Genomic DNA, 144,179 nt, shown 5'->3' on the forward strand with positions numbered 1-144,179 from the left:
TTCATGAGGGATCGCTCCTGCCAAACAAACCTGATGGCCTTCTACGAGGAGGTGAGCTCACAGCTGGACCGGGGAGAGTCAGTGGATGTTGTATACCTTGACTTCTCCAAAGCGTTTGATACCGTGCCACACAAAAGGTTGGTATATAAAATGAGAATGCTTGGTCTGGGGGATAATGTGTGCAAGTGGGTAAATAGCTGGCTGAGTGATAGAAAGCAGAGGGTGGTTATCAATGGTGTAAGCTCAGGGTGTGTCAGGGTTACTAGTGGGGTGCCTCAAGGGTCTGTCTTGGGCCCTATATTATTTAATATATTTATTAATGATCTAGTGGAAGGGTTGCATAGTAAAATAGCAATATTTGCAGATGATACTAAACTTTGTAAAGTAGTTAATACAGATGAGGATAGGGCACAGCTACAGGAGGATTTAGATAAATTGGGGAGTTGGGCCAAAAAATGGCAAATTGGGTTCAATGCCGGTAAATGTAAGGTCATGCACATGGGAAAGAAAAACAGCAGTCACCCATACATATTAAATGGGAAACCGTTGGGGAAATCTGACATGGAGAAGGACCTGGGCGTCTTGGTTAATAGCAAATTAAATTGGAGTGCCCAGTGTCAGGCTGCAGCTGCGAAGGCAAATAGAGTCATGGCATGCATCAGAAGAGGAATAGGGGCATATGATGAGAACATTGTTCTTCCTCTGTATAAAGCGCTGGTAAGGCCGCACTTAGAATATTGTGCACAGTTCTGGGCTCCGGTGCTCAGGAAAGACATATTGGAGCTAGAGAGGGTACAAAGGAGGGCGACTAAGGTAATAAAGGGAATGGAGGGACTAGAATACCCAGAGAGGTTGTCAAAATTAGGCCTATTTACGTTGGAAAAGAGAAGGCTTAGGGGAGACCTCATAAACATGTATAAATACATCAGGGGGCAGTACAGAGATCTCTCCCATGACCTGTTTATACCAAGGATGGTGACAAAGACGAGGGGGCACACTATGCGTCTGGAGGAAAGGAGGTTCCTGCACCAGCATAGAAGGGGATTCTTTACGGTCAGAGCCGTGAGACTCTGGAACTCTCTGGGAGAGGAAGTGGTGATGTCCAACTCACTTAATGAGTTCAAGAGAGGCCTGGACGCCTTTCTTGAGAACAATAAAATTACATCTTACGCTTAGTGATAGTTAATTAATCCAGGGATTTAATCTGACTGCCAGATTGGAGTCGGGAAGTGAATTTTTCCTCAATGATGTAAATTGGCCTATACCGCATGGTTTTTTTTTGCCTTCCCGTGGATCAACGCTGCGGAATAGCTGCAGTGCACAAGAAATAGGCTGAACTCGATGGACGCTTGTCTTTTTTTCGGCCTTATAAACTATGTAATTATGTAACTATCTTTTAATTAGACCCCTGACGTACCAATAAAGAAACCTGGGTGCTCAAGCAATCTGAATTTAACCTTTATGCAGATAAGAGGGAGAAATTTCATACGTCTAAAAATGAAGTATATTTTTATAGATATGGTGTGAAGGTTTCACCAATTTAAGATACACTAGGTAACTGCTCTCCTCCAAATTAAAGATGTCCGAGTGCATGCAGAGAAGCCAGTTAACCAAATCTGCTAATCTGGTTGAAAAACTTCACTCAGAAACTGAACCACGCAAAATGGCATATTTTATTACGTAGACATGGGGTTATATAGTATTCTCCTTCTAGGTGGGATTAGTAAAATTTATTGCTCTTTTCTGATAACTCGGCATACTGTAATTTGTTCATCTATGTATCTCTTGGTCTGAGTAATGCCTTAGGAATTCCGATGGGAGGGGGTGAGTTTGTCTCTCGGCGCCATCTTTGCCAACTCGACATGAATCTCTCTGTTATCAGCCATGCACATGCATACGTCATTCCCAGGAAATCATTTAGTTGTTCGTGTCTACAAATTAGAACAGAAGCTGTTAGTTATATATTCATTAACTACTAACATAATCCATGAGCATATACACATTTGCATACATACATACACATAGATTATTCCATCATCTCTATATTGATTCACACTGATTAGGTAATCTATTAAAAGAAACTAATAGATTTTCTATAATATATATATTTTACCTTGACAGACCCCCCTAAAATCAATTATTTGCTTTTAATATCCATATGCTAAAAATCAGAGGGGGAGAAGAATTGACCCTATATTAAGGCTATTCTGGAACCCTACGATGTGACGGCGCGCCCCGTCCCTTTTAGACGGACCCACCGACGTTCCTAAATCGAACTCATACGAAGACCTACAGGAAAGGGATGGAGACCCTAAAAGATCTAGCGATTGGGTAATCGAGGGCCACCCCTAACACAGAAATATGGATATTAACTTTACAAACTCATTTACTTCCGGTAATCTCTCTGGTACAACACTTTTGTTTTAAGGGGAACTGTTTTTTCATAGATTTTGAGAACCTTAGTAACTTTCTCTGTGGGGCCGGTATTGTATGGGATATACGTACAACAATGCTCACCTATCATTTTGCATACCCCTCCTTTTTCTGCAAGTAACATATCCAGAGCTATTCTGTTTTGCAAAGCCATGGTAAATGTGGGTGATAGTTGGTCAGCTATCCCTTGCAAGGCATCTTTGGTGTAATTGACAAATCTTTGTTGGTTATAATATATGTAATTTATCCAATTTACGTTCTTGTTAACAGTTATTATGGGTATTATGGACTCAAATCCCGCCTTCACTTGGCCTTAAATTCGTCTGGCACCCCCCTAAGCACTCCGAGAACATTAATATATATATGTGGGTCAAAACTGCCTTTGGGGTTAACTTCTCTCTTGGCCCTGTATATACCTGCAAACACAGCATTTATTTCCTCTTTGGATTCCTGGGACTCAGAAATAAGGTAAACAGACATTATTGCTTTAGTTAAGGCACATTCCCCAGTCCATTTGCCCTCCAGTCTAATCCTAATCATCATGTCACCACATTCAAGGAAGTGTTGTACCAAAAAAATGGAATATCATTCTCTTTAGTAATAATTGTTTGGAATGCATGTGTTACCGTAAAAAAGGCTTCCCCCCCAGCTGCTGTCATCAGACAAAGGAACATCAGGGTCGTGGGCTTGCAATGGGATGTGTGGAACCATGATGTTCGGCCTTCAACCTTCACAACCGCAGGTGATGTAAGCAACACTTGGTAGGGCCCTTCAAATCTGGCATCCAGTGTGCCTCGCACGTGATTCTTTACCCAGACAAAATCTCCAGGCTGGATGCTGTGAGTACCTGGTTCAAGATCTGAGTCTGGAATAGCAGAGTACACTGGAGCATGTGTTAGTTTTTACTCTAGCAAGTCCGACAACAAAATTCACAAGCTTATCATTCCCTGAACTAAGCTGCTGTGGGTAATATCGACCCATTCTATGTGGCCCCCCAAACAAGATCTCATATGGTGTGAGCCCTGTGGGTTGTCTCGGGGTATTTCGGACTGAGTATAGGGAAATAGGCAGCACCTCCGGGGATGGAAGTGACAATTCTTTACTGGCTTTAAGAATTTTGTTTTTTAAAGTGCCATTCATCCTTTCAACTTTGCCGTTACTTTGAGGATGATAAGGAGTATGCAGGCCCAAATCCGCCCCAATCATCTCCCAGATTGATTTGGTAACTTCTGCAGTGAAGGCGGGTCCTTGATCAATTTCAATCACTTCTGGAATCTCGAATCTGCAGATAAGTTCTGCCAGAAGCCTTTTCACTATAGTTCTAGCAGTCATGTTGGCCACTGGGTATGCTTCTGTCCAGCCGGAAAACATATCCACCACCACCAGAACATATTCATATCTTCCACTCTTGGGTAATTGCATATGATCAATTTGGATTCTCTGGAAAGGATACTGTGACTTTGCCAGTTTCTTCTTTGGCACATGTTCTGTTCTTCCGGAATTACAAATGTTACAAATCTCACAGCTCCTAGTATAGTTTGTAGCAAGAGCTGAGATCTCGGGTGCAATATAGAGTTTATTGATAGCTGAAATCATCTGATTCTTCCCTCTATGTACCTTTCCATGAGCTCACTGAACCACTGCAGGATACAGTGCTCTTGGCAGACATATTCTTCTTCCCACTCTCCAGATTCCGTCATTACAAAACGTTCCTCCCCGTCCGATCTATCCTTGTTTTCCTTCTTCCGTTACTGCATTCTGCCGGTCCACTTAAGTCCTGTGTGTCGGATTCTCTTTCAGTCTTTGCTCCTCTTCATCTTCCTCTTCTTCTTCTTCCAACCCCAAATTTCACATTCACGTTTCTTCCTCATCCCCTAGTTGTCTCTGACTTCTGGTAAGCACAAACACCTCCGTACCCCCCAACACCTCTGATTCCCCTGGAAATATTGGTTCCATAGCTGCTGCTTTTGCTGTAATGTCAGCCAGATGATTCCCCTTGGCTTCCCATGAGTCTAAATTTTGATCACGGCCACTTGCCTAGGTAACTTCAGAGCTTCTAGCAGACTTCTCACTGCCGCTGCATTCTGGATTGGAGGTCCACTGGCTGTGTTGTAGCCCCTCAGGGCCCATATCAGGCCAAAGTCGTGGGCAATCCCAAATCCGTACCTCAAGTCCATGTAGATATTGGGCACACGACTCTCTGCGCACTTGCAGGCTTCGGTCAGAGCATGCAGTTCGGCCTCTTGAGCTGACATATAAGATGGCAGTGGTCCAGCTTCAGGCAGTGGCTGCTCAGAGACAGTAGGTAGGTGAGAGGTTTCTGCCTTCATGACCTCAAGGGAATCATGGTCACTCGAATCAGGGTATTCATGGTCTTCTGAGGACCCCCCTAAGTCTTCAGAGTAGTCCCCCCTTGACAGAGGAAGCAGAGTGGAAAGGTTCAAGACAGTACATCGCCGAAGAGCTATATTTTCTGGTAAAAGGAGCTCACATAGGATTCTGACACGACGTTGCATAGATAGATGGTTGTGCTGGGTTTGTGCAAGGATCGCTTTCAAATCATGAGGGGCCAGTATAGTTGTAGGATGGCCAAGTACAACATCTGCTGTTCTGTGGAGGAGTTCTGTAGCTGTCAGCACTGCTTTGAGACATGTGGCCTCCATGTTTCTGTGCCAGAACTCCTGGGGCATGGCCACACGCTTCAGAGACAAATAGAAAGAATGGAAATTCATAGTTGGGAATCCCCAGTGCAGGGGCTGAAATTATGAGTTCTTTCAACTGGTCCATTGCATCTTCAGCTTCTTGGTCAAAATGCAGGTCAAGTTCAGAAGAGTGTACCCGATCATATAGAGTGTAATGGGTCTGGGAGGTGGAACCTCTGAGCTACTATACAAAGGGGCAGTCCTTGTAAGGAAGCAGGTGGCTCCCAGGGAAGGTGAGCAGGTAGTCACGGCAAGTGACAGGGACAGTCTCTGGGTAGAAGGGCAGGAGGATAGGGCAAATGACAGGGACAGTCTCTGGGTAGAAGGGCAGGAGGATAAGGCAAGTGACAGGGACAGTCTCTGGGTTGAAGAGCAGGAGGACACGGCAAGTGACGGGGACAGTCTCTTGACAGACGGGTGGTGACGGCAGAGCCTCCAGGTAGGCTAGCAGGCAAGTAGCAGATGTGTGCTCCCAGGTGAGCAGGCGAGAGTCTCTGGACAAGCAGGTGGTCACGGCAAGTGACGGCAGAGCCTCCAGGTAGGCTAGCAGGCAGGTGGCAGATGTGAGCTCCCAGGTGAGCGGGCAAGAGTCTCTGGACAGGCAGGTGGCCACGGCATGTGACGGCGGAGCCTCCAGGTAGGCTAGCAGGCAGGTAGCAGGTGAGCGCTCCCAGGTGAGTGGGCAAGAGTCTCTGGACAGGCAGGTGGTCACAGCACGTGACGGCGGAGCCTCCAGGTAGGGTAGCAGGCAGGTAGCAGGTGAGCGCTCCCAGGTGAGCGGGCAAGAGTTTCTGGACAGGCAGGTGGTCACAGCACGTGACGGCGGAGCCTCCAGGTAGGCTAGCAGGCAGGTAGCAGGTGAGCGCTCCCAGGTGAGCGGGCAAGAGTCTCTGGACAGGCAGGTGGTCACAGCACGTGACGGCGGAGCCTCCAGGTAGGCTAGCAGGCAGGTAGCAGGTGAGCGCTCCCAGGTGAGCGGGCAGACTGATCCATAAACAGACTGGCAGGGTTGGTAGGCAGACTGTCGGACCGAAGATAGATAAGAAACAGGCAGGAATCTGGCAGGTGACTGGCAGGTGACTGGCAGGTAACTGGTAACGGGACCTGAGGGCTGAAGCAGAGTTGAAAGGCTTTGCAACAACATTGCTCGGGCACCTCCATCTTGGAGGAGGTGCCTTATATATGGAGAGGTCCTCCGGCCATTGGCCGGGGACTCCTTAGGGCGGCGCGCGCGGCCCCTTTAAGAGAGGCGGAGCGCGCGCGCGCCCTAAGCACAGTGACCAGGGAGGAGCGCGCGCTGCCAGCAGAGCGGGAGGAAGATGCCGGGCACGGAGCGGAGAGGTGAGGGGAACAGCATCCCTGCCTAGCGGGAGGCAGGGACGCCGACGCTACAGTACCCCCCCCTTTAGGCCCTCCCTGTTTTAGGCCAAACAGAAATTTACCAAGGATTAGAGGGGCATGCATGTTCTCCCGGGGCTCCCACGTTCTCTCCTCAGGACCAAACCCCTTCCAATCTACTAGAAAAAAGATCTTTCCTCTTACCCTTTTAGTGGCCAGAATGTTCTCTACCTCAAACTCGTTTTCAGCGGAAACCAGAGCAGGAGGCGTACCTGTAGACTTGGAAAAAGAGTTAAGTACCACGGGTTTGAGGAGAGATACATGGAAGGAGTTAGGGATCCGCAAGTTGGCCGGGAGTTTCAATTTATAGGCCACCGGGTTGATCTGTTTGATAACCTCCAGTGGGCCGATGAACCGAGGCCCTAACTTGTAGGAAGGAATCTTGAGCCGGACATACTTGGACGAGAGCCAGACTTTATCTCCAGGACGGAATTGTGGAGGATCCAGGCGTTTTTTGTCAGCGTGTTTTTTCATCCGCTCGGACGACTGAAGGAGTGCGGATCGGGTAGTCTCCCAAATGGAGGAAAATTTGCTAACGAGAGATTCCGCAGCCGAATTGTCCACCGAGGTGGAGACGGGAAATGGGATCCGAGGATGCTGACCGAAGACTACAAAAAACGGGGATTTGGAGGAAGATTCGCTCTCGTGATTATTGTAAGAGAATTCGGCCCATGGTAGGAGATCCACCCAGTCTGAATGGTGGGCATTAACGAAGTGCCGGAGGTAACTGGTCAGGATCTGATTGATCCACTCCACTTGACCATTGGACTGTGGGTAGTAAGCGGAGAAGTCCAGGGTGACGTCTAGCAGCTTACATGTGGCTCTCCAGAAGCGTGACGTGAACTGAACCCCACGATCCGACAAGATGTGGAGGGGCAGGCCATGGAGACGGAAGATGTGGCGGATAAAGTCTTTAGCCAGCTCGGGTGCGGACGGGAGGCCTGGCAGGGGAATGAAATGAGCCATTTTGGAAAAGTGGTCAGCGACCACCCAAATGACCGTACAACCGGCAGAGAGAGGGAGATCTGTTATGAAGTCCATAGCTATATGCTGCCAGGGGGCAGCAGGTACTGGAAGAGGAAGGAGGCGACCGGCTGGCAGGTGTCTCGGAACCTTGTTGCGGGCGCAGGACACACAGGCAGAAACAAAGTCTATTACGTCCTTGTGCAGGGTAGGCCACCAGTAGTGCCGGGTAATAAGCTGGAGGATCTTTTTCTGACCGGCGTGGCCAGCTAGCTTAGACGAGTGACCCCAGTGTAGGATCTTCTCCCGATCAGGTACCGTTACGAACGTCTTACCGGGAGAAAGATGATTTAGACTCACGGGGGCCACCTGCATTACTCTGGCGGGATCGATGATGTGTTTAGGCTCCTCCTCAAGATCAGACACCAGGAAGGATCAGGACAAGGCGTCAGCTTTGATGTTTTTGTCAGCCGGGCGAAAATGAAGAAAGAAATCAAAGCGGGCAAAAAACAAGGACCACCGGGCTTGGCGCGGGTTAAGTCTCTGGGCGTTCTGGAGATAGGCCAAGTTCTTGTGGTCTGTGTAAATTATTACCGGGTGAAGAGCCCCCTCGAACAGGTAACGCCACTCCTCCAGTGCCAGCTTAATGGCCAATAATTCTCGGTCTCCTATAGAATAATTGCGCTCAGAAGAGGAGAAGAGTTTGGAGAAAAAGCCACAGGTTACCATTCTTCTGGAAGATGATTTTTGGGTAAGTACCGCCCCGGCTCCGGAGGAGGAAGCGTCAACTTCTAGGAAGAATTGTTTGTTGCCGTCCGGACGATGCAGCACCGGGGCGGAGGAGAAAGCCTGTTTTAAGGAAAGAAAGGCTTCCTCTGCTTCGGGCAGCCATTCTCTGGGATTAGTACCCTTACGGGTGAGCGCAGAGATAGGGGCAGTCCGGGAAGAGAAGTGCGGTATGAAGAGGCGGTAAAAGTTGGCGAAGCCCAGGAACCGCTGAATAGCCTTCAACCCCTCTGGTCGGGGCCACTTCTGGATGGCAGACAGTTTCTCAGGATCCATTTGTAGGCCGGTCTGAGAGATTATGTAGCCCAGAAATGGAAGAGAGGTCTGCTCAAAGATGCACTTCTCATATTTAGCGTAGAGGTGGTTCTGCATGAGCCTGAGCAGGACCTGACGAACATCCCTCCGGTGAGTAGGAAGGTCCGGAGAGAAGACCAAGATGTCGTCCAGGTACACCACCACGCAGGAGTAGAGAAGGTCACGGAAGATGTCATTGACCAACTCTTGAAAGACGGCAGGAGCGTTACAGAGACCGAAGGGCATTACAAGGTACTCATAGTGGCCGTCCCGCGTGTTGAATGCCGTCTTCCACTCATCCCCCTGACGGATACGGACCAGGTTATACGCCCCACGGAGATCCAGTTTGGTGAAGATTCTAGCCCCCCTCAGACGGTCAAATAATTCAGGAATGAGCGGGAGGGGGTATTTATTCTTCACTGTAATCTGGTTAAGGTCTCTATAATCTATACATGGACGGAGTGAGCCGTCCTTCTTTTTGACGAAGAAGAAGCCTGCTCCCGCCGGGGAGGTAGATTTCCGGATAAATCCCCGGGCCAGATTCTCCTCAATATATTCTGACATGGACCGGGTCTCTGCAGCGGACAAAGGGTAGATACGCCCACGGGGAGGAATAGAGCCGGGTATCAGGTCGATTGGGCAGTCGTATGGTCTATGAGGGGGTAATGCCTCTGCTTCTTTTTTATTGAAGACATCCGCATAAGACCAATAGGGAACCGGTAGACCGGGTAGATTGACTGGGGTAGGAGAAGGACGAGCAGGATGAACGGGAACTAGACAAGTCATATGGCAGTCCTGTCCCCAGCGAAGGACTTCTCCGGTCTGCCAGTCAAGCACGGGTGCATGTTTCTGGAGCCAAGGTAGGCCTAGCAAGAGTGCGTGAGAGAGTCCAGGCAGAACATGAAAGGAGATGCCCTCAGAATGCAGCATTCCCACCTGTAGAGTTAGAGATTCGGTGATGAGTTGGATGGGATGTGGTAAGAGGCCCCCATCCACGGCGGCGACAGATAAATGTACGGCCAGAGGTTTTGTGGGAATGCGGTATTTTTCTACCAGGGATTGAGAGATGAGATTTCCAGCAGCTCCTGAGTCAAGTTGAGCCAGTTCAAAATAGCGGTTCTCTCCGCAGATGATAGAGACTGACAGCATCAGGGATGGAGAGGGTTTACTTTTGTCTAGGGTGACCTCTCTGAGCGATCCTAGACACAGGCGTTTCCCGACCTCTCTGGGCAGGAACGGATCCGGTGCTCCTTACTGCCACAGTAGAAGCAGCTCCCCTCGGCACGGCGTAAGTCTTGACGGGTTTTGACCATCTTGGTCTGGTCGACCTGCATAGGCTCAAGTGAGTGTGCCTGGGGAGTAACGGAGGGAGTGACGGGTTTCTGGAAGGTAGGGGCTAGACGTGGAAACCTCCTCTCACGGGTGACCTCTTTGGCGCGCTCCTGGAACCGGATGTCAATCCGGGTGGCAAGTGTTATTAAGTCGTCGAGAGTGGTAGGAATGTCCCGACCGGCAAGTTCATCTTTAATACGGCCGGACAGACCCTCCCAGAAGACAGACACCAGGGCGTCGTTATCCCAGGCCAGCTCCGAAGCAAGGGTACGGAACCGTATGGCATATTGACCCACGGTGAGATTTCCTTGATGGAGGCGTAGCAGAGATGATGCGGATGAGGTCCTCCGTCCGGGTTCGTCGAAGACTTTCCGGAAAGCCGTGAGAAAGGCTGGCAGGTCGGACACCAGGGGGTCTCCTCTCTCCCATAGAGGATTTAGCCAAGCCAGTGCCTCCCCCGTGAGGTGGGACATGATGAAGGCTACTTTGGCCTGGTCGGAGATAAACTGGTGGGATAAGAGTTCAAAGTGCAGGGTGCACTGGTTTATGAAGCCCCGAGCTTGAGCGGGGTCACCTCCGAAGCGAGGAGGTGCAGAAAGCCGGGGTCCGGGGCAGGATACCATGGTATTGGTGGGCAGCGGCGCTGCCGGGTTGCGAGTCATGACATTAGCGGTGGTTGCTGGTGGAGCAGTCAGAGTGTCCAGGCGAGAGTTGACATTCCGCAGGTGACTCAGGATAGACTCCTGTTGGGACCTCTGACGGGACAGTTCATGACATAGGTCCGAGAGCGAGGGAGCTTGGGTGCCACCGGGTTCCATGGCCCGAGCAAACTGTAATGGGTCTGGGAGGTGGAACCTCTGAGCTACTATACAAAGGGGCAGTCCTTGTAAGGAAGCAGGTGGCTCCCAGGGAAGGCGGGCAGGTAGTCACGGCAAGTGACAGGGACAGTCTCTGGGTAGAAGGGCAGGAGGATAGGGCAAATGACAGGAACAGTCTCTGGGTAGAAGGGCAGGAGGATACGGCAAGTGACAGGGACAGTCTCTGGGTTGAAGAGCAGGAGGACACGGCAAGTGACGGGGACAGTCTCTTGACAGACGGGTGGTCACGGCCTGTGACGGCAGAGCCTCCAGGTAGGCTAGCAGGCAAGTAGCAGATGTGTGCTCCCAGGTGAGCAGGCGAGAGTCTCTGGACAAGCAGGTGGTCACGGCAAGTGACGGCAGAGCCTCCAGGTAGGCTAGCAGGCAGATGTGCGCTCCCAGGTGAGCGGGCAAAAGTCTCTGGACAGGCAGGTGGTCACGGCACGTGACGGCGGAGCCTCCAGGTAGGCTAGCAGGCAGGTAGCAGGTGAGCGCTCCCAGGTGAGCGGGCAAGAGTCTCTGGACAGGCAGGTGGTCACAGCACGTGACGGCGGAGCCTCCAGGTAGGCTAGCAGGCAGGTAGCAGGTGAGCGCTCCCAGGTGAGCGGGCAGACTGATCCATAGACAGACTGGCAGGGTTGGTAGGCAGACTGTCGGACCGAAGATAGATAAGAAACAGGCAGGAATCTGGCAGGTGACTGGCAGGTAACTGGTAACGGGACCTGAGGGCTGAAGCAGAGTTGAAAGGCTTTGCAACAACATTGCTCGGGCACCTCCATCTTGGAGGAGGTGCCTTATATATGGAGAGGTCCTCCGGCCATTGGCCGGGGACTCCTTAGGGCGGCGCGCGCGGCCCCTTTAAGAGAGGGGGAGCGCGCGCGCGCGTGCCCTAAGCACAGTGACCGGGGAGGAGCGCGCGCTGCCAGCAGAGCGGGAGGAAGACGCCGGGCATGGAGCGGAGAGGTGAGGGGAACAGCGTTCCTGCCTAGCAGGAGGCAGGGACGCCGACGCTACATAGAGGTTCCATGAGAGCTGACGCATTAGGGATCCATTGTCTGCAGTATGTGACCATTCCCAGGAAAGCTTGGAGTTGTTTGACAGTTCTCGGGTACGGGATGTCACGGATGGCAGTTTTCCGCTCTTCAGTGAGATGCTTGGTACCTTGGGATATGCAATGACCCAAAAACACAACTTTGAGACAACATCATTGTAGCTTTCGCAGAGTAACTTTGCATCCGATGGTGGCCAGAAATTGGAGCAAAGAATAGCTAAACCTGTGGCAAGTTTGGTCGTCTGGACAATAGAGGAGTAGATCATCGACATATTGTATCAATGTGACTTCAGGGTTCTCACTCTTCCAGGGTTGGAGAGAGGTAGTTAAGGCCAGTGTGAAGTGATGAGGGGAGTTCTGAGCTGCTTGAGACATAACGGTCCAGGTGTACTGTGTAGTGCCGGCGTCCCTGCCCTCTGCTAGGCAGGGACGCTGTTCCCCTCACCGCTCTGCTCCGTGCCCGGCGTCCCTCTCCCGCTCTGCTGGCAGCGCGCACTCCTTCCCGGCCACTGTGCTTAGGGCACGCGCGCACGCCCTCCCTCCCTCTTAAAGGGGCCGCGCGCGCCGTCCTAAGGAGTCCCCGGCCAATGGCCGGAGGACTTTACCATATATAAGGCACCTCCTCCAAAATGGAGGTGCCCGAGCAATGTTGTTGCACTGTTCACTACTCTGCTTCAGCCCTCAGGTCCCGTTGCCAGTTACCTGCCAGATTCCTGCCTGATTATCTGCTACCTGCCTGCTAGTCTGAGGTCCGACGGTCTGCCTTACTACTCCTGTCAGTCTGTCTAAGGACCAGCCTGCCCGCTCACCTGGGAGCGCACATCAGCCACCTGCCTGCTTGCCTGAGGTCCGACGGTCTGCCTTCCAACTTCTGTCAGTCTGTCTATGGACCAGCTTGCCCGCTCACCTGGGAGCACACACCTGCTACCTGCCTGCTAGTCTACCTGGAGGCTCCGCCGTCACGTGCTGTGACCACCTGCCTGTCCAGTGACTCCTGCTCGCTCACCTGGGAGCGCTCATCTGCTGCCTGTCTGCTAGCCTACCTGGAGGCTCTGCCGTCACGTGCTGTGACCACCCGCCTGTCCAGAGACTTCTGCCCGCTCACCTGGGAGCGCTCATCTGCCGCCTGTCTGTTGGTCTTCCTGGAGGCTCCGCCGTCACATGCTGTGACCACCCGTTCATCCAGAGACTCTCGCCTGCTCACCTGGGAGCTCACGTCTATCATCAGCCGCCACAGGTCGTACCAACCCTTTACCTAGAGACTGCCCCGGTCACTTGCCGTGACCATCTGCCCGTTCATCCAGAGACTGCCCCGGTCACTTGCCGTGACCATCAGCCCGTTCATCCAGAGACTGCCCCGGTCACTTGCCGTGACCATCTGCCCGTTCATTCAGAGACTGCCCCGGTCACTTGCCGTGACCATCAGCCCGTTCATCCAGAGACTGCCCCGGTCACTTGCCGTGACCTCCAGCCCGTTCACTCAGAGACTGTCCCGGTCACCTGCTGTGACCTCCTGCCCGTCTTCCCTGGTCGCCACCCGCTCCCTTACAAGGACTGCCCCCTTGTATAGTAGCTCAGAGGTTCCGCCTCCCAGACCCGTTACAGTTTGCTCGGGCCATGGAACCCGGTGGCACCCAAGCCCCCTCGCTCTCGGACCTGTGTCATGAACTGTCCCGTCAAAGGTCCCAACAGGAGTCCATCCTGGGTCACCTGCGGAATGTCAATACTCGTCTGGACACTCTGACTGCTCCACCAACAACCTCCGCCAGTGCCATGTCTCGCAATCCGGCAGCTCCGCTGTCCACTAACACCATGATATCCTACCCCGGACCTCGGCTTTCTGCACCTCCTCGCTTCGGAGGCGACTCAGCCCAGGCTCGGGGCTTCATAAATCAGTGCACCCTGCACTTTGAACTATTGTCCCACCAGTTTAACTCCGACTGAGCCAAAATTGCATTCATCATGTCCCATCTCACCGGGGAGGCTCTGGCCTGGCTAAATCCTCTATGGGAGAGAGGAGACCCCCTGGTGTCCAACTTGCCTGCTTTTCTCACGGCTTTCCGGAAAGTCTTCGACGAACCCGGACGGAAGACCTCATCCGCATCATCGTTGCTACGCCTCCGTCAGGAAAGTCTCACCGTGGGCCAATATGCCATACGGTTCCGTACCCTTGCCTCGGAGCTGGCCTGGGATAACGACGCTCTGGTTTCCGTCTTCTGGGAGGGTCTGTCCGGCCGTATTAAAGATGAACTTGCCGGTCGGGACATTCCTACCACTCTCAATGACTTAATAACTCTTGCCACCCGGATTGACCTACGGTTCCAGGAGCGTGCCAGAGAGGTCACCCGTGAGAGGAGGTTACCACGTCTAGCTCCTACTTTTCAGAAACCAGTCACTCCTTCTGTCTCTAACCAGGTACACCCTCCTGAGCCTATGCAGGTCGACCAGACCAAGATGGTCAAGACCCGTCAGGACTTACGCCGTGCCGAGGGGACCTGCTTCTACTGTGGCAGTAAGGAGCACCGGATCCGTGCCTGCCCGGAGAGGTCGGGAAACGCCTGTGTCTAGGTTCGCTCAGAGAGGTCCACCTAGACAAGAATAAATCCTCTCCATCCCTGCTGTTGTCAGTTTCAATCGTCTACGGGGAGAACCGTTATTTCGAACTAGCCCAACTGGACTCTGGAGCAGCCGGGAATCTTATTTCACAGTCCCTGGTAGAGAAATACCGCATCCCCACCAAACCTCTGGCTGTACCCTTGTCTGTTGCTGCCGTGGATGGGGGGCTCTTACCACGCCCCATCCAACTCATCACCGAATCCATTACTCTGCAGGTGGGAATGCTGCATTCTGAAAGTATCTCCTTCCATGTTCTGCCTGGACTCTCTCACGCCCTCTTGCTAGGCCTACCTTGGCTCCAGAAACATGCACCCGTTCTTGACTGGCAGACCGGAGAAGTCCTTCGCTGGGGACAGGGCTGCCATAAGACTTGTCTGGTTCCCGTTCATCCCATCCGTCCTTCTCCTACCCCAGCTAATCTACCTGGACTTCCGATTCCTTATTGGTCTTATGCTGATGTCTTTAATAAAAAGGAGGCAGAGACACTACCCCCTCATAGACCATACGACTGCCCTATCGACCTGTTACCTGGTACTTCTCCTCCCCGTGGGCGTATTTATCCATTATCCGCTGCTGAGACCCAGTCGATGTCCGAATATATTGAGGAGAATCTGGCCAGGGGATTCATCCGGAAATCTACCTCCCCGGCGGGAGCAGGCTTCTTTTTCGTCAAAAAGAAGGACGGCTCTCTCCGTCCCTGTATAGACTATAGAGGCCTTAACCAGATCACGGTGAAGAATAAGTACCCCCTTCCGCTCATTCCGGAGTTATTTGATCGTCTGAGGGGGGCTAGAATCTTCACCAAACTGGACCTCCGTGGGGCGTACAACCTGGTTCGTATCCGTCAGGGGGATGAATGGAAGACGGCATTCAACACCCGGGACAGCCACTATGAATATCTGGTAATGCCCTTTGGCCTCTGTAACGCTCCTGCCGTCTTTCAAGAGTTGGTCAATGACATCTTCCGGGACCTTCTCTACTCCTGCGTAGTGGTGTACCTGGACGACATCTTGGTCTTCTCTCCGGATCTCCAGACTCACCGGAGGGATGTTCGTCAGGTCCTGCTCAGGCTCAGGCAGAACCATCTCTACGCTAAATATGAGAAGTGCCTCTTTGAGCAGACCTCGCTTGGGTTTCTGGGCTACATTATCTCTCAGACCGGCCTACAAATGGATCCTGAGAAACTGTCTGCCATTGAGAAATGGCCCCGACCAGAGGGGTTGAAGGCTATTCAACGGTTCCTGGGCTTCGCCAACTATTACCGCCTCTTCATCCCGCACTTCTCTTCCCGGACTGCCCCAATTTCCGCGCTCACCTGTAAGGGTACTAATCCCAAAGAGTGGCCGCCCGAAGCAGAGGAGGCCTTTCTTTCCCTAAAACAGGCATTCTCTTCCGCCCCGGTGCTGCATCGCCCGGACGGCAACAAGCAGTTCTTCCTGGAAGTTGACGCCTCCTCCTCTGGAGCCGGAGCGGTACTTACTCAAAAATCATCTTCCGGGAGAATGGTAACTTGTGGCTTCTTCTCCAAACTCTTCTCCTCTTCTGAGCGCAACTATTCCATAGGAGACCGAGAGTTATTGGCCATCAAGCTGGCGTTGGAGGAGTGGCGTTACCTACTCGAGGGGGCTCTTCATCCGGTAATAATTTACACTGACCACAAGAACTTGGCTTACCTCCAGCATGCCCAGAGACTTAACCCGCGCCAAGCCCGGTGGTCCTTGTTTTTTGCTCGCTTTGATTTTGTTCTTCATTTTCGCCCGGCTGACAAAAACGTCAAAGCAGACGCCTTGTCCCGATCCTCTCTGGTGTCCGATCTCGAGGAAGAACCTAAACATATCATCGATCCCGCCAGAGTAATGCAGGTGGCTTCCGTGAGTCTAAATCGTCTCCCTCCCGGTAAGACGTTTGTTTCAGTACCTGATCGGGAGAAGATCCTACACTGGGGCCATTCGTCTAAACTAGCTGGCCACGCCGGTCAGAAAAAGACCCTCCAGCTTATTGCCCAGCACTATTGGTGGCCTACCCTGCACAAGGACATAATAGACTTTGTTTCTGCCTGTGTGTCCTGCGCCCGCAACAAAGTCCCGAGACATCTGCCAGCCGGACGCCTCCTTCCGCTTCCTGTACCTGCTGCCCCCTGGCAGCATATAGCAATGGACTTTATAACCGATCTCCCCGTCTCTGCCGGTTGTACGGTCATTTGGGTGGTCGCTGACCGCTTTTCCAAGATGGCTCACTTTATTCCCCTGCCAGGCCTTCCGTCTGCACCCGAGCTGGCTAAAGACTTTATCCGCCACATCTTCCGTCTTCATGGCCTGCCCCTCCACATTGTGTCGGATCGTGGGGTACAGTTCACCTCACGTTTCTGGAGAGCCACTTGTAAACTACTAGACGTCACCCTGGACTTCTCTTCCGCTTACCACCCACAGTCCAATGGTCAAGTGGAGCGGATCAATCAGAACCTGACCAGTTACCTCCGGCACTTCGTTAATGCCCACCATTCTGACTGGGTGGATCTCCTACCATGGGCCGAGTTCTCTTATAATAATCACGAGAGCGAATCCTCCTCCAAATCCCCGTTTTTTGTAGTCTTTGGTCAGCATCCTCGGATTCCTTTTCCTGTCTCCACCTCTGTGGACAACCCGGCTGCGGAATCTCTCGTTAGCAAATTTTCCTCCATATGGGAGAGTACCCGGTCCGCACTCCTTCTGTCATCCAAGTGTATGAAAAGACACGCTGACAAAAAACGCCTGGATCCTCCACAATTTCGTCCAGGAGATAAAGTCTGGCTCTCATCTAAATATGTTCGACTCAAGATACCTTCTTACAAGTTAGGGCCTCGGTTCATCGGTCCTCTGGAGGTCATCAGTCAGATCAACCCGGTAGCCTATAAATTGAAACTCCCGGCCAACTTACGGATCCCTAACTCCTTCCATGTATCTCTCCTCAAACCCGTGGTGCTTAACTCTTTTTCCAAGTCTACAGGTACGCCTCCTGCTCCGGTTTCTGCTGAGGACGAGTTTGAGGTAGAGAACATTCTTGCCACCAAAAGGGTAAGAGGAAAGACCTTTTTTCTGGTAGATTGGAAGGGGTTTGGTCCTAAGGAGAGAACGTGGGAGCCCCGGGAGAACATCCATGCCCCTCTCATCCTAGCTAAATTTCTATCTGGCCTAAAAAAGGGGGGGCCTAAAGGGGGGGGTACTGTAGTGCCGGCGTCCCTGCCCTCTGCTAGGCAGGGACGCTGTTCCCCTCACCGCTCTGCTCCGTGCCCGGCGTCCCTCTCCCGCTCTGCTGGCAGCGCGCGCTCCTTCCCGGCCACTGTGCTTAGGGCGCGCGCGCGCGCCCTCCCTCCCTCTTAAAGGGGCCGCGCGCGCCGTCCTAAGGAGTCCCCGGCCAATGGCCGGAGGACTTTACCATATATAAGGCACCTCCTCCAAAATGGAGGTGCCCGAGCAATGTTGTTGCACTGTTCACTACTCTGCTTCAGCCCTCAGGTCCCGTTGCCAGTTACCTGCCAGATTCCTGCCTGATTATCTGCTACCTGCCTGCTAGTCTGAGGTCCGACGGTCTGCCTTACTACTCCTGTCAGTCTGTCTAAGGACCAGCCTGCCCGCTCACCTGGGAGCGCACATCAGCCACCTGCCTGCTTGCCTGAGGTCCGACGGTCTGCCTTCCAACTTCTGTCAGTCTGTCTATGGACCAGCTTGCCCGCTCACCTGGGAGCACACACCTGCTACCTGCCTGCTAGTCTACCTGGAGGCTCCGTCGTCACGTGCTGTGACCACCTGCCTGTCCAGTGACTCCTGCTCGCTCACCTGGGAGCGCTAATCTGCTGCCTGTCTGCTAGCCTACCTGGAGGCTCTGCCGTCACGTGCTGTGACCACCCGCCTGTCCAGAGACTTCTGCCCGCTCACCTGGGAGCGCTCATCTGCCGCCTGTCTGTTGGTCTTCCTGGAGGCTCCGCCGTCACATGCTGTGACCACCCGTTCATCCAGAGACTCTCGCCTGCTCACCTGGGAGCTCACGTCTATCATCAGCTGCCACAGGTCGTACCAACCCTTTACCTAGAGACTGCCCCGGTCACTTGCCGTGACCATCTGCCCGTTCATCCAGAGACTGCCCCGGTCACTTGCCGTGACCATCAGCCCGTTCATCCAGAGACTGCCCCGGTCACTTGCCGTGACCATCTGCCCGTTCATTCAGAGACTGCCCCGGTCACTTGCCGTGACCATCAGCCCGTTCATCCAGAGACTGCCCCGGTCACTTGCCGTGACCTCCAGCCCGTTCACTCAGAGACTGTCCCGGTCACCTGCTGTGACCTCCTGCCCGTCTTCCCTGGTCGCCACCCGCTCCCTTACAAGGACTGCCCCCTTGTATAGTAGCTCAGAGGTTCCGCCTCCCAGACCCGTTACATACTGTACTCTTCTGTGTTTAAAAGCAAAAAGATTCTGACAGTCTGGATGCAGAGTCACACTGAAGAAGGCGTTTCCCAAGTCGATTACTGTAAAATGCGTTGCCTCAGGTGGAATGTCACTGAGTAATGTATGTGGATTTGGCACCACTGGGGTCTCCAGGATTGTAACTGCATTCACAGCTCTCAGATCTTGCACCATCCTGAATTTATCCGGTTCTCCTCTTGCAGTTTTCTTCTTCACTGGAAACAATGGAGTATTAGCAGGAGAAACACAGGGAATTAATGCTCCTTTCTTGAGTAATTCTTGGATCTGGGCATCTAATGACACTTCTTGGGCTGCTTTCTGTGGGTACTGTGGGAGTCTGGGAATCCGTGCACCTTCTTTCAGGAAAACTTGGACTGGCGGGACAGGCAGCCAGCCTACAGTACAGACCAAAAGTTTGGACACACCTTCTCATTTAAAGATTTTTCTGTATTTTCATGACTATGAAAATTGTACATTCACACTGAAGGCATCAAAACTATGAATTAACACATGTGGAATTATATACTTAACAAAAAAGTGTGAAACAACTGAAAATATGGCTTATATTCTAGGTTCTTCAAAGTAGCCACCTTTTGCTTTGATGACTGCTTTGCACACTCTTGGCATTCTCTTGATGAGCTTCAAGCGGTAGTCACCGGAAATGGTCTTCCAACAATCTTGAAGGAGTTCCCAGAGATGCTTAGCACTTGTTGGCCCTTTTGCCTTCACTCTGCGGTCCAGCTCACCCCTAACCATCTCGATTGGGTTCAGGTCTGGTGACTGTGGAGGCCAGGTCATCTGGCGTAGCACCCCATCACTCTCCTTCTTGGTCAAATAGCCCTTACACAGCCTGGAGGTGTGTTTGGGGTCATTGTCCTGTTGAAAAATAATGCCCCGTCTCATGCTGCACATAACACATCTGCATCTCTGGCTGCTATGGGCATAAAAGGGGACAAACTTATGGTGTGGCACCCATGCTCCCCTGACCTCAACCCCATTGAGAACTTCTGGAGCATCATCAAAAGGAGTGTCTATGATGGCGGGAGGCAGTTCACATCTAAGCAACAGCTCTGGGAGGGTATTCTGTCCTCATGCGAAACAATTAAAGGAGAAACCATCCAAAACCTGACAAATTCAATGGACGAGAGAGTTCAGAAGCTCCTTTCGAACAAGGGGTCCTATGTGCAAATGTAACATCACCTAGAATAAAGTTTTGAGTTGAAAACTGTTTGATTTCAGTTTGTAATAACCTGCTAATGCTTATAATTTCAAAAATGACCATTTTTTTGTTCTTTATTAAAATGAAAAGGTTGAAAACTCTGCTGTGCATAATAATTTGGAACATGCATTTTGAGTGCAGTTTGAGTTTTTTATTTTTTTTTAAATATACTGTTATCATAGGCAGTTTGTACAAAAACCTTTCAATTGTACTCTAATAGTTATTTGACTGGAAAATTACAATGACTGCAATTCATATAGGTAATTTGGGAAAATCTGAGAAAATATTATTTGCATAATAATTTGGAACACAGTGTAGGTGGGATTAGTAAAATGTATTGCTCTTTTCTGATAACTCGGCACACTGTAATTTGTTCATCTATGTATCTCTTGGTCTGAGTAATGCCTTAGGAATTCCGATGGGAGGGGGTGAGTTTGTCTCTCAGCGCCATCTTTGCCACCTCGACATGAATCTCTCTGTTATCAGCCATGCACATGCATACGTCATTTCCAGGAAATCATTTAGTTGTTCGCGTCTACAAATTGGAACAGAAGCTGTTAGTTATATATTCATTAACTATTAACATAATTCATGTGCATATACTGTAAGGCAGTGCTAGACATCATAATGGGGGATACTCGCTTCGCTGCGACAATCAATGCACACGTGCAATGTCTTTCCATTTTTAAACAATGCTCAGCAGTTTATTACTTCATAAACCGCATATGACCGGGTCCAACTCAGTGGCACGCCAACACACATATATATAATACTCATGAGCCAAGTGACACACAGGCCCACTTGCTCCAGGTACAGCCTTCAGCAAGGTAATACTTTAGCAATGTCCATACAAGTGTCCATATAACAAAGTGTATTACCTTTGCCGGGTTTAGTTGCTGCAGTCCATTACTCCGCCACCACTGTGGCTTTGCGGCTTCCCAGGTGGGGGTCTCTAGCCGTCGTTCCCTCAAAGGCCACAGACATCCACACAGGATCCATGCTTTGCCTTTCAGGACTCTTCATCAAGCCTCTGCCTTCCAAGGCCACTAGCATCCACTCACAGGATCCAGTCTCGGCCTTTCGGGCTGCCAGGCTTCACTCGGCCTCACTAAGCCTCACACGGTCGGTGTCCCACACACACGGGAACAGGCCTTACGCCTCTCTCACAGAACATACCGGACACACCTGTCTCCCATCAAGCAGGGTTTATATATCCATCCTGTGCACACACACACAGACAGGACCTTGCTGATGTCACAGTCATGTGATCAGACAGACATTCTGTGCGCGCAGGACCTGTGCTATGTCACAGTCATGTGACCAGTCACCTGAGGGGGAAGGTACATGGTCAGGTAAAACACATCCTGGACCATTACCGTAATGCCAGCAAGTCGCTGCATTACATATCCCCCCCCCTCTGTTCAAACTTGTGGGGTTGAACACATAATATACACAATCACTATAACCCCCAGCTCTGTTCAAACTTGTGGGGTTGAACACATAATATACACAATGACATTATAACCCCCAGTTCACATAGAGACCATGTACTTTACAATTGTGCTACTCAGCCCCTGGAACATTAGTCAACGACATTAGCCCATTCCTTAGGGACCTACCATTTGTCACTGTCACTGACTTAATCAGGTCACCTTTCCGGGTCGTAACCTTGTCAGAGCTCCCCCGCTCCCAGCGGTCAGTTGTAACCTGGTCAGGTCTCCCCCGCTCCCAGCGGTGTGACTCACATGCCCTGGTATCTAAGGTCCGATTCGACTCCGTACTGTCCCGTCCTCTATTGGGTCGTTTGTATGGGCTGCTCAAACCTGAGTTACTGGAGGTCCCACTACCTCTAAACCCACGCCCACTACTCTCAGGACATCTTGAAAGGTCCCTAACTCCAGCTATAGCTGTTCTGTTATTTAGGGGGCCCTTTCTCTGTCTGGTCTCATAATTTCTAGACGGCTGCCATCTTCTGCTACTCAGATGATGCTGTCTATCCACTCGCAGTCTAGCGAGATTCAACTGTTCTACCTCTCGCAGGTAGGTCATTCGGAACTCCAACAGCATGCGCATATATCCCAGGCTTTCTTCTGTTCCTACAGCGGAGAATGATACCATGCTGTCTTCGTCTGGTATCCAGTCCTGACGATCACGTGGACTGCTTACTTTCACTACACAAGACTTCTTGACCATCATCTGTGTAACATACCTGGCGGCGTCCTTGCATAGTGGTCCATCTCCCACTGTGCAAGAGCGCGCACTTGATCTCCAGTCCAGTCTGCTAGCCTGGCTTCCCTCCATGCTGTCTGCTTGCCTCTGTTTCTGCTGCTTAAGGGCGGCGCCCGATCACTTCCTGCTTCTTGTAGCTGCTGCGGGCACACCCCTTGTGCGTCCTCAGCCTATTGCTGTCTGTCACCTGGTATTTAACCCAGCTCCTCCCTTGTATCCTTGCCTGAGCATTGTGTTTCATTCAGTGTGCTCCTTCACTCTGAATGTGCCAGGTCCCTTTCTGTGTTTGCTTGCCTGCCTTTCCTGGAGGCTGTATTTCCAGGCCTGTCTGAACTCGCTCCTTGCCTGTTTGTTCCGCCTTCTAGGGGCCGCATACCTAGACCCACTCCTGTATCTTGTCTGTCCTGTCTGAACACGCTCCTAGCCTGTTCCTTCCGCCTTCTAGGGGCTGCATACCTAGACCCGCTCCTGTATCTTGCTACTGTGTCTGTTCTTGTCTGAATACTCTTCTAGCCTGTTTCCTGTTTTTCTCTATGTCCGTACCTTTCCTTTTTCTGCAGAGTCTGAACTCGTACCTAACTCCTGTTCGTTGTCACTGTACTTCCGTTTGTGAGTTTGTGGTCCACTCGCTACTTCACAGCAAGTACCCTGTGGGTATCTGGTTCTGCCTTTCCCTTCCTGTCTGTTCCGTGTGAACAGAGCCCTGTCCCCTCTGCCCTGCCTCGCTCTCCGCTCCTGCGGTTCTCGCCCTGCTCTGACCCTTTGCTCGCTGCTCCGGCAGTCTCGCTCTGCTCTGACCCTTTGCTTGCTGCTCCGGCAGTCTCGCTCTGCTCTGACCTTTTGCTCGCTGCTCCGGCAGTCTCGCTCTGCTCTGACCCTTTGCTCGCTGCTCCGGCAGTCTCGCTCTGCTCTGACCCTTTGCGCGCTGCTCCGGCAGTCTCGCTCTGCTCTGACCCTTTGCTCGCTGCTCCGGCAGTCTCGCTCTGCTCTGACCCTTTGCTCGCTGCTCCGGCAGTCTCGCTCTGCTCTGACCCTTTTTTCGCTGCTCCGGCAGTCTCACTCTGCTCTGACCCTTTGCTCGCTGCTCCGGCAGTCTCGCTCTGCTCTGACCCTTTGCTCGCTGCTCCGGCAGTCTCGCTCTGCTCTGACCCTTTGCTCGCTGCTCCGGCAGTCTCGCTCTGCTCTGACCCTTTGCTCGCTGCTCCGGCAGTCTCGCTCTGCTCTGACCCTTTGCTCGCTGCTCCGGCAATCTCGCTCTGTTCTGACCCTTTGCTCGCTGCACCGGCAGTCTCGCTCTGCTCTGACCCATTGCTCGCTGCTCCGGCAGTCTCGCTCTGCTCTGACCCTTTGCTCGCTGCTCCAGCAGTCTCGCTCTGCTCTGACCCTTTGCTCGCTGCTCCGGCAGTCTCGCTCTGCTCTGACCCTTTGCTCGCTGCTCCGGCAGTCTCGCTCTGCTCTGACCCTTTCCTCGCTGCTCCGGCAGTCTCGTCCTGCTCTGCTCTGACCCTTTGCTCGCTGCTCCGGCAGTCTCGTCCTGCTCTACTCTTGCTCACCGCTCCAGGCGGCCTCGTCCTGCTCTACTCTTGCTCACCGCTCCAGGCGGCCTCGTCCTGCTCTACTCTTGCTCACCGCTCCAGGCGGCCTCGTCCTGCTCTACTCTTGCTCACCGCTCCAGGCGGCCTCGTCCTGCTCTACTCTCGCTCACCGCTCCAGGCGGCCTCGTCCTGCTCTACTCTCGCTCACCGCTCCAGGCGGCCTCGTCCTGCTCTACTCTCGCTCACCGCTCCAGGCGGCCTCGTCCTGCTCTACTCTCGCTCACCGCTCCAGGCGGCCTCGTCCTGCTCTACTCTCGCTCACCGCTCCAGGCGGCCTCGTCCTGCTCTACTCTCGTTCACCGCTCCAGGCGGCCTCGTCCTGCTCTTCTCTCGCTCACCGCTCTAGGCGGTCTCGTCTTGCCCTGCTCTCGCTCACCACTCTGGGCGGCCTCACTCTGCTGTGTTTGTCCGCCACATCTGTGGTTCTGTTCCTGAGTCCCAGTGTGTACTGGGTCCTATCCCGCCTGTGTTCCAACCTGCTAGTGCCTCCCTGTCTGCACTCTAGCCGTGCTTGCCTGTACCCGCCTGCCTGCATACCAGTCGTGCCTGCCTATACCCACCAGTCTGGGTGCCAGCCTAACCTGTCTGTTCCTGTATTCCCCTGTGTGGGTCAACAGCCGTGTCCGGGGTCTGTCCTGGAGTAGCACCTGGTCCCTCTGCTCGGTTCCTCCTTGGTGCACTGGCGTCGTATGCCGTCGTGCGACCCTGGTCGGATCGGGTGAATACTTAGTTACGCCCCTCCAGGCATTCACTCTCTGGCACGGTCCAGTGGAATCACTACATATACACGCACACGCCGCTCAGCCCGGGCGTGTGCATTGCAATCTGCATGGCTCGACCATTTCTCCCAACGAGCTTCCTCACTAGAACATGAGGCACCCGGATGACCTCTTCACGCATACTGTGAGCTTTCCTCATCAACTCCAGTTGTCTAACGGCTTGTTCCGTCTTCAACCGGAGAAACCGCTTCGTGCGAATACATCGCCAGTGCATGTCACTTAAGATAGCCACCCTCTTCACTGTGACTTTGGTCGTGGACAGGACCACCAGCTGTTTAGCTTCTGAGGTCAAGTACACCTTACAGGCTCCCACGGCCTTCTTAAACTCCTCATGCACGGACTCACTGGTGCATTCTTCCCTCAAATCCTCGGGTACATCTACGAGGCACTTGTACCGAGACGTTTCGATCTCACCAGTGGTTTCCAGACGATCAACCAGCTCAGGTTTCAGGGACAACTGACCTCCAGCTTCTTCACCCTGTGTGCTTCCCCTGAGCTGACTCACAGCTACAAATTCACGAATTTTCGTCTTGACCACTTCCATCTCATATTTATCTGTGGTTAACACTCTCTTAGCTCTCCTCAGGTCCACCTTCTCATGGTATAAGGGAGTGAGTGCAACGTGTTCGCCCTTTTCCTTCTCCAAGAAGGCCTCGTTCACTGAGTGATACTTTGTCAGGCGACTTTTGAGCCCGGAAACTTCTTCCTCTAGCTCCGCCACTCGCCTCTCAACGGCCCGTCTCTGAAGCTCTTCCTGCTTCCAATGAGTTTGTAGCGACTCCTTGATCTCGGCTCCTACATCCACCGAATCATCCGAGCTCACATCACTCGAGGAGGTATCTGCTTTATACCTCCCATCTCCAGTGACCAACTCCTGGCCCTGGTCTGTGGCTTCTCCAATAGACTCCATCATCTTTTTCCGCTCAGCTTCCATCTTGCTGACCGTTTCCTTAAGGCACGTCACCGCCCTCTGGAGAGTATCACAGGACATCTGTAGCTCCTTCACCTGAGCTTCAAGACCTAGGGTCTTCCTGCGGAGATCACCATTTTCATCACGGGTGTCCTGCAAGGTGGTCTCAACCACTTGGCGCACGTGCTCTGCACCTGCCTTATCCTCCTCTAGTTTTACTTTAACCTTGAGGAGATCCTCATAATCTCTCCTACGTTGTTGCAGTTCCTTACCGAACTTTTCATCGCACTCCTTCTTGGAGTCACACAGTTCCTGGTGGAACTGTTCGCGCAGTCATTCTAGGTTTTGTTCACACCCAGCAACTTCATGCTGCAGTGCCTCTTTGAGGGCAGACAGCTCTAACTGTACCAGGGAGAAGCGATCTTTCACCTCGCATAACTCATCTTCACACACCGCTTTGTCAATCTCTAATTGAAAAACCTCCTCCTTGATTTTGCGGCGGTCCTCCTTAATTCCGTAGAACATTTCCTTCCACTGGTTAATTTCCGCGTGGTTTTGCTCCACGTCTCGCTGCCAGTTCCTCATAAGCTGGTGTATTTTCTGCTGTTCAGACTCCAGGATCAACTGGTCTGAGGACACGTTCCCCAGGTTTTCACATAATTGCTGCACGTCACTCTGACCCTGCTGGCCGATAGGCTCCAGCTCTTGGTCACGACTGGCCGCCTCCTCTTTCAGGGCTGTCAGATCCTTCTGACTTGGTACCGTACCGGAGGTTGCTACTGGCAAAGTCACCTCCTCTTCTACCTCTAATGGAGGATCCACACTTGAAGCAAAGGCACACAGTACTACATTCTCTTTATTTTCATTTTCAGCCAAGTCTACAGGAGCAACCTTTTTGTGGCCCTTGCGCCGTCTACGAGATGGGGACTTTCTCACCTCGTCTAGCCCCTCCTGACTGACCTCTCCTTCTACTTTCGTAGTGTCACCGTCAGCTACGCGGTCTGTGTCACTCCCCATGGTGTTGTGGACTAACAGGTCACCTCCCACTTTGACGTCACCCCCTTCTACTGGAGCTACCCCGTTATCAACGGTCACATTGTCATTTTTAGGAGGTACCAACCCACCACCAGTAATTTTTTTTTGATTTTCTATCCTCCACGCTGTTTTGAACAACCGCCCCTTTTTTAGACTCCGCCCCCTTTTAAATAACCACACCGGCAGGGGAATTTTTACAAGAAAAATCAACAATAGTCTTAGGACTCAGTTCACAACAGCTCTTACCACCTCCCCGGGCACTCTGGGACAACAATGGCGCCCCCGGAGAATTCACAGAATGGTCCACTGCCACCATTCTATACGGTGCCCACAGCTCCTGTGGTTCCTGCACCATGTCCAGTTTCATGTCCAGTAGACGTTTCTCAAATACCTGCTCCGGGTTTAACAGGCACTTTAATCGCTCTAATCGCTCAATAGCTTCAGACTCAGTTGCTGCTCCTTTCACAGCCATTTTTATCTGCTCCTGCATTTCCTCAGGACACTATTCACACACTGCTCTCCCCGAAAATTTTCGTGGCCCCGCCGAGCCACAGCAAAACCGGATTTGAGTGCGACGACAACCTTCGCAACCCCGCCGAGTTGCAGCCAGAAGCTTTAAACTTCGTGAGCCCCGCCGAGCCACAGCAAACCAGGTTTGAGTGCGACGACAATCTTTGCAACCCCACCGAGTTGCAGCCAGAGGCTTTAATCCACACTCGTCGTCCTGTGCCGTTGCCCCTAGCAATCGGGCTGCAGTTGCCCCTAGCAACCGGGTTGTCGTTGCCACTAGCAACCGGGCTGCACTTGCCCGCATTCTCCACCATATGTAAGGCAGCGCTAGACATCATAATGGGGGATACTCGCTTCGCTGCGACAATCAATGCACACGTGCAATGTCTTTCCGTTTTTAAACAATGCTCAGCAGTTTATTACTTCATAAACCGCATATGACCGGGTCCAGCTCAGTGGCACGCCGACACACATATATATAATACTCATGAGCCAAGTGACACACAGGCCCACTTGCTCCAGGTACAGCCTTCAGCAATGTAATACTTTAGCAATGTCCATACAAGTGTCCATATAACAAAGTGTATTACCTTTGCCGGGTTTAGTTGCTGCAGTCCATTACTCCGCCACCACTGTGGCTTTGCGGCTTCCCAGGTGAGGGTCTCTAGCCGTCGTTCCCTCAAAGGCCACTGACATCCACACAGGATCCAGGCTTTGCCTTTCAGGACTCTTCATCAAGCCTCTGCCTTCCAAGGCCACTAGCATCCACTCACAGGATCCAGTCTCGGCCTTTCGGGCTGCCAGGCTTCACTCGGCCTCACACGGTCGGTGTCCCACACACACGGGAACAGGCCTTACGCCTCTCTCACAGAACACACCGGACACACCTGTCTCCCATCAAGCAGGGTTTATATATCCATCCCGTGCACACACACAGAGACAGGACCTTGCTGATGTCACAGTCATGTGATCAGACAGACATTCTGTGCGCGCAGGACCTGTGCTATGTCACAGTCATGTGACCAGTCACCTGAGGGGGAAGGTACATGGTCAGGTAAAACACATCCTGGACCATTACCGTAATGCCAGCAAGTCGCTGCATTACAATACACATTTGCATACATACATACACATAGATTATTCCATCGTCTCTATATTGATTCACACTGATTAGGTAATCTATTAAAAGAAACTAATTGATTTTCTATAATATATATATCTTACCTTGACAATGGTAACAAGGCGGGATGGATAATGGCCAACCTAGCCAACGGTATGAGAAAACAACAGGGCATTTTTAAATTAAGAAACGCAAATGGGGACATTCATACAAACCCATCTGAGGGTTTGTATGAATGTCCCCGTTTGTTATCTGAAATAAATAACATTCTGGACTCATTTTATGGTGACCTCTATAAGGATCCAAAAAACTCCACCCCCTCTACCACTACTCTCCTAGATAAAGTCACCATGCCCATCTTCTCTGAAGAACAGAAAACACTCTTAAATAGGCCCTTATCTAGGGAAGAAATTCTGAACACAATCAAAAAAATAAAGTCATGTAAAGCCACGGGACCTGATGGCTTCACAATGAATTCTTCAAAATACTCATATCTAAAATTTCTCCTTTAGTAGACTCACTACTCAACAAAATCTTACTTGGTGAACCACTTTTCCCATCAGCCAATATGGCTTACATAAAACTAATACCACAACCAGGTAAAAATCATCCACTATCATCTAACTCTTATAGGACAATTTCTCTAATTAATTCCGACGTCAAAATCATTTCCAAAATAATGGTTGACAGATTGGCGTCTATCCTACCTGACCTTATGTCACCTTCACATGCAGGCTTTAACAAAGGCTGATTAAGAACTCTTATTATTAGGAAGGTGCTTTTAAGTATTAGATAAAATCCATTTATTTTAAAGATTGGAGTAACAGTAAGGATACTCCAGCTATATTGACTATTGAATCAACCTATTGACCCTATCCCACCTCACCCCCACACTCATCCCATACCTAACCCGTCTCTTCAACCTATCACTAACTTCTGGTACCTTCCCTGCTGCCTTCAAACATGCCATAATCATGCCCATCCTCAAAAAGCCATCCCCCGACCCAACCACCTTGTCCAGCTACTGCCCCATATCAATGCTCCCATTTGCCTCCAAACTCCTTGAGCAACACGTTCACGCTGAACTTCCCTCTCACTTCTCATCTAACTCTCTCTTCGACAACTGACAATCTGGCTTCAGCCCCCACCATTCCACCGACACAGTTGACCACTGCATCGTACTACAGATCCTCTCTTCCTTTGGCGTCAAAGACCTTGCCCTATCTTGGATCTCCTCATACCTTTCTAATCGCACAATTAGCGTCTCCCACTCCCACACTACCTCTTCATCCCGCCCCCTCTCTGTTGGGAGTCCCTCAAGGCTCTGTCCTAGGACCCCTACTCTTCTTAATCTATACCCTTGATCTGGAAAAGCTCATAAAATCCCATGGCTTCCAGTACCATCTGTACGCTGACGACACTCAGATCTACCTCTCTGGCCCTGATGCCACCTCCCTGTTGTCCAAAATCCCAGCATGTCTATCAGCCATATCCTCCTTCTTCTCCTCTCGCTTCCTAAAGCTCAATGTGGACAAAACTGAACTCATCATCTTTCCCCCAACTCGCTTATCTTCTCCACCTGACCTTTCTATCACAATAAATGACATCACGCTTTCCCCTGTACCGACAATCCGCTGCCTCAGAGTAACCCTTGACTCTGCCCTGTCCTTCAAACCCCACATCCAAGCTCTCGACACCTCCTGTCGCCTCCAGCTCAAAAATATTTCCAGAATCCGTCCTTTCCTCAACCCTCAATCTACTAAACTGCTTGTGCATGCCCTCATCATCTCCTGCTTCGACTACTGCAACACCCTCCTCTGTGGCCTACCTGCTAACACTCTCGCACCCTTCCAGTCCATCCTTAACTCTGCTGCGTGACTAGTTCATCTCTCGCCTCGCTACTCCTCTGCTACCTCCCTTTGCAGATCCCTTCACTGGCTCCCAATTGCCCAGTGTATCCAGTTCAAACTACTAACAATGACCTACAAAGCCATCCATAACCTTTCTCCTCTGTACTTCTCTGAACTAATCTCCCGATATATATTCCCTCACGTAATCTCCGGTCCTCCCAAGACCTCCTTATCTCCTCCACACTTATTCGTTCCTCACCCAATCGCCTCCAAGATTTCTCCCGAATATCCCCCATCCTATGGAATTCTGTGCCTCAACGCGTCCAATTAGCCTCCACATTTGGATCCTTCAGACGGAACCTAAAAAGCCATCTCTTCAAACAAGCTTACAGCCTGCCATGACCTTGCTTGCTGCCACCTCAACAACACCAGAGCTACTGCAACCCCCCAACCTACTGTCTCCTTCCCCATTCCTGTAGAATGTAAGCCTGCAAGGGCAGGGCCCTCTTCTCTCTGTACCAGTCTATCATTGTTAGTTTGTTTACTGTGTTATCTGTATTTTGTATTTAACCCCTTCTTATGTACAGCACCATGGAATCAATGGCACTATATAAATAAATAATAATAATAACCTAAATGCAGCTTAAAGCATAAGGCACTTTCATATACATAGCAATAACCTACAAACAGACGGAAGTCAAAATCCATCATAATATATACAATTCAATCTTTATTGACAAAATGTGTTAAAATCCCTTAAAAAGGAGGAAATATTAGCATACAAAAAATTAATTCGCTGGTTATGTCAATTTACTCCACAGGGGGGGTGCTTTTGCTACAACCTGAAGTAAAATATGATATTAAATTGCTCTAAATCAATAGATATATTGCACAAACACTTTTGGCCTAACTGAATGTGTGCAGTGTCACTGTGCTTAATAGATTGCCAGAGTAGTATGCACCTTAATCCATCATAAACCTTTTAATGAGTAAATAGATGCATTGCACAAACACAAATGGCCTTACTGAAGGTATAAAGTGCAATTGTGTATGCTATATAACAAGGACAATACATACATTAGTTCATTAGGCACCTCTTAATAGATTAACAAAATAGTCAAAACAGACACCCAACCACCTCAAATCAATAACAGAGTTTATATTACGCCACTAAGGCAGGTTAAACTATCCACTTCAGTCAGAAGGTAGTTTCAAGTCACATAATGGCTGAAAAGCCTAACATTGTGCAAGGATGCATTTGACTAGAGTGGGGTTACATAGCAAAAAGTAGTGCTTGGCATAGTGCACGATTAATTGAGCAAATCAATATATTGCACAAATAATATAAGGTGATAGAATTGCAGGAGCAAGATGAGAGTGGTGGCACTAGATAGGAAATTACTAAAAAGGGTATAAATCAGAGTAATAGATATGACCTGACCGATAAATCTTGAATCCACGACGCGCGTTTTGTGGTATGCTTCTTCCAAGGGGGCGTGTCCAAGGACTAGAGGTCATGTGTTCTATTTATATCCATGTTGTGTACTGTTGCAGTCTGCGGATTGGCCGGCGCTCACCCCTGCAATCCGGAAATTGAATCACCACTTGTCAGCACCCCACGCCTCACTTATGCCCCTATCCGGCCCCGTCAGGACAGGGGTGTGGCATGGGCAGTCATGCCCCTTGTGCACTGATATTGGTTTACCTGGTGAAAATAAAAGTGAGATGGGATTATATTTGTTTTTTATTAAGTTGCCTAATAATTCTGCACAGTAATAGTTACCTGTACAAACAGATATCCCCCTAAGATAGCCAAATCTAAAAAAAAAACCACTCCAACAATATTAAGCTTGGATATTTATGAGTCTTTTGGGTTGATTGAGGACATAGTTGTTGATCAATAATAAAAATAATCCTCTAAAATACAACTTGTCTAATAATTCTGCACACAGTGTAGTGGAGTTTGGAGTGTGACTGTTTGAGGTTGCGGACAGGTGTCTTTTCTACTGATAACAAGTTCAAACAGGTGCCAGTACTACAGGTAATGAGTGGAGGACAGAGGAGTCTCTTAACCCCTTAAGCCCCGCGGGTGGTTTGCACGTTAATGACCGGGCCAATTTTTACAATTCTGACCACTGTCACTTTATGAGGTAATTACTCTGGAACGCTTCAACGGATCCCCCTGATTCTGAGATTGTTTTTTCGTGACATATTGTACTTCATGATTGTGGAAAAATTTCTTCGATATCACTTGCGTTTATTTGTGAAAAAAACGGAAATTTGGCGAAAATTTTGAAAATTTTGCAATTTTCAAAATTTGAATTTTTAAGCCCTGAAATCAGAGCGATATGTCACACAAAAGAGTTAATAAATAACATTTCCCACATGTCTACTTTACATCAGCATAATTTTGGAACCAAAATTTTTTTTTGTTAGGGAGCTATAAGGGTTAAAAGTTGACCAGCGATTTCTCATTTTTCCAACAAAATTTACAAAACCATTTTTTTAGGGACCACATCACATTTGAAGTCACTTTGAGGGGTCTTTATGACAGAAAATACCCAAAAGTGACACCATTCTAAAAACTGCACCCCTCAAGGTGCTCAAAACCACATTCAAGAACTTTATTAACCCTTCAGGTGCTTCACAGGAATTTTTTGAATGTGGAAGAAAAAAATGAACATTTAACTTTTTTCACAAAAATGTTACTTTAGACCCAATTTTTTTTATTTTCACAGGGGTAACAAGAAAAAATGGACCGCAAAATTTGTTGTGCAATTTCCCCTGGGCACGCAGATACCCAATATTTGGGGAAAAAACACTGTTTGGGCGCACTGTAGGGCTCGGAAGGGAAGGAGCGCCATTTGACTTTTTGATTGTAAAATTTGCTTGAATAATTAGTGGACACCATGTTGCGTTTAGAGAGCCCCTGTGTGCCCAAACATTGGAGCTCCCCCACAAGTGACCCCATTTTGGAAACTAGACCCCCCAAGGCACCTATCTAGATGCATAGTGAGCACTTGCAACCCCCAGGTGCTTCACAAATTGATTCGTAAAAATGAAAAAGTGAAAAAAAAAACACTTTTTCATTGTTACGAATCAATTTGTGAAGCACCTGGGGGTTCCAACTGCTCACTATGCATCTAGATAGGTGCCTTGGGGGGTCTAGTTTCCAAAATGGGGTCACTTGTGGGGGAGCTCCAATGTTTGGGCACACAGGGACTCTCTAAATGCAACATGGTATCCGCTAACAAATTGAATAGAAAATCGGCTCAAATTGTTAGCGGACACCACATTGCGTTTGGAGAGCCCCTCTGTGCCCAAACTTTGGAGCTCCCCCACAAGTGACCCCATTTTGGAAACTAGACCCCCCAAGGCACCTTTCTAGATGCATAGTGAGCAATTGGAACCCCCAGGTGCTTCACAAATTGATTCGTAATAATGAAAAAGTGAAAAAAAAACACTTTTTCATTTTTACGAATCAATTTGTGAAGCACCTGGGGTTCCAAGTGCTCACTATTCATCTAGATAGGTGCTTGGCGGGTCTAGTTTCCAAAATGGGGTCACTTGTGGGGGAGCTCCAATGTTTGGGCACACAGGGACTCTCCAAATGCAACATGATATCCGCTAACAATTTGAGCCGACAATTTGTTAGCGGATATCATGTTGCATTTGGAGAGTCCCTGTGTGCCCAAACATTGGAGCTCCCCCACAAGTGACCCCATTTTGGAAACTAGACCCCCCAAGGCACCTATCTAGATTCATAGTGAGCACTTGGAACCCCAGGTGCTTCACAAATTGATTCATAAAAATGAAAAAGTGTTTTTTTTTTCACTTTTTCATTATTACGAATCAATTTGTGAAGCACCTGGGGGTTCCAAGTGCTCACTATGCATCTAGAAAGGTGCCTTGGGGGGTCTAGTTTCCAAAATGGGGTCACTTGTGGGGGAGCTCCAAAGTTTGGATACAGAGGGGCTCTCCAAACGCAATGTGGTGTCCGCTAACAATTTGAGCCGATTTTCCATTCAATTTGTTAGCGGATACCATGTTGCATTTAGAGAGTCCCTGCGTGCCCAAACATTGGAGCTCCCCCACAAGTGACCCCATTTTGGAAACTAGACCCCCCAAGGCACCTATCTAGATTCATAGTGAGCACTTGGAACCCCAGGTGCTTCACAAATTGATTCATAAAAATGAAAAAGTGTTTTTTTTTTTTTCACTTTTTCATTTTTACGAATCAATTTGTGAAGCACCTGGGGATTCCAAGTGCTCACTATGCATCTAGATAGGTGCCTTGGGGGGTCTAGTATCCAAAATGGGGTCACTTGTGGGGGAGCTCCAATGTTTGGGCACACAGGTGCTCTCCAAACGCAACATGGCGTCCGCTAACAATTTGAGCCGATTTTCCATTCAATTTGTTAGCGGACACCATGTTGCGTTTGGAGAGCCCGTGATGTGCCTAAACAGTGGAGCTCCCCACAAGTGTCCCCATTTTGGAAACTATACCCCTCAAGGATTTTATTAAGGTGTATAGTGAACATTTTGAACCCAGAGGTACGGCACAGAATTTGTTTACATTAGGTCATCATATTGAATAAGTTGTCATTATTCTTGAGCGCAAGTGCTCGCTACTTGAGTTTGCATCGGGTACTCAGGTATGCACCATGTACAGCGTGTGCTCGAGTGACATGCTCGAGTCCCTGCTCCGCATGTTTCACGGTTATTAGACACCCAAAAAAAAACATGCGGGGATCGCTCGTGCATGGCAGGCAATCCCCGTAAAGTTTTTTGGCTGCGAAGCATATGGGGCAGAGACTCGAGCATGTCACTCAAATACCCACGATACTCAGTGCATACCAGAGCACCCGATGCAAACTCAAGTAGCGAGCACTTGCTCTCAACACTAGTCGCCATATCGTCATCTTTTTTTCTTACTTTTGAAAAAAATCCCAACCCCAGCCCTAACCCTAGCACAACCCTAGCCCCAGCACAACCCTAGCCCCAGCACAACCCTAGCCCCAGCACAACCCTAGCCCCAAACCCAGCCCTAACCCTAGCCCAATCCTAACCCAAGAGTTTATTTTTGACGCCGTTCCTTGTGCGGTATAAGTGATTAGACGACTTTATTCTTCGGGTCGGTGTGATTACAGCAATGCCAGAATCATATGGGGTTTTTATGACTGACAGCTGTCACACACTAAAAGACGCATTTTTTGTAAAATCTAGTTTTTGCATCGCCATATTTTGAGAGCTATAATTTTTCCAGATTTTGGCAGACAGTCATGTGACGGCTCGTTTTTTGCAGGATGACTTGACGTTGCTATTGGTGCCATTTTCAGGCACGTGACATTTTTTGATCGCTTTCTATTCCGATTTTTGGGAGGCAGAATAAACAAAAACCAACAATTCAGGAATTGTTTTTTTTTTTTTTTTTTTTTATTCTGTTCCGCGTGTGGTAAAATTGATGAAGTAGTTTTATTCTTCGGGTCAGTACGTTTACAGCGGTACCACATTTGTATCATTTTTCTATGTTTTGGCGCTGATACACAATAAAAGCTATTTTATAGAAAAAAATATTTTTTAGTATCGCTTTATTCTGAGAGCTATAACTTTTTATTTTTTGGCTGATGGAGCTGTATGGCGGCTTGTTTTTTGCGGGACGAGATGACGTTTTCAGCGGTATCATTTTTATTTATATGCGTCTTTTTGATCGCATGTTATTCCACTTTTTGTTTGGCGGTATGGTGATAAAGCATTGTTTTTTGCTTCGTTTTTTTTTTTTTTTTTTTACCGTGTTCACTGAAGGGGTTAACTAGTGGGACAGTTTTATAGGTCAGGTTGTTCCGGACGCGGCGATACCAAATATGTGTACTTTTATTGTTTTTTTTTAATTTTTTTTATAATAATATTTATTGATGGGTACATTATATTTTTATTTTTGGTGTATTATTTTTTTTATTTTTTTATAATATTTTTGCACATTTTTTTTTTTTTTTCCACTTTCACACAGTTTATACACTTTATTACTTTGTCCCACTCTGGGACTTTCACTTTTTTTTTTCTGATCGCCTGCATGGCACAGGAATGGAGCACCATCCCTATGCCATGAAGGCTGTCAGAAGTGCACAGTGTGAAGATTGCTTGGAGATGCACTGCGCATGTCCAAGCAATCTTCCTGCTCTCTGGTGACCCGGATGTTGTCATGACGACATCGGGTCGTCATGGCAACACCCGGGAAGCCTTTGCAGACTGCGCTGGAAGCCGGAAGAGGAGGTGAGTATCGCCGATCACCTCCCCTTGCCCCCGCAATGCCGCGATCGACTTCGATCGCAGCATCGCGGGGGTTAATGTGCTGGGAGCGGTGCAGGACCGCTCCCTGCACATAGTACCGGGTGTCAGCTGTGACAATCAGCTGACACCCGGCGGCGATCGCGCCCGCACAGCCTGTGTGCGCGCGCGATCGCGATGACGTACTAATACGGGTCTGGCTCTTAAGTCCCAGGGCACAGACGCGTATTAGTACGTCAGATGTTATTAAGGGGTTAAAGAAGAAGTTACAGGTCTGTGAGAGCCAGAAATCTTGCTTGTTTGTAATTGACCAAATACTTATTTTCTGCCAAAATTTGAAAAAAATTTCTTTCCAAATCAGACAATGTGATTTTCAGGATTTGTTTTCTCATTTTGTCTCTCATAGTAGAGGTCTATCTATGATGTCAATTACAGGCCTCTCTCATCTTTTTAAGTGGGAGAACTTGCACAATTGGTGGCTGACTAAATACTTATTTTCCCCACTGTACCAGCAATGTTTTAAGTGAAATCAAGGGAGTAAGCTGCAGATCAGTCAGAGCTAAATAGAGTATCCCTGTAGCTCCAGCAGAGGTCAAGAATAAGATAACAATACAGCATTATTGGATGTAAAATAGAAAGATTATACGTGGAGACAATTGGTATTTACAGGACTTCTAATTAGGGGGACATACATATAAGAAATGTAAAAATAGGGACAATATCAGAGTATAAATGATAAGAGCAGACAGTGCCCTAATGAATTGTGACCCTCTAAGGGTGAAAGATGATTAATTAAGTGTAATCAAGAACTATATACAAAAAGGGCAAAAACATGTCCAATAGGATCTATACCTCTAAAAGTGAAGGATTCCCATATGTGACACTGGGTCACGAACTGAGGAGTGCCTGGAGGGGCGTGACTAGGGGCCTCGCCAGATCCGACCACGGACGCATAGCGGCTTAATCGACTCCATGGTCTGAGGAGGGACGAGGGAGGTGGCCCAGGTCCTACTCCAGGTCAGACCCCGGTCACACAGCTGTTGACCCACACCGGGGAATGCAGGAACGGGCAGGTTAGGCTGGTATGCAGACTAGCGGGCACTAACAGGCACGACTGGTATACAGACAGGCAGGTACTAGCAGGTAGGTAAACAGGCTGGATAGGGACCAGTACAGACTGGGATACAGGAACAGAGCCGCAGGTGCAGAGGGGAGGCAGGGCAGAGCCGCACTTTCGGAGGACAAGCGGAACAGAGCAGAGCCACAGGTGCGGAGGACAAGTGGAACAGAGCAGAGCCGCAGGTGCGGAGGACAAGCGGAGCAGAGCAGAGCAGCAGGTGCGAAGGACAAGCGGAGCAGAGCAGAGCTGCAGGTGCGGAGGACAACCGGAGCAGAGCAGAGCCGCAGGTGCGGAGGACAAGCGGAGCAGAGCCGCAGGTGCGGAGGACAAGCGGAGCAGAGCAGAGCCGCAGGTGCGGAGGACAAGCGGAGCAGAGCCGCAGTTGCGGAGGACAAGCGGAGCAGAGCAGAGCCGCAGTTGCGGAGGACAAGCAGAGCAGAGCCGCAGGTGCGGAGGACAAGTGGAGTAGAGCAGAGCCGCAGGTGCGGAGGACAAGCGGAGCAGAGCAGAGCCGCAGGTGCGAAGGACAAGCGGAGCAGAGCAGAGCCGCAGTTGCGGAGGACAAGCAGAGCAGAGCCACAGGTGCGGAGGACAAGTGGAGTAGAGCAGAGCCGCAGGTGCGGAGGACAAGCGGAGCAGAGCAGAGCCGCAGGTGCGAAGGACAAGCAGAGCAGAGCCGCAGTTGCGGAGGACAAGCAGAGCAGAGCCACAGGTGCGGAGGACAAGCGGAGTAGAGCAGAGCCGCAGGTGCGGAGAAGCGGAGCAGAGCAGAGTCGCAGGTGTGTAGGACAAGCGGAGCAGAGCCGCAGGTGCGAAGGACAAGCGGAGCAGAGCAGAGCCGCAGGTGCGGAGGACAAACGGAGCAGAGCAGAGCCGCAGGTGCGGAGGACAAGCGGAGCAGAGCAGAGCCGCAGGTGCGGAGGACAAGCGGAGCAGAGCAGAGCAGGGCTCTGTTCACATGGAACAGACTGGGAAACACAGGAAGATAGATAGAACACAGGAGGTAGATACTGAGGCAGGGAAACGGGACAAGCAGAACCAGATACACACAAGGTACTTGCTATGAAGTAGTGAGTGGACACAAAACTCACAAACAGAAGTACAGAGACAACGAGTGGGAGTTACGTACTGGTTCAGACACTGCAGGAAAAGGGATGGATCAGACATAGAGACAAACAGGTAACGGGCTAGGACACAGTTCAGACAGGAACTGACACAGGAAAGAGATACAGGAACGAGCCTGGGAATACAGCCTCCAGGGTGGCGGAATAGACTAGAAGTCACAGATACAGGTAACGGGCCTGGGTACTCAACCCCCAGGGTGGCAGAAATAGACTTAGAAGTCACAGATACAGGTAACAGGCTTGGGTACTCAGCCCCCAGGGTGGCGGAAACAGACAAGATACAGGACAGGACCTGGCAACTGACAGTTGCACAGAACACACTGAAAGAAAGTGTTGCTCAGGCACCTCCCACTCATTACAGAGGAAAAAAAACCACTTAGGGCCTTTGGATCCAAAAGATTTTACAAAACTTGGTCCAGTGTGGTAACTATGTACCAAATGGTCTTGTAGGTTTAGTGACCTCCTTTAGGTTATGGAGGGGTAATCACAAGTGTATTTGACCAGTGTTTCATCCATTCTTAAAATTTGCCAATACTTCTGGAGGGTATTTTTGACATTTGACCATTTTTCATGGTACGATGAACCTCACCTTGGTTTCTGTCGAGGACCTCTTAGATGGTTTCAATAGATCCACTCTTTTGGCTGACGAAGCTCTCTGATAGCTCTCTTTATGCTCCGTCTGGAGTAGCCCCTCTCCTGGAATCTGGTTGAAATATCCCGGGCCTGCATATGAAAAGCATGATCAGTCGAACAAATTCTGGGTGCCCTTAAAAACTGACCAGTTGGTATGCCATTAATAAATGCAAGAGGGTACGATGAGGAGGTATGAAGAATGGAATTTACCGATGTCTCCTTTCCAAAGAAATCAGTTTTTAGACAATTATCAAGTCCTTTAAAATCCGCACCTCAAGGAAATATATGGATGTCTGGCTACAGCGACATGTTAGCTTAATGTTAATGTTGTTATCATTCAAGATTTCCAAGGACAGTAATTCCAACCCAGTCCCCTGCCATATCATTAAAATATCATCAATGAATCGTAACCATGATAACACTTTTTCAATGTTGGGAACAGGGTTTATGAATAAGATTTTTCTCTCCCAGGATCCCAAGAACAAATTTGCGTACGAGGGCGCAAAAGCAGCCCCCATAGCAGTCCATTCTTTCTGCAGGTAAATTGTGTCCTTGAAAATAAAGAAGTCATGCTTCAAAGCATAATCAAGAAGATTAACAATAAATTCAACAAATTTTTCACTGTAGTCAGTCATGGCCAAAAAAGTCTTGGTTGCCTTGATCCCATCACTGTGTAAAATGGATGTACAATCATGGCCAAAAGTTTTGAGAATGACACCAAAATTATATTTTCACATGATCTGCTGGCCTCTGGTTTTTATTAGTGTTTGTCTGATGTTTATATCACATACAGAAATATAATTGCAATCATATTATGAGTACCAATAGGTTATATTGATAGTTAGAATGAGTTAATGCAGCAAGTCAATATTTGCAGTGTTGCCCCTTCTTCTTCAAGACCTCTGTAATTCTCCCTGGCATGCTCTCAATCAACTTTTGGACCAAATCCTGACTGATAGCAGTCCATTCTTGCATAATCAATGCTGGCATTTTGCCAGAATTTGTTGGTTTTTGTTTGTCCACCCGTCTCTTGATGATTGACCACAAGTTCTCAATGGGATTAAGATCTGGGGAGTTTCCAGGCCATGGACCCAAAATCTCTATGTTTTGTTCCATGAGCCATTTAGTTATCACCTTTGCTTTATGGCAAGGTGCTCCATCATGCTGGAAAAGGCATTGTTGGGCGCCAAACTGCTCTTGGACGGTTGGGAGAAGTTGCTCTTGGAGGAGATTCTGGTACCATTCTTTAGTCATGGCTGTGTTTTTAGGCAAGACTGTGAGTGAGCCGATTCCCTTGGCTGAGAAGCAACCCCACACATGAATGGTTTCAGGATGCTTTACAGTTGGCATGAGACAAGACTGGTGGTAGCGCTCACCTCTTCTTCTCCGAAAAAGCTGTTTTCCAGATGTCCCAAACAATCGAAAAGGGGATTCATCAGAGAAAATGACTTTGCCCCAGTCCTCAGCAGTCCACTCCCTGTACCTTTTGCAGAATATCAGTAGGTCCCTGATGTTTTTTCTGGAGAGAAGTGGCTTCTTTGCTGCCCTCCTTGAAACCAGCCCTTGCTCAAAGAGTCTCCGCCTCACAGTGCGTGCAGAAGCACTCACACCAGCCTGCTGCCATTCCTGAGCAAGCTCGGCACTGCTGGTAGTCCGATCCCGCAGCTGAAACAGTTTTAAGATACGGTCCTGACGCTTGCTGGTCTTTCTTGGGCGACCTGGAGCCTTTTTGACAACAATGGAAGCTCTCTCCTTGAAGTTCTTGATGATGCGATAGATGGTTGACTGAGGTGCAATCTTTGTAGCTGCGATACTCTTCCCTGTTAGGCCATTTTTGTGCAGTGCAATGATGGCTGTACGTGTTTCTTTAGAGATAACCATGGTTAACTGAAGAGAAACAATGATACCAAGAAACAGCCTCCTTTTAAAGTGTCCAGTGATGTCATTCTTACTTAATCATGACTGATTGATCGCCAGCCCTGTCCTCATCAACACCCACACCTGTGCTAATGGATCAATCACTAAAACGATGTTAGCTGCTCCTTTTAAGGCAGGACTGCAATGATGTTGAAATGTGTTTTGGGGGTTAAAGTTCATTTTCTGGGCAAATATTGACTTTGCAAGTACAGTAATTGCTGTTAAGCTGATCACTCTTTGACATTCAGGAGTATATGCAAATTGCCATTACAAAAAATGAAGCAGTAAACTTTGGAAAAATTACTATTTGTCTCATTCTCAATACTTTTGGCCATGACTGTATACAGTGACTTGACATCCATTGTGACGAGCCACATGTCTGCAACCATAGGGATCCCATCTACTTTTTTAAGGACATCACCAGTATCCTTCAAATGTGACGGTAAGTCTTGGACTAAGGGTTTTAGAAAGAAATCAAGGTATTTGTTTATACTCTCGCATAGATTACCATTACCTGAGACGATGGGTCTACCAGGTGGCGTTTTCTGGTCGTTATGAATTTTGGGTAAGAAGTAGATACATGCCATTTTAGGATGTTCCGGTATTAAGTTGTCTTTCACATTTTAATAGATAATCCACATTTGGAAGGCCTTGTACACAATTTCCAGTAATTCCTCTCTAAAAATCAGAGTTGAATTAAAGGTTAGACGTTTATAACAAACAGAGTTCCTCAGCTGTCTGAATGCTTCTTTTTCAAATAGTAGGACCGGCCAAATCACCATATTACCTCCTTTGTGTGCGGATTTTATCACTATTTCTTTATTTCGTTTCAGTTCTGTTAATGCTGTCCTCAGTTTAGGTGAGAGGTTGTCATTGGATATTTTGACAGAGATTTTCTCAAGTTCTTACAAAGAGTTCCACATTACGGTAAATGTTCAAGGGGGGAATTTTTGGGGGGTAGCGAACTGGAACTTACCCCTAGTTTCAGATTTGTCTCCCTCGCCACTTAATTCCTCCAATGTGGCAATGGCTTGGAATACTTCCTCCGTCCACTCTAATCCCTTTTCAGATTTATCATGCAATTTTTTTAAAACAAGTTTTCGTGCAAAGAGGTGAAGGTTCTTCACCGCTGTAAAAAGATCAAAGGGGGCAACTGGTGAGAATGTAAGACCAAGACTTAATACCTGTAATTGAGAATCAGTCAACTTCACATCAGAAAGAGTTATCACCTGTAACTTAGAAGATGTTGAAGTTGGATTTTGAGGAATTTAATATCATATTTTACTTCGGGTTGTAGCAAAAGCACCCCCTCTTTGGAGTAAATTGATATGACCAGCGAATGAATTTTTTGTCTGCTAGTATTTCCCCTTTTCTAAGTGATTCGAGACAAGGCTGTCCACTATCTCTCTTTTTTAACCTAGCCATTGAATCAGTAGTCTGCATGTAATCAAACCCAGACACTTTTACAGGTATCAAGATCAATAAGAAGACAATACAAACAGCTTTCTTTGTAGATTATATTATTATGTTTCTAGCTAACCCTAAAGCCTATTTAACAAGTGTTAAAAACCTTCTCAATGACTTTGGCTAGTATCCAGGATTTAAAATTAATGTTGAGAAATGTGAACTACTCCCCTTAACTGAAAGAGGGAAAACTGTCCTCCAAAATACTCTTCGGGGGCATAGCCCTTGTGCCGTATATATTTTTCTTTTTTAGGTCCTGGGAATGTTCTTATTTACTCAATTCTACTAATAAAAAGTTTTTGACATTTTTTTTATCCAAAAAAACAGCTGGATTCTCTACCTTTTTCCTATTGCTACCACCGTGCAGGAGTGGTGTTTCATCCGAGCCCAAGATTCGTTGGCTACTTCAACATGGGTGAGCTGGATCACACTCTTAGGAAAAGTTTTGTTATAAGTAGGAAAAAAAAAATTCACTTCCCAGTGGAATCATCATTTCCTTTAACTGTAAGTGATGACATCCTGACCACCAGTCACTTGACCCTGCAATCAGTGGCCTCATCCATCAGGTGACTACAAAGGCCTCCAGAGTGGCAGTGCTGGAATGGCAGGAGATTCTGATGCTAATTACCATATTATTTGGACTATAAGACGCACCGGACCATAAAACACACCCAAAATTTTGAGGTGGAAAATAGGGAAAAAAAAGTTTCATAAGATGGGGGACCATCTTATAGTCTGAATAAGTATCTTACCTGTGGAGGAGTGGAGAGGGGGTCACAGAAGGCAGGGTCCCTCAGGACCCAGAGGAAGTGGAGCACTGCTGCAGACCCTGGGTAGAAGAAAGGGGTGCTGTCACGGCTGTCAGGTTTCACAGACAGTCATTCTGGATATGGCTGTAGAAGGTCGCTGTGCTTGGCCTTGCAGACACCTAGTTGATCCTTTCATCATCCCTCTCTCTCTAGGACCCAGCGGTGATCTCCACCTTCTCTTGCTAATTGACACACCCTTGCTGGATCTTTAAATACACTCAGTTTCTCCAAAGAGTTGCTGGTGATAGAGTTAATTCCTGTTTAGGTCTGGAATTCTAGCAGGCGGCTAGATTCTCCTTGAAGTTCTTTTGTGGATTGTAGTCGTAATTTCTCTCTGGTGTCTTCTCAAAGCTAAGTGTATCCCCTTGTATGTTTCCCTTGTTTGTCATTGTTGCAGTGGGGTTGACTAGTGCTCCCCCCTCCCCCTCCCTACCTAGGGCCTAGCTCTAGGGTCAGCCAAGGCTAAGGTATCCTGCTTGGCGATAGGAACTTATTTAGGGATGATAGGGGAGTTAGGGTGTTGCTAGATCTGCTTATGGGTCTCCACTCCCCCTTTACTTAGTTGCTGGGCTTCTCTCCTTTTCCCATTGTTGTATGCTGGGTTATTCCCATACCTAGTATGACAGGTGCCCCAGCAGCGAGGGGTTGCGGTGGTGGTCGAGCGGGATCGCAGGAAGCAGGGTTCCTCCGTCCGTCAGGGACCCGGCAGCAGCAGCAGAAGTGGTGAGATGCTGCGGGGCCGGTGTCGGGCTGTTGGCGGTCAGGCAGAGCGGCGTGCGTTGCTTTTCCGCTGACCGCAGCCATCTTCCTGAAGCCGTGATCTACAGGAAAATGGCCGCCCAAGCCGGCACATTGGATCTCGGCGATCATCTTCCTGAAGCTGTGGGCCTCAAGGAAGTGACCGCCGAGATCCCAGTCTGCACATGCGCCAGCTCAGGCGGCTAGTTCCCTTTAGATCACGGCTTCTGGAACATAGCCGAAGCTGCCGGAAAAAACAATGCACGCCACTCTGCCTCACCGCCGACACTGGTCCTGTAGCATCTCACCGCTTCTGCTGCCGCTGCCAGGTTCCTGAGGGAGGGAACGCAGGGACCCTGCTTCCTGCGATCCCACTCCACCAACCATAACACGCACCCCCCCCCATTTTCCTCTCAAACTTGGGGTGGCGGGGAATGCGTCTTATGGTCCGAAAAACACAGTAGGTAGTCTTATTTCCCTTAAAGAGCAGTATTGACAGAATGTTCAATAAGAAACAGCATGAACTGAAGATGGTTTAGTAATCTCAAAAAGAGATGAGAGGCTGTAAGTGATGTTAGCAAAATGATCGGATGTTGTGGGGGACGGTGTAGGAGAAATCACTGTAATAGTTAAGTTAATTTGAAAGCAAATTCTGTAATGGTACAGAGGTGATATAATGTTGAAAGTGTCAACAGATAAGCAGGTCTATGTAATGTTGAAGGGATGGTTTATATATGAATTTACAGTTAAATGGAGGTTGTATCGCTGCAGGAGTTAAAATGCTGTCCAAAAATGTATCTCTAGTCCAGCCACATAGATAGAGAATAAAATCTTCTTTATTGGATATTGAGTAAAAACATGTATCAGAGTAACATCATAAAACCAAGTAAAGCTGTGATTCCACCCTCTAAAAATGATGCTAAAAATGGGGTTAACGTCCTGAGAGGGTTGTGAAGCTACATTGGTTGATTTCATACCTTTTTTCTTGTTTTCTGAAGCATACCAAGTAGTCCAGGGGAAAAGGACACTTTTATCTGACTAAAACCTCATTCAGACGTCAGTGATTTTTCAAAAGTTCTGAGTATTTATAGAGTCCTTTTTGGTAATTATTACCTTGAATACATGTCAAATTGCCATATAATATCACAACATGCCTCTAATACCCGAACTGTGTGCACAGGACAAGATATCTTTAGCGTTGAGGAGTGTTATACTATGAGACAGAGTAAAGCTGCACAGATTTTCTTAATGTCGAGATCTGAACAGCGGAAACCTGTTACTGAATTAGACTGTTTAATTAAATTTCTGGAGACTCTTTTAATTAAATAACTCAAAATATGGTGGGACAGAACTTTAACTATTTGGACAAACAAATGATCCCAAGTGAGCTTCGCATTAATAAAACGGCCACTAAAATTTACTCAGAAAATGTCAATATACAATGGAATAAAATTTTGGATCACTGTTCGTTCCAACTCATCAAACGTTTTGCTAAACGTGAAGAAGACACATTAACAGTCATCAAAACCGACATTGAACAATTGAGAAGGACCCTTAAAGATTTTACTTCCCTCAAACAGTATGAGGACTGGAACGATGCAATTAAGCATAAAATTTTTAAAATGGAAGAACTCATCATGGCCATTAAAACGAATACGTTCGAACAGGATCACATTGACTACACTCGGAATGAAGTTTGTACAAGGAAAAAGCTCACTAACTATAAAACGGATCATTTTGAAAAGAAGTAATAAACATGAAAAGCAGAATAATTTTCAGCCAAGAAAAACTTCCATAAAAGAGCAAGTTTTTCTGAGACAGATACCTCCTCCCCTGATTGCATGGATGAAACCAGCTCTAAAAATGCCTTTTGTTTCCTCACATGAGATTTTATAGCAGGATTATTTTTCACATCAAAATCAATATAAAGGGAGATTCAATGCTGGTGATTTTTTTCACGCTCCAAAAAATGGAAAAGTCGCAAGACGAGGGGAGGGAGGAAACATCAGAAGGTCTACGCAACGAAAGAAAATTACATCATTATTAATCTGACTAGCTAAATTCTGACTGAATCCCAATTGAACATATTTTCAAAAGGCTTATTCCGTTTTACTACAAACCAGTTTTATGTGTACAAGACTCTACTTGACGTTAATCAATTTGTCCGGAATTTAACTTTACGGTGTCACTTTCAAGAAGATTTAGAATTGAATTCATGAGATATACCTGTTAAAGAAGAAACTCTCAATCCTGGCATAACAGGATCATTCACTGAACAATGATCACTACAACAATTTAGATTATTGGCCAGTGAATCCATTGAACAAGAGGGTAGTTTGAACACAACCTTAAAATTTAAAAATCATTATTAATATCCGGTGAATTCACGTCCACCCATATTGGATGTGTTCCAAGAACTTGTGTAGGAAAATTTAGTTAAACTGAAACAGTCAACATCAGTGACAAAAGAAAGATCTTATTTGAATTAACGTGAATTCTCGACTTTTAAAGAATTAAAATCTAATGGAGATCTTATTGTGCGCAAAGCTGACAAGGGAAGAGAGGTAGTTATTTTGAACTCAGGACTGTATGAAAAACAGAATCTAATCATGCTTAATGATAAGGATATTTAATGTAAACTGGACTCTAACCCTATTTCCACTTTTCAGGTTATGTAACAACGGTTATTAGTAAAGGGTGTGAAATAAGGAGCATTTATACATAAATTATCAGAAAATTTACAAGTGCAGTCCTCCTACAGACCTTATCGCGTCATTTTAAACAATTCCATAATTGTAACCCCAGAAACTTATATACAACCCCTGGCAAAAATTATGGAATCACCAGGCTCGGAGGATGTTCATTCTGTTGTTTAATGTTGTTGAAAAAAAGCAGATCGCAGACATGGCACAAAACTAAAGTCATTTCAAATGGCAACTTTAGGCCTTTAAGAAACACTAAAAGAAATCAAGATAAAAAATGTGGTACTCAGTAAGGGTAATTTTTTTCAGATCAAGCAGAGGGAAAAAAATATGGAATCACTCAATTCTGAGGAAAAAATTATGGAATCACCCTGTAAATTTTCATTTCCAAAACTAACACCTGCATCAAATTAGATCTGCTCGTTAGTCTGCATCTAAAAAGGAGTGATTACACCTTGGAGAGCTGTTGCACCAAGTGGACTGACATGAATCATGGCTCCAACACGAGAGATGTCAATTGAAACAAAGGAGAGGATTATCAAACTCTTAAAAGAAGGTAAATCATCACGCAATGTTGCAAAAGATGTTGGTTGTTCACAGTCAGCTGTGTCTAAAATCTGGACAAAATACAAACAACATGGGAAGGTTGTTAAAGGCAAACATACTGGTAGACCAAGGAGGACATCAAAGCGTCAAGACCGGAAACTTAAAGCAATATGCCTCCAAAACAGGAAATGCACAACAAAACAAATGAGGAACGAATGGGAGGAAACTGGAGTCAATGTCTGTGACCGAACTGTAAGAAACCGCCTAAAGGAAATGGGATTTACATACAGAAAAGCTAAACAAAAGCCATCATTAACACCTAAACAGAAAAAAACAAGGTTACAATGGGCTAAGGAAAAGCAATAATGGACTGTGGATGACTGGACGAAAGTCATATTCAGTGATGAATCGCGAATCTGCATTGGGCAAGGTGATGATGCTGGAACTTTTGTTTGGTGCCGTTCCAATGAGATTTATAAAGATGACTGCATAAAGAGAACATGCAAATTTCCACAGTCATTGATGATATGGGGCTGCATGTCAAGTAAAGGCACTGGGGAGATGGCTGTCATTACATCTTCAATAAATGCCCAAGTTTACATTGATATTTTAGACAGTTTTCTTATCCCATCAATAGAAAGGATTTCTGGGGATGATGACATCATTTTTCAAGATGATAATGCATCCTGCCATAGAGCAAAAACTGTGAAAACATTCCTTGAAAGAAGACATATAAGGTCAATGGCATGGCCTGCAAATAGTCCGGATCCCAATCCAATTGAAAATCTTTGGTGGAAGTTTAAGAAAATGGTCCATGACAAGGCTCCAACCTGCAAAGCTGATCTGGCAACAGCAATCAGAGAAAGTTGGAGCCAGAGTGATGAAGAATACTGTTTGTCACTCACTAAGTCCATGCCTCAGAGACTGCAAGCTGTTATTAAAGCCAGAGGTGGTGCAACAAAATACTAGTGATGTATTGGAGTGTTCTTTTGCGTGTTTGTTCTTCATGATTCCATAATTTTTTCCTCAGAATTGAGTGATTCCATATTACCCTTACTGAGTACCACATTTTTTTTCTTGATTTCTTTTAGTGTTTCTTAAAGCCCTAAAGTTGCCATTTGAAATGACTTTAGTTTTGCGCCATGTCTGTGATCTGCTTTTTTTCAACAACATTAAACAACTGAATGAACATCCTCCGAGCCCGGTGATTCCATAATTTTGCCAGGGGTTGTATAAGAGGAATTGATCAGGTTGACTTGGGTCAAAGAGGAGGGGACTTGGCTATAATATTGTCACAGCCGGAAAGCCGATGGAGCTTTCACCTTGGTACTCTAACTCCACAGGGTCTAAATAAGACCTCGGGCTTTGTTTTGTTTCTGTAAGGAAATTTATAACGATATGATCTTTTGAGATTTTATGTATCCTTTGGGGTTTTTTAATTATTATTTCAATATAGTGTTTTTATTTAGTATAATTGTTGTGTATGTCTCTACTCATTCCATTTTTCTTATTTAATCTGTTATAGAGTGGAGTTCCTTTGTGTTTATCTTCTCTACAACAAGGAGATCTGGTCTTGTGTTTTTTTCTGGAGAATGCCTTCCAGTTATACAGTTATATGAAAAAGTTTGGGCACCCCAATTAATCTTAAGCTTAATGTTTTATAAAAATTTGTGTTTTTGCAACAGCTATTTCAGTTTGATATATGTAATAACTGTTGGACACAGTAATGTTTCTGTGAAAAAACAAGGGGAAAGGGAAAGGGAAAACGTATGTCAGCTCACCATGTAATAGCCAGACTCATCCAGTCCCAGCGAAGTCTTGCAGCGGAGACGCCCAGGTCACGGGCTACCAAAGTTCAAGTAATGAGAAAGCAAGCAAAGATGTCTCCAGCAGGACCAGGGTTGTATATATCTTGTTAAAACTTCACTTTTAATTATAAAAGCCAAGGATGAGTTACAGAATGTGCAAAATAGCGGCTCTTAGGTACAGCACATTCCATGTGGAATGTGCTGTACCTAAGAGCCGCTATATTGCTCATTCTGTAACTCATCCTTGGCTTTTATAATTTGAAATTAAAAGTGAAGTTTTAACAAGATATATACAACCCTGGTCCTGCTGGAGACATCTTTGCTTGCTTTCTCATTACAGTAATGTTTCTGCCTTGAAATGAGGTTTATTGTACTAACAGAAAATGTGCAATCTGCATTCAAACAAAATTTGACAGGTGCATAAGTATGGGCACCCTTATCATTTTCTTGTTTTAAATACTCCTACCTACTTTTTACTGACTTACTAAAGCACTTTTTTTGGTTTTGTAACCTCATTGAGCTTTGAACTTCATAGCCAGGTGTATGCAATCATGAGAAAAGCTACTTAAAGTGGCCACTTGCAAGTTGTTCTCCTGTTTGAATCTCCTCTGAAGAGTGGCATCATGGGCTCCTCAAAACAACTGTCAAATGATCTGAAAACAAAGATTATTCAACATAGTTGTTCAGGGGAAGGATACAAAAAGCTGTCTCAGAGATTTAACCTGTCAGTTTCCACTGTGAGGAACATAGTAAGGAAATGGAAGAACACAGGGACAGTTCTTAAGGCCAGAAGTGGCAGGCCAAGAAAAACATCAGAAAGGCAGAGAAGAAGAATGGTGAGATCAGTCAAGGACAATCCTCAGACCACCTCCAAAGAGCTGCAGCATCAACTTGCTGCAGATGGTGTCACTGTGCATCGGTCAACTATACAACGCACTTTGCACAAGGAGAAGCTGTATGGGAGAGTGATGCGAAAGAAGCCGTTTCTGCAAGCATGCCACAAACAGAGTCGGCTGAGGTATGCAAAAGCACATTTGGAGAAGCCAATTTCTTTTTGGAAGAAGGTCCTGTGGACTGATGAAACCAAGATTGAGTTGTTTGGTCATACAAAAAGGCGTTATGCATGGCGGCAAAAAAACACAGCATTCCAAGAAAAACACTTGCTACCCACAGTAAAATTTGGTGGAGGTTCCATCATGCTTTGGGGCTGTGTGGCCAATGCCGGCACCGGGAATCTTGTTAAAGTTGAGGGACACATGGATTCCACTCAGTATCAGCAGATTCATGACAATAATGTTCAAGAATCAGTGATAAAGTTGAAGTTACGCAGGGGATGGATCTTTCAGCAAGACAATGATCCAAAACACCGCTCCAAATCTACTCAGGCATTCATGCAGAGGAACAATTACAATGTTCTGGAATGGCCATCGCAGTCCCCAGACCTGAATATCATTGAACATCTGTGGGATCATTTGAAGAGGGCTGTCCATGCTCGGCGACCATCAAACTTAACTGAACTGGAATTGTTTTGTAAAGAGGAATGGTCAAAAATACCTTCATCCAGGATCCAGGAACTCATTAAAAGCTACAGGAAGCGACTAGAGGCTGTTATTTTTGCAAAAGGAGGATCTACTAAATATTAATGTCACTTTTCTGGTGAGGTGCCCATACTTATGCACCTGTCAAATTTTGTTTGAATGCAGATTGCACATTTTCTGTTAGTACAATAAACCTCATTTCAAGGCAGAAACATTCCTGTGTCCAACAGTTAACACATATATCAAACTGAAATAGCTGTTGCAAAAACACCAATTTTTATAAAACAATAAGCTTAAGATTGATAGGGGTGCCCAAACTTTTTCATATAATTGTATATACACCTCTCCTCCAACCAAGATTGGAAGAAAAAATATTCCATGCAAATGGGGAATTTCCAGGATACCTTCTGAAAGGGCAAAGAAATGGACATACAAGTGCTTCTCACTAAATTAGAATATCATCAAAAAGTTAATTTATTTCAGTTCTTCAATACAAAAAGTGAAACTCATATTATATAGAGTCATTACAAACAGAGTGATCTATTTCAAGTGTTTATTTCTGTTAATGTTGATGATTATGGCTTACAGCCAATGAAAACACAAAAGTCATTATCTCAGTAAATTAGAATACTTTATAACAACAGCTTGAAAAATGTTTTTAAAATCCGAAATGTTGGCCTACTGAAATGTATGTTCAGTAAATGCCCTCAATACTTGGTCAGGGCTCCTTTTGCATCAATTACTGCATCAATGCAGCATGGCATGGAGGTGATCAGCCTGTGGCACTGCTGAGGTGTTATGGAAGCCCAGGTTGCTTTGATAGCAGCCTTCAGCTCGTCTGCATTGTTGGGTCTGGTGTCTCTCATCATCCTATTGACAATACCCCATAGGGGTTAAGGTCAGGCGAGTTTGCTGCCAATCAAGCACAGTGATCCTGTTCTTTTAAACCAAGTATTGACACTTTTGGCAGTGTGGACAGGTGCCAAGTCCTGCTGGAGACCACAGCAGGTATTTGATACTGACCTCTCAATGGTGCTTATATGCATTTTTTCTTGTCTATGTTTTATATACCATTGCACTTTATATCTCTGCTCATTTGCACATTGTTAATTGTTAACTTCATGGTCAGTATTACCCTTAACTCAAACTTTAACTGAATTTAATATTACAATCTATACTGTGGTGTATTTCATCAATACCTGTTGCTGCATGTTTGGGATGATTCTACCCTTGCATGGGTTTCTTGTGTTTTAAATGTTTTTAATCTTTCTATGTGTGATCACATTGTCTTTTCTAAGTATTATCTAAATAAAATTGTTATACTTTGCAACACAAGCATTTGGGTGTGCCTGGCTCCTTGTACCTGTGGCTCTCTCCTTCTCTACATTATATGAATCTCATAGGTTGCCTGTAGCACCCCTCTCACACTTCGCTGTGCCTCCTGTCTCCTTGTTCTAAACAAGTCCTGCTGGAGAATAAAATTTCCATCTCCAAAAAGCTTGTCGGCAGAGGGAAGCATGAAGTGCTCTAAAATTTCCTGGTAGACGGCTGCGCTGAATTTGGTCTTGATAAAACACAGTGGACCTACACCAGCAGATGACATGGCACCCCAAACCATCACTGATTGTGGAAATAGAACACTAGACCTCAAGCAGCTTGGCTTGTGGCCTCTCCACTCTTCCTCCAGACTCTGGGACCTTGTGGAGTGTGTCAATGACTGCCTTCTGGACATCTGTCAAGTCAGCAGTATTTCCCATGATTGTGGAGCCTACTGAAACAGACTAATGGACCTTTTTAAACGCTTAGGAAACCTTTGCAGGTGTTTTTTGTTAATTATTTTAATTTACTGAGATAATCAGTTTTGTGCTTTCACTGGCTGTAAGCCATAATCATCAACATTAATAGAAATAAACACTTGAAATAGATCACTGTAATGACTATAGAATATATGAGTTTCACATTTTGTATTGAAGAACTGAAATAAATTAACTTTTTGATGATTTTCTAATTTAGTGAGATGCACTTGTATATAGATATATAGAAGTTAGTATAAAGGCGCTGGTAGGCCTTGCCCAATGGACCTGCAGCTGGTAATAGTGTGGCACCCCAGGGGTCTGGTTGCCACAGTAATAGAAATATTACGTCTGAGAGCAAGTGGGAGGTTTCTCTGGTCAGGAGCCCTAAGCATGCAACACGGCCCACCCAGACCTGGGAGGGGAGGAATCTGCCCTTATAAACTGGGTCTGGGGCGGGATTAGTTGAGTCAGAGCCTGGAGAGGGAAAGTTACAGCAGGAGCTCTGTAGGAGCTAGGAGCAGACCAAGGGCTGGAAGCTAAGCAGAGATATAGCTCGCCCTGGCAGAAGAATCTGATAACCGGACACCGGAGTCCGAGGCTGTGGGGACTGATATCCACCCAGCAGCAGAAACCAGCCGGCAGGGGATTCCAGGTCCTCTGGCCATAGAAGCCCGGAGGCTCAGTCACAAGGAAGGGACCAGCACCGCCATCCAGGAGCGGAGGCTAACAGATGGCCCCAAGTCACCAGCCATACGGGTGAGCAGCACACGGTATACTCAGGGACGTGGGCTACTTCTACCCGCTTACAGCAAGGTAGCCAGAAAGAGTGCAGATAGACGGGGAGGCCTACAACTCCACCTGGCCAGGGGAACTCCTGTTTGCTCGCAGACCGACCAGGCCCCTTATGCTAGCCAGTACTCCCGGGAGGGTCTGCCTTAATATCACCAGTAAAGACCCTGAACTGCACTGCAAAGACTCTTGAGTCGTTCCTGCTCATCGCCGCACCAGCACTACTAGTGCTGGGACGCCCGCGCACCATCACTCCCATCATCCACATTCCCTGCCCTGAGGCCATACTCCTCCCGTGGGGAGTTATCCCATCTTTTGCTGCGCACACCACACCAGCCTCAGCGGACTGCCTCGCAGCGGCGGTACACCCTGACCGCAATCCACGGGTGGCGTAGTCGGACAATTAACCTAAAACCCACAAAATAAAGCCATTGGCCTGACCACCCTGAGCCACGGGACCGGGTCACCGCCACGGATACTACAACCCCCAGAAGCCCGGTTCCGGGTGCCCCTCGGCCCAGGGGCCGAATCAATAGCAGCAACCATAAGCTGGTAGGTCAGAAGTAGAGAGAATATTCGTAATATAGATAGCGCTGGTTCCTTGGGGCTCTAGGTTTAGCCAATTCGGTAGTTTCTTAAAGGGTAATTAGGCCAACTCTAATTCAGGATTACACCGCATTCCTATTTTCATTGTGCATTTTAGCTATCCACAGGACACACGGCTTGATCCCAAATATCCTCACCAACCTAACCATACCCTCCTGATACCACGACCATCACCCTCCCCAGTAGCAGGGGGTATAGTCTCAATCTTACCAGAACACTCATTTATCGTTACTAGTGTTGAGCGAGTATGTTCTATTCTTTGTGTGTTTTTGCCTATACAATGCATTGGAAAAACCACATGGCAAATCCTCAGGCAAAGAAGCATGAAAATGCAGCGGATTTTTTGCAGCGTTTTTGCTGCCAAGAGGTGCAGAAACAATGCAGAAAGCTCTGCAAGCAATCCCTGAACGTGCACACATAGCCGGACACAATTTCCTCTTTCATTTTTTGGATAAACCTAGAACCCAAAGGAACCAGGGCTAGTTATATTACGAATATATAGATGGATGGATGGAGAGAAAGGAGAGACAGAGAGAGAGAGAGAGAGAGAGATATATATATATATATATATGCAAAAATGTACACCTGCCCTTATATACAAAGAGCTGGAGTTCAGAGCACTTTTCTGTGAACACCAGAGCAGCCAGTCTCACTAAGAAGCTTATAGAAACGCAATTCTACATTTGAGGCTGAAAAGAAGCTAAGACTAGGCCTCAACACCGCCTCCCCTCAGAAACACTCAGCTAAGTAACCACACCTCCTTAACTCCACCACAGACACTGAGTAACTGCCCTCCCAAACGGCAAGCTGACGCTTTATATCCTCGGTCCCCGCCCCCTGTGACCTCCCTGACCAATGGTGAACCGAGCTATTCTGATTGACAGAGCGCAGCGCTAACAATCGCGGGGACGGAAGTCATGTGATCAAGAAACTGTGTCGTAGTCTATGGATGTCTCGCGGGATGTGACGTAAGCAGAGAGAGATCTCGCGGGATCCGGCGGGAGGACAAGTTCGGGGAACATGGCGACGTCTCATCTGTTAAAGGTAAGGAGCCCTTCCCCCCGTGTGTGCTGCCGCTCCCCCGGCACCGCGGTGTGGACCTGTCCTCCGGGCTGTGCGCAGCCTCTAGTGACGGCCGCTGCCAGGCTGCGCCTCCTCTGTGCGCTGTCACTGCCCGCAGCTCCGGCCTGAGCCGCACACAGTGTGTGTGCCCCTCAGTGTGTGTGCCCCTCAGTGTGTGTGCCCCTCAGTGTGTGTGCCCCTCAGTGTGTGTGCCCCTCAGAGTGTGTGCCCCTCAGAGTGTGTGCCCCTCAGAGTGTGTGCCCCTCAGAGTGTGTGCCCCTCAGAGTGTGTGCCCCTCAGAGTGTGTGCCCCTCAGAGTGTGTGCCCCTCAGAGTGTGTGCCCCTCAGAGTGTGTGCCCCTCAGTGTGTGCCCAGAGCCGGCGGACAGTGCACAGAGCCTGGGGGGACGGGGAGCTGTCACCGCTCTGTGTTACTAATGTACCGCTGTAGTGTCCTCTGCTGCTCCTCCAGGTAATAAATGGGCAAGTGGGTGTTACCCTACACCGTCCTCATTCTCCAATCACTGAGGGAATGGTGACACCAGATAATGAATTCAGACTTTTCCAGGAGGATCAATAGAGGAATAGCACAACCATTTCTGTAGGAAGGTGCTGTGGACTCATTGTATCTTGAGGAGTCCAAGTGTTTGGTAAATGAGACACATCGGGGCCTGACAGGTCCAGCTCACAGGGCCGCTCCGGACTGGCAAGGGTTGATCTGCTGGGGTCCTGCAAGCAGATTACTCTGGAGGTGTTTATTTGCTGGCTGTCACCCCCCCCCCCCCCCCCCCCCCACAACACTGGAGGGTAACTGGCGCTGGTGCAAATCATTTCTCAGGACCCAAATCTGTGGCTGTAGGACAGGAACCGCGAGAAAAGCCTCCACCTCCCCGATCTCCACGTCTTCTTTTGAGTAAACTGCCCGTTACGATGGCGTCATTACTCCGCGATTGCGGTGTGATGTCACACCAGGCCGGCTAATCATAGCAGAGTTCTGGGCGCCGTCAGGTCTGAGGCAGTAATCGGGGTTCCCATCCTACGGGCACAGATCACTGTTGTGGCCAATGATCCTGAGTCTTACCAATCGCTTTCCACCATCTTTTTATTATAGTGTATTGGGGGGAAAAAAACACTTTAAATAGAAGAGACTGGAGAATCGATGTGTAGGACTGTGGTCCGTCAGCGAGGACAGTAATCTGTGACCGGTGGACAGGAGCCCTGTGACTCGTTACCTCCCAGCTCTTCATTTCATTAGCCAGACTTGCGTGATGTTGTGCCTGTGTTCCAGGAGGTAAGGAGTAGTGATGAGCGAGCGTGCTCATTTAACCCTTTAGCCGAGCATGTTCGGGTGCTTTTCGAGTAGCCTCGGCGTGCTCATGTATTATGTTCGAGTCCCTGCGTCTGCATGATTTATAGCTGATAGGCAGCTTTAACACGTGAGGATTCCCTAACAAACAGGCAATCCCTGTATGTGTTGAGGCTGTCTAACAGCCATAAATCATTCAGACTCAGGGACTCGGAACATAATATACGAGCATTCCGAGGCTACTCGAAAAGCACCCGAGCATGCTCGAGTAAAGGGTTAAATGAGCACACTCACTCATCATTAGTAAGGAGATTCCTGACCTGTACGATGGACCGGAATCTTGTGAATTGATTTATCCATCTCTAAACCCGATAGTGGATTCATGCTGCCCGAACCTCAGACACTGTGTGCGTTATTACAGTTGGGTACGTTTCGCTGTGATGCAGAGTAACAACTTAAACAGGATGTCCCTAAAGTCTGGACAAATAGGCAAAAATACGTTATTTTTAAGAAATGAAACTTTTAAACATTTTATTTAAATTGGAATATTAAATGACGTCTTCAGTCTAATTTCTATCATTTGCGATGAAAAGGTTGAGGCGGTTTGCAAAATTCTATAATAGTAAATTCATTTAAATTATAGATGAGAGTTTCTGTGCGTCCAGACTTTTAAGGACACCCTGTATTGTGTTAACCAGAAAAATCGTGGTAAATACTTTTATGCTTATAAAAGACAAAAGCATTCTAGGAGCGATACCTTTATTGACTTACCAGAAAAATTATATGTGCAGCTTTCAGAGCACAGAGGCTCCTTTAATCAGCTCTGAAAGCTGCAAATGATTTTTCTGCTTACCCAACATGGCTATTAGTTCTTGAAGGCTTCTGTATTTATTGGGCATAAAAGTATTTACATGAATTTTTTTCACTGTGAATTGCTGCGGTCATGGACCATACGGATCTCAGATGACTAGTCCGAGGCAGGTCCTTCAGTCGCCCTGCCCTGCTTCCCTAAACTGACTGATGGTTCCCTATGTGCGATACACTACCAGGGTCCTGCATGGACTGGTCATTTGCTTTTCATAGTCCTCAGTCAGCTTTTCGAAGTCTGATCTCCCCTCCTAGTAGAACTTGCTCAAAGGCAATAATCCAGCCGGTGTGTGATTATTGCTGGGCGTGATTTGGGCAGCATGACTTCACTTTTACCAAAAATAATTCTAAGGTAGTTATGCCGTCAATGCCTGCATAATGTTCCTCCATAATCACTGGACAGTGCAGTCGCGTGACCTTGTCACTCGGGTACCTAATATCATTGCTGCTTTTTAGGTGACGTAGATGTGATTCTGGAGGAAGTTCCTGGGCAGAACGTGCAGATTTTTGTGGAGTTTTTCCTTGTTTTCTTTGTTTATGATTTTAGTTCGTCATATTTATGTCTCTATTGGATGATTACCAATATGGCTGCCATTACACTGGCTTTAAAATGTTATCAGGCAGGTTTTGCAAAGGTCCGTCCTGTCTTCTGTTGGACTAACAAAATCTGGGTGATGGCTTTGCTCAGTTTTATCATAAATCTCAGTAGGATAAGTCCTTATGCTTGGCATTAAAGAGGTATTCCCATTTTATGTCACTAGATCTCTTTATAACCCAGGGGGGCTTCCTTGTATTAAATCCCCATTAATGCTGTGAGATAAAGGGGCCACAGCACCACGTCCCATGTTAAAGGAGCTTTCCAGTTTCAGAAAACGCATCTGAAAATCCCTTTAAGTTTTATCTTGCAGAGGCTGGACCTTCAGCAGTATGTCATCACTTTAGAAGACAGCAATATCACCATTAATTGTCTGTTACACCTACGTTCTGCATTAACCTTTTCCTGACATAGGACTTGCCAGTATGTCCCGTGTTGGTTGCTTGTACATAGAGCTGATCTGGTTGACAACTTTGAACTCTTTGTCTTCAGCTCAGTAAGAAAAACAGCTGGTGGACACAAATGATCGAAACCTGGTCCCAGAACATGCAGAACTCAAGGGGGTTTAAATTCCATTTCTCAGCGAGCACAAGATGTTTTATGGCAATAGTCCAGTTGTACGATCTGTAGCTTCATCTAATATTACTGTTTCTGCTGTTCCTCTCATGGATTTGGAGCATATCCTCAGGAGTGGCGTCAGCTTTGTTGGGAAAGCTCTCGCCCTTGGTTCTCTCAATTTAGATATTTGTATTTATAAAAAGCGGAGCACAGCTTGAGTGGTCTGTCCCCCATTGATTATAGTGCTAAAGCGCCCCGTTGAATAAATGTCACACCAGGTGTGAGTGCAACACAGAGAGCCACGCCAGGTGTGAGTGCAGCACAGAGGGGGAAGAGGTGACCTCCTAATCTGTACTAGCGTCACCCTGTCTCCCCCTAACGTCCCTATACAGCCTCCGCAGCTGTCGCCGATCACGTGCCTCGCCCTACTATCCCTGGCGTAAGGCTATATCTGGGGGTGGAATGAGGTGAGCACTAGTCAACCTTCCTTAGCACTCTAAAGACAAAAGGGGAAGACAACGCAGGGGAATAATAACTTTGCTTTAGAAGAACTCCAGCAGGGCACATGGCCTCAAGACTCCAGAGAGGACGTGATGCTGCTTCAGCCAAGTTCCAAGTAGAAATGAGTATAACTGGCGACGCCCACCTAGACACACCGGGTATATATACACACCCAGACTAAAGGGAGGTAGTCTCTGGGTCCTAAATACAGCATCCTATCTAGGCAGCTGTCTGCATTGCCAAACGTTGAGATCTCCAGCAAACCACTGCAGGGCGACTGTCACCTCTGACACACCCGTGACACTAAATTGATGTCACCACCCCCCCCCCCCCCCATGATCCCAATACGCTGCGTTTTATGTGCACATTAAATGTGAAAATGTGCCCACAATCAGGAACTGCTGCGTGTCTATGCGGTGTCAAACCCGCAGCGGCCAGATGTTACAGCATAGTGGATGGGATTTCTAGAAATCCCATGCCCACTATGCGTCTCTGTACACCTGCGGACAGCAACATGTAGCGCGTCTTTCAGATCTGCAGCATGTCAATTTCTCTTGCTTATGCACTAGTGGACTTTCCCCATAGACTTGCATCAATGAGGAAAGTCCAATGTAAAAAAAAATAAATAAATTGCGCCACTCATTTGCATAATGAGGGCAGAAGTGGTGCGGATGTTCTGCAGCGTCTCCTCATCATGGGCACATACCCTAAAAATGCATGAAATCCACACATTACTTCCAATAAAGTTTTGACTAAGCGAAATATCAAAAACAAACCAATTTTATTTAAAACATGGCATACCAATAAGAGGAAAAAAAACATTATAAAAGCACATTTTAAAGAATGCAAGTAACCTAATTTACCTAATAGGTGTAGAAATGCAATATCAAAAATTCACCAAACCAAGTACTCATCGTGGGAACGTGGCCTTAAACTGCAATCCCATGATGAGTTTTTGATGTTGCAGATTTTATGCACCTAGCTACTTTTTTGATTCTTTTTGGTATGTCATGTTCTAAATAAGGCAGCTTTGATGTTGATACTTCTGCTTTTTAGCTTTGACAAAACTTTGTTGCTATAGTCATGAGCGGATTACATCCTGCTGAAACGCACTAAAAACGCATGCACGTTTTTTACCTGCGGATTTTACCACCTAATGCAAGTTTATGGGAAAAAATCTGAACATAAAACGTAAGCATACCCGCTAGAGAGACTGACATGATTTGAAACCTAGATCTTCCTGAGAATCTGCGTCCAGAGCTTATTCTAAATAAAAGTGGGCAGTACCTGTGTGAGACATGTAATGACTGACAGTCTACTCTCCTGATCTACATGTCTCACACTGGTACTGCCTTCTTTAATTTAAGATGAGCTCTGGAGGCAGATTCTCATTGAATGCAAAAAATTGTAGTAAGCGCTAGGCATCAAACACTAGCATTGGTGGGAAAATGAGATCTGCAGGGGCTAGGAGGAAAAAGCAGCGGTGGTGCTCAATAAGTAAAAATAGACAAATTATAATAATAAGAGAGAAGTTACAGCACTCACCACACTGCATAAAAATCTTCCTTTATTTTCAAAATAAGTGCATATCATGGGAGAGAGTTACATGGTGTGTACAGCCGTATAACAATCATTTACTTTTAACCCCTTTTAAGTTGTTGTGTATTGTATTTTTTTTTTATTTTTTTTTTAATAAATATAATAGTCAGGGGCTTATTCAGAAATTAAATTGTGTAATGAAAAATGACACAGGGAAAAGTTATTTAACACAGGAAGAAAGAGAGATTCAAAAAACTATGGAAAGTCATGATATCAGCTGAAATCTATCAGTAATTAAAAAGCAATCCTCCCACTTAGTGAAAACTAATATTAGCTGGTTCAACTGATGTCCTTTGAAAAAGTGTCTCATTACCAAGGTGACGCATAGGAAACCTCTCATTATAGTTAAAACCAGTGAGTTGTCTCAAGACTTTTGCAGCCTTATTGCTTATTGCTGCAAAACATATTAATGCCATGGGCTACAGATTAATTTCTAAATTATTGAAGGTTCCAGTGAGCAATGTTGGAGCCATAATCTGGAAGTGAAAAGAACATAATTTCACCATAAACATGACACAACCAGGTACTCCCTGCAAGATTTCAGACAGAGGAGTGGAAAAAATTATCAGAAGATTTGTCAAAGAGCAAAGGGATGACCCTTCCTGGAGAGTTAGAGAGAGACCTTGAATTGGAACCAGGGCTGTGGAGTTGGAGTCAGTATAAAATGTTCCTACTCCTAAAATATATAACAAATTGGGTACAGTAGTGTAATGCAGGATGTGCTCTAAATGTTTTCATAAGAATTAAGCTGTGAAATGTCCTATAAATGTCTGTTCTGTTCCTGATCAAAGGATTTCGGCTTTTAGTTGAGATGAATCTGTGCTGCACTTTATGTACACGCTCAGTAGTGAGGCAGGGCTGTGGGGTTGCAGTCGGAAGTCAGGGAAATTGAGAAGTCTGAGGTTTGGCTTACCGACTGCACAGCCCTGTCAAAGGTACAATTATTTCAAAGAAATTTCTGGCTTCATATTGATAGATGGGGGGGTAAAGCAGGTGGAAGGTGTATACAAATGAATAAAGCACTGATCGCCTGTACTTGGTTTGAACAGTCGTTCTGTGCTGAGTCCCTTTAACCCATTCAGTGCTGCTGTCAATCACTGAAAATGTCTGTGTGCAACTTTGCAATGAGAAGAAGCTTTGTCATTTATTTTATTTTTTTTCTTGCAAGAAAATCACCGATCACACACTGATGGTAAAAACTGACACCGATTCAAAACTCTAATATTTCTTTTTCTGCGTACAAGAGAAATTATAGACGTCCGAATGAGGCTTAAAAATTAATGTGAAAGCACTTGTGCGTCTATCCCCAAAGATCAGACGAAGTGTTAGCTGGATCACGCCCCGTGCGAGCGCCTGTGGACTTATTTATAGAGGAGCGCATTGCTCAGCTGTTTGCTTTGCTGTCTGGTTTCTATTTCAGACATTTCATATTCATGCAGATTTGACACCGTATTATTTTTTTCTGGTAATCTAATTTTTTTTTTTTGTATTTGTGTTATATAGTTACGAGTTTTCATTGTTAACAATTATCAAGTAAAAGTTCGTCACATTTATTTTTTAATCTAGTCTTGCTGTCATTCAATATGATCCACCATTTGCTTCCAGTCAATAAAAAAATGTCCCGGTCATGTCATGGATTATTAGGGCATGTGAACTGATGGTGGATACGCTGTGGAGTTTCCATACAGATTTGCAGGTAGAAATTTGCAGTGTATTACGGTACATTGGCAAAGTGAGATTTTACCAAATGTCACTAGATGGGACGCGACCTCACTCAATGCAAGTGTATGGAGAGCGAGGCTGCGCCCACTGGCCGGGGGTGTGTATAACGCATACATTTCCTCCAGTCCTGGGTCTGAAACCGGCAAATCCCCGCAGTGCATGCGCTAGGGCAGATTCATAAGTCTGCAGCCACACAGAGTAACTGCAGACCAATCGGTTTGGACCGGACTTTAAAGACGTAAGATATCACCCTAGTTTCACTTTTCTGAAACACTGAGCGTGCTCTGATCGAGATACCCAGTCCGACCACTGGGTCTCCATTGTATGCCTATGAGGCTGTTAGCTTAGGTGCGCCCAGGTCTTTCATGTTGTTTGGAACTAGGTTTAGTACTAGGAAATATGGGGGAATTGATTTGCATACATTATATTGTATTCCTTTCTTTTTCAGAATAAAGGTTCCCTTCAGTTTGAGGACAAATGGGATTTTATGAGGCCTATAGTTCTGAAGCTTTTACGCCAGGAGTCCGTCACAAAGCAGCAGTGGTTTGATCTATTCTCGTAAGTATTCCTCCATATTGGACACTTAGTGTTTCGTGGCGAAACACTTCCAGAAATGCAAACAATAAATAAATTGTTATTTTCAGATTGAAACTTTTCTACAGTAAAAAGAAACTATATAAGAGCAAACAGAGGAAATATATACTGACTTTTTATACATGACAAGTGTGTTTATATCTATGCCATTTTGTGTGGAAGTTTGGTTAGATCTGTTTTGATCTTGTCTCAAAGTTCAGTGCACGGACTTAAGCGAACATAGTGACACTTTTTGTACTTATTAACCTGTCGCCGCTCCTTGATGGACGAGCGTGTCTCTGATGAGGAGCAGCTCCCTATACACTTCTATACTGTGCCTGTGAGAGGTCGGCTGGCTGTGATTGACATCTGCAATTATAAGCCTGGGCATTCACATCTGCATCGTGATTTCCATATGAAACCGTAGCAAAACGCAGAGCTGGATCCTTAATAGGACGGCACGGTGGCTCAGTGGTTAGCACTGCAGCATTGCAGCGCCGGGGTCCTGGGTTCAAATCCCACCCAGGACAACATCTGCAAGGAGTTTGTATGTTTTCCCCGTGTTTGCGTGGGTTTCCTCCGGATTCTCCGGTTTCCTCCCACACTCCAAAGACATACTGATAGGGAATTTAGATTGTGAGCACCAATGGGGACAGTGATAATAATGTCTGTAAGTTGTCTGAATTGTAAAGCGCTATATAAATAAAAAGATTATTATTAATACAAAAGGGGTTGAGATGCCGAACCTGAGAACAGCCATTACACTGTGTACCTAGCTGTGCTGTTCCAGCTCTGTACACTGCGCATCTGGCTGCAGCTGGAGCTACATGATCAGTGGAAGTGCTCACTGTCGGATCTCCGTCGATTTGATATTCGTGCTTTGTTATAAGGATAGGTCCTCAATACATAGCACTGTGCAAACTTTTTATAGGCAAGTGTGGAAAACATGTTGCATAGTAAAATGTTTCTTAAAACATTCTTATGTAGTGCAAGCCCTGCAGCCAATCACCGGCCACTTAACTCTCTCGTCCTTTGGACTTAACTAAGATCGGGAGGAAGTGAGGGCTTTGGCTTCTCCAATCACTTCTTCCGGATGTCTGATTTTGTTGGAAAGAGTGAAGATTATTAAGAAACTCTGTAAGGAGGTTGTTCTAAACATCAAGACCTGAAGGTGATGATCCGGCCCCCACTGAGCCCTGATCTCAACATCATTTGAGTCTGTGTTGGATTACAGGAAGAGACGGAAGGATTTGCACAAGAGACATCCACAGAAGATCTGTGATTAGTTCTCCAAGGTGTTTGGAACAACCTCCCTGCTGAGTTCCTTCTAATTGTGTGTAAAGCCCCCGTCTCACATAGCGAGATCGCTGCTGTGTCACGGTTTTGGTGACGCAACAGCGACCTCACCAGCGATGTCGCTATGTGTGACACGTTGCAGCGATCAGGCCCCTGCTGTGAGGTCGCTGATCGCTGCAAAGTGTCCTGGACCATTTTTTGGTCGTTGGCCTCCCGCTGGCCAGCACACATCGCTGTGTGTGATCAGCGGGAGCAGCGATCAGGCTGGTAACCATGATAAACATCGGGTTACTAAGTGCGCGTATGCCCCTAGTAACCCGATGTTTATCATGGATACGACTCTGCTAAGGTGAACGGTAACCTCCCGCGCACCGTAGCAGAGTGGTATCCATAGTAAATATCGGGTTACTAGGGGCACGCGCGCACTTAGTAACCCGCTGTTTACCATGGTTACGAGCCTGATCCTGCTTTAGCAGGCTGGTAACCAGGAGCAGGACATCGTGGAAAGATTCTTTCCACGATGTCGCTGCTCCCCTGATCGCTGGTGAGCCTGCCTGTTGACAGCTCACCAGCGACCACATAGCGACACAGCAACGATCCCTGACAGGTCGTATCGTTGTCGGGATCGCTGTAGCGTCGCTAAGTGTGACGGGGCCTTAAGTGACCAGTACCTAGAAGAACTGATGTTGCTTTGAACACAAAGGGCGGCCACACCAAATATTGATGTGTTGGATTTCTCTTTTGTTCATTCATTTTTATTTTGTTAACTGATAAAAAATAAATTATTCTATTTTTTAAAGCATTCTTACTTTGCAGGATTTTTTTTAACACCTGCCTAAAACTTTTGCACACTACTGTAAGTCAGAGACAACTCTTTTAGTATTTTTTAGAGCATTTTTCCTTTTTTGTGTTACAGCGATGTGCATGCAGTATGCCTATGGGATGATAAAGGTCCTGCAAAAATTCATCAGGCTTTAAAGGAAGATATTCTAGATTTTATCAAGCAAGCTCAAGCAGTAAGTGCATTAATAATTTCTCATTTATTGTCATTTTTAAATTCGGTTATAGGACTGCGGATCATGATGAGTTTAGAACTGGTCATAAAAATAGTTATTCATATGCAGCCATAGTGCTGATCTGCAGGTAAATACCATATTAAACATATGCGGATGTCTAACTGGATATTCTACTGCAAGGAGAAAACAGAGTTATATTTTCCTTGCTGCTAAACTTTCAGTTTCTCACCATCACAGGCTTAAAAACAACATGTATCTGCAGATTAGCTCTATCTCTGCTTGTAAGTACTGTTTTGTGTTGTTTTTTTTCTTTAGAATTTTTGTAAAAGGGACTCTGTCACCAAGTTTTTGCATTATAATCTGAGAGCAGCATAATGTAGAGACAGAGACCCTGATTCCAGTGAGGTGTCACTTGCTGTAGTTTTTATAAAACCAAAGTTTTACCAGCAGGAAGTCATCACTATATGACTAGTAAACCTATTGCCAGGTAGTCCTCCATATTCATGAGCTCTGTATAACCCCGCCCCCATCACTGATTGGCAGCTTTCTGCGTACAGTGTCCAATCTGTGGTGTTGGCCAGGTTATACAGATCTCAGCATTCTGAGATCTGGTAGATCTTCAGCAGAAATAACAGATTTGTATACAAAAAAAAAAATACAGCAAGCAGCCTAGAAACTCACGTTGCTGGAATCAGGGTCTCTTTCCCTACACGGTGTCTGTGGTCTTCAATGACAGGGTTTTAGCCTACAACCATATAGCTCTGCGATCTCGACACTGGTTGGTCCTATGGAATCAGTGCTTTTTTTTTTTTTCCCCTTTTGGAGCATCATCTCTATTAGGCAAAATTCTTGTCAAAATAAAAATATATATACAAACCAAACAACACGGCATCCTCTGTAAGCGCTATGATAAATGCAGACATTGAATGTGAAATTTAAAGGAAACCTGTCACCAAGTTTTTCCCATATATATCCTACAGTCACCATCTTTCAGCCCTCGGTTACAGCATTTTGGAATACTGTACATAAATGTGCGAGCAGCTCTCCAAATAATAAAATAAAAAAGACCTTTTATCTGGTGACAGGTTCCCTTTAAACTGCATTACTGCCATATAGAATATAGTTTAAAACCCAAGAAAAAACAAAACAAATTAAGCATATACCCTATAGTAAGTAAATAGTAATAGTACATGTAAATAACACAGGATACTTACGCTGTCCTGTCTGTATACTCTTTTGCTTCCTCCGCTGCCCAGGAGCTGTGGTATGATCAGACCATGTTCCTGTACGGTCAGACACAGCCATTACACAGTACACAGCAGGGGCACATTTATAAGATTATCTCAGCACAGGAACATTTTATTTAATCACATCCAATTATGGAACTTATTATTATTCCAGGATGTATTGATTATGATTAGGTCGTAGGAAAACCCCTTTTAACACTATTTTGATTAAAAAAGGGTAAAAGCAATCCCACCGCGACAATGTGTACTCAATCCGGACGATCCTATTCTGTCTTTAGTATTAAAACCTCACCTTGTCAGCCGACCTTAAACTAATAGTTATGAAATGAAGGCACACGTGGCAGGAATGCAGTTTAAAGGGAACCTGACATCAGAAAATTGCCTATTAACCCATTCAGGACCAGACGATTTTTCGTTTTTGCACTTTTGTTTTTTCCTTTCCTATTTTCAAGAGCCGTAACTTTTTTATATTTCGACCCACGTAGCCAATTGAGGGCTTGTTTTTTTGCAACACCAGTTGTACTTTTAAATTTACATTTTTGATATTGCCATATAATTTACCGGAAAATGGTGAAAAAAAAATTTCAAATGAAAATTGCGAAGAAAAAAAAAATGCAATTCTGCCTTTTTTTTGAGGGGGAGGCTTGTTCATTGTGCAGTAAAACTTACCTGAAATTATGATTCTCCAGGTCAATGCGATTCACTTCCATACCAAACATACAGCGTGTTTTGGGGTGTTTTTTTTTTTTTTTTTTTTTTTTTTTTTTAAATTCGTAAAATAAATTTTGCTTACATCGCCATTTTTCAAGACCCGTAATCTTTTCATTTTGCAGTTCATAAAGCGGTGTAAGGGATTTTTTTTTTTTTTTTTGCAGGGCAACCTGACCTGTTCTTTTTATTAATGCTATTTTGGGGTGCATACAACATTTTGATTGCTTCGTATTGCATTTGTTTTTGAGTAACTGTGCGGTTTTTTTTGTCTGTTTACTAATCAGGTTAGTTAATTTTTATATTTTTATAGAGTTGACTTTACGGACGCAGCGATATCACATTTTAATATCTTTACTTTAAATGGAGAAAGAGGGGTGATTTGAATTTTTGTTACATTTTTTAAAACCTTTTTTCCCCCCACTTTTTACTACTAGTCCCCTTAGGGGACTTGAACCTGCAATCATTTCACAGCTTGCACTCAATATAGCAGCACTACAGTATTGCTGTGTGTAGCGCGTATCACAATCTGTCAGAAGCTGGCGTTCACAGGAGTACCGTCATGGCAGGCACAGGGGTCTAGCAGATCCCCCCCTGTCCTGGGTCATCCGAGAATGACAGAGGCATTTAATAGGGCAGCATTTATGGGTTCTACGCAACTGCTAAAGGCAGATGATGGCGGAATGACACAGCCATCATCGGCCAGGAATGGGGCGGGCTCAGCGCATCTGAGCTTGCATCAGAGACAGTGACCCGACATTAAACATACAAGTGCGTACTTACTTGGCGACGTCCTGAAGTTTATGAAAATGGCTATTGTATAAGATCTGATTTTGTGAATAATATAATATAAATTTTTCCTTTTTTGTCTTTTGAAGAGAGTATTAAGTCATCAGGATGACACCGCTTTGCTTAAAGCTTACATTGTAGAATGGCGCAAGTTCTTCACCCAGTGCGACATCTTGCCCAAGCCCTTCTGTCAATTAGAAATTACATTAATGGGTAAACAAGGAAGCAACAAAAAATCCAATGTGGAAGACAGTATTGTCAGAAAGGTAGGCCTTGCTACGTATTTTCTGTGATGGATTGAGAGGGTCTCGGGTGACCGAGCATTTAACTTTTGCCTGAACCCGCTTTTCTGTAGCCTTCTGATCTGCTTGTGCATTGTCTTCCTCTGCAGCTAATGCTGGATACCTGGAATGAATCTATATTTTCAAATATTAAAAATCGTCTTCAGGATAGCGCCATGAAGCTGGTCCATGCCGAGAGATTAGGGGAAGCATTCGACTCCCAACTAGTCATTGGCGTTAGAGAATCCTACGGTAAGTCTCGCAGCTATGTCATAATCTGATTCAGCTGCATTTTTCCTTAGGCTCTATGCATATCTCTGTGGTATTCTTTGTTTCCCCTAGAGAGCAGCAGACACCTTGGCAGTGTCGAGCAGCCCCCAAGATAGGTCGTAGGATGAGTTGGGTCTCATTTTGACATCTGTTTTTTTTTTTACATGTACAAGAAACTGATCACATTTCACCAGTTTGCTCCGCGTTCATCAGTTTTTCTTGTACTTGAAAAAAAGTTTCTCCAAATTCTCCTATCCAACAATACATGAAAATCGGACTGCACTCAAAAGCCATCTGAATGCTGTCCAATTTTTTTTTTTTTTAATGGACCCATTGCCGATATTGATGCAACACTCGATCAATATCGGACACGTCTTTGTGATATTGCGCTGACCAAATTACGGGCATGTCAACAACCCCATTCACTATTATCAGTACAATTGTTAAAGCACTCATATGCAAAAAACAGTTGACTGCATGAGCCCTTACTGAGACCGGAGAGGAGTAACAGTGTTTTACAGAAGCTGCAGAACCATATTTCTTGCTGCAACTAAAAGAGCGCTCCTGAGGATGAATATTTCGAAATTCCAGTTTCCTAGAGCGATGATCGTACCGTGGTGGCACGTGACTGTTGCAGCCTATTTCCTGGTCTTAGATGGGATATTAACATGCATGCTACATGACTGCTGAAATTGGCTGCCCAAGTCATATCCTGGTACGGCACGTCATTGATAGAGCCGCAGCTTCTCCGTACGTCCGGCTGTACCAGGAATTGTGGCTAATTCCTATGTAAAGAATCGGCCTTTCAAAGGAAAACAGTCTGAAAGTTCTCCATAAGGCCTCGCTCCAATGTTGGTGATTTTTCTCGTAGGCAGAAAACAGTCCCGAGTTTCAGCAGTGTCAGTTTTTACCATAATTTTTTTTCTTGGATGAAAAAAAAAAAAAAAGTAGGTTTCTCAAGCTTCTCCTGTCATACAGTCTGTGAAAAAATGACAGCAGATGGGTGGCATGGCCAATTGTTTTCACGGACTCCTAGACTTACATTGATCCAAGAATCGGATCTGTCTCCATGACTTTGCCGACCATTTGGTCCGCAAGAATAAATGTAAATAGTGCAAAGACTATAATAGTTTTTCACGGATAGAAGTCATACCTAACGTCTGAATGAGCTCTGAGCGCAACGTTATGATTGCTGGGAGGTGGAATGGGTGGGAGAATTCCCCAAAAACCTAGCACAGAGCGATCTTGCCTCCCAATGTTTTCTGCAATTTAATGCGGCTTGGAATGCGGAGCCCGCACTAAACGGGGTTATGACGTGTGTCGTACTATTACGACACACGTCATAAAGGGGATATCCAGGACTTTGTAAAAGGAAAAAAAAGATGTGCCTAAGTACTCACAGGCAGGTAGTTGCTACCTCCTTGACACAGACAACTCCTGTCACTAATTCAGCTGCCTCTGCTAACGTCACATCGACATATCGGGGGCTTTTCCGCTCTGCTCTGTTGACAGGGCGGGACTGCCGACGTAATCCTGATTGACAGCAGGATTCCCGCTGCCTAACTAGGGGAGCCAGTTATCAATTAGCATGCCGTCAGCAGTCCCACCACATCGACAAAAGCAGGGCGGAAAAGAAGCCTCTGCTCTGTAGACTTGACATCAGCAGAATCGCTGGCAGGATCAGTCTGTGCCCGCAAAGAATGGCGCCGGGCACAACAGGCAGGTGGGTAGCAACTAACTTCCTGTGAGTGCTTAGACATATTTTACAAAGTTACCCTTCACGACCGCCGACAGTAAATAGACTTCAGTGCTTGGTTGGGCTTTGTGCAGCGCTGACGTTTCTCTACAGTTGGTGGTCTTGCAGAGTTCCGGACCTCCGGAGTCCTGCAAGTGCCGGGATTCCGTTTCAGAACGCTAGTTCTGACCGGCAACATCATTGGGACCTGATTGGTTTATTAAAATATTATACCAAGAAATAAGCGTATTTTTATAAAACCAAAAATAAAGTATCGCAGCTTGCAGCACAACATGATCTATAAAATTGTCGCACTAGTTAACCCCTTCAGTGTATGCCGTAAAAATAATACATCAAAATCTTGGCAAAAAAAACTGTGCTTTTATATCATACCATCTGGTGGAATAAAACACGATTAAAAAAAATGAATGTAAATAAAAATTTCTATAGCTGAAAACGTTTTGTCCCGCGAAGAACAAGCCGCCGCACAGTTTCTTCAGCGGATAAATGAAAAACGTATAGCTCTCAGAATAAAGCGATGCAAAAACAATTGATTTTTTTTCTATTATCACTTTTACCAAACGGTGACTGGCATAAAAAAAAAACAATTCCTGAATAGCTTGTTTTTGTTCATTCTGCCTCCAAAAAATCAGAATATAAAGTGATCAAAAAATGTTATGTGCCAATAAATGGTACCAATAAAAAAGTCAACTCATCCCACAAAAAAAACAAGCCACCTGACTGTCGACAGAAAAAAAGTTTTTTTTTAGTGTGATCACAGCCAAACATAAAAAAAAAATGATAAAAATCTGGTATAATAAAGTCAACTAATTACTTATACCGCATGAGGAACGGCATAAAAAATCAATTCTTGAACTACTATTGATCTGTTCATTCTTCCTCCCAAAGATCGCAGTAAGGCTCGGCTCACGTTTAATGATATTGACTATATGTTTGGGGTTATATAAGTGTAACTAGAAGAATTGATGCTTTGATGTCATTCTGAAGGCAGCGGGCAGTCACCATATATTGATGTGATTTTTAGATTTACTTGTTCATTCACCGCTTTCTTACTCTGCAGTATTTAAAAAAGAGGTATTTTTGGTACCATAAAATCTTTCTTGGAGCCTTCATTGGGGTACACAGGACCAAGGGTGTATGCTGTTGTCTCTAGGAGGTTGACACTAGGCAAAAATAGCTCCTCTTCTGCAGTATACACCCGCCTACAGGCATTAAGCTCATCAGTTAGTGAGTAAAGCAGTAGGAGAAACCATAACGTAAACAAATATACAATGCCCAATGGGGCACCTCAGAGAAAAACAAACTGGATGCCCAACGGGGCCAACTGGAGGAACATATGAACAAACTCGGGGAGGGTGCTGTGTCTCCCAATGAAGGCTCCAAGAAAGAGATTTTACAGTGAGTACCAAAAATCCCTCTTTCTTTATCGCTTCATTGGGGGACACAGGTCCTAAAGCCGTCCCTAGGGTGGGAGAACCAAGATGGCCACAAACTAAGTCGGACTGCAGGAAACTGCAGCCTGCAGAACCTTCTGTCCAAGACTGGCATCAGCCGAGGAGTAAGTGTGGACCTTGTAAAACCTTGAAAAGGTATGCAGAGAAGACCAGGTTTCGGCCTTACAGATTTGTGAAGCCGAAGTCTGATGGCGAACCGCCCAAGAGGCCCCCACCGCCCGGGTGGAGTGAGCCCTTACCCCCGGAGGGGGAGGTTTGTCTGAGACACGATATGCCTCCAAAATGGATGAACGTATCCAACGGGCGATGGTTGACTTGGAAGCAGGAAGACCCTTGCGACGCCCCTCAGGAATGACAGAGGGCGTCCGAACGCCGAAAGGAAGCGGTACTAGAAAGGTACACTCATAGAGCTCTGACCAGATCCAGTTTATGCAGAGATTTTTCCAATGGATGCCGCTGAGCTGGGCAGAAAGAAGGCAAAACAATGTCCTCATTGATGTGGAAGGAGGAAACTACCTTCGGCAAAAAGGAAGGGCCCGGCCTGAGCACTACTTTGTCTTGGTGAAAGACCAGAAAGGGCGACTGACATGAGATGGTAACAGCCACTAGAAAAGCCACCTTCCAGGAGAGAAGAGAGGCTGAGATGTCTTGAATGGGTTCGAACGGAGGCTGTTGGAGGACGGTTAGGACCATATTAAGGTCCCATGGATCCACTGGTGCGCCACCCCCTTTAGGAAACTCTTGACCTGAGGCCGGGCAACCAAGTTACGTTGGAAGAGGATGGACAAGGCTGACACTTGACCTTTGAGGATGCTCAAGGAGAGACCTGCCTCTAGGCCAGACTGAAGAAAGGCCAGGATGACCGGTTATCAAAAAGACATGGGAGCTAGCAGATCTCCCTCACAGTGACGAAAGAAGGCTCTCCAGGTTCTGTGATATATGTGCGAGGTTGCGGGTTTTCTGGCAATAATTAAGGTCTGAATGACATTGTCAGCAAAACCCGCCTTCCTTAACACTGCGGCCTCAACGGCCATGCCATTAAATTCAGAGAACGAGAACTCTGATGAAGGATAGGCCCCTGAGAGAGGAGATCTGGACGGTCTGGTAGTCTCCAGGGTGAGTCGACGAGCAGGTTTACTAGCTCTGCGTACCAGACCCGTCTGGGCCAGTCTGGTGCTATTAGGATTATCGGTACTCCCTCTGTCTTGATCTTCTTGACGACTCGAGGGATCAGTGGTAGAGGGGGAAATATATAGGGCAGCTGGAACTGAGACCATGGAATTACTAACACGTCTTGAGCGATCGCTAGAGGATCGCGGGACCGGACTACAAAGGATGGTACTTTGTGGTTTAACCAAGACGCCATGAGGTCGACGTCCGGCGTGCCCCACCGTAAGCAAATCTGCTGAAACACCTCGGGATGGAGAGACCATTCTCCTGAGGCAAGGCCCTGCTAACTGAGGAAGTCGGCCGCCCAATTGTCGACCCCCGGAATGTGGACTGCTGAAATTGCCGGAACCGTCTTTTCGGCCCAAACAAGAACTCTTTCCACTTCTTTGAAGACGGACTTGCTGCGTGTTCCTCCTTGATGGTTTAAGTACGCCACAGCCGTGGCGTTGTCCTATTGTACGCGGACTGGGATCCCTGCTAGAAGATCCTGCCAGTGACGTAACGCCAGGTAAATTGCCCTGATCTCCGAGATATTGATCTGTAGGGAGACCTCGTGGGGAGTCCACCGGCCCTGTACCGTGTGGTGGAGAAAGGCTGCCCCCCAACCGATGAGGCTGGCATCGGTCGTGACCAGCTGCCAGCGAAGCGGTAGGAGCGATCTTCCGGGTCTGAAAGAAGAGAGGCGAGTCCACCATTTCAATGACCTTCTCACCTGAAGAGGTAATGTGATACGTCGATCCAGAGACTATGGGTTCTTGTCCCATGCTGACAGAAGGGCTAGTTGGAGAGGCCGGGTATGGAATTGGGCAAACGGTACTGCTTCCATAGCAGCCACCATCTTCCCCAGGACACTCATGCATAGCCGAAGAGAGTGTGGACTTTGGTTGGAGAGAAGGTGGATCCCCAGGTGGAGAGAGTTTATCTTTTCTCTTGGAAGAAGGACCCGGGCAAGGGTTGTCGAACTGCATTCCCAGAAAAGTCACCCGTTGAGATGGGACCAAGGAGGATTTGTCTGTGTTAATCAGCCAGCCTAACCGAGAGAGCGTGTTTAAGGTGATCTGGAGGCTGGAGAGACAGTCCTTGAACGTGGAGCCTTTGATCAACAGGTTGTCGAGGTAGGGGATAACTACAATCCCTTTGGCTCTTAGAATGGCCATGACCGTCGCCATTACCTTCGTGAAAACCCTTGGGGCGGAGGCAAGCCCGAAGGGGAGGGAAGTGAATTGGTAATGTGCGTTCTGGAAGGCAAAACGAAGGAACTTCTGATGTGATTGACTGACAGATCGGGATGTGGAGATACGCGTCCTGAATGCCCTCTGAACATAAATATTCCTCGGTTTCCATCGAGGCGATTACCGACCTGAGGGACTCCATTCAGAAGTGACGGATGCGTACTTGTCGGTTTAGCTGTTAGAGGTCCAGGATCGGACGCAGTGAGCCGTCCTTTTTTGGAATAACGAAAAGATTGGAGTAAAAAACGGAAAACCTTTCCTGAAAGGGGACGGGTGCCAAAGGGAGGCAGTGGCTTGAAGGAAGCCTGGAAGAAGAGATGGTGGTTTCTGGGGGCGGGATCTGAGAAATTGTGCTCCTGGCTTGGTGTTGAATTCGATTTTGTAGCCGGAGGTCACAATCTCCTTGACCCATGAGTCTTCTATCGCCGAGACCCAAGCGTCTTGGAACAGAAGTAGACGGCCGCCCACCCTGGGAGAGGACCCAGGTGGGGGTGACTCGTGCTGTAGAAAATCTATTGGATCGTGATCTGGATCCCGAGGGCTTGGTGAAGCGACCCTTTGCGTGCCAGTTGGGGGTGGGCCTAAAGGATGGCTTACGTCTGGCCCTCTGCGTTGTGGTACGGTCCTGTTGAGAGGAGTAGCCCGGTTGGGTCAACTGACGAAAGGACCGGAACTGAAGGGAACGTCTCCTAGGAAAGGGACGTTTGGGCCTGGGCTGGGGAAGGGAGGTGCTCTTGCCCCCTGTGGCATCCGAAATGATTTGGTCTAACTTGGATCCAAACAGTCTGGAGCCTTGAAACGGGAGATTAGTTAGAGATTTTTTGGAGGCCGGGTCGGCGTTCCAAGCCTTCAGCCAAAGAATTCTACGTATCGCAATAATATTGCTAGAGACGCGGGCTGAGCAGGCAGCGGCGTCGAGGGATGCCGTGAGCAGATATTTCCCTGCATGGGCGATCTGATCCGCTAGATCAGCCAGATCGTCTGGGGACGCCGCCGTTAAGATGCCCTGTCTAAGCTGCTTGGCCCACGCGGATACTGATGTTGATGCAAAGGAAGGACAAAGGGAGGCGTCAGCAGCCTCGAAGGCTGACTTAGCCAAAGCCTCCACCTGTCTATCCGTAGTGTCATAGAATCATAGAATGGTAGAGTTGGAGGGGACCTCCTGGGTCATCTGGTCCAACCCCCTGCTCAAAGCAGGATTTACTAAATCATCCCAGACAGATGTCTGTCCAGCCTCTGTTTGAAAACGTCCATTGAAGGGGAACTCACCACCTCTCGTGGCAGCCTGTTCCACTCATTAATCACCCTAACTGTCAAAAAGTTTTTTCTAATATCTAATCTGTGTCTCCTCTCATTCAGTTTCATCCCATTGCTTCTAGTCTTTCCTTGTGCAAATGAGAATAAAGATGATCCTTCTTCAATGTGACAGCCCTTGAGATATTAGTAGACGGCTATTAAGTCTCCTCTCAGTCTTCTTTTTTGCAAGCTAAACATTCCCAAATCCTGTAACCGTTCCTCATAGGACATGGTTTGCAGACCGGTCCCCATTCTGGTCGCTCTCCAGTCTTCTGGAACTTCTCCTGTTCTCCAAGAATTTTCAAAGATTATGGAGAGTGGTTCTAAAATTTCTTCTACGATCTCCTTCAGTACTCTGCAGTGTAATTCATCTGGACCTGGAGACTTGAACTCATTTATGTTAGCTAAATATTCCCTCACAATCTCTCTGTTTACAGATAACTTGGATTCTTCTATTCCTTTAATAGGACAGTGAAGATCAGTTGATGTTACATTTACTTTCTGAGAGAAAACAGATGCAAAATAGGAATTAAAAAGTTCGGCCTTCTCAACATCCTTTCTTACCATTTCACCATTTTCATCCTGTAAAAATCCTATAGCATCTTTGACTTTTCTTTTACTTTTGACATATCCCCAAAATCCTTTTTTATTGCTTTTGACATCTCTTGCAAGCCTTAATTCATTATCAGCTTTAGCTAACCTGATACGTGCCCTTCAGGATCTGCAGACTGCATTATAATCTTCTTTAGATATGCCTCCCTCTTTCCATTTGATAAACATTTCTTTCTATTTTGCATGTGTTTAAGTTCTATGTTCATCCATCCTGGTTTCCTTAAATGTTTCCCATTCTTCCTACTTTTTGGGATTGTTAACGATTGCGCTTTGAGAATCTCATTTTTAAAAATTTTCCATCCTTCCTGGACATTTTTGTCCTTAAGGACATCCAGCCATTGGATCCCTCCTATTCTCTTTCTGAGTCTCTTAAAATCTGCCTTTCTAAAATCTAACCTTGAAGTTTGAGTCTTCACATGTCTTCCTCCTCTAGTTATCCAAAATTCTATAATAGCATGATCGCTGCCTCTTAGGGTCCCAGCCACTTTTACCTCCTCAACCATTTCATCCATGTTTATAAGGATTAGATCCAAAGTAGCAGATCCCCCTTGTTTTCTCCCCTACCTTTTGAAAGATAAAGTTGTCAGCAAGAGACGATAAGAATTTGCTTGACCTGTTAGTTTTACTTGAGAGATTCCCAACAAATGTCTGGATAGTTGAAATCTCCCATGACCACTACGTCATATTTTTTGGAGAACTTGGTCATTTGATACATAAAGAGTTCATCCATATCTTCAGCTTGCCCAGGTGGCCTGTAGTAAATGCCTACAATGGTGTCCTTTCCGTTGTTCTCTCCTTGTATTCTTACTCCTTGAGGGGGGAGCCGTCTGGGAGAGACAGGACCGTCTTGGCCGAGAGACAGGAGGATCCACAGTTGGGGACTCCGATCATTTGGCGACAAGGTCATGGTTAAACGGATATAGCATGTCTAGCTGTTTCTTTCCTGAGAAACGCTTTTCTGGATGCTCCTGCTGTTTTTGAAAGGCACTGTCTAATTCTGCATGGTTAGAAAAGGTGCGTGCTAGGCGTTTAATTTTCTTGAAAGAGACGGGGTGGTCCTGAGACGGGGCCTAGTCCTCCTTAACGTGCAGAGTCTGGTTGACGGCCGAAATAAGGCTGTCAACCATGTCCTGGATTTTGGAATATTGGTCCATGTCGGATCCAGAATCAGAATCTGACGCAGAGTCAGATCCCAGGGCAACCTCTGGGGAAGAGGTGTGAGATGCAGGGGGCATCTTGGAGGATGTCGATGGTACAGGAGAGCTGGACGAGGAGCTTGCGTGAGTTTGTTTCTGAGAACGTACTCTGTCTGCCCTTGTGAGGAGGGGGCAGGGGTGCCTGCGAATCATCCATGGGAACGTTCGGAGCACTGGTGGCCATGGATAACATAGGCAAGCGTTCTAGGACCTGAACCAGAGATTGGGATACTTTGGTGAGGTCAGAGACAGATTGGGACATAACAGCCCACTCTGGAGGAGAGGGAGTTCCTTTCTCCCGTGCGGCGGGGGGTTCTTGGGGTGCCAACATGGTGGGAGGTTTGCAGGACGAGCAGAAAGCCGTTGTCCGACCTGTGGGCCACTTAGTTCTGCAAAGTGCACAGGCGTAGTATGTGACTGTGTGGCAGGGATGGGCAGAGAGCTCCCTGGGTCTGGGCATATGTGCCTGACAGGGATACTGTAGAGGTGGAAGCCTGAGGGTAGGAAAGGTGTGTGTGGGTGCGGGGCACAGCCTACCCGGTCCTGGATGTAGCCGCCGTCCTGAGACCCCTGTCCTGTGTCCCCCGTCCAAGATCTGGAGCGGAGACCGTGGCGAGCTGTTATCAGAAAACAGCGATGCTAGGGAGAGTGATGCCTCCGGAGCAGGGGCATGACAGCGTAGGAGGGCGGAGCCGAGGCAGAGCGCACTGCCCTGAGTGACAAGGGGCGCCGAGGCTCTGATATGCGGTAGGAAGGAGGGGGCGGGCTAAAGGCCCCACCACTGATAGGACCACGGAAGGGCTGGTGGGCATGGCGAACGCAACACTATGATCCTCACCAATGATGGGCCGATTGTTGGATGGGGGGGTAAGACGAACCCTCCGAGACGCCCCCACGAGGGGGAAAAGAAAAGACGCGGGCAGTTTTGCCGCGCATAGTGGGCAAGAAGAAGATGGGGGGCTGCCGGGGACGCCATGCTGCGGGGGACGCGAAGAAAGAGGAGAGTGGCGTGGCTTGGATAGCGCTGTAAGTAAGCGCTCGCCGCTGATGTGAAGGTGATGGAAGTGGAGGCTGCAGCAGGCATGTGGCAGGGAGCACTGAGGAATCTACAGCCCCCTTGGGCATATACGCTTGTAAGCGAAGCCATGTCAGGGCTCTGAGGGGCCTGCTGATGCAGCAGGAGGGGGAGGGATTGTACCTTCATTAAGGCCCCGACACCTCCTCTTCTTCCTTTTGAGGATGGTCCCAGGAGGTCCTCCGTGGATAGGGGGGGATCCTGGCTCTTCCTCCTTCCCGCACTGTCCGGTACTGGACAGTGCAGGAGACGGTGTCGACCCCAGAATCTGGGGGAAGGTCACCCGCAGGGACCGCCGTCTCCCTCCCAGGCCGCTCTGAGGAGGGGGCTGGGGGTGGGGAGCAGGCAAGGACTGGCCACCGGGAATCACCCTGAGACACCGAGAGGTAACAGGGGATAAGTCCTGCCCAGCGGGTCCGAGAGTGGGCAATGTAGAGAATGCACACTGCTCTCTGTCGCTTGTGTAATGGGGGTAACAGGGGACGCAGTGTTCCCTGTTAACCCTGAAGAGCTGTATCTGAAAAAGAAAGTAGAAAGATTAATAAAACACAACAAGGTTGGATCTGATAGGATCCAGGTCTACCTCCTACAGACCGCTAAAACTGATGAGCTTAATGCCTGTAGACGGGTGTATACTGCAGAGGAGGAGCTATTTCTTTTTTTGCATAGTGTCAACCTCCTAGCGACAGCAGCATACACCCATGGTCCTGTGTCCCCCAATGAAGCGATAAAGAAAAAAATCTGCTTGCAAATTTGTGTGTACAGTATGTATATAAATTCCCTAAATTTGGAGGGAACCTAGAAATTGTGATGAGTGATTGTTGTTTCCTCTTTCACTTCAAGCTTAATTTGTTGTCTTTGTCACGTGTTACTTTGCAGTTAACCTCTGCTCAAATCCTGAAGACAAACTCCAGATCTATAGAGATAATTTTGAAAAAGCCTACCTAGATTCAACAGAGAGGTTTTACCGGACCCAAGCCCCTTCTTACCTTCAGCAAAATGGTGTACAGAACTATATGAAATATGTAAGATGCCACTAATAAAATAAAAATCCATATATGTGCGATCTAGCAGAAACTGCAGTTTTCTTACAATTGTTTCTCTGTGAACAGGCAGATGCTAAACTTAGAGAAGAAGAGAAACGAGCAGTGCGGTACTTAGAAACCAGGCGGGAATGCAATTCTGTGCAGGCGGTGAGTACTCGCACATATAAGAAATAAGCAGCGTTGGTCCAGCTGAGTCGCACTTTAAATATTTAGATAGACCAGGAAGAGTTGTATATGCCAGCCTGGCACTCTATGACCAACCTTAAAGGGAATTGGTCAGATGGATTTCACACCCTAAACTATGTAGATGCGCATGTAGCTCTTTCAAAAGACAAGTCCAGCAATGGTTTTACATGTACATGGCCAGTCCACTGCTCCGTTACTGAGATACTTTGTGGGAAAAACCCCTTTAATTTTAATAGATCTTGGAATAATAATAAGCTCCACTATTGGATGCATTTAAATAAAAAAAAAAAATAAAAAAAGTTCCTGTGCTGAGATAATCCTACAAATGTGACCAAATACTCATCTTGAGAACTTGGCCTTAAAGGGGTTTTCCCAAAAACGAAACATTTTAATCAGTAGATCTTGGAATATTAATAAGTTCCACAATAGGATGTGTTTAAATAAAATGTCCCTGTGCTGAGATAATCTTATAAATGTGCCCCTGCTGTGTACTGTGTAATGGCTGTGTCTGACCGTACAGGAACATGGTCTGATCATACCACAGCTCCTGGGCAGGGAGGAAGCAAAAGAGTATACAGACAGGACAGCACAGGATCACTTCTTTGATGTAAAACATTGCTTAAAAACAGGCAGGGAAATGTTTTATCTCACTAAAGTTTGGAGGGATGAATGTTTTGCATATAATCTGATATCTTTGATCGCCCTGCTCAAAGAAGCACTCACATCAAGTATTTATCCTCTTTATATATTGCAGTGATCATATTTATATAGCACTGTGTACATACAATTGCTCATTTTGCCTTTCTACACAGTAACTTTTTCTCTCTTCCATTAGATCCATGGCATCAAAAACTGACTAGCTGAATCCTTCTAAGCGCTATGTAGAAACAGGAAGTTTCTTTCCCTACACGAGTCATCAGTCACTGCAAAAGTCTCTGGGATGGGTCAGTTGAAGAGGGGAATGATAAATGCAGGGACAAGAGACTTCCTGTTTCTACACAGAGCAGACAAAAGAGAAGAATTATCTGGGTAGAAAGACGAAATGAGCAATTGTATGTATACAGTGCTATATAATATGATGACTGCAATATATTAAGAGGATAAAAACTTTTATGGGAGGAGTGCTTCTTTAATTAATGGAATTTTAATGTATCAGTTTACATGAATAATGTATTCTCTTGTAATCCTCTAATGCAAAATACTGTGACAATTTCCTCATTCAGAAAAGTGACTTTCATGTTTGACCTTCCAGCTGATGGAGTGTTGTGTGAACGCCCTTGTAACGTCCTTCAAAGAGACTATTTTAGCCGAGTGCCAAGGAATGATCAAGCGCAATGAAACAGAAAGTAAGTGGAACTACAAAATTAGATTTATTTTTTTAATAGCCACTTCTATGTTGTCTTGTGGTATTCCTTCCTACAACTTCTTCATAGTTCATGAATTTTGTTTATAACTTTTTTTTTTTTTTTGCCCCCTTTACAGTAAAAAGTCATATAATCTGGTAAAATCTTGCCCAATTTGTGCCAAAATTCCAGACGTAGAAAAAAAAAAAAAAAAAATGACTTCATTTGGTCAGAAAAGGAGATCACATTTTTAAAAGTCGCAGTTGATAAATCATCCACAAATGTATAGAAGCAAAAGCACACCCACAATGGCGACCAAAGAAAAAACGAACCCATAAATTAGACTTTAAATCTGCTGTTATGTGCGGGGAAAGATGCAGGCAGGGTTAGTTTTTAATCAGCCATCAAGTGCCTCTAACAGCTATGAGTGAAGCTCCGTCTGCTGCTGTAACGGGTTAAATCCCACTGTAAATCTCCGACAGCGGCATGTAACACGCCCATCCAGGGGCTTGCGTCATTCCACTCTCCTATCGATGCGCCTGTGACGTGATTGCGGGGCGCCGATGGGTTGCCATGAAGCTGGAGGTCTTCTGATGACCCCCATGCCTGTGGCCGGCGTTCATAGGAGATTTTGATTTTTGTTAGGCTGGGTGCCCACGTAGCGTTTTTCAAGCGTTTATGCTGCTTAATTTCCACAGCGGAAACGCTTGTGAAACGCTAGGTAATCCGCACCCCATGGTCCCCAAGGGGATTCCGCATGTTCTATTCACATGCTGCTCCCGCCATTGACTTGCATTGAGACGCACAGAAACCGCGACTGTACATTTCTACAAGCGGCTTCTATGCGTCTCTATGTGCGGATGGTACCCAGTTCTGGAGGAGAGGAGACTCTCATCCAGACCTGGGTACCATTGTACCTGTAAAAAAAGAATAAAATAACAAATAAAGTTTATACTCGCCTTTCCGAAGGCTTCTCTCTGAATGCCGGCATCGCTTGAGGACCTGCGGTGACGTCAGAGTCATGTGACCGCAGGCCCTTCACCGCTCTGTCTCGTGATATGCCGGCAGCCGGGAACCAGACAGTAACGAGCGCTGCAGCCACGCCGGGGCCTCGGGGGTAAGTATAGCTTTATTTGTTTTAATTTTTACGGTTCACACTGTATAAATCCATGCCATTTGCATGGATTTATATAGTGTGACCTAGTTGTCAAGCACTTTCCAAGTGATGCTAAAATCGCCTGGAAAGCGCTTGTCAATCTGCATGCGGAAACGCATGTGGATCCGCATGTATTCTGCAGGAAAAACGCATGCACAATCTGCATGCGTTTTTTCTGCCAGGGAGATGCAGAAATGCTGCAGAAATTTTCTGCTTCATTTCTGCATCGTGGGCACGTAGCCTTATACATAGCAGTGCTAAAGCCCTGGTATGTATAGCACAAGCAATCGGATGATCACAGTTACAAGTCCAGTAAGGGGACTATTAACCCCTTAGTGACCAAGCCAATTTTGACCTTAATGACCAAGCCAAATTTTACTATTCTAATCAGTGTCACTTTATGAAGTAATAACTCTGAAACACTTCAATGGATCCGGATCCCACTGATTCTGAGAATATTTTTTCATGACATATTGTACTTCATGATAGTGGTAAAATTTCTTCGATAGGACTTGCGTTTATTTGTGAAAAAAATAGAAATTTGGCGACCATTTTGCAATTTTCAAACTCTGAATTCTTATGCCCTTAAATCAGAGAGCTATGACCGTCCTGGGGTTCTTGTGTAATCTTTACTTTGTTTGAAGATAATGATATGCTGTGCTTCGGGGCGGCCTGTGGGGGGCGCTCTATCTGGTGCTCTGCTTACATATTCAACTGTATGCTCTTATGAGAGCTCACTGTGCCTTCACTGACCTGCCTCCTATTTTACCTAGCCCCGCACTACTATGCATTATGTAAAATAGGAGGCAGGTCAGTGAAGGCACAGTGAGCTGTCATAAGAGCATACAGATGAATATGTAAGCAGAGCGCCCCCCACAGGCCTCCCCAAAGCACGGGCATATCATTATCTCCAAACTGAAAGTAAAGATTACACAAGAACCACAGGACGGATTTCATCAACAAAGGTATCATTTTAACCAGTGTAAGGGTATGTGCGCACGGTGCGGATTTGCTGCGGTTTTGACACTGCAAAATTTCTGCACCATTTCCGCACCTAATATGCAAATTAGGTTACTTGCGGTTTTGCCGCGTGCAGTTTTTATGCATGCATTTTTCATGTCTTCGTGTTGAAATTAGAGAATAGGTTTTTTTTAAACAAACTTTATTGATCATCATGTAGCGTTTTTGTGTGCGTTTCCGCTGCGGAAACGCACACAAAACACGCATTCGGTTTTTCTCATCTAATGCAAGTCTATGGAGAAAATCCGCATGCGTTTCCGCAAGAGAAATAGACATGTATATCATGTCAGAGGAGAGCGAAGTCATTGTAACAGAGGGTACTTTTTTTTTTTTTTTTTTGTGATCGCCGTTATTCAGTGAATAACGAGCTGATCTGTCATGCAGGTGGTGAAGGACACTGCCCTGGCTGGTGAGGTGGACTCACGGTTAACATGAACGGTCAATAATGACAGCAGTGGTGTTTTTTTCCTCATCATAGCAAATTCGATGTCCTGTTTACGGCAGGACCAGGAGCATCCCAAGGCATTGGTTCCTAAGTGGTCCACTACAACCACCACTTTACCCTTATCCATCACATCTCGCAGTGGCTCACTAGATATGTAGATTACCTCGTGTGCTTTCTACATGTTAAATAGATTGTCACAAGCTCTCCCTGAGGATGAGAACATCGCATTAGTTGCGTCCCACTCCTAAGTTTGAAGGACCTCTTCCCTCTTTGGAGGAATTGGTTCCTCAGTAGCCCATTGAGGCTTCTACCTTTCCGCTATCCGTGGCGACGCACCTCAGTGACCCGCTGGATAAGTAAGCAGACACCTTCTCAGTGGAGATGTACTGTGTTGCTTCGCTTTTGTTTTTTTTGCTGCTGTTGGACCAGCTCTATCTAGTTAGCTATTCCATAGACAGGACACGCGCAGGACTTTTTTCCTCTTCTCTCATTTGTTGGCCACTTGGTGTTTTTTCTTTACAAGGCTTCTCGAGTCTCCATGACTGGCAGCCAGGGCAATGATGGTTTTATTTCTAGTTGGCACAACATTTTGACTTAATTCCTGGACCACAAGAAGTCGTTTTCTATCCTCCCCACTTTAAAAGGTAAACCCTTCATCTTGTATTTAGATGAAATGGCCTAGGACCCTACAGGGAAATGTCTGACCCTATTTACCTGAATCGCAGATGATCTTGGGCATATTGGCATTCCCAATTCTTTTCGATCCTTTCTTTACTTCTCTCTAAAGGTCTTTTAGCCCCCCCCCTAGCTCAATGGCATACTTCAGCCTAGACTGCTCATCCCTTAGCTCAAAAATCTCTTCAACGGGATGCTTTTTCCTCAATTGAGCCTTGAGTATCCAGTTTTTTATGAGGTCCTAACCAGACAATCCACTTTTCCACCAAGCTTTCATATCCTCAAGCTCTGAGGTCCTTGCTCAATATTTTAGGGGGGCTCTACTTGATGACTGTGCTCCTATGAGAACCAGTCTATGGTTGACCTTCATAGGAGACAATGATTTTTACCGTATGCTGCAATACTGTGGTATTTCTGTATATAGTTCAAGTAATCAGACGATCGCAATTTCAAGTCACATAAGGGGACTAAAAAAAATAAAAGGCTTTCAAAATTTGAAATGCCTCACTTTTCCTTCATTAAAAATGGATATTTGGACTTTTACGGATGCGGAAATAACAATCAATTAAAATATAAAATTAATTAGCCCGATCCATTAATCTCTGTAGTAAAATTTCACCACTTGGATTTCTTTTTCCCTTTACCGTATGTCTGTGCTAGCTCCGATCGCTACTATTTAACCATTTAAATGATTCCCATCAGTGTCTGACATATTTTTGAAGACCCAATCTGCAAATTCGCATATAGTCTTCAATAAAATGGTGCCGGATGTGCACGCGCTGACCCCTGCGCCATTTTATTGAAGTAATGTACTACAACAGTGATGGCGAACCATTTGGAGATCAAGTTCCCAAACTGCAACCCAAAACCCACATATTTATCGCAAAGTGCCAACACAGAAATTTAACCTGAATACCGAGGTTTTCGTTTTAGAAAAAAACAACTCGTACAGAGAGCAGGCGGTTGCAGCAGAGAGCGGGCGTACTGGATTGCAGATATAAAGGAATATGCTCCCCCCAGCCTGGCATATGCTCCCCCATCTTGCCTGTGCTGCTGCTGTTCAATACATAAAGAAAAAAAAATACTCCTACTCACCTCTCCCCCACTACCCTGCAGCTCGTTTTTTGAAGCCAGCATCTGACTTCAGCATCAGACTTCAGCATCCAAGCGATGGGGGTGCATGTCGTCACTGCCATGCGCCCAGTCACGTGCCCGGTGATGTCAGCTGCCTTCCTCTAATTGGCTGGCAGCGAGTATGGCGGTGTATGGACCCAGCAAGTTTGTGTTCTGCAATACCCTTCAGCTTGATGTGCATCACAGGACCCACATCCAGCTGAAGAAGGGGCCGGTGTCTGCAGCTGCACTACGGCGCCATTTTATTGAAGACACTCTTCAATAAAATGGCGCCGGTGTACTCATGTGCTGAATCCAGCGCCACAGTGCACAAGCGCCGAGGTTTTTGGTCATTTCCGGTTATATTATAGATGTGTGTGTGTTTTATATACATATTGTTTTTTTTCAAAATGCAAAAATTGCAGGTTCTTTGGTCAACACCCCTCATTTAAAAATAGCAATTATAAGTGATCAGAGTGTTGTAGCTACCCAAACAAAGTTTAACCGGTTCCCGACCGCCCACTGTAGATAAACGTCGGCGCTTGCCGGGCTCTGTGCAGCGCCGACGTTTAAAAACGGTGGGTGGTCTCGCAGTGCTCAGGACCCCCAGGGTCCTGCAAGCACTGCGATTCCGGTGCAGAGCATTAGCTCTGACAGGGTACATCATCGGGACCTGATTAGATTAGGTCCCAGTGATGTTAACCCTTTGCTGTCTTCTACATGCTGCGATCTATAGTGATTGCGGCATATAGGCGACAGCAAGAGGAGAGGGGGTCTTCTTACTTACCTCCGAAGACCTCCGTTTCGTTTGAGGACCTGGGGTTGCTATGGCAGCTGGAGGTCACATGACCGCCTCCAGCTTTGCCATATATGGTGTCCTTCCTGTCTGGCTTCAGCCTGTATGTAGCTGATTCCAGACAGGAGACTGAAACAGTCAGTGAAGATCTCATGTAATGTAATATATGTCTATTACATTACATGAGATCAGTGATCAGAAAAATAAAAATTTATGTCCCATACAGGGACTAAGTAAAAATGTAAAAAAAGTAAAAAAAAAGTTTTTAAACTATTAAAAAAAAAATCACAAAATAAATAAAATAATAAACCAATAAATCCGCATATTATTACAAAACCAAAAAAAGTACACATATTTGGTATCGCCGCATCCGAAACAACCCGAGCTATAAAACTGTCACACTAATTAACTCCTTCTGTGCACACCGTAATAAAAATAAATAAAAAACGGAGCAAAAAAATATGCTTTTTCATCATATCGCCAAACAAAAAGTGGAAAAAAATGCGATCAAAAAGCAGAATAGAAATAAAAATGGTACCACTGAAAACTTCATCTTGTTCCGCAAAAAAAAGCCGCCATACAGCTCCATCAGCCGAAAAATAAAAAAGTTATAGCTCTCAGAATAAAGCAATGCAAAAAAAATATTTTTTTTTCTATAAAATTGTTTTATTGTGTAAAAGCGCCAAAACATAAAAAAAATACAGTAAGTGTAGTATCTCTGTAAACGTACTGACCCGAAGAATAACGCTGCCTGATCACTTTTACCACACGCAGAACGGCATAAAAAAAAACTCAAAAAACAATTCCTGAAGTGTTTGTTTTTGTTAACTTTACCTCCCAAAAAACGGAATAGAAAGCGATCAAAAAATGTCACGTACCCAAAAATGGTTCCAATAAAAATGTCAACTCGTCCCGCAAAAAACAAGCCGTCACATGACTATCGGCCGAAATCTGGAAAAATTATAGCTCTCAAAATATGGTGATGCAAAAACTAGATTTTGCAAAAAAAGCGTATTTTAGTGTGTGACAGCTGTCAGTCATAAAAACCCGATATAAATCTGGTGCCTCTGTAATCGCACCGACCCGAAGAATAAAGTAATCTAATCAGTTATATCACCCTAGGAACGGCATAAAAAATAAATAAAACAAATATTATTCACCTGCTACTGATTTGTTTATTATGTCTCCCAAAGATCCCAGTAAGGCTCTGCTCACATTTATCCTGCGCTCTGCGCTGAGCACTTACACCAGAGTTTCCGTGTAAATCTCTGAAATATGTGATTCAGCCAGAACCCATGATGGAAGATTTCCTGTAATGAGGCAGATATAGGCCACTGTGGACGCCGTCTAGCCTGGGATCCCCACGGTGTCATTTGTTTTAGGCGTGCATAAAAGTGCGGTTGGCCACAGTTTTGTGCACTTCTGAAAAAAAGGACACCACTAAACAGAGGCCAGACGGAGTCCAGAGTAACTCTGCTGCCTCATTACAGTGAATGGATCCTGGAGGGGTTTCATCTGAATTACATCACTTGGAAATTTAGATGGAAACCCCGATGTAAGTGCTCAGCCTAGAGCGCCGGATAAATGTTACGTAAAATGTTCCCAATAAAAGCTTCAACTCAGTCCTCAAAAAAAGCTAGTCCCCACTCAGGTCCATCATCTGTTAAAAATATAAGGGACTTCCAAGTTACTGGTAGCAGAAAGGCTCTGGAAAAGCAAAATGGTCCTTGCCCCCCAAAAGAAATTCAGAAAATTTTGTGCTCCCAAATCCAAATGCCTATTCTACAATAATTTGTTCTCCAATTGTCAAATAGCACTCCGTCCCCCCCAGATCTCGCCGTATGGCTGAGCGGTACGATACAGCCACATATTGGGTATTGACACTTTTAGAAGAAATTGTGTGACACATTTCGGCACCATTTTTACCCATTGCCCTGTGTGAAAATGTAAAATCTGAGGGTAAAACATTTTTTTGTGGTAAAATTATAATTATGCTTTTTTCACTGCCCAATGGTATAAATTTAAAAATTAAAAAATGCTCACTACTTCCCTAGATGAATTCCTTGAGAGGTGTAGTTTACAAAATGGGGTCACTTGTGGGGGTTTCTGCTGTTTTGGCATGTCAGCGACTCTTCAAATGTGACATGGTGTCTGCAACCTATCCCAGCCAACATAGCGCTCCTTTCTCTTCCGAACCCTGCCGTACACCAAAGCAGTGGTTTTCCCCCACATATGGGGTATCGGCGTACTCAGGAGAAATTGTACAACAAATTTCATGGTGCAATTTATCCTATTACCCTTATGATAATGCAAAATTAGGGAATGAAAAACATTTTTTATGGGAAAAATGTGAAAATTTTATTTTTACGGCTCAATATTATAAACTTCTGTGAAGCAGCTGGGGGTGCAAGGTGCTCACCACACATCTAGATAAGTTCCCTAAGGGGTCTAGTTTCCAAAATGGTGCCACTTGTGGGGGGTTTCCACTGTTTAGGCACATTAGGGGCTCCCCAAATGTGACATGGCGTCCGCTAATTATTCAAACAAATTTTACATTCAAAAAGTCAAATGGCGCTCCTTCCCTTTCAAACCCTGCCATGTGCCCAAACAGTAATTTGCCTCCACATATGGGGTATCGGCGTGTTCAGGAGAAATTGCACAACAAATTTCATGGTGCAATTTATCCTGTTACCCTTATGATAATGCAAAATTAGGGAATGAAAAACATTTTTTGAGGGAAAAATGTGAAAATTTTATTTTTACAGCTCAATATTATAAACTTCTGTGAAGCACCTTGGGGTTCAAGGTGCTCACCACACATCTAGATAAGTTCCCTAAGGGGTCTAGTTTCCAAAATGGTGTCACTTGTGGGGGGTTTCCACTGTTTAGGCACATCAGGAGCTCTCCAAACGCAACATAGCGTCTGCTAATTATTCAGACAAATTTTACATTCAAAAAGTCTAATGGCGCTCCTTCCCTTCCGAACCCTGCCGTGCGCCCAAACAGTGGTTTTCCCTCACATATGGGGTATCAGCACGCTCAAGAGAAATTGCACAAAAAAATTTGGGGTCCATTTTTTCATGTTACCCCTGTAAAAATAAAAAAAATTGGGTCTAAAGTAACATTTTTGTGAAAAAAGTTAAATGTTAATTTTTTTCTTCCACATTCCAAAAATTCCTGTGAAGCACCTGAAGGGTTAATAAAGTTCTTGAATGTGGTTTTGAGCACCTTGAGGGGTGCAGTTTTTAGAATGGTGTCACTTTTGGGTATTTTCTGTCATAAAGACCTCTCAAAGTCACTTCAAATATGATGTGGTCCCTAAAAAAATGTTTTTGTAAATTTTGTTGGAAAAATGAGAAATCGCTGGTCAACTTTTAACCCTTATAGCTCCCTAACAAAAAAAATTTTGGTTCCAAAATTGTGCTGATGTAAAGTAGACATGTGGGAAATGTTATTTATTAACTATTTTGTGTGACATATCTCTCTGATTTAAGGGCATGAAAATTCAAAGTTTGAAAATTGCAAAATTTTCAAAATTTTCGCCAAATTTTCGATTTTTTTACAAATAAACACAAGTTATATCGAAGAAATTTTACCACTATCATGAAGTACAATATGTCACGAAAAAACAATCTCAGAATCAGGGGAATACGTTGAAGCGTTCCAGAGTAATTACTTCATAAACTGACAGTGGTCAGAATTGAAAAAATTGGCCCGGTCACGAAGGCAAAAACAGGCTCTGGCGCGAAGTGGTTAAGCAAAAACATTAATTAAAAAAAAAAGCTTCCTACAGGTCCATCAGAACCATATTTTACCATACAACGAAAAATTAAAAAATTATGGCAGAAACGTATTATTATTGATTTTCTTTTGTTTGTTTTCTTACCATTTTATCACACTTCAAATTCTTTTCCTGCTTTTTCAGTCCATTGTAAGGTAAAATAAACGGTGTAATTCAAAACTAGAACTCGTCCCGTCCATAAACAAGCCCTCATACGGCCATGTTGGCCGAAAAATAAAATAGTTATGGTTGTTTTGGAAGAATGGCAGGGGGAAAACGTAGCACAAAAAAATGAAAACTCACCTGGCAATGGAGGAGTTCCTCTATTGATGGTCTTATGTGAATATAATAGTGTGAAATATATGTTGTTTTCTTTGGTTCATTCTTAGAATTACATTTAATGTTTTCGCTGATGGATAAAGTTCCTAATGGGATTGAGCCAATGTTAAAGGACTTGGAAGAACACATTGTGAGCGCTGGATTAGCGGATATGGTGGCAGCTGCAGAAACCATTACTACTGTAAGTATCCTGATTGCCGCGATGTCAAGGTTATAGTAAATATGAAATGACAGACTTATTGTAGAACCATATTATAGGGAAGTTGCCACAAACCATAAATGAGTGACTGCAGAATAATGCAATAGTAAATTATTTTCATTATTTCCTTTTTTTTTTCCTCTTGTGTCTTTACAAGGATTCAGAGAAATACGTAGAACAATTACTGACGTTGTTTAATAGATTTAGCAAATTAGTTAAAGAAGCTTTTCAAGATGATCCAAGGTTTCTCACAGCTCGGGACAAGGCAAGTTTTTTTGTTTTTTTTAAATGTCATTTTTATTTTCTGATTCTGTGTAATTTTATTTTAAATTGTAATTCATTATTGACATTTAGAATACAAACCTCAACAAAAGAAAAAAAGGGAGGCCAAAGTTACATAGGTGGTCATACAAGCAGTACAGTTCACATTGGAGTAAATGGGTACAAGAAATGACCGTCGTAGACTATGACCTACATCATCCTTAAATTATGGATAAGGCACTCAACTATGTGTTCAGTAAAAATGGCAACCTTATAAATTGCTTTGTAGGTCAACTACTCGGGCAACTCCTTTCACAATCACTATATCTTTCCCATGTAAATTAATAACTATAATACTCACTTCATTGGCTGGCGCCGTTCCAATTATGTCAGCTCCTGGTATCTCGGAGATCGCGTGACATAATGTCATGGGAGCACTGCAGTCATTCAGCGGCTGCTTCACTCTCACCTCCTTCGGACAAAACTGACACCCCGAGGAAGTCAGAGAGCAGAAGTAGCTTGCTTCTTCCATTTGTTAGTTTCTTCCAAAGAAGTGAGGGTGAAGCAGCTGCTGATTGAATGCAGGACCCCGAGACAATGGACCGACGTTCCTGGAACGGTGTTGGAATTGAGAATTGCTGTTATTATTTTACATGGGGGAAATCTAGTGATTGAGAAGGGGTTGTCAGAGTAGTGGACCACTCCTTTAACAAGTATCAGCCAGAATGGAGGATTATCCCATAAGAGAGTAGTTCATGTGGATTTTTCAACCAACAGAAACATTTTGTATAGTATTTATAGATGGTCATATTTTGAGTGTGAAGCAAGTGACCAATTTTATAATTGGTCAAATATACAGTTGAAATCAGAAGTTTACATACACTATATAATAAGACACATATGTATGTTTTTCTCAATATCTGACATGAAATCTGAATAAACCTTTCCCATCTTGGGTCAATTAGGATTACCATAATTTTTAATATTTGCCAGATGCCAGAATAATATGAGACATAGAGAAGCTTCCAAACACATGACATCATCATATGGGCAGTCCAGAATTGTTTAAAGGCATAGTAATCTTAGTGTATGTAAACTTTTGACTTTGCAGTAAGTAATAAAAATGCCTTAAAACATTCTCTCTCTCTCTCATTATTCTGGCATTTGGCAAATGTTAAAAATGATGGTAATCCTAATTGACCTAAAACGGGAAAGGTTTATTCTGATTTCATGTCAGATATTGAGAAAAACATGAATATGTGTCTTTATATAGTGTCTGTAAACTTCTGGTTTCAACTGTACCTACTAGGGTCCATTAACATATCAGAACTGTAAATTCTTTGTCTGGTCTCCATATGTTTGATGGTGCACACTTTAGTCCATAACAACAAAGCCAACAACTGTTGCTGCTTTTCATTGAGGTAGTTATTGAGTTTTCAAAATGCCTATGCCTTCTCTGACATCACTTCCTGCTCTGTGGCTATTGGTGGAATCCTCACTACACAGACTTCCTGCTCTGTGGCTATTGGTGGAATCCTCACTACACAGACTTCCTGCCTTCTTCATGTGCTCTGCACTATTAATAGCATTTAATATCGTATTAATAATTTAATATAAAAATACTAAAGTGAATCGATTAAATGTTTTCTCAAGCATAGGTACATGGAAAGGCTGATGCAATCTGTAAGCTAAAGTTTAACCTACGCAGTCTACTACATCGGATTTTCCGCCTCCAGCAGAAAATCATGCATGTCAAAGCGCACGTTCGCTCTGCTGGCACCATTATAGTCTATGGCCCTGTCGGCGCATTTGTCTGAATCCCGTTTTGCGGTTGGTTCGGACTTATGCCCCGACGGGGCCACTGAGCGTTTTCTCTAAACGCAATATAAAAGCACCCGAAAAGGGATTTTCACTACTGAGATTTTGATGGCCTACACTTATGATAAGTCATCATTATCACATATGTTGTGGTCGAACACCTAGCACCTCCACTGATCAGCTGTTATCAGCACCAGTGATGGCCGGGAATAGTGTATTGTGGTGGAACTGCAAAGCTCTGTACACTGTGTAGTGATTGTTTCTCGGGTACAGCAGATAGCTGGCCTGCAGCACCTGAGAGCGCCCACTACAGTGTACAGAGCCTTGTATCCCAGCACTGCACACAGTTGATCATTGGGGGGACCATGATGTTGGCCCCCCAACCAATATGATATTGATGACACATCCTTTGGTCTTTTATTTATTTACTTATTTATTTTACTAACTTGTATAGCGCCATTAATTCCACAGAGCTTTACAGACATTATGGGCACTGTTCCCATTGGGGCTCACAATCTACATTACCTATAAGTATGTCTCTGGAGTGTGGGAGGAAACCGGAGAACCCATAGGAAACCCACGCAAACACGGGGAGAACATACAAACTCCTTGCAGATGTTGTCCTTGGTGGGATTCGAACCCAGGACCCCAGCACTACAAGGCTGCAGTGCTAACCACTGAGCCACCATACAGTGCTAACCACTGAGTCACCGTGCTGCCCCTTTTAATACCAATAGTTGACAACCCCATTAATTCCTTTGCACCTATGAGTACTAGAAAATAATGCGTAAAAAATATAATGAGACCATGAACCATTGTTAGCTCCTCTTGTTTTGTTTTTTTGTCTCTTTGTATTTTTATTTATTTCTTTTCTGTCATCCATTTCAGGCATACAAGGCCGTTGTGAATGATGCTACAATATTTAAGCTGGAATTGCCGCTAAAGCAGAAAGGGTAATATTTTACTGGCAATATTTCATATTTTCAGTCATTTTTCATAAAAGGTGAATCTTGGCAAAGAATGTTGTTCAATTTTTTATTTTAAAATATCCCCCCCTCCTACTGATTTTATTTACTCCTTTACATTGACTGTACATTAAACCAAAAGAAAACTCCCTTTTTTTTTTGCTTCCAACTATTTAGCTGTGTGTGACAGGCAGGTCAGGTCCAACCTCTCTCATTGCAGCCGAAATTCAGCAGAATTGTGATTTTAGCCTGGCTATGAAGAATTAAACCAATAGAGGACTTTAAAAAAAATGTGCCCCAACACTAACAGGCATGTAGTTACTAGCAGAGGCAACTACCTGACTGTTGTACCCCGCACCGGTCATTGTCTGCTACTGCCGGAGATTCAGCTGCTCCCTGTCAACAGAGCAGCGGTTTCTCTTCCTGTTGACAGGACAGGACTACTGATGTCATATTGATTGACAGCTGGCTTCCCCCAATTCGGCAGCGGGGAGCCGGCTGTCAATCAGCAGGACACCATTAGTTCCACCCTGTCAACAGGATCTTACTCCAGTCACCAACTGGAGTAAGATTTCTGGCATGCCACTGGTGTATACTCTTAATTCATTAAGCATGCGCCTCTTAATAAATCAAGAGCATCTGACTTCTACATACCCCAGCATCAAAACCAGTAAGAAAATCGACGGTCTCGTTGAATCAGAGCTATATCCTTCGACTGCAGTTTTGCTGATAAGTTGTGTATAATAGGAATTTTTTATGCTTGGACATCATTCCGATGATAGTTTTTCACTTAGATCTTCTGTCTTTGTTTTTGACGGATAGAACATTGACCCACCATATATTTGTGGCTGTTCACTCTTGTTTTCTTTTTTTGTGGACCTTGTGTTAGCAAAAAAAAAAAAAGTGTTTTTTTTTCTCATTGTAATGGGAAGAAGTTTGCACTTGTCTATTTTTTTTTGTACACTAAAATCAATATATTTCATTTGAATGAAATTGGTAATTTTTTTTTCTTTCGTGTATGAGACAAAATGAACATCTGAATGTGGCCTAAAGAAAAGGGCAGCATGTCCAATCTTAGTGCACAGTTAGAATTGCAGATACAATGGGAGTTATAACCCTTTATTATGTGACTAAATTTTATTTTATTTTATTTTTTATAGTGTGGGATTGAAAACACAGCCTGAATCAAAGTGTCCTGAATTACTTGCAAACTACTGTGATATGTTGTTACGAAAAACACCTCTTAGTAAAAAACTGACATCTGAAGAAATTGAAGCAAAACTCAAGGAAGTGGTAAGAGTCAATTAAGCAGTCGTCGGATTTCCATTATATATTTGTGTGTATGAATATACTGTATATATGTGTGTGACTCATTTAATGTTAGCTTCATTGAAGAGAAATGTGCTTTTCTTTCAAAAGGAATGAAAATTCTAAAATTACCTGAAACTTTTGAATATGTGTGTGTATATATATATATGTGTGTATATATATATATAGTACAGACCAAAAGTTTGGACACACCTTCTCATTTAAAGATTTTTCTGTATTTTCATGACTATGAAGATTGTACATTCACACTGAAGGCATCAAAACTATGAATTAACACATGTGGAATTATATACTTAACAAAAAAGTGTCAAACAACTGAAAATATGTCTTATATTCTAGGTTCTTCAAAGTAGCCACCTTTTGCTTTGATGACTGCTTTGCACACTCTTGGCATTCTCTTGATGAGCTTCAAGAGGTAGTCACCGGAAATGGTCTTCCAACAATCTTGAAGGAGTTCCCAGAGATGCTTAGCACTTGTTGGCCCTTTTGCCTTCACTCTGCGGTCCAGCTCACCCCAAACCATCTCGATTGGGTTCAGGTCTGGTGACTGTGGAGGCCAGGTCATCTGGTGTAGCACCCCATCACTCTCCTTCTTGGTCAAATAGCCCTTACACAGCCTGGAGGTGTGTTTGGGGTCATTGTCCTGTTGAAAAATAAACGATGGTCCAACTAAACGCAAACCGATGACTACCTCTTGAAGCTCATCAAGAGAATGCCAAGAGTGTGCAAAGCAGTCATCAAAGCAAAAGGTGGCTACTTTGAAGAACCTAGAATATAAGACATATTTTCAGTTGTTTCACACTTTTTTGTTAAGTATATAATTCCACATGTGTTAATTCATAGTTTTGATGCCTTCAGTGTGAATGTACAATTTTCATAGTCATGAAAATACAGAAAAATCTTTAAATGAGAAGGTGTGTCCAAACTTTTGGTCTGTACTGTGTGTGTAATATATATATATATATATGTGTGTGTATAGATAGATAGTGTATGTGTGAAAATTGCACTGCAGTTGTCATCCGCACTGCTAGAAAATAAAACGGACATGCCTCTGTGTGGTTTGCAGGGAAACACATGTAAAAACAGAGACATGCATAGGTTATAATGGGTACGTGTGGTATTCGTGAAAAAAAAACGGATGCCACACATCCTGGAAACACGAACGTGTGAAGGAGGCCTGAGAGAACTAAGCAGAGGCACAGTTCTGCCCTTTCCTGACACTGGCCGGTCTGATCGGTGCAGTGCAGAAGAGAAGGCTACCAGGACAAGCTCATCACCAAAGCTTCTATGATGTTGCAGATTGTTACTAACTGAAGGATCTTTTTGGTCATGTGCTCATTCACATGCCTCGAAGGACTATCAAAGTGTGTACGTGCGCATGTTAATGTAGCTGAGCTATGTGTGTTGATGTAACTGAGCCGTGTGCATGTTGATGTAGCTCAGCCGTGTGCGTATTTGCAGCAGAGCTGAGTGTGCATGCAGCTGTGTTGTGTATGTGTGTGCGCTGCAGAGTGTACATAATGTGCTGTGAAGCTACATGTGTATAGTGCATATGCTGCAGAGAGGATCAAACAGTAGATTTATTACCTCCCAATTCTACCCTAGTGCATTAAATTCTGTGGTTTTAAGTAATTTGTACTATGTGAACTCTGGGTACATCTTATAGCAAGGTACATCCCATTGTCCAGAAACTACTGTAAGTCTTTTACATGGGTAACATTTACCAACCACAAGATACACGGAGCTTCATTTCTCAGTCAGTCACTACCAATAATAGGACTGAGCTGTAATACGGAGCCCAGCCGCTCCTGAAGGTACGGAGCTGTACTGTATGAAGCAGTGTGTGCAGTGATGGGGACACGATGCTCTATGGAGCTGTGCCGCCCCTTTAAGTGGGGGTTCAAAATCTGTTATCAAAACTGCAATAAAACACTCCACGTGTGAACATAGCCTGAGACTTATGCTGTGTAATGTAAATGTAATCACACTTGCTGTTTCTGCTTTTTACAGCTGCTGGTGCTGAAATATGTTCAGAACAAAGATGTGTTCATGAGATACCACAAGGCTCATCTCACCAGACGTCTCATCCTGGACATCTCTGCCGACAGTGAGATAGAAGAGAACATGGTGGAATGGCTCAGGGTAAAAGAGAACTTTACCACAATTTACATAAATGCTTTAGGCAACTTTTAGACTTGATATTTTTTTTTTATGAAGTTTCATCGCTGCCTGGCAGATCACTGGTCTCTATTCTCGACAGCGAGCTGCTGTTTTAGAAGCTCAATTTGGTCTTTACAGTCCGATGGCCGCATTTTGTGGGAGAAAAGCAAGAAACAATTATAAAACTCCGCTGATGTCGCAAAAACCATAGCACTACCCAAACAGTTGATTTTGCTGGACGAGGCCTTGGCTACCGTGATCAGTGGCCACTGTGGCAGATTAGCTGCTTAGTGGTTGGCAAAAAATGTTATCATTGCAGTCCGAGACAAATGTTCTGTTCACACAGGGCTTCTGTTCTTTAAAAAAAAAAAAAAAAAAATTCTGTACAGCTGACATATTACCAAGCACCCAGAAATTCCTCAATTAAAGGGAATCTGTGAGCAGGTTTTTATTAATGTGTAGCAGCATAATATAGAGACAGAGAACCTGATTCCAGGGATGTTTCAATACAATCAGTGTTTTATCAATAGGAGATTATCTCTGCAGGACTAGGTGTCTCGTGCTAGTCAGTCAGGCTCATCTGTAACCTCGCCCCCAGCAATGATTGGCAGCTTGCTGACCATGTACAGTGTACACAGGAAGTTGCAAGTCAGAGGTGTGGGCGGTGTTATACACAGCTCAGCATTTCAGCGCACTGCTACATCTACAGCAGAGAAAACAGGGATTTTATCAGAACTGCAGCAAGCAGCCCAGTAAGTGACACATAGCTGGAATCAGAGTCTATGCCCCTACACAATGCAGTGCTCAGATTACACAGCAAAAACCTGATGACAAATTCTTTTTAAAAAGACACTTGGACAAACAGATCCTTTGTCTTCAGACAGTTTCAGCCATCTAAAGTGCACATGATGTATTCCAGTTTATGGATGACAGTCCAATACTCGGACTGAGTGAGGACCAACGAAAAAACCAGAGCAGGAAGGAATTACTGTCCGCTACCCAAAACCTCACTAACTTCAGACCTCAAAACAGAAGTTGCTTTACAAACTCTACTTTCCTAGGGAGCCCAGCTTTTCGGGATTCCTTATACCTCACTGACTTTTCCTGGAAGTAATATTTACTTTCTGGAGCCTAAAATGTATAGGAGAAGAATCTGGGTCAATAATAGCCATCCCCAGCCGCCTGTCCCTGCCGCTCTCTCCCCCCGGCCGCCTGTCCCTGCCGCTCTCTCCCCCCGGCCGCCTGTCCCTGCCGCTCTCTCCCCCCGGCCGCCTGTCCTGCCGCTCTCTCCCCCCGGCCGCCTGTCCTGCCGCTCTCTCCCCCCGGCCGCCTGTCCCTGCCGCTCTCTCCCCCCGGCCGCCTGTCCTGCCGCTCTCTCCCCCCGGCCGCCTGTCCTGCCGCTCTCTCCCCCCGGCCGCCTGTCCTGCCGCTCTCTCCCCCCGGCCGCCTGTCCTGCCGCTCTCTCCCCCCGGCCGCCTGTCCTGCCACCATCGTGCAACACAGGGTTGGATTTAATGTTCCCATACAGGAGCCGCTTGTAGAAAGATGCGCTCCATTCTGACACAAAGAAGGAGAAACAGAGCGCCCCCTCTTATTTTCTCATATCCTAATATGTTATATGGGTAAGATGACAACCCCTTTGAAAAGTTATTATTGTATTTCTGGTGTTTTTTTTGCATAGTTCTGCTTCTATCCAGGTGCTACTCTTAAGAATTGCATCTCTGCAATATTCCAGTGCTTGCTCTATGGTTTCCATTACTCCCCATTGATTTTAATGTTTCCAAACTTATGCAGCAGAATGGCCAGAATCTCGTCTTTGACTTCTGAATTCCTTATTTCCACATTAAGATAGTTTTTGTAATTCCTGTGCTCTGACATGTGGAGATGGCATTGCCTCATGGAGGTCTCTTATGTTTTGTCTGCAGGAGGTGGGAATGCCCGCAGATTATGTCAACAAACTGGCTCGAATGTTTCAAGACATTAAAGTTTCTGAAGATTTAAATCAGGCTTTTAAGGAAATGCATAAAAATAATAAATTAGCCCTTCCAGGTAGGTTTATGAGATATGTCTGTCTCCACACATGTAAACGTTCATCCGTACTTTGAAAAATACTGATCTTACAGATAATCGGTAATGTGCAGCATGTATATGACGGCTGTACGGTGCACATAAATGCAATGACCAATGCTATGTGCATAGTAACCGAGATGCCGGTGTCGCTATCCTGGACCAAGACCCTTTGATCCTTTTTTCCATATGCGATATAGGCCATTCAGAAGATTGTATTATAAAGTGAGATGCGGTATATTAAACCTACTTACAGAGTAAATGCCCCTTTTTAGAAATGTTTGACATGTCAGTGATAATCCCAGATTGTGATAGGTGGGAGCAGAGTGCTAAGAAACTCTGAAACTAAGTGGACGAGGCTCTCAGCCGAACACTAGATTTGGGAGAATTTATTCGATTGGAATTGAATTTTTCAAAATAGAATGTGAATTTTTTTTTTTTTTTTTTTTTAGTAATTCACTCTGCAAATTCAGCAAATTGGTGGCCAGCTTGCTGTCATCTTCCTAAATCATAGATGGCCAATAAAAGGTTTAAAAAAAAAAAATCCTGATGCTCGTCTCTTCGACCACTGGTCGTTCTCCCCCATAGGGTCCTCAGCAACTCTTCGCTCCAATGTACCTTCATACTGTGCAGCGACGAGGCCTGGAACGTCTCTGCGCATGAAGGTTGTAAGGACGTCAAGTGCGGAAGCCTTTATTTCTCAAAAACTTCTTCCATGACCGCATTGGAGGATGTCGTCCACACCCTATTGGGGGACAGGAACACAGAGAGGTTAAAAATCCCCTTCCCACCCTCAATCACCAGTGTTTTCCTGTCCCCCTTGGGGCATGGAGAGGTCCTTCAGTGCTGTCCGGCTGGCGGGGCAGCATTTGGTAATGAAGTAAACTTGCCGGGCAGCAGTCGGTCGGTGTGCACCTCCTCCCTCCATGCTGCTCCCGTTTGGGATGGCCCCGGTCTTCCTGCGCCCCACAGAGGGTAAAGCAGGCCTGGGATCTTCATGCTGGAGGCCTGCTTCAGCTCTCCGGTATCTCCCCCTTCCTTCCGGCGGTCTACATCTTACATTTATTATGGTATGGGATCTCTCCAGACCCCAGAACATAATAACAAACATTCAGTTTGTGGAGCATTAAATTTTTCCTGCAAATCGAATCCACACAATTTTATGAATTTCAGTTTCCCTAGATCCTCTCATCTCTACCGAATACCTTTCCTTTAGCTCTACTTGGGGAGGTGCGGTCACCTGAAAATGGCCCATCTTCCCAAGGAGATCCAAAGAGGCACAGCAGTCCTCCCACTTCATTAGGGTCTCGGCAACGGATTCCACCAATGAAAACTTTTAAGGTGTGAATGACATATCAGAAGTTTATTCATAGTGCAGTTGCTTTTTATCTGGATTATTATAATTTTTTTCTTTTTTTTTTTTTTTTTTCCAGCTGATTCTGTGAATATTAAAATTTTAAATGCCGGTGCTTGGTCGAGAAGTTCTGAAAAAGTATTTGTTTCTTTACCCACTGAACTGGAAGACCTTATTCCTGAAGTAGAGGAATTTTATAAGAAGAACCACAGCGGTAGAAAACTGCACTGGCACCATCTGATGTCTAATGGCATTGTACGTATGAGCGGTAGGAGATTTGCCATCGGGGTGTCCTCTTGACCGGATCTTCCCAAATGTCTACACAAAGGGAACCTGTCACCGGGTTTGTGCTGCCTCTGATTCCATCTCTGGGCTATCCTGCGCCCGCTGCTGCTGATTGACAGCGAAGAGTTGTTTCGGAATTGACCATTTACCTAAAACTAATATAAAATATAGAAGAAGGGAAGAAAAAAAACAACTAAACACTTTTCAATAAAAATATCAGTGAAATTCTCCACCGTTAACGAAGCCATCAGCAATTGGATAATGTGACTACCTGATGTGATATTACTGAGGCCGACTCCGTGCACAAAGCAGCCAGAGAGTGCCATTCTAGAACGGGCGGATTTTAATGGGGTTTTACACTACTTAGATATTGATGACCAATCCTCAAGATCGGTGGGGGTCCGACATCTGGGTAACTCCACCAATCAGCTGTTATCTGGTCCGGTGACTTTTGGAGCTGACCTGCAGTTCACGGATTTTTGGGTGTCGCAGAGAATGCAACTGTGCTTCCAGAACTGACAGATGACAGCTGATCAGTGGCAGTGCTGGATGTCGGACCACCAATATGATATTGATGACCTTTCTATGTCATCGATATCAATGTATTGGACAGTCCCCTTAATGGTTAGCTTTTATTTTATACAGGCTACTTATTGGGCAGCCCCTCTTAAACTCCTCTGCTATATATTGGTGCACTGTGTGATTACATGGCGTGATGCCCCTAAATATCCATTTATTCATCTTTGTAGATCACATTTAAGAATGAGGTGGGTCAGTATGACCTGGAGGTGACCACATTTCAGCTCGCAGTTTTATTTGCCTGGAATCAAAGACCTAAAGAAAAAATAAGCTTTGAAAATCTTAAATTAGCCACAGAATTGCCGGATGCCGAGCTGCGGAGGACCCTGTGGGTATGTTCTAGTTCGCTTTCTTCATTCTGTGTGCACGGTTTGGCAAAGCTAATATTAACGATTTCCTCTGTATTTAGTCGCTAGTAGCATTTCCTAAATTGAAAAGGCAAGTTCTGTCGTATGAACCGCAAGTGAACTCCCCAAAAGACTTCGCTGAAGGCACCTTGTTTTCTGTGAACCAGGAGTTCAGCTTAATGTAAGTACTTTAGGGCCGGTCGTCTCGTTTCTTGCTGCTGTTTCTATTTCAGAGGGCAAATGCATGGGGTTATATCAGCTAATAATGTCTAACTGTGACCAAATGTCTGCAAACTGATTGACAACTTGTATTCCCAGTGGTCGTGCAGACAGCAGACGTTTCACCAGAGCGGCAGTAAAACGAGCAGTGGTTCTGGTTTCCGTCAGATGTAGAAACAATTAATGGGGCGACGGGGTGCATGGCTGATCACTGCTATGGTAAAATTCTTCCTTACAGAAGGGACAGGGGGGCTCAATACACCCATTCTTGTGATCTGTAAGGTTCCAGCAGTCGTACGTGTTCTCACGTGGCATTTTGTTTGTGCAGGTTTTTTTCAGCATTTTACAGTACTAGTAAAAGCTATGAGATTACAGAAATCCTACAGCGGTTTTGAAGATTTGCAACATGTCAACTCTTTGTGTTTTTTGACCCATAGAAAGCAATGAGAGTGCAAAAGAACACATTATACCATTTGTGCTAGGATTTAGGATTTTCTGCCATTTTTGGGGAATAAAACTAACTCTAGTAACGTACCGTGGACTAAGCACACACGTAATCCACCTTAGAAATGCAGCAATAAAGAATGCAGCTATTTGCTACTTTTTATCCGCATCGTTTTTACTGCCAAGAGTGAAGGTTTTGGCTGCAGAGAAATAAAGATGCAAAAAATGCCACTTGTGAACGTAGCCTCAGTGAGGCAAGTTTGTTTTAGGAAAATTCCTTTAAGCGCACCCAAGAAAGAATATGTATGTGTGTACAGGCAGCCATTGGTTAATGGTAAATGGGACTGGAGCCATCTCATCGTCTCTCATCTTGGGCCCTGTAAACCAAGTGGCACAATATTTTTCTGTCCCATTTGTTCTACAGAAGCAGATTTATGAGCCAATATAATATGAAAATCAGTGCTGATCAGAGTTTATTTTAATGTGTAAGGTGTATTACAGCTGCCTTAGTCCCCCTAAATCGCTGCCATGTCTCTGCCCCACACTATTCCTGTGGGGCAAATAACCCCTTGAGGCTTTCTGATTTGTATGTACTTATATAATCAAGCTTTATTCTGCACTCGCATTATGCAAATATCTCCAAACCGGTCCAGCGAAGCATTGATTCCCCCTAGTCCTGCTTCCCATCTTGTAAGCACACTCCTCTGTGTGTGATTTACGTTACATTTCTAAAAGCAATGTCGCTGTCAGCTCCAGGCAAACCTTGCGCAGTACTAATCCGGCGGACCAGATTGCCTACTCAGAGAAGTACCTTTCGGCGTATCTTAACGCAGCTGCTTGCTCAGCTCTTGCGGCTGGCAACATCGTCACGATCCGCAGGGTCTTATGGCTGAAGGCATGTAACTCGGACTCTGCATCCAAGAAGTCTCTCACCAGTCTCCCTTCCCAGGGCTTCTGACTCTTCCGAGAAGTGCTGGACAAGATGATTTCGGATGCCACAGGGACTTTGCTTCCACAACAGAGGGCCAAAAGTCCACCTCCGAAGAGACGCACAATTCAGTTTCGCTTCTTTCAGAAATTCTCAGTCTGGAACAGCAACCGCCAGGAGAAAACTCCTGCCCACCAGGAAAAGAGGAGACCCTGCGTCAAGCCAGCCTCCTGTTTGGCGTTCACAAAGCCACCAGTGCAGATCCTCCATGCCCGATTCAAACAGATTCTCATCGACATGACGGGGCACCCCCACTCAGGAAGCCTCTCTGGGTGGGCGGCTGCCTTCTTCTGTAATGGTACGAGTGGCTCTTGGTAGTCAGCGACGCTTGGATCAGGGACGTAGTCTTCTACGGCTACAAAATGAAAATTTCCACCCTCTCCCACACTCTTACTTTTTCGTGTTCTGCCCTGCAAAGAACCCTTCTCTCATTCCCGGCTTCTTCAAACCTATCGATTAGCTCCACAAGGCAAGCGTCATCATTCCCGTTTTCCCTCATGAACTCCTTTTTTCTTTTTTTTTTTTCTTTTTTTTCTTTTTTTATTCAAACCTGGTTTTGGTCCCAAAGAAGGATGGCTCCATTCATCTTTTCCTGGACCTCAAATTATTGAACAGACTCGTATTCATCTGTGTCACTTCAGGATGGAGTCCCTTAGTTCTGTAATTGCTTCCATGGAACCCGAGGAGTTACTATGCTCGGTGGACATTCAAGATGCCTATCTGCCCATACCCATTTTCCCACCTCACCAAAGATTCCTGTGTTTCGTAGTTCAGTTCACGGTGCTGCCGTTTGGCCTAGCCACAGCACCCAGGGTTTTCACGAAAGGTAAAGACAACTGTCATGGACATACTTCGGAGCAGAGGCGTTCAGCATGTCGTAAGAGTCTGCAGATCACTCTGGACACCCTCTCTCGTCTTGGCTGGATCATCAGCAGTTCAAAGTAATCTCTGACCCCGGCCCAACACATAGCTTTCCTTGGAATGCGGTTCGACACTGCACGGGCAAGCGTCTTTCTGCCCAAAGAAAAGTACTCAGCCCTACTACACGGAATTCGCTCTCTCAGATGTCCCTCTCCATGCTCTCTCAGGCTCTGTATGAGCTTTCTGGGCAAGATGGTAGCTTTAATGGAAGCAGTCCCATTTGCTCAGTTCCGCACATGCCCCCTACAGCTCTTTCTGCTATCAAGATGGGACAAGTCCATTTGCTCCCTGGACTGGTTTGTTTCTCTTCCTTCCCAAATCAAGAGGTCCCTGTAATGGTGGAAATGCACTCCCCTTGTTTGTCGTGGAAGATCTTTTCTATAACAGATGCCAGTCTACTCCAGATGGGGAGCAGTTTTTCAAGACCGAAGAATACAAGGCCGGAAATTGGCACTGCTCATCAACATTCTGGAACTCTGAGCAATCTTCCTGACTCTTCTTCACTAGCAGGACCTTCTCTCCGGCTGTCCAAACCGACAATGCCACGGCAGTGTCATACATCAACCGCCAAAGAGGAACTCTAAGTCGAGCGGTCATGTCAGAAGTGTCTCAGATCCTGGAACGTGCGGGCAATCTCAGCACTACACATTCCCGGAATGAACAACTGTGCCACCAACTTTCTCAGCCAAGAGGGCCTCACTGCAGACGAATGGTCCCTGAACCAGTCAGTCTTTGACAAGATCTGTTTCAGATGGGCAACTCCCAACGTTGATCTGATGATGTCCAGACAAAACCACAAGGTTCCCCAGTTTGTATCCAGTTCTTGCGATTCTCTAGCCGTCAACCCCGACGCTCTGGCGATCTCCTGGTCCCAGTTCTCCCTCTCACACCTGAAAGGAGTTCCCTCATGGCTCCAGACTGGCCCAGAAGACCTTGGTACATGGAAGTAATCAATTTTCTTGCTGAGACTACGTGGAAACTTTGGGATTTCCCATATCTTTTTTTCAGGGTCCTCTCTTCTAACAGAATTCTCAGTTGCTCAATTTAATGGCACGGCTGTTGAAACCCGCAGTACTGAGATCCGCTGGTTTCTCAGATCATGTCATCCAGACCATGATCGGGGAGAGTAAGCCTTCTTCCTCTCGCATTTACCAATGTACATGGAAGGCCTCCTTCCGCTAGTGTGAAGCCAATAAGGCCACGGCCGTTGTTTTTGCGCTACCATCCCTTTTGGCCTTTTTGCGGTCGAGCCTTTGGGTCAGGTCTCGGCACTTTCCGTTCTGTTTCAGAAGAATCTGGTGTCTTGTCCTCCGATCAGGACCTTCCTTCAGGGGGTCGCACACTCTGTTCCTCCTTACCGGCCCCTGGTAGAGTCTTGGGACCTCAAGCTAGTTCTGGACATCCTTCAGGAGTCCCCATTGAAACCGCTACGAGAAATCCTTCATCTTCTGGAAGGTTGCCTTCCTGGTAACCATCAATCAGATGAGTGTCCGAACTTTTTTAGGTACTCACCGTAAAATCTTTCTTAGAGCCTTCATTGGGGGACACAGCACCCGCACTTGTGTAAAGTTATGTTGGTTTTGCTATGTTATTTTCAGCTATTTTCTTGATTTCTGTTGCTACTCCTACTGCTTGTACACTAACTGATTAACTTCGTGCCAGTCGGTGGGGTGTACACTGCTGAGAAGGAGCTAACTTTTTGCATAGTGTCAGCAGCATACACCGGTTTGTTTTCTGTGTTCCCCAATGAAGTCCACGAGAAAGATTTTAGGTTGAGTACCCAAAATCATCTTTTTGGCAGAAAGCATAGCTATGTGATCTAGACTCTCCCAAAACATTGTTGGCCCTTCACCCGATGTGATTAAACACGTTCAAAATTCATTATAGAGTAAAATGTGCTTGACTACATTGACCTGATGATTGTGTTCAATGATTGTTCCGCCATCAACCTATTCCTAAACACTATGGGGGCCCATTCATCAAAGATTTCAGTGGCTTAACAGCTTTTAAAAAAAAATGTGACTTTTGGTGTTTTCATGGATGTTTGAATCCGTTCCTGCAAAATGGGGTTAGAGCCGGGATCGGACAGACACTGAAGAAGCATTTCTGGAGCAGCACATGCCACTTAGGAGAGGCGCTGAATTCATGATGGCATGAGCTTTTTACTCCTGCAAAATGTGCCATGCCAATCTTGATGAATCGCCCCCAATGCATGGCCTTGCAATATTCTGCTGAAAGTATATCCGTCTCACATTCGCACTATTCGTCCTATTTGTGGAATGTGGTAACAAACAGAAGATCCGACATGCACATGGAAAACCTATCTCTTTACACCTCTCCACTGTCCACTTTTTACAATTTGACTTCTCTTTTTCTTGCAGAAAAAATGGAAAAGTTCAGAAGCGAGGAAAGATCAATTTGATTGGCCGTTTACAGCTGACGACCGAAAGGATGAGGGAAGAAGAGAATGAAGGCATTGTGCAGCTACGAATACTGAGGACACAGGTACATGTGGGCAGGGGACATCATTGGTCTAATTATTTTTAGACAATATCTCATTATAAAATGCAATCTGGGGAATCTCCTAATCCCGGTGTATGTTGCGCAGCAGTCATCTCACTAGTGGTCAGTTGTCAGCAGCGCTTGACTTTCTCCAGCAGCTCTTTAGGGAATGAGTGTGGCAGAGGTGTGCATGCTCAACCTCTTCTGTATTCAGATGGAGCTTTGCAGAGCCCCATTCTCAGGATTGGAGGGGGTCCCAGCGATCAGTACATTATCCCCTATTATATCCAATGGGAATACATGTAAGATTGCTAGGGTCTAACCACTGCAGTGTCCAGTAAATGGAGCCATGGTGCTCTTCTCTGGTCAACACTGTGTTCACCTCTATGGGGGTACCTGTACAGCTATCTACGCCAGGACCATAGAAGAAAAAAGAAAGTAGTAAAAATTTGTGCATGAAATGTATATTTTTTTTCCTTCATTTTTACTAAGACTTTACATCAGTGCTAGTCCTAGTGGAAGTAGCTACCACGTAAATCAATGTTCAATCCTATGACTAGCATGTTAGTCAAGTTGCAAAGCTCTTTAAAGGGGTTACACATTTCGAAATAGTTTCTTAATGGGCCCAGGGTCTTACAAAAAAAAGTTCAAAAACCAAAAATACAGCACTGGTCCAATAGGAAAGTATTTCCTTCTTTTTTCAATCTCTTGCTGGTCTCCTGGCTCTCTGCAGCTCATCAGTGACCACCGATTAGCTGTTGTGGTCACCACATGATGCCAGGAGCAGTGCTGGTCTAGGAAGAAAGTATGGGTGGGTTTTTTTTGTTTACTTTTCTACTTTTGCACCATTCTGTATCCTTTTAAGAAACTTTTTAAAAGTAGGGTACAATCCCTTTAAAGTGTTGGACATTGACCTTGCGAGAAGCTGTCTTCACTAGGTGGAGTGTTCCTAGTAAGACTCCATACTCTGAAGGACTCGTCAGAGACCCCAAATTTGCTAGTCTCTGGCAGTACCATGCCTTGGTTCCTGCTCCTATGAGTGTGTTTTCCTAAAAGTCGTCCACTTTTTTCTTTTTTTCTTTAGGAGGCCATTATTCAAATCATGAAGATGAGGAAGAAAATCACGAACGCCCAGCTCCAGACAGAACTTGTAGAAATTTTGAAAAACATGTTTTTGCCACAGAAAAAAATGATAAAAGAACAAATTGAATGGCTTATAGAACACAAATACATCCGAAGAGACGAGTCCGATATCAACACCTTCATATACATGGCATAATCTCCCGCCTGACCTATCTGGATGACGTGAGTGCTGGAGCAGGACAACTCGAATATTTATGCTAAAAGCAAACTGACTGCGGACTTTTGTATCGCATAAATATGACGGTCCCCCCTGCCTTACATTACTAAAGGACGAAATCCTATTGCCAATGTCGTTCTGCCAGCATGACAGCATCTTTCACATCGCTTTTACCAGCATGCTGTTTTAATGGAGAGTCGTTTTGGAAGAACTTGTGAGCTTGTAGAGTTTTTTGTTTTTTTTCAACCATGAAGCTTTAGTGTTCAGTTTTTTTCCTATTTTTTTTCCCTGCCCAGGGGACAGGATTATCACATTTCATAATGCACTGATTATTGCTGTTACTGTTAGACTTAAAGGAAAAAAAACTAAAGAAAAAAAATTCTCCTAAAAGAAAATCGCACTTTCATAAGAAAACATTGCATTAATTTAATCACTGTCCTTTGTTTTTTTTTTCATGTTCGTGCACAACTTTTGTGACTCCTTTACGCTTATCATTCATTTTGGAGAGGTTCGTATTAATTAGTGGTTCTGTCTGCTCTCCTGGCATCCCTGTTTTACTGAATGCTCGTTTTCCTTATAAAACAGCAAATCGTGGTTAATCGTCGCTGTACTGTGCCTTCCCTCTATTATTCCTCCTGGAAATATGGGCATCACCATTGCACTTGTGTTTCTGCCAACTTTGACACTGTCCAATCAATGCTGACAGTATTGGACTGTGCAGGAACACACACTTTATTAGGAATAGTAACATCCATTTGTCACTTTATTCATTTTTTTCCAGGAGGAAAAACAGAGAAACGAGACAATACAGAGTTCTGAAACGAGGTACTCCAGAATTGGTATTTTGTTGGTGAGAAACAGTCGGAAGAGCTGGTTGGTCCTCTTCAAAAAGTGCTTTTGAGGTTTTCTCAAGGTGTGGTCAATGCAAGGATACACTGTAAAAGTGTAAATGATCCTTTTAAGGATAAGTTCACACGGGCATTGAATTTCTCGGATCAGTCATGTCGGCAGCTCCATGTGTTTGTCCGCACAGTTAGACAGTAAATTGGACCAGACTAGCGCATGCTGCCATTTTTTTTTTTTTTATCTGGGTCTGTGTTAAAATTAGCCAATGTGCTAGTGCCCATGGGGTAACATCGGTCCATGTCTGGTCAATATGTCATCCATTGTTCACCTGGACCAAAAATACCCCCATGGGAGCTTAGCCAAAGGCTCCGTTTTTGATCTCTGTAGCAGGTTCGATAGTAAGAATAATGCGGTATCGCAAACTCTAGTCTTCTCGTCACAAAGATGGACACCCAACGGACCCCATTATTAGTGATGAGCGCAAGTGCTCATTACTCGAGTTTGCCTAGGGGAGTGACATCTTCGAGTCCTCGCGGCTGTTAGACAGCCACAACACATGTGAAGATTGCCTGTGTTTGTCAGGCAATCCCCGCATATTTTGTGGCGGCCACGGGGACTCGAATGTGTCACTCGAGCACCCATGATAATCTGTGCATACCCGAGCAACCTCGGCAAACTCGAGTACGGAGCACTTGCGCTCATCACTACCCATTATACATCAACGGTGTCCAATCGAATGACTGATCTGGCACCCATGACCATGCACGTGAAACGGGCTTTACACCTACTTGTCGTTTCATGCCAATAGTAGATACTGTTCGCTTAAAACTGAAATCATTAGCACAGAAGCTTCATGCTGACCAGTAAGGCTCTGGGCACGTCGTTTTTGGCTACATGCTTCTGGAGTCTTCCTTGAAGCAAACCACTGATATGTCCTATGCACCCAGCATATGCTATAAGAGTGGACTTTGGGCATATGGTGGACTGCGACATACTTTTATAGGACTGCGTAGTCTACAACGCTTTCCTATGCAAAGGAACATTGAAAAAAACAAAAGATGTCTTTTTAATATGGCTGACATATATGCCTATACAGTGGAATCCTCCCAAGGTGTACCTACAACATAGTGCTGTGAGCAGAGCCTATTAGCATAAAAAATACACATCAAAAAGTCATTGGCACTTTCTCCCGTTTTTATAGGACAATGTCACCTTTTGTTGAAGGCCTCTTACAGCAAAGACTGCCATCATCAGGACTGTATTGTACATGTATGCATTTGTATATACTTATGTCTAGATACGCTCTTATGCATCCAGACATATATTTTGTGTATTCACTTTTCCCATATACTCACACATATGTGTGTATATATATATGCATGCGGCTGTATATATATTGTACATATGTATGTGTGTGTGTGTGTGTGTGTGTATATATATATATATGTGTGTGCGTGCGTGTTTGTACATAATCATGATTTTCACAAAGCCAACACAATCAGCTCTAGGATGTATATCTAAATAAATTAAATATTTGCACCGGGTATTTTTATATAGTATTACTTCTGCATAGTTATTCCCAAAATGAGTCTTTTTTTTTTTTTTTTTTTTTTTTTTTTAAATCCATGAACCTGTCTATCGGGCCTTGTAACTTCTGTAGAGCAGGAGGTATATTTTTATGTTGAAAGGGTTTTTCCCATGAACAAAAGTTCATTTTAATCAATAGATCTTGGAATTATAATAATTTTCACAATTGGATGTGTTTAAATAAAATGTTCCTGTGCTGAGATAATCTTATAAATGTGCCCCTGCTGTGTAATGGCTGTGTCTGACCGTACAGGAACATGGTCTGATCATACCACATCTCCTGGGCAGGGGAGGAAGCAAGAGAGAGTATACAGACAGGACAGCACGGGATCACATCTAATTCTTTCTGTGAGGTAAAACATTTCCCGACCTGTTTTTAAACAATGTTTTACCTCACAAAAAGAATCAGCTGTGATCCCCTGCTGTAATGTCTGTACACTATTTTGTGCCTTCCCCTGCCCAGGAGCTGTGGTATGATCAGACCATGTTCCTGTACGGTCAGACACAGACATTACACAGTACACAGCAGGGGCACATGTATAAGATTATCTCAGCACAGGAACATTTTATTTAACCACATCCAATTGTGGAAATTATTATTATTCCAGGATCTATTGATTAAAATTACCTTTCATTCGTGGGAAAATCCCTTTTAATGAATGCGTACGGTCGGTGTCATGGTCTGTGTACAGACAGCAATTTCCGGTCCGGCCGTGTAAAGTTTGCCCAGAATTCGGCAGCCACATATGCGTATATTGAGTGTGGGCCCGAAGGATGACGACACGCGAATGTGTGAGAGCGTCTTTAGTGTTTAATGGAGCTGCCCACTACAATAGATAGGCATTGTATTACATTGGTCGTTACTAGACATCCATGCTGGGCAAAGACACCAATAACTACATGCCCATTTGGGCCATTTTTCTGCAGAATATGGATTCATGGAAATGCTGGTTCCTGTACATCGCCCATGTAAATATCCCGGAGATCAGCTGACAATTGATCTAGTACACTGGTTGCATATTTTATGCAGACATAAAAATCATAATTGTCGGTAGCACAACCCCACATGTAAGGTCCTATTACACGAGAAGATTTCTGCCGATAACGAGCCACAATCTTACAATATGTCTAGTGGATCGGAGCTCATATAAGAGCCTTCGCCGATGCAGACTGCGAGGAGAAGACAGTCGCTCCGTTCAGTTCTCCGCATTTTGTCGGCAGCACATTCCTTGTGTACACGATATGATTTGGTGCTGACAATGATGATTTTTTTGGACGAGTGATCCCTGCCGTGTTTACTTGGGACAGTTTTCAGGTACAAGCAGTTTTAGGAACGTTCATTCAGCCGACAATAATTGGGGTCGTTGTGACGATCGTTCCTCCCCATACTGATGGCACAATGATTACCGCATGTAGAAAAGTGCCGTCGACTTCCTCTGTCGGTGATCCTCATTCGTTTGGGTGGCTTATCTGCCATCATAAGAGAACCCTTAGGCTATGTGTGCAGCTGGAGGGCTTTCGGGATTGGGGCAAACCATCGCCATTTCATTGACCTCTATTGTGAGCAGATATCTGGTGCATAGTAACATCTATACAATGATTTCTGTCAGTGGGAAAAACAAGATAATCTTGTAGTTATGATACCTTTTACTGGCAACTATACAATGAATGTTTAGTATTCTTGGGACTGGTTAAGATGGCCATCTGTCATGTCTGTATACAGAGGGCAATCGTGGACTGACCGCTTGTCTACTGACTTGATCTTGCAACCTCATATATGTTTGTGAGGCTGCAGTTTTAGCTGGAGACCTGTGGTGGTCTGTACAATATGGTCGTCTGAACCCGGCCTTCACTCATGGTCGTATGAGAGCGGCATCACTGTGGCGCTAGGACCATAGTATGGAAACTGTGCACTTCCTTACTGTAAGTGATGTCAGGGTCGATGGAAGAGGTGACGTGTGTGGTGCCAATGGGAGTGGATGCAGTCCCCTGAAATTATCAAAGCCTTTCTCTCATAGGAAGCCGTGGGGATTCAATCCTGTCCTTGGCTACTGCACAAGGCATTGTGACTACTGTTAGGTGGAAGAATGCTGCCGTTTATCTACTAATCGGCATTGGTTTTCTGATCCTTTACTATGGAGAACCGACCCTCCATTCTCCACTACAGGGTCCACTCCATGTACACTTGCATATAGCTCTTACTTATTCTGGTTGTTCTCGTTGCACTATATAGAAATCTATAGGTTTGAACAAAGCTTGTCATAAAAAAAACAAGCAGCATTATTGCAGGTAACAACAGGCATAAAGGAGTCACTGATGGTAACTGGTGTGAGTAGATTAAAGGGGTTGTCCAGTGAAAACAAGTTTATTAATCCACTGGGTTGGTGTTGATTGGTGGTTGTTAGTCAGCTGGGACCGACACCGACGGGGAGAACGGCAAATTTTTTATTTCTGATGAGGCACTTTTATCCCCGTTACAAAACAGAAAGGCAGGTTGGATAATTGACCACCGCTCCACTCATTCTCTGTGGGGCTGCCAGCAAAAGCCGAGCGGCCATACTGGGAATGAATGGCGCAGCGGTCAGGCGTGTGCACGGCCACTCCATTCTAATTGGGATAAGTGGCCCGTTCTGCTGATTAATTCAGGTCCCCGTGGTCAGATCCCCACCAATCAATACGTTATTACCTACTCACGCGGTAGGTGATTTGTTTTCACAGGACAACCCCTTTTAAGACTTATTTAGACACTCCATTTTTGTCCCAGTAAATTACAACGTTCAACTATCGGTGCTTGCATAGTGGCCTGTATAAATGGGCTGACGAAAACCGATGAGGCCAGAATGACCACTAATACTATGTTCTTGGCAGCACGTCTCCTGCTTGCACAGTGCAACATGCAGCCACTTAAAAAATGTATTCCAACATATAAATAGTGATCACCCGACAGACAGGAGTTTAACTTGTTTCACTGGTAATCACCGTCTTGTTTATACGGGCGGATAATTGAGAGCAAATGTGGACGATTATCAGCTCATTTACATGGGCGCTTAGTGGACCTGCCCTCCTACCTGCTCAATCCGAATTCCTTCCGCCCGGTCCCCGCACACATCGCAATCTGAATGTACAAAGCATCGGGCTAAGGTAAACCTGTACAGAACACAATACAAGGGTGAATGTGATCCTGTGTATGTAAATGGCCTGATCATGTCCAGTCTTTTTCATGTTACCCTTCAGTTTTATTGACTTTACAGCTGTACAATAAAAACCTTGAGGTGCATGAAAGCTTCTTATCATGTGCAAATGTATTTTTATTATCAGATCATACAGTGACCATATGTGTAATATCAGACCACTCTCTACATTAGATCTCTAATAGTGTTGAACGAGTATGTTCTATTAACCCTTTCGCCGAGTATGCTCGGGCCGAGCTCCGAGTATTTATAGCTGCTCGTGATCTGGTTGAATCGCTCCCGTGTGCATGATTTGCAACTGTTTGACAGCTTTATTACATGGGAGGAATGTCTATTTCTTACACATTCCTCACATGTAATAAAGCTGTCAAACAGTTGCAAATCATGCACACGGGAGCGATTCAACCATATCACCGAGCAGCTGTAAACACTCAGAGCTCGGCCTGAGCATACTTGGAACAGAACATACTCGCTCAACACTAATCTCTAGTGATTCAACACATACTATCTCTGAATACTGGTTATGTTGCCTCATGGTCTTGGTGGGTGGCCAAGAGAGCCATCCTACAACTAGGCCACTTGTGTGCCATCAGGGTTTTGCAGCTGTGACTACGTTGTGTGTTTCAGCCAGTCGCCTGTCATAATTATCTTACACTTTTAACACATGCATGTTTTTTTGGCGCCTTTTTATCTTTGGCTGCTTGGCCCAATTAAAGTGAGTGACTTGCCAGACTCGGGCGCATTGACGAGAGCGATACTGGACAGTTGTGGCCCCATTTCTGCTTATTGATGGGGAATCTGAGAATCGGACACCAATTGATCACATACTTTTGGCTCTTACGTTTAATGTAGCTCATGTATAAGCTCTGTACTTTCATGATGTGCAACAGAGATGGGGAATATCTCCCATGAAATCTTTCATCTATTTATTTTTCCTTATGATGCACATAGTCAAGTCAGCATTGTGGCATTCACAAACAGTCCTGTCCCTAATGGCCATACTCCTTAGATGATTTTAACAAGAGCAGCCAACCATCTACTATTTATGGTAGCGTCCAAACGTTCTCTTAACGACAGATGGCCAGAAAAAGAAGTGTCGAACTTAACTTAACTTAAGTTTCAGTACCCCCAAAGGACGAATTTTCACAATAAGTCTAAATATCACAGTGTCCACATCAGCCGCGAGTCTAGTGGCCAGAACTCTGAAGCCTTGTAGGCCTATATTAGGCTGGTAAATTTGGGTCAAGAAACCCACAGCTGGTCCAAACGTTACAGTCTGTACTAATATTGTGAATGTAGGACTTGTGACACACAAGGCCTGATTCAGACGTCCTTTTTTTTTTCACATACATTAAAAAAAGAGAAAACAATGGACTGAGTTTCATAAGTATTTTGGTTCTGATGTTCGTCAGTGTTTGGTCAGTTTATACCATCAGTATTTCATCAGTGATTTTTTTTTTCATAAGCAAAAAGAAAAAATTGCCAAGCTTCTGCTATCCACTACTAAGTTCAAAACGGACAGAACACAGATTGTAAGGAACACACAGTGGGTACAGAAAGTATTCAGACCCCTTTAAATTTTTCACCCTTTGTTTCATTGCAGCCATTTGGTAAATTCTAAAAAAGTTCATTTTTTTTTCTCATTAAAGTACACTCTGCACCCCATCTTGACAGAAATGTAGAAATTTTTGCAAATTTATTAAAAAAGAAAAACTGAAATATCACATGGTCATAAGTATCCAGACCCTTTGCTCAGACACTCATATTTAAGTCACATGCTGTCCATTTCCTTCATTGGAGTCCAGCTGTGTTTAATGAAACTGATAGGACTTGATTTGGAAAGGCACACACCTGTCTATGTAAGACCTCACAGTGCATGTCAGACCAAATGAGAATCATGAGCTCAAATGAACTGCCCAAGGAGCTCAGAGATGGAATTGTGGCAAGGCACAGATCTGGCCAAGGTTACAAAAGAATTTCTGCATTACTCAAGGTTCCTAAGAGCACAGTGGCTTCCATAATCCTTAAATGGAAGAAGTTTGGGACCACCAGAAGTCTTCCTAGACCTGGCTGTACAGCCAAACTGAGCAATCGTGGGAGAAGAGCCTTGGTGAGAGAGGTAAAGAAGAACCCCAAGAGCACTGAGAAGCAGCAGGGCAGAGTGGCCCGACGGAAGCCTCTCCTCAGTTCAAGACATATGAAAGCCCGCATAGAGTTTGCTCAAAAACACATGAAGGACTCCCAGACTATGAGAAATAGGATTCTCTGGTGAGACGAAGATAGAACTTTTTGGTGATAATTCTAAGTGGTATGTGTGGAGAAAAACAGGCAGTGCTCATCACCTGCCCAATACAATCCCAACAGTGAAACATGGTGGTGGCATCATCATGCTATGGGGGTGTTTTTCAGCTGCAGAGACAGGTCGTCTGGTTGAAATTGAAGGAAACATGAATGCGGCCAAGTACAGAGACATCCTGGATGAAAACCTCTTCCAGCGTGCTCTGGACCTCAGACTTGGCCGAAGGTTTACCTTCCAACAAGACAATGACCCTAAGCACACAGCTAAAATAACAAAGGAGTGTCTTCAGAACAACTCTGACCATTCTTGACAGGCCCAGCCAGAGCCCTGACCTAAACCCAATTGAGCATCTCTGGAGAGACCTGAAAATGGCTGTCCACCAACGTTCACCATCCAACATGACTGAATTGGAGAGAATCTGCAAGGAAGAATGGCAGAGGATCCCCAAATCCAGGTGTGAAAAACTTGTTCCATCATTCCCAAGAAGACTTATGGCTGTACTAGCTCAAAAGGGTGCTTCTACTCAATACTGAGCAAAGGGTCTGAATACTTATAACCATGTGATATTTCAGTTTTTCTTTTTTTTAATAAATTTGCAAAAATTTCAAAATTTCTTTTTTCATTTTTTTTCAGTCAAGATGGGGTGCAGAGTGTACTTTAATGAGAAAAAAATGAACTTTTTAGAATTTACCAAATGGCTGCAATGAAACAGAGTGAAAAATGTAAAGGGGTCTGAATACTTTCCATACCCACTGTAAATAACACCCTAAAATATACTTTTATTGGATATGCATTAAAACCAGCCAAGAAAAGTTGGATAAACAAACAAAATACCTATAGGCACAGGTAAAAGACCTTAGATAAACTGGTCAATATATCACCAGACGACACCAAGGACACTGTATGTCCCTACAGCAATGCCCTATATACGGATATTGCCTAGCCACGGAGGTTGGAGAACATGTACGTTAAAAGATAAACAAAAGAAAGGCACCCGCTCAACATTGGTGCTCCCAAAGATACCCACCCAGAAAGGAATTCAGGTGATCATAAATAGGTAACACCAGGTAGGGTAGACTTGTAGAGAACCAGATCATAATTCCTCATAACAATAGTGTGTAAATGAGAATACTTAATGTTCGCCACTCATGCCTCAATGTGTTTCCCCATAATGAAAGGTTCCTCAGGAGGCCAGATACTTGCCGGAGGAACCGGTGTTGAAGATAACAGGCCTAGACTTGTTATCACGTTGAGGCATGAGTGGCGCACGTTAAGTATTCTCATTTACACACTAGTGTTATGAGAAATTTTGATCTGGCTCTCTACAGTCTACCTAACTGGTGTTACCTATTTATGATCACCGGCCCATAATTCCTTTCTGGGGGGCATCTTCACCCGGTTTGTGAATTTGGCAGGGATCTATAGAGCTATTTAGGGAGAGCCACCATTGAGCGGGGGTGCGTTTAGATTTTAGGCTGCCAACCTCTGCGACTAGGCAGTATTAGTATATAGGGCATTACTGTAGGGATATACAGTTTCCTTGGTGTTGCCTGATGATTTATGGACCAGTTTATCTAAGGTCTTTAACTTGTATATTTAGGTATTTTGTTTATCCCGCTTTTCCTGGCTGTTTTTAATACGTATCCAATAAAAGTATATTTTAGGGTGTTATATGTGTTCTTTTCTGTTGATAATCTTTAGACAAATACCATACACGTTTTTAAGGATAATTTTGATCCTTCGCTCAAAATCTGAGGTCTGTGTTGTGTTCTGTTTTTTTGTGAACACACACTGTCTACAAAACTACACGGTCGTGTGAACGGCCCTACAGATTACTATGGGTCCGTTTTCTCAAGGAAAAAAAGCAGAACACGTATGTTCAAAACTAACGTCTGAATGAGGTTTCTTTGTTTTTTGGGGGTTATTTTGCAAATGTAAGTCACCACCATACAGCGGCCTAACGGGGCTAAGAAGAGCAATAGTCAGTTATTCCTATCTAAGGTTTATGGTTTGTTAATGGCTTTTCAAGGCTGTGACTGCTGTGTATATTCCTTCAATGTCGGACCCACAAGTCATATTGCATCATGGTGGATCCTGGTCCCTGCATTCAGAGGTGGCTGACAAGTACAGAGTGTTACAGAACTAGGCATCCTCCCCTATGAGGAATCATATGCCAATCAAACATTGCATTCTTTTTTTTGGTATATTTGTGTTTTTTGGGAGACCACCCCCTTAATGTCATTTTAATGAGCAGAGCACAGAATAACTAAGTCAAAGTTCCCACGACGAGTATTTGGTGCGTTGTTTTACCTCAAAGAAAGAATCAGCTGTGATCCCGTGCTGTCCTGTCTGTATACTCCTTTTCTCCCTCCCCTGCCCAGGAGCTGTGGTATGATCAGACCATGTCCCTGTACGGTCAGACACAGCCATTACACAGTACACAGCAGGGGCACATTTATAAGATTATCTCAGCACAGGAACATTTTATTTAAACACATCCAATTGTGAAAATTATTATAATTCCAAGATCTATTGACTAAAATGAACTTTTGTTCATAGGAAAAACCCCTTTAAGGCTCATGCAGACATCCATGCAAATCTGTCCAAGGTTGGATTGCAGTGCATGGACTGGCCGCTGCTCTCCCAACTCGAGCGTCACAGCGTCAAAGAAATATATGAAGCTGTCACGCTCCAATCGGGAGACATCTGAATGAGCCTCATGTAGTAGGAATGGGCTTGTTTTCATTGTGGACACGTGGGATTGTTGATCTGTGATGATGGTGGCTTCTAGAGGGTCCTTGGCCATAATCTGGATTCAGACTACAGCTAGCGATCATTATTTATATACCGAGGTTTTATTTTTTGCAGAAGAGGGGAAATTTCTAAACCTTCTTGGAAGCTTTCCTTGTTTTTTCAAATATTAAATAGGATAATAAAGTTCTTTGTAAACCCCCAGTGATCAATGGAAGGGAACATCATTGTACCTAAAGGTCCACAAATTAATTTATTGGATGCGCACAAGTGCTGTTACATTTTGAGGCACATTTAATTTATTTCCATTTTTTATTTTTTTTTACCTAAAAAAAAAAAGTAATTGTTAATCTCTTCACTCATTTCCAGAATTATCGGAAGAACAGCACAGGTTCTTTAAAAATAAAAAAGCTTTTGAATTGTTGTTTTCTGAGAATACAGTTATTTCCTAAAATTTTCATTGGGTTCTCGGTATCCAAGTTTGGTTCGGTGGTACCACGGGAGGTTCGGGTGTTGTGCAGCTGTGTGACGGCCGTGTGAATCTAGCTTCAGACAAGCGTGTTACAGGTGCATTTGTGTGCACAGCCTGACCACACAAGGATCTATGTAGCCGTTAATTCGGGTCATTTGACCCATGTTCTTGCAGGAACTTGCACCTTTTTTTTTTTCTTGTTGGAGACTGACTCTACTGTCTTTCCTGTTAGTACTGCACTGCAGCTGGCTGGGATTAGCAGGTAACAGCGCGCTTCAGCTATCAAAGAATGAAAACTGTGCTTACAAGCTGTATAGAAAAGAGCTTGTAAGCGCTGTACGTTTTCTGCTGTCTAGATGCAGTGGTCGGTCTCCAAGGTACCGAGCTTAAAGGAAAAATGTTAATATCTAAAAATTGGATTAAGCAGTAAATTACAAAATTGCTTGTTTTTACAAGCACTTATCTGACAATATCCATTTATGAAAATGAGAATAATCCCTTTAAGGGGTAAATTCAATTCCAAAGTACAAGTGGCTGTGTCTGGTAACATCACGTGTAGAGAGATCTGCCGGCTCGTTAATGATATGACAACTGCGTGATACTTGCTGATATCTGCAGACATGACGTCTCCGGGCCCCGGTCACCTCCGATGCTGAAGTTAGATTTACACTAAATCTATACGGGTATAAAACAGATGTCTAATGTTAACAATAAGAAGAACTAGATCCACGTTGACATTTCACTGCCACATTCATGTAGAAAACATCACTACCTTAGACAAAAAGTGTTGCGTTGAGCGCTGTCATAGACAGAATGGAGGATATTTATATAAAAAAAAAGCATTTACTAGTAAAAGCAGGGCACTTCTAATTATGCGGGAGTTTTAAAATTACATTAATTTTTCAGTTTTTTTTTTCATTATTACATATCAAGCTGTAAATTATTCCTTTTTCTATTCAGAGAACCTGCAAAAGTAGCAGTTTCCAATGGTCTTCCGTTTTATTTGCTTTGAAACTGTATGAAAGTTTTTGAATCTTTACAACTCGCACTCACATTTCACACGGGTCATAGGGTGACAGGTTTGCGCTTTCTTCTTTCATTTTGTAGCGCAGAATTGTATCAGTACTACGATAAGGCAGGTTCACAAACTTTCCAAAATGTTTCATAAAATAAAGAGTGTGTTCTGTCTGAGGATGTCGTCTTTGTAAATGGTTCCCTGGTGACCTCTGTACATCTCGGTGACACAATCACTTTCTTGATATGCGCACTATATGTGTGGACTCTATACAGTATATATGTATATATATATATATATATATGTGTACGGTATTGGCCCTTTTGAATGTGTGCCACTATAAGACAGGTGGCTAATGCTGTGCAGTCTTGACATGAAGCAGGTCTGTATGGTGGTGCAGAAATGTGCCGCCTAATTTTTCAATTTTATTTTTTAAGTTGTATCATTTATTTTCCTTCAGAATAATAAAAATATTAAAGTTTATTTTGTATCCAGTGTTCATTCATTTCTCGATTATGTTATGCTCTTGTCAATGGAGTGCTGAGTGTGTAAGGGACAAACCCAAAAGAGAAGGCTAATGGGAAAACACAGATGTTAATTTATTAACAAATTAAAGCTGCACTCTGAAACGCTAATATATATGTAAACAATTAATATATGAAATTGGAACTGCATTACTGCTGTAGAAAACGTTAAATAATGAAGGTACTTGGTGCACAAATTGGCCAATTTGTGTGAACTCAACTGCCGGTAGAGGGAAGAATGGACTCAATGAAATTTCAATTAATTCTTGATGCAAACATAACAATATTTGTAAAAAAAAGCTGAAGTTGAAGAGCATGGTTTCTACAGATGGATAATGATCCTAAACACACATCAAAATCCACAATAGACTACCTCAAAAGGCGCAAGCTGAAGGTTTTACTATGGCCCTCACAGTCCCCTGATCTGAACATCATTGAAAATCTGTGACTAGACCTCAAAATAGCAGAGCCATGAATCTCATAGAACTGGAAGAATTTTCCAAGGAAGAATGGATGAAAATCCCTCAAACAAGAACTGAAAAACTTTTCTCTGGTTACTAAAAGCATTTACAAGCTGTGCTACTAGGTACTAACCATGCAGGCTGCCCACACTTTTGCATCGGCCCATTTTCCTTTTTGTAATTTTTTTAAATATAAAAGAATATTTTTTTTTTTCCTAAAATACCAAGGAAATGTGTCCTCTTTTAGAGATCATTTCACCTTCAACTTGCTTAACTGATCTCAATAACAGTCATTTTGACCAGGGGTGACCAAACCTTTACATAAAACTGAATCTTGAAGAAAAAGCAGGGTATTAAGACCTGCCTGCTAATAAAAGATGTTCTTGGGGACAAGGTGTGGCTGTTCACTAAAAACATCAAACCTATGGTTCCTTCTGCCAGGCTGGATCCAAAATGTATTGGTCCATATAAAATAATTGAGGTTATGAAACCTTTAGCGTTTTGAAAATTGTTCTGTTACTTTAGATTTCTAATGTGTTTTACAAGTTCCTGCTCAAGGTATATTGTTTGCTTGTTCAAATTGTTTCTCCTCTTCCCGTAATGACCAAAGAATATGAAGTACTGAAGATTCTAGAATCTAATGTTTTGAATATCTGGTGCATTGGAGAGGATATGGTCCAGAGAAGAAATCTTGCGTTCTGGCGAGTAATATCATTGCTGTGAACCCAATTAGGAGATTTTTTTCTATTGTTCCAAGATAAACCTGGTCCTAAAGGTCTTAAGGTCCCTTTTAAAAGGTGAAGTACTGTCACAACTTCACCTGGACTTGCTCCTACAACTGAGACCTGTAGTGCTGCACAGTTTGGCAGTATGGATGTGTGTGAAGTCCAGCAGGAGTATCCAGCTCCATGCTTTGGCTAATAGGACAGCACCACACTCCGCATACTCCTGGGAGGTATCACTTGTAGTTTACACTTCTCTGGTTCATTCCTGTTTCTCTGCCACTGCCTTGCTACTTTGACTTATGTTTCTGACCTCGGCCCTGATTAAGACTATTTTACTGCTTGACAATTTTGTTCCTGCTCCTAATGTCCTGGTATTGACATGGCTTTCTGACCATGCTCGGCCAGCCCATTTCATTGGCCAGCAGCCATTCCCTGGACATAATCCACGGGGCCCTACATGGGTCCAGGTCCCTGAAAAGGAAGAGAGCTAGGTATTCTCTGGAATTTACTAGATGGAGTGGCTTCTGCAAAGCCTGTCATTGGGATCCATTTAGACAGCGTTTATTTTGGATTTATCCTAGATTATCATGCCATGTAGTGCGCATGCACGCTCCCATGCTCTGCTGTGTTGTCTTGATGCTGGCTGTAACGTAGAAAAAATATTTCAGCTCACCTGGGTCAGCCTGCTCGGTCCACTTTCTCATGAGGCACGGTGCTCGGATTGTAAAGATCCCTGTCTGGGAGACATTAGGCAGTGATGAAAGGGTAGTTATCCGGCAACTCGTGAAATTGACTTAAAAAATAGCCTTTATTTTGAAAAAATTAAAAATATGAGACCGTAGTGCAAATAAAAGCGTACAGAGGCTTACGCGTTTCGGATACGTAGATCCTTACTCATAGCATAATACAATGCTGAAATGGAAAAACTTTTAAGGCATATGGAGAAAGTAGCCACTCACCGACATCACCTGTTCAGAAGCTCAATTACACATGAGTCCACAGTCTCAAAACTTAGTATTAACCCTAAATGAACTGACTGTTTCTATTTTTAAAAAAATGGAAGGTTGACAATATAATTACAAACGCCATAAATATAACTCGCTAAATATAAGTCACATAATATCAACCTAGAAACAAACAATTATAATGAATATAGCAGTAAATCAGCTAGTGTAAAATAGTGCAAGTGGAAATAACCGGAATATTGATACAAATACATTAATTCATTTCTCATATTTAAACCTGTTGGATATCTAGTATTTAATTTCAAAATCCACTGTGCTTCTATTTTCCGTAATAATTTAACCCTGTCCCCACCACGATGAGAAATAGGGACAGATTCCAATGCACTTACACTTAAGCAGCCGATATTACTTCCATGTTCATGCAAAAAATGCCTGGAGGCTCCTGACAAACTACGGGTAGTGGGATTTAGGACATCGTATATGTGTTCTGACAAACGTTTTCTCAAAGTGCGGCTTGTGGACCCAACATACTGTTTATTACACTGTGTGCAGAGAATCACATAAACACAATGATTACTGCCGCAGTTCATAAATGTCACAAGATGGTATATTTGTCCCTCATTATTGATTACCGATTTGTTGTATTAATCATGTACGGACACAAGCCACATTGCCTTTGTCCACACTTAAATGAGCCTTTTGTGGACAGTAAAGAATTCCCCCACTTTCTATGTTCGTTATTTCTAAATTCACTAGGAGAAATAATGTTCCCCACTGTGCGTGACCTCTTTGGAACAAATTTGCGTCCATTTTTCAAAATTTCCTTTAAAGTAATATCGGTATAAAGCAATGGCAAGTATTTCCGTACAACACCAATAACATTATAATAATTTTTGTTATATGTGGTTGAGAATATCACTTTTTTCGGGAATTTATTCTATTTGTATTTTTGGAACTCTGTGCTAAATATTGATCCCTGGTCTTACCATTAGTTTTATCTTTTGATGTTTCTATGGTTTTAGTATCATACCCTCGATTTATTAACCTCTCTTTAATGATTTGACATTCCTGTTCATATTTGAAGCCATCAGTACAACACCTGCGCGCCCTTATGAACTCTCCTGTGGGTATGTTGCTAATAACATGTTTAGGGTGCTGGCTCGAGGCATGCAATATAGAATTGCCAGCTATTTTTTTTTACGAAAAAGGTTGCTTTCCACCCTATGGTTATTAATATCACTCTTTAATTACAAATCTAAAAAGGAATTTTCTTCCTTTCTTGCTTCAATAGTAAAGGATAAATTCAATTCATTAGTGTTTAAATAATTTTCAAACCCGAGATCGTCACTCTCCTGTCCGCTCCAAACAATTAAAATATTATCTATGAAGCGCATGTAATACCGCTGAATAAGGGTTAGAAATAGCATAAATGTATTTAGATTCCCACCAGTTCATGTACAGATTTGCCAGGGATGGTGAGAATCTGGCCCCCTTGGAACATCCCTGGCACTGTTCATAAAACTGATGGGAAAACTTGAAATAATTATTTTGAAGCAAGAATGTATTCCTTCATTTCATCAGAGTAATTAGAATTCGTATTTAGTTGTTCCGTTAATGCTTGAATGGCCAAACTGTGCGGAATGCAGGAATATAAAGTTCTGACATCACAGGTCATCCAGGTTAGATCCTCACTCCATGTCACATCATTCATGATGGTTAGAAGGTGCTTACTGTCTCTCAAATAACTGGGTGATATCACTACCAATGGTTGTAACCTATCATCCAACCATGAACCCAATCTCTCCAGCAGTGAACCTATGCCTGAGACTATAGGTCGTAGAGTGGGTAGAAACTGGTCCTTGTGGGTTTTTGGTAACGCATGAAAAATTGGTATTCTTGGATTACTAGGTTGTAAATAATCCTTTTGCTTTAAATTCAGGATACCTAGGTCCACCCCTTCTTGTAAGATCTTATCCAATTTTTCTCCTAGAATCTGTGTGGGATCATAACTTATCTTACGGGATGACTGTTCATCATTCAAAATTTTATTTACCTCTCTAGCATAAAGCTCTTTATCCAATACCACCACTGACACCCCTTTGTCAGAATTCTTCACTATAATATTGGGATTATTTGTGATGTTATTTAGAGCTCTTCTTTCCCCCCTTGTTAGATTATCCTTATTTGTTTTTTTTAGAATAGATTTGTTTTAAATCATTTTCTACCATTAACTGAAAATCATCCATGATGGGAGCTCTCGACTGTATGGGATAGAAATCCTCATTAGATATTCTAGAAAAAAACATGCCATCATTCACAAGGTTTTCTTTCATGTCATTATCTGACAGGGTATTCAGTTGTATAAGGGAAAACTGTTCCTGAAAGGAAAGTCCTTTATAAATATTCTCCGGTAGAAAAATATCATTAATATCAGTTATTTCCTGATCCTGATTATAGAAATGTTTTTTTAATAGTGCATCTCCTTATAAATTTGTTCACATCCAAAATCGTGGAAAAAAAAGTCCCCATTATTTTCCGGAACAAAATTCAGTCCTTTTTGCAAAACATCTAAATCATTCTTAGTAAGGATATTGGCTGATAAATTTAAAACCGTGAATTGATTTATTTCCGAAATCTGAATCTGGTGCCGTAATTGTGTCTCCTCTCTCTTCTGTTTGTGCTTGCGCCCCGATCTTCTAATAGGTCTCTGTTTTGATCCTGATTTTGATGCTGATTTTGATCCTGATTTAAAACAGTCCCGTTTTTTGATGTGCAGGACCTTTCACTGGATATTATAAAGCCCACTTCATCACTACCTTCTGCTTCCCCATCTGTAGATTCATATTCAGAGGAGCTGAAGGTAACCCTAGGTGTTTCCCCAATCGCAGGAAATCTATTACCACCAGGGTTTTTCGGACTTTTCAAATTTCTATTCGGTCTGCGCAGAGGTCGCCAATCATATACATGGCCTGTTTCGTAATCTTTAAAATCACGGTTATATTTTTTCTGTTTATTCTCAGCTATGGTGTCCTCTAGTGCTTTAAGCCTCTCCATTATGTCAGATCTCATTTTTTTATACTCTTCATTTTCCACATATTCGGTCATAGAGTTCTCAATTTCTTTTATTCTCAAATCTAATTCTTTGACCTTTCTCTGCTCATAATGGATCAGCAAGTCCATTAAATTCAAAGAACAGCCTGTTAATAGATCATTCCACTCTTTTTGGAATTTTTCATCAAACTGGATGGTTGATTGCTTCTTTATCCTTAATCCACGAGGGATCATAAGGTTTTCCACATATTTCTCAAACATTGTATAGTCTCACCACATTTTGAGGCGTGCAGACAAATATTTCTCAAATTGGTTCATGCTCTGTATTATTCCCTCATGACCATCATTATTGTTGGCTGGTTTGTCCTTAGAAATGATAGAAGCAACTCTGTCCAGTCTCGCTTTATCTGACACAGCCTCCCCACCTGCACTTTCATATGACATATTCCACCTTTCCCACACACACCCCCCCCCGCCCCAACGGCAAATATGGCGGAGGCGTAGGATTTCTCCTGTCAGATACCTGCGCTTTCACCCAAATATCACTGCCACCCTCCGTTACGCTCCCCTCTTTTGAGGTGCACTGTGTGCGCATCTATTCCCCCCTCTGACCTCCAACTGGCTGTCATTTACCGACCACCAGGGCTAGCCACCACTTTCTTAGACCACTTCACCACCTGGCTGCTTCACTTCCTTTCCACTGACATCCCCACTATCATAATGGGTGACTTGAACATCCCCATTGACACTTCCCACTCGTCTGTCTCTAAGTTCCTATCCCTCACTTCCTCCTTCGGCCTTGCTCAATGGTCTTCGGCAGCTACTCATAAAGATGGCCACACACTGGACCTCATCTTCACCCGCCTCTGTTCTCTATCTAACCTCTCTAACTCACCCCTCCCTCTCTCTGACCATAACCTCCTCACATTCTCTACCCTCTCCTCTCCAGGTGCACAATCCCCACTCCACAAACTTACACACGCTCGCCGAAAGGTGCACAACCCCTCCTCATATCTACTCAACCTTCCTCCTCCAAACCCCACTTTTCCACCATTACAGAAGGTCAAGTCTCCTCCTTACTCTCCAAATCACACCTCACCACCTGCGAACTTGACCCAATCCCATCCCACCTCATCCTTAACCTTACCACAGTCTTCATCCCAACCTTAACCCACCTCTTCAACCTGTCACTAACAACCGGTGTCTTCCTCTCATGTTTCAAACATGCCGCAATCACGCCCATCCTCAAAAAGCCCTCCCTTGTCCCATCCTCTCTCACTAGCTACCGCCCCATATCACTTCTCCCCTTTGCCTCAAAACTACTAGAACAACATGTCCACCTTGAACTGTCCTCCCACCTGTCCTCCTGTTCCCTCTTCGACCGCCTGCAATCTGGCTTCCGACCGCATCACTCGACTGAAACTGCCCTGACCAAAGTCACCAGCGACCTACTAAACGCCAAATCCAAGCGACACTACTCCGTCCTCCTCCTTCTGGACCTGTCATCTGCCTTCGACACAGTGGACCATTCCCTCTTACTACAGATTCTCTCATCTCTTGGCATCACGGACTTGGCCCTATCTTGGATCTCCTCATACTTAACAGACATTCAGCGTCTCCCACTCGTGCACCACCTCCTCATCTCGCCCCCTATCTGTCGGTGTCCCCCAAGGTTCAGTTCTAGGACCTCTGCTCTTCTCCATCTACACCTTTGGCCTGGGACAGCTCATAGAGTCTCACGGCTTTCAGTATCACCTCTATGCTGATGACACACAGATCTATCTCTCTGGACCCGATATCTCCTCCCTACTAACCACAATCCCACTATGTCTGTCCGCCATGTCATCATTCTTCTCTGCCAGATTTCTAAAACTCAACATGGATAAAACAGAGTTCATCATCTTTCCACCCTCTCATTCATATCCCCCATCTGACCTATCCATCAACGTCAATGGCTGTTCACTCTCCCCAGTCCCACAAGTTCGCTGCCTTGGGGTAACCCTGGACTCTGATCTCTCCTTAAAACCACATATCCAAGCCCTTTCCACTTCCTGCCGACTCCAACTCAAAAATATCTCCCGGATCCGTGCATTCCTCAGCAACAACTCTGCAAAAACACTAGTGCATGCCCTCATCATCTCCTGCCTCGACTACTGCAACCTCCTGCTCTGTGGCCTCCCTTCCAACACTCTTGCGCCCCTCCAATCTATCCTAAACTCTGCTGCTCGACTAATCCACCTGTCCCCCCGCTATTCCCCGGCCTCCCCCCTCTGTCAATCCCTTCACTGGCTCCCCATTGCCCAGAGACTCCAGTTCAAAACCCTAACCATGGCATACAAAGCCATTCACAACCTGTCTCCTCCATACATCTGTGACCTAGTCTCCCGGTACTTACCTGCACGCAACCTCCGATCCTCACAAGATCTCCTTCTCTACTCCCCTCTTATCTCCTCTTCCCACAATCGCATACAAGATTTCTCCCGTGCATCTCCCCTACTCTGGAACTCTCTACCCCAACACATCAGACTCTCGCCTACCATGGAAGCCTTCAAAAGAAACCTGAAGACCCACCTCTTCCGACAAGCCTACAACCTGCAGTAACCCTCGCTCCACCACATTACTGCATGACCTCCTTTACCCCCACCTACTGTATCCTCACCCATCCCTTGTAGACTGTGAGCCCTCGCGGGCAGGGTCCTCGCTCCTCCTGTACCAGTCGCTGACTCGTTTTGTTAAGATTATGTAAATGTTTTTGCTATGTATATCCCTATCACATGTAAAGCGCCATGGAATAAATGGCGCTATAATAATAAATAATAATAATAATAATCATTGAGGCTCAAAAAGGTGGTATCCTTAAAAATAGTTTCCATTTTCTCCAAAGTTTGTTTATAATCATAGACGAGAAGGAACCAAAGAAAATGAAACACATACTAACATCTCTTATGAGCAGCTGGCATGTTCAAATTTATAGGGGTATATAGCAATGAACTTTTCCCCCCTATATTAATGATGTTACACTAGGGAGCACGAAAAGACGTTCAGACGGTCAGTAGTAAGTAATATAGAAAAAATATTTCAGCTCACGTGGGTCAGCCTGCTCGGTCCACTTTCTCATGAAACACGGTGCTCGGATTGTAAAGATCCCATGCTCTGCTGTGTTGTCTTGATGCTGGCTGTGTCTGCCCAGTATGTCAGTATGTTATCATTCCTCATATGGCTAGCACAGACCTGGACAAAGAGCGGCCCATGGGCTACATCATGCCCTCTGACTGTTCCATCCTGCCCCCAGACCAAATCAGCCAAAAGGCTGAAAGCGATAGCCCACGGGCCTCACCATGTCCTCCCTCGCACGACACCTCTTTTAACACCTGTCTGTATCCTGAGGATGCCGACTGCGGTGAAGACATTGGTGGAGGCCAGAATCGCAGGCTCCTCCTGCCACCAATCAGCATGTGCGACTGAAACAGCAAACGCAATGATGTCACTACATCGCGTCTGCTGTGCGCAGTCAGTGCACTGGGGACCGGAGCCGATCATCAGGGAAGGGCACCGGGGAATTGAGAACGAGGTGACGATGTGATTTTTGGATGTTTTTTCCTATGTGTTTGAGATGTGTACCTGTATATAGGGGCTGTGTGAGGGCTCATATTGTATATTGGGAGGAAAGGAGGGGCTCACACTGTATATAGGGGGCTCAATGTGGGGGCTCATACTGTTTATAGCAGGCTATAAGGGGACTCATATTGTACCTAGGGGTCTGTGTGGACTCGTATTGTATATAGAGAGGCTATGTTAGTCTCATTGTTTATAAGGTGTGTGGGTTCATATATTACATGTGGGGTTGTGTGTAGGCTCATACTGTGTATGGGGGGTTCATACTCTACATAGAGTGTGCTTTGTGGGGGTTCATACTGTATATAGGGAGGCTAAGTGAGAGCTAATACTGTATATAACGGGCTATATGGGGGCTCATACTGTAAATAGAGCAACTGTGTTCAGGCTCAAACTGTATATAGGGCGACTATGTGGGGGCTCATATTGTATATAGGGCAACTGTTTGGGACATCATACTATATATAGGGTGACTGTGTGTGGGCTCATACTGTATATGGGGCAATATTTGGACTCAATGTATATAGAGAGGCTATGTGGAGGCTCACACCATATATATAGAGTTATGTGGGGCTCATACTGTATAGGCCGGCTATGTAGGGGTTTCAACTTTATATAAGGTGACTGTGGGGTCTCATACTGTATATAAGATGACTGTGTGAAGGTTCCTACTGTATAGAAGGGGGCTATGTAAGTGTTCGTATTGTATATAGGGGGCTATGTTTGGATCCATACTGTATATAAAGGGGCTGTGTGTGATCTCACACAGTATATAGGGAGATGTCAGCATTCTTAATTCTGCTCAATATTAAGTGATTCAATTAATATTAATCTAAAATAATAATTAGAATCAATATGTTAATATTAATGTTGAGCAGAAATATTTTCAGCCAATTGGTTCAGTCCTCCACAACAGTCACGGTTGCAAATGTGGTCCCTCGGGAAAATGAATTGCCCACCCCTGAGCTAGTATGATATAATAGATAATGTGATGGGATTCCAAATAATGCGCTTTTTATGTGCAAGCAGCTGATTGTTAGATGTGTTGTTATATAACTATGACCTATGTATTGTTGTCGCAATAATTGGAGATAGCATATCTGGGATATCACTATGTCATGTGGGCTTGGATATAGTTATTATTATTATTATTGATAAATATTATTAATATTTAATACACATCTGGATGTTTCTGCAGATCTGTATTTCATATTGAATTCTCCCATGACTTTTGTTGGTTCTTGTATTTTAAACTTTCATATTTGTTTTTAATGGATTGTCAATAAAATGTTAATTTTTACCAAGAATTAAGACTCTTTAGTTCTCCTGTTTTTAAGCCATAGTTTGGTTGAGTTGCTATTTCTGCATTATGACTGATTTGTATTTTTGGATCTATATTAGTATTTCATGTAAAATTATAGATTCAAGACCCCTAGGGAGTATAATAAAAACGTAAAAAAAATCATGACCATTATTAAAAAAAAAAATATATAGAAAATTTCAAATCACCATACATTTCCCAGGTTGGTATTAAAATGTAAAAAAAAAATAAAAAAATAATATACTTGGTATCGCTGCATTCATATCTGCCAAATTAATGAAATAAAATAATAATTATACAATACGGTGAATTCCAAAAAAAGAAAAGGTAAATGACAGAAAACTGTTTTTATTTACATCATCTCCAGCCCAAAAGAAAATAGAATATAAAGAAATCAGAAAGACATATGGAGACATATGAAGCCTGAAATGGTAATAATAAAAAATATAATGTACCACATCCAACAAGCCCTCACACAATTCTATCAACCAAAGAATAAAAAAAGCTTGATCTCTTGGAAGGCAAAAAGGAAAAATTGAAAACAATTGAAGACGGAAAAAAAGGAAAATCTAAAGCGAATTCCCAATAGGAATCTGTCACTCAAGAGCCGGGATAAACCTGCAGCTGAGCTGGTCCTGGTCGCAGAGGTCTGAGTTCAGGGACGTACATCGGAATCATGGGGCCCCATAGCAGAAGTTATAATTGCCCCCCCCCCCTACCCACCCAAAAAATGTAAATAATTGTTGGGGTCACAGAAGAGTATATCCCACAACCTTCTTAGTAATTTTCCTCCTGCTGAAGTCCTAGACTCCTCTTTCATTGCCCCATAAAGTATGATGTCAACAAAAATGTCCCCCAGACACAGTATGATACCCCTATGGTGAATTCCTCCACATGCACAGTATAATGACCCTACTGTACACCACCTCAACTCCCAAGACAAAGTATAGTGACCCCAACACAGTATACTCCTCCAACTATGACCCCCTCACAGCCCTGCATACAGTATAATGGGCCTACATACAGTATAATGGCCACAGAGTATAATGCACTCACCATGATCCTCTATACAGTATAATGCACTCGCCATGGTTCTCTATACAGTATAATGCACTCGCCATGGTCCTCTATACAGTATAATGTATTCGCCATGGTCCTCCACACAGTGTAAGACACTTCCCATGGTCCTTCATACAGTGTAAGACACTCCCCATGGTCCTCCACACAGTGTAAAACACTCCCCATGGTCCTCCACACAGTATAATTGTTACACGCACGCCGCTAGGTTCAGATTTCAGAATTGTTTGGAATCCTGGGGGAACCATTACTCAGGGCGACCATAGGCTGCAGCTTCTCTCAGGCACACAATAGATTCAATTGTTAACCAGACACATCTGACAAGAGTCTTTTTCAACAGTTTAACAGTAGAATTTAATCAGAAGCACGGCCAGCAACAATCTTCATTACAGTACAGTCTGAGTTACTTGAGCAACTGTCTCCAGTAACAATACAATAGTTTCTTCACAAGGCACAGTATTACAGTCTCTTCAGTAGCATAATTCAGCCTAGATTAGATCTCTTAGCAGCACACTTCTATGCATACACAACCACAGGCTTTTCCTTCACAAGGACAAAGTACACAGCATTCTTTATCCTGCATGGAGATGGAGGGGGGGAGGGTTTGATGAGGGAGATGATCCCTGTGACACAATTCCTTCCAGTCCTTATCTTCCTGCCCGATAATACTCTGCACTGTTAGTTCAGGGAGTTTATCTGACCTGTGTTTAGTTTCTCTCCTGATCTGAATCTCTTTGGCTTCAGCCAGACTACAACAACAACCCCCCCAGTGCTCTGCTAAAACACTCCCTGTCTCCTGTGACTGTGTTAACCCCACTAGTTGCTGGATGCTTCTGAAGCACACCACTTCCTGTCTCCTGTGCTTGTGTTATTTGTAACAGTTGCTGGATGCTTTTGAAGCAACAGCACTACTTCTGCATGTCACACTCTTCCCTCCTTTTTGAATGTCGTCCTCGACGTTCGTCTTAACTGGTCAATCTGACCAATTCTGAGACAGTGGTTAAAATTGAGTAACTTTATATACAAATTGAGTAACATTTATAAACATTTCTAACAACCTATTCTACAACCTTTTTCTTGTAGTACTCCTGTAAGAAATAAACAATTAACACAATCAGCTTCTCTTCAGCTGGAGCTTTTCATACGTCTTCAACCAGCTCTCTCTCTCACTAGGCCTTAACAGTTCTTTGATTTACAAAGTATTTTAAGGAAAATCAAAGCATGAAAACAAGTCTTTCCACCAGGCAACATCTTCCATACTGCCTCTCGGTGGTGAATACTGTTACAACCCTCCTGTTTGTTTTTCCATCTTGTGTTTTGCGGTCACGTGACCATCGGCCTATATATTCCAGCTCCGTCCTTTTGGCTGTGCTGGACTTCTGTGTTGTTTGACTGTTTTGCTTCTGTGCCTATCTCTGTCAGTTTGCTTTGTCCTTCTGGGACCTCTAGTACCTTTTTGACAGTTTATCTTTTGTGTTCTGCAACAACCTTCTCTGTTCAGGAGGTGTCCCATTTTTGTTCCAGTCCTTAGTTCTTTTAGGGACACCTTCCTTTATGCTATAGGTCTTCATTCAGACTAGCCGAGGACTAAGGCGGGTCTGTTCGCAAGGAACAGACAGCCCACTACATTGTATTGATTCAGCTTAGTCTTACTGAAGGGATAGCTCTGCCCTTTCATTCCTTAGTACTTGTTGCAGATTATAACAGTAAGTCCAGCCCAAAAAAATGAAAAGGAAAGAAATTTGGGGATCAGTATGGCTTCCGTCCAGGATTTGGCTCAACACTTGCAGGGATTGTCTCTGGAGGTGGCCGAGCTCCAGCAACACGTGAGTAGCTGTTCTGGCATGCATTTTGTGGAACCCAAGGTAGGACTGCCTGATGTTTTTTATGGTAAACAGCAAGATTTTTTTTTCCTTTAAAAATGCTTGTTTGTTATATTTTCGTTTGAGACCAAGGTCCTCTGGGAATGAATCACAACGCATTGGTTTTATTATGTCACTTTTGCGCAATGAACCACAAGGGTGGGCCTTTTCTCTCCAACCTATGGGTCTATTATATGACAACCCTGATCGAATCTCATCTGCTGAGGCAGAACTCAGGCATTTGAATCAGGGGTCAGGTGATGTTGAAAATTATTGCACACACTTTAGAAGATGGGCTTCAGAAGTTAAATGGAATGATCCTGCTTTGAAATGTCTATTTCTTGCTGGTCTGAGTTAAAGGGTTAAGGATTTGCTAATTGCATTCCCCGCACCTGAGACTTAGCAGGATGCCATGCAATTAGCTGTCCGTGTGGATAGGCGGCTGAGATCTAGGCAGAATGAGGTAAAGACTCCTGTAATGCCAGGTCCTAGTCCCCAGAAAATCTGCTCAGATGGTGGAGAACCGATGGAGGTTGGGGCGATGTCACTTCGCTCTCAGGAAAGAGACCAGAGGTTTGCCGAGGGATTGTGTCTTTATTGTGTTAAAGCTGACCATTTGATTAAGTATTGTGAGCTTCGTTTAAGTAAAGAAAAAAAAAAGTCAGGTACGCCCGTATAGCTTGTTTACGCTCTGCAGGAGTATTTCTTTCAGGGAGTACTACTTTGCAGGAAAATTTGATTGAATTTCAGGTATTTGTGGATTGTGGTTCAACACTTAATGTGATTGATAAAGGTTTTTTGGAAAAACTTAAATTGAAATCTAAACCTCTGTCATCACCTATTTCTGTGATTGCTATTGAAAACACTCCCTTAAAATGTATTACTCACAAGGTTGCTGTATTTCCCCTCACTATCAATGGACTTCACCAAGAAATTTTGGACTTGGTTGTATTAAATAATTTACCCTCTCCGATCGTTCTAGGATTGCCTTGGTTAAAACTGCACAATCCTTTGCTGGACTGGTCTACTAATATGATAAAGTCTTGGAGTCCGAAGTGCTATGATAAATGTTGTAATGGTCGCATTGCGGCTGTGGAAAAAGGGGAATTACCTGTACCTATTCAGGATTTTTGGAATTTTTTTTCAGAGGAGGAGTCGCAAGTTTTACCTCCTCATAGGGATTATGATTGCGCCATTGAGTTTGTTCCAGGAGCTACTCTTCCCAAGAGTCGCTTGTTTAATCTGACTACCCCTGAAAGAAAGGACTTGGAGGAGTACATAGAGACTAGCGTGGCTGCTAGTCACATTAGACCATATAAGTCGCCTGTGGCCATTGGATTTTTCTTTGTTAAAAAAAAAGACGGGGGTTTACGTCCATGTCTGGATTTTCATGAGATTAATAAGATTACCGTACGCAATTCCTACCCATTGCCGTTAATTCCTGACTTGTTTAACCAGTTAATGGGGTCCAAGTGGTTCTCTAAGATTGATCTCCAGGGGGCATACAATTTGTTACGAGTGAAGGAGGGTGATGAATGGAAAACTGCTTTTAACACTCCGGTAGGTCATTTTGAGAATCTGGTGATGCCTTTTGGTCTTACCAGTGCACCTGCATTTTTTTCAGAACCTTATTAATGACATCCTGAGACCTTTGATTGGTAAGAATGTGGTTGTGTATTTGGATGACATTTTGATTTATTCGCCAGATCTGGAGTCCCATTGGCAGAGTGTACGTGAAGTTCTGCAGTTATTGAGTGATAATTCACTGTTTGCTAAGCTGGAGAAATGTAAGTTCGCTGTGCAGAAAATTAGTTTTTTGGCTACATTGTCTCCAGCGAGGGCTTTGAGATGGACCTGGTGAATGTTCAGGCTGTGCAGGAATGGCCTAGGCCCATTGGTTTGAAATCTATACAGAGATTTTTGGGTTTTGCCAATTATTACAGGAAATTCATTAAGAATTTTTCTGTAATTGGTAAACCTCTAACCGATCTCACCAGGAAAGGTGCGAATACGGCCCAGTGGACTACTGAGGCCATTGAAGCGTTTAAGTATCTCAAAGAGAGGTTCAATTCTGCCTCTATCCTTATGCAGCCTGATGAGAGCAAGCCTTTTTTGGTCGAGGTCGATGCTTCATTGGTGGGGGTCGGAGCAGTTTTGTCTCAGGAGAACAGGGATGGAGTACATCCTTGTGCCTTCTTTTCGAAAAAAATTTTGGAAACCGAACTGAATTATGATGTTGGAAATCGGGATTGCTGGCTATTAAACTCGCGTTTAAACAATGGTGTCATTTTTTGGAAGGCGCTAGATTTCCTATTCAGGTTTTCACGGATCATAAGAATTTGATCTATCTGGATGCTGCCAAGCGCTTGAATGCCAATAAAGCTAGGTGGGCACTTTTTTTTTCTCGGTTTCATTTTTCTGTTACTTATATCCCTGGTACTAAGAATGTTAAAGCCGATGCTTTATCTCGCAGCTTCTGTCCTACGGTCGGTGCTGAGGAGGAGGAGAGCATTTTACAGAAAGGAGTTGTGGTGGCGGCATTGGACTCCGTTTTGGAGAATGGGATTCTGAAAGCTCCATCTAACACTCCCCATGGGAGGTTGTTCGTGCCTAGAACCTTTAGGAGAGATTTGTTTGTGGAGTGTCATGAGTCTCGGTTGGCAGGTCATCCAGGAATTTCTAAGACTAAGAGACTTATCAGTCGCAGTTTTTGGTGGCCTGGATGGCAGAAAGAAGTCATCAAGTGAGTGCGTCAATGTACTGTGTGTGCTAGGCCAAAGGCTTCACATACTCCGGCTGCCGGGTTGCTTTGCCCTCTGGAGGTTCCCAGTGCACCTTGGACGCGTCTCACAATGGATTTTATTACTGATCTGCCTGTGTCCGAGAGTTTTACTGTCATCTGGGTTGTCGTGGACCGTTTTAGTAAGATGTGTCATTTGGTTCCATTCATTAAGTTGCCCTGCGCCAAGACACTCGCTAAGGCGTTTGTTAAGGAGATTGTCAAGCTTCATGACGTTCCCACGGATATTGTTTCTGATAGAGGACCTCAGTTTGTGGCTCTCTTTTGGCGTGCTTTTTGTGACAGGTTTGGAGTCCATTTGTCATTTTCGTCTGGGTATCATCCTGAGTCTAATGGACAGACTGAAAGAAAGAACCAGGATGTAGAACAGTTTTTGCGTTGTTTTGTGGCGGACAATCAAGAGGTGCGGTCTGAGTTTCAGCCTCTCGCAGAATTTGTTCTTAACAATCATACATCCTCCTCAGCTGGGTGTTCTCCTTTTTTTTTGTTGTCCTGGGAGGCATCCTTCTTTTGGTTCGTTCTCCAAATTGGGGTCAGCGGTGCCGGAGGAGGAAAATTTTTCCGGTGATTTGGAGAGAGTTTGGACTAATGTACATTGCAACATTCAAGAGGCTAACAAGAAGTGCAAGAAGTATTTTGACAGGAAACATATGGAGGTTTTGTTTACTGTGGGTGACATGGTTTGGTTGTCCTCAAGGAACTTGCAGTTGAGGATTCCCTCTAAAAAACTGGGTCCTAAGTTTGTGGGTCCATTTAAAGTGCTTCAGGTTGGTAACTCATCTGCGGTTAGATTGGATGTCCCTACTTCCTGGAAGATTAATCCTGTGTTTCATGTTTCCTTGAAAAGGCTGATGTAAAGGCAGATGTATCAGATAGGGTTGCCACTGTCACAGTTCCTCCTGTGGTGGAAGACGGCGAATATGAAATTTCTCGTTGAATTCTAGATGGCATAGAGGGAGAGTACAGTATCTCGTCTCCTGGAAGGGTTTCGGTCCCGAAGATAACTCCTGGGTAAGGGCGCATGATGTCTCTGCTCCTAGGCTTGTTAGAGCCTTCCACAAGAGGTTTCCGGATAGGACTGGGACTGGAGGATCCGAAGGATCCTCATAAAAAAGGGGGTACTGTTAGAACCCTCCTGTTTGTTTTTTCCATCTTGTGTTTTGCGGTCACGTGACCATCTGTCTATATATTCCAGCTTCGCCCTTTTGGCTGTGCTGGACTTCAGTGTTGTTTGACTGTTTTGCTAGCCAGGTGCTTCTGTGCCTATCTCTGTCAGTTTGCTTGGTCCTTCTGGGACCTCTAGTACCTTTTTGTTAGTTTATCTTTTGTGTTCTGCAACAACCTTCTCTGTTCAGGAGGTGTCCCATTTTTGTTCCAGTCCTTAGTTCTTTTACGGACCCCTTCCTTTATGCTATAGGTCTTCGTTCAGACTAGCCGAGGACTAAGGCGGGTCTGTTCACAAGGAACAGACAGCCCGCTACATCGTAGGGATTCAGCTGACGTCGGCGGTGACCTGTCACATTACTCACATTACTCAATGACGTCACCGGAGGTCCTTTCACACCACCGCGACCCATACAACAGACCGGACGGAGCGGAGAAAACAATCGGAAGGTAAGTATAATCTTTATTTTTTATTTTTTACCATTTTTATTCTTTTTTTTAACTATAACTTGGTCACACTATATAAATCCATGCCGGTTGCATGGATTTATATGATGTGAACAAGTTGTCAAGCACTTTTCCAAGTGATGCTAAAATCACTTGGAAAAGCGCTTGATAACCCGCATGCAAAAACGCTTGACAAAAGCTTCTACCTGGCAGGAAAAATGCATATAAAATCCAAATGTGTTTTTCCTGCCAGGGAGATGCGGAAAAAATATGCTGCATTTCTGCATCGTGGGCACTTAGCCTCAGAGTTCTTTAAGCGACTGAAGGCAGGTATGTGGTAGGTAGCCTTCTCCATTCTTGATTTAAAAGGCTCGCTTGGGCTCCTGTGTCCCACAGTGCTTTACCAGGAGTCCATCTAGCTGGCACTGTATAAAGCATCTTTCACCAATTAGGCTGATGAGGCTATTTTACTGACCAAGGATCCTCCTCCAAGGAGTACATCATTTGACCTCAGCACTGGGCATTAAGTAACTGATGCCCCTGTCTCCCTTGCAGCTGTTGTAGACGGGAACACCCTTGGGGATAGTACTGACACAGCCGTTTTACCTCATGCGCCGTTCTGGGGTTTGGTGAGATTTGGATTTGTTCTGGGGCCTCCTCCGTGTCGCGGTTACCAGTCGCCGTACACTGGCAACCTCCTGTCTTTTAACCCAAACAACCGTGACCATAGGCATTCCTTGGCATAATGTGCTTCCTCACCACATCTTAGACAGTGGACACACACCGTACTCTGATTTGATGAACGGCACGCTTCACAAGCCAGGTATCTTCTGCTTTGGAACCCACTCCTGGGTCTGAGGGATACAGGTTCTGGCCTGGAACGAATCAACTTTTTCACCTCAATCAACTCGGTTCGCAGTTCTCCTATTACTTCCTCTCAGTCAGCACTGGCAGTCCTCTCTTTTGTTGGTGGTTTAAGGTTCCATCTCGGAGGTGGCACTGGAGGGTCTCCATGATGATCTTCGGACTGGCCACCGGGGGTCTCCAACTTCAGCTGACTCATTTTGGTGATTTTAGGAGCAGAACCTTTCTTTAATTTCTGTTCGCTCTCTGACTTCAAACTAGCTGCCTCATTCATTTTTTCAATTAGGACTTCGTCCAGAATGCCAGAATCTTCTAGGTACTGTTTCAGCTGCAACTAGTCCAGCATCAAACTTCTCCTCCGCTTCTACATCTCTGGATGAAAACAACAGTCTATCCTTCAGTTCAACTGCTCTGAACAAGAAACTTTGGGGTGATTCATTATTTTTCTGTGAGAGGTTAATGAGTCGGTGGAACAATTCTGAAGTAATCTCTTCTTTATAGTGCCCTTTTAAAATCATCTTCAGCTGTTGCAAGGTCAATTGACTCTTAATTTCTAGCATACTACGGAGGTTCAGTCCTGGGCTGATCGCTTTCACCACCCCCTCAACAATCTCATCTGGCTGGTAGCCTTTCTGTAAGCCTGCATCGATCTGGTGCAACAAGTTCATATAAGACAGTTTCTCTTTCTGTTCACACACTCCAATCTGTCTCAGGATCTTGAATTCTTCCCTTATGGTGATTTGTGGTGTTAGAGAGGACTGTCTTCCTGATTTATCTAACCCGAGCAGGGTAAAGGTTCTGTCTGAGTCTGTCATCCGTTCAGAGGTTTTGGTCGATTCCAGCAGGGCTGTTGTTAGGGCTTTGAATTGTTCTTTCAATTCCTGTAGTTCTGTCTGCAGATGGAGATTCCCGCTTTTGGTAACTGGTGCCGCCCCTCCATCCTCCAAATTCAACCTGGTTAGAAACCGTGCAAGCTCCTGGAGGAACGTCCCCATGACGTCTTCAGCTTCTTTCTTCCCCAGCTCATCCATTTTTTTGCATTAATGGCAGCTAACAGTTGCCTGCGGTTATGTGCTTTACAAATCTGTTCTCATATCTTTATATGTTCTGCTACTGTTCTCAATTCTTCACAGGTTAACTGATGAAGCAGCTCACTAATTCTGTCCATTTCTATTTCCACATCCATTGCTGCTAGTGAGTTTTCTTTAGGGTTGGTGTTAGAACTGCTACAAGCATTAAGGAAAGATAGGAAAACTGTCCCTACAATAGGACTAAGCTGCTTCCCTACGATGCAGCGGGGGACCTGGTCCTTGTGAACAGACCCGCCAAAGTCCTCGGCTAGTCTGAACGCAGATGTAGCACCCTGAGGATTCGGCTGCTACAGGGGTATTGCACCTCAACCCAGAGGTGTGATATTCCACTCCCGGGTAAGGAAGGAGTGTGGAACTGAGCTCAGATAGACTGCATGCACTACATACATCCCATTTCAGAGGAGCAGGCCGACGGTACTCCCACTTAGAAATGTGCAGGTACAACCGAGCCTGTTCCTGGCTGGAGTGGGAGGGGGGTGGTACATCCCATGTAGTGTAGGGGCAGATAGGGGGAGCAGTCTGGGTAGTGATAGGAGCTCATTGGGTGCTGGTCACCTGAGCTCACACATAGAGGGATATATAAGGAGGGCACCAACTTAGATCAGGGTCAGACGCTGAGAACAAGTCAGTTGGAGAGAGAGAAGGAAACAGCAGCCCTGGAGAGAGAGAGAGGAGAAAGAAAGAGAAAGACCCAGAGGGGGAAGACTGAAGGGACCCAAGAACCCAAATTAGAGCACCGGGTGAGGAGTCAGCATCAGGGTACCGGAACCCAAGCTGGTGGGGGCAAAGACATTCCCCAGCCAGAGACCGGAGACCGTGGGCAGTGTCTGTCACGGTCACCCACTACATTCACCCCGAAGGCACACCACATGAAGGGTCAGGGAACCCAGGGCCAAGGGTGTCCCAAAAGAAGGCCCGAGGGAGCTGGACCTAGGTGAATCACTGGTGGGGACGGCTGAAGAAAGGACAGAGGGAGAGCTCAGGGCCACGCTCTGGACTTGTTCGGGGGTTGGCCGGATCCAGGACCTGGTGGACGCAGCACGGCTCGGGTGGTCACTAGCAGCTGGAGTGACCAGTACAACATCAGCAGTAAGTAAACACCCTTAACTGCACAACCCGAGTCTGTCTTCATTGCCGGCTGCATCGCACCACCACAACCCCCATCCTCTGCGCCTGTCCCCTCTGAGGCTATACCCCTCCCGTTGGGGGTTATCTCACCAAGCTGCGCACCCACCATCAGCCTCAGCGGACCCTGCAGCAGCGGCGGCCACAGTGACCGCATCACAACGGGTGGCGTAGTCGACACAAAAGAACTTTAGTAACATCTGTAAAGCTGCCACATAACACTGAGCTTGACGCCCTGGGCACGGGACCGGGTCACAGCCGCTCGGAGACTACAACCCCCCATCTGATCCGGTGCCGGGTATTCCCCTCAAAAAGGAATATGTCCCAGGGGGCGCGTCACAGACCTTTAGATATAAGGGAGGGGTCCCTACAAGAACTAAGGACTGGGATATAAATGGACACCTCCTAGCAGAAATTGTAGCAGAGCAAAGACAAACAAACAAAAAGTACTAGTGGTCCAAGGACCAAGCAAACTACAGAGTAAGGTACAAGGCACTTGGCTAGCTTAAGAGTAAATGAAACACTGAAGTCCAGCAAGGCCAGAAGGGCGGAGCTGGATTATTTAGGCAGAAAGTCATGTGACCAACAAAATAGAAAAAAGACTAACAGGAGGGTTCTAACAGTACCCCTTCTTCTATGAGGATCCTCTGGATCCTCCAGGCCCAGGTCTATCAGGAAACCTCCTGTGAAACGCTCCGACAAGTCTAGGAGCAGAGACATCATCCGCCTTTACCCAGTAGTTATCCTCGGACCAGGGGCGTACATAGAAGTCATGGGGCCCCATAGCAGAAGCTCTAATTGGGCCCCCCCCCTACAAAAAAATAAATATTTGTCAGTGTCACAGAAGAGCAGATATCATAACTTTCCAGCCTTTACATAGTAAATTACCTCCTTCTGAAGTCGTAGATTCCTCCTTCATTGCCACCATAAAGTATGATGCCAACAAAAGTGCCCCCCAAACAGTATGATACCCCTATGGTGCATTCCTCCACATGCACATTATAATGACACTATTGTACCCCACTTCAACTCCCACGGCAAAGTATGGTGACCCTAACACAGTATAAACCCCCAACTGTGAACCCCACAGAGCCCTCCATACACTTTCATGGCCCCCACACAGCCCTCCAAACAGTATAATGGCCCCCACACAGCCCTCCAAACAGTATAATGACCCCACACAAACATTCACACTGTATAATTGCTTTCATATAGTATAATGGCCCCCCACATAGCCCTCAAAATATTATAATGGCCCTACATAGCCTTCCATATAGTATAATGCACCACCAATAATCTTCCATATAGTATAATGCGCCCCCATAATCCTCCATATAGTATAATTCTCCCCCCATAAACCTCCATATAGTATAATCCACCCCCCATAATCCTCCATATAGTATAATGAACTTCCCATGGTCCTCCATAGAATATAATGCACTCACCATAGTCCTCCATACAGTATATTACACACCCCATAGGGTAAAATGCAGCCCCCATATAGTATAATGCACGCCACAGTCCTGCAGTATTATGGGCACCACGTACTCACTGATTTTAAAATACCGTATATTTTAAATAAGCCGACCCGAATATAAGCCGAGGCCCCTAATTTTACCACATAAAAATGGGAAAACCTATTGACTTGAGTATAAGCCTAGGGTGGGAAATGCAGCAGCTACTGGTAAATTTCCCCATCCTCGTATGTGTGGCCCCCACAATTCCTGGTATGTGTGGCCCCCACAATCCCTGGTATGTGTGGCCCCCACAATCCCTGGTATGTGTGGCCCCCACAATCCCTGGTATGTGTAGCCTCCTCAATCCCCAAATTCTGGTATGTGTGGCCTCCTCAATCCCCCAATTCTGGTATGTGTGGCCTCCTCAATCCCCCATCCCTGGTATGTGTGGCCTCCTCAATCCCCCAATCCTGGTATGTGTGGCCTCCTCAATCCCCCAATCCTTGTATGTGTGGCCTCCTCAATTCCCCAATCCTGGTATGTGTGGCCTCCTCAATTCCCCAATCCTGGTATGTGTGGCCTCCTCAATTCCGCAATCCTGGTATGTGTGGCCTCCTCAATTCCCCATTCCTGGTATGTGTGGCCTCCTCAATCCCCCATTCCTGGTATGTGTGGCCTCCTCAATCCCCCATTCCTGGTATGTGTGGCCTCCTCAATCCAAGTATCCTGGTATGTGTGGTCTCCTCAATCCAAGTATCCTGGTATGTGTGGCCTCCTCAATCCCCCATTCCTGGTATGTGTGGCCTCCTCAATCCCCTAATCCCTGGTATGTGTGGCCTCCTCAATCCCCTAATCCCTGGTATGTGTGGCCTCCTCAATCCCCAAATCCTGGTAAGTGTGGCCTCCTCAATCCTCCATTCCTGGTATGTGTGGCCTCCTCAATCCCCCATTCCTAGTATGTGTGGCCTCCTCAATCCCCCATTCCTGGTATGTGTGGCCTCCTCAACCCCCCAATCACTGCACACAAAACAATAAACACTTATACTCACCTTCCTTCCTCACCTCTGCTCCAGCGCTGTGTCCTGTCTGCAGCAGCTCATGTCGGCATCTGAGCAGCGTGCGCTCTCAGACACAGAGGTGAGCTGCTGCTGCTGCTGCCGGCACATTCACTCCTCTGCACTGACAGCAGGAGCCGGGGCTCAGCGCTCCTCCGTACCCGCTACTAAAGAGAATGAATATTCCATCTTCTCCACGCCCATGGGAGTGGAGAAGAGGGAATATTCATGTCCCTTTAGCAGCGGGGACACATGGTGGCTGCAGCAGCCGGCTACTGCAGTGCACCGCTCCTCCACTGCGCAACCCGCTCCTCTGCCGCCGCAACCTCCTACTCACCTATCCTCCTCGTTCCCACGCTGCTTGGGGCCCTCACGGGCCGCCTCCGGCCACGGGCCCCATAGCAGTGGCGTGGTCTGCCGCCATTGGCGGTACGCCACTGCTCGGGACCGAAACCTTTCCAAGCGACGAGATACTTCAATCTCCCTCTATGCCATCTAGAATTAAGAATGCGAGAAATTTCATATTTACCGTCTTCCACCACCGGAGGAACAGAGACAGTGGCGTCCCTATCCGAAACATCAGCTTTTTTCAATAAGGAA

General features: G+C 45.0%; 1 protein-coding gene and 1 long non-coding RNA gene across 3 annotated transcripts; one reads left to right on the forward strand and one right to left on the reverse strand.

Annotated features, from left to right (window-relative positions):
- Nucleotides 1–31,355: 31,355 nt before the first annotated feature.
- On the reverse strand, nucleotides 31,356–66,649 carry LOC141194159 (uncharacterized). 2 transcript variants are annotated; one of them, XR_012266961.1, is made up of 5 exons: nucleotides 66,305–66,649; nucleotides 42,177–42,329; nucleotides 41,715–41,878; nucleotides 39,240–39,373; nucleotides 31,356–31,823 (listed from the first exon to the last, which is right to left on the reverse strand). It is a non-coding gene; the product is annotated as an uncharacterized lncRNA (long non-coding RNA). The 2 variants fall into 2 exon arrangements; XR_012266955.1 differs by lacking the exon at nucleotides 66,305–66,649 and adding an exon at nucleotides 54,754–54,819.
- CUL5 (cullin 5) lies at nucleotides 54,932–110,250 on the forward strand. The gene is made up of 19 exons (XM_073662202.1): nucleotides 54,932–55,040; nucleotides 62,654–62,763; nucleotides 64,991–65,090; nucleotides 67,924–68,100; nucleotides 68,226–68,367; nucleotides 79,056–79,201; nucleotides 79,289–79,369; nucleotides 80,661–80,754; nucleotides 90,127–90,257; nucleotides 90,433–90,540; nucleotides 93,243–93,307; nucleotides 94,480–94,612; nucleotides 96,659–96,790; nucleotides 98,734–98,857; nucleotides 100,309–100,484; nucleotides 101,264–101,425; nucleotides 101,503–101,621; nucleotides 106,394–106,517; nucleotides 107,599–110,250. The coding sequence occupies exons 1-19, from the start codon at nucleotides 55,017–55,019 to the stop codon at nucleotides 107,791–107,793; spliced, it is 2,343 nt and encodes a 780-aa protein (XP_073518303.1). The 5' UTR covers nucleotides 54,932–55,016; the 3' UTR covers nucleotides 107,794–110,250.
- The last annotated feature ends 33,929 nt before the right edge of the window (nucleotides 110,251–144,179 follow it).

The sequence above is a fragment of the Phyllobates terribilis genome, unplaced genomic scaffold, assembly GCF_046119375.1.
Source record: "Phyllobates terribilis strain yellow unplaced genomic scaffold, ASM4611937v1 Scaffold_2__4_contigs__length_985480577, whole genome shotgun sequence".
NCBI lineage: Eukaryota > Metazoa > Chordata > Amphibia > Anura > Dendrobatidae > Phyllobates > Phyllobates terribilis.

Excerpts from the sequence above, each read along its gene's own strand:
- CUL5 (XM_073662202.1), top strand. The coding sequence starts at position 55,017 with ATGGCGACGTCTCATCTGTTAAAG. Across the intron at positions 62,764-64,990 it reads CAGTGGTTTGATCTATTCTC|CGATGTGCATGCAGTATGCC; the intron begins GTAAGTATTCCT and ends TTTGTGTTACAG. Across the intron at positions 68,101-68,225 it reads AAGACAGTATTGTCAGAAAG|CTAATGCTGGATACCTGGAA; the intron begins GTAGGCCTTGCT and ends CTTCCTCTGCAG.